General features: G+C 36.1%; 3 protein-coding genes and 3 long non-coding RNA genes across 6 annotated transcripts; 5 read left to right on the top strand and 1 right to left on the bottom strand.

Moving 5' to 3' along the window:
• Positions 1 to 40638: 40638 nt before the first annotated feature.
• LOC149945979 (uncharacterized) lies at positions 40639 to 41069 on the bottom strand. Its single transcript, XR_016480631.1, has 3 exons — positions 41013 to 41069; positions 40861 to 40943; positions 40639 to 40765 (listed from the first exon to the last, which is right to left on the bottom strand). It is a non-coding gene; the product is annotated as an uncharacterized LOC149945979 (long non-coding RNA).
• Positions 41070 to 49245: 8176 nt separating this feature from the next.
• On the top strand, positions 49246 to 50035 carry LOC149945978 (uncharacterized). The gene is made up of 2 exons (XR_016480558.1): positions 49246 to 49351; positions 49421 to 50035. It is a non-coding gene; the product is annotated as an uncharacterized LOC149945978 (long non-coding RNA).
• A 5897-nt stretch (positions 50036 to 55932) lies between these two features.
• On the top strand, positions 55933 to 80431 carry LOC149945977 (acetylcholinesterase-like). The gene is made up of 2 exons (XM_090170690.1): positions 55933 to 57404; positions 78666 to 80431. Exons 1-2 carry the CDS (start codon positions 55933 to 55935, stop codon positions 78883 to 78885), a joined length of 1692 nt encoding a protein of 563 aa, XP_090026816.1. The 3' UTR covers positions 78886 to 80431.
• Positions 80432 to 96640: 16209 nt separating this feature from the next.
• Positions 96641 to 100686, top strand: LOC149945976 (uncharacterized). Its single transcript, XR_016480710.1, has 5 exons — positions 96641 to 96953; positions 97018 to 97083; positions 97156 to 97320; positions 97406 to 97456; positions 100599 to 100686. It is a non-coding gene; the product is annotated as an uncharacterized LOC149945976 (long non-coding RNA).
• A 26548-nt stretch (positions 100687 to 127234) lies between these two features.
• On the top strand, positions 127235 to 129863 carry LOC149945975 (uncharacterized). Its single transcript, XM_090170689.1, has 4 exons — positions 127235 to 127483; positions 127860 to 129049; positions 129129 to 129492; positions 129639 to 129863. Exons 1-4 carry the CDS (start codon positions 127235 to 127237, stop codon positions 129861 to 129863), a joined length of 2028 nt encoding a protein of 675 aa, XP_090026815.1.
• A 136-nt stretch (positions 129864 to 129999) lies between these two features.
• LOC149945974 (uncharacterized) lies at positions 130000 to 130872 on the top strand. Its single transcript, XM_090170687.1, has one exon. The coding sequence runs from the start codon at positions 130000 to 130002 to the stop codon at positions 130870 to 130872; it is 873 nt and encodes a 290-aa protein (XP_090026813.1).
• Positions 130873 to 144179: the final 13307 nt, after the last annotated feature.

The following is a 144179-nucleotide window of genomic DNA, read 5'->3' as shown; positions in this document are numbered from 1 at the left end:
TTTAGAATGTAAATCTGCCGTATATTTAACACTTAAAATTCGGAGTACAATGAAGCAGTTGGGTAAAGAAACATGTTTTCAAAATTCAATTTTGCAGTCTGTTCAGTGGGGTTAGAACAGAATTTGAGGCACTGCCCCAACTTATAATGCCATATGATAATAGAGACTGTACTAATGCATAATAAACAGTCTTAATAATTTTTTTGTCTAAAATACGTCTAAGCATTAATAGCCCCAGCCAGCTGTATCTCAGAGATTGAATAAGATGATTAACATGGTCATTCCATTTGAGATCATTATCTACATAAACTCCCAGATACTTCCCTACGGATACTTTTTCAATTTTTTTTTACAGTTACAACTTCCGGTTTCATTATTACAACAAACCATACGAAAATGTAAAAATACTTCCGGAATAAATTGTTTAATATTTTCACTTAACGCAATATATTTAGTTTTACCTATATTTAGGCTCAATAGATTTAATTTAGGCCATTCATTAACCCTATAAACACCAAAATTTGTTTCTTTAACAACATTATCCCAAGAGTTATCTAGAAAAACAATTACTGTGTCGTCTGCAAAGGCAAACAAAGCATCTGCCATTTCTATTTTACACAAGGCATTTATATAGATCAAGAAAAGAATCGGTCCAAGTACTGTGCCTTGGGGAACACCACAATTTATGGACTCTTTAGAGCTAGTATAATTTCCAATTTTAACAGTCGAGTATCGGTTTCCCATATAAGAGGTAAACCAATCTAAAACAATTCCACGAATGCCGATACATTCTAGTTTCTCAAATAATTTATTATGACTAATGGTATCTAATGCCTTGGTCAAATCTAGAAACACTGCCAGTACCTTTTCATTATTATCAAGTTTTTCATAATTTATTATGACTAATGGTATCTAATGCCTTGGTCAAATCTAGAAACACTGCCAGTACCTTTTCATTATTATCAAGTTTTTCAGTTACAAATTTCGTAAAATCGTAAATTGCATCATTTGTATTTTTTCCCTTTTGAAAGCCATATTGATTAGGTGATATCATATTATATTTGGAAATAAATTTGCACAGACGTTCTTTCATACATTTTTCAAACATCTTTGAGAAATTACTCAACAGAGATATCGGTCTATAATTGCTTATTAAATTTGTCTTTCCAGCTATAAAAGTCGGAATTATTTTACTGGTTTTTAGGATATTGGGAAATTGGCCACACTCGAAACTTAGATTAACTATATGTGCTAGGGGAACAGTTATACATGTATTAATAGTTTTCAGACATTTGGTACTAAATTCATCAGATACAGAAGAGTCTTTTAACTCTGAGATATAATTATAAATTTCAATTTCAGTTACTGGATATAAAAACATGGACTTCAATACCCTATTTGTATCATTTTGGTACTCTGAATTATTTATTTGCGGTATATTTTAAGCCATTTTAACTCCAATTGTTGAAAAATATTCATTAAATTTAGTGGCTACTAATTCCGGCTTGGTAGCTGAGTCTATAATATTATTTTCAATTTTAATCTTTATACTATCATCGTAATTGTTTTTTTGCTCTGCATTTATAATTTCATTAACGACTATCCAGACTTTGCTTGCATTATATTTATTACGTTCAATTTTTTCATGATAATACTTATTTTTAGCTTGAGTTAAAATTGACGTCAATTTATTTCGGTAATTACGATATTAATTTTTTAGTTCAAAATTAAATGGATCTCGTTTTAAGCGTCTATGCAAACTATCACGTTTCTTTAAACAATGTACTAAGCCTTTAGAAATCCATGGTTTGATAGGTCGATATTTTTTGGACATTTATTAGTCTTTAGTCTTTAGTATTAAAAAATTCCTCCATAGATTTATCTACAATAGCGCAATTTAAAACACTAGTCCATTTCTTCAAATTTTCTTGTAATTTTTTATAATCTATATCAATATTTTAATCCATAGTATTTTTTATTCGCAAGGACTTATCATTACCCTGATTAAAATTGACTAAGACATTATAGTGGTCTGTAATCGATGTCTCCAAGATACCTGCACAAATATTATCATTTGGAAAATAATTATTCTTTTTAAAAAATCTATTCACGATTTAGATTTATCGTTCACTCTTGTATACTGATTTATTAGTGGATTAAAACCAAAGTTCGCTAGTACATCCAGAAATTCCGAATTTTTAGGTGTGTTGATTTTATTGGCGATATCTATATTTATATCACCCAGTAAAACACTATTTTTGTTCGGATCATTATACGAACCCAATTCAGCCTCCAAATCAAGGATAAAAGTATTAAAGTCAGAATTCAGTGATCGGTAGATTGCTAACAAGTTACAAATAGACAAATTCTCTGCATTATTTATTTCCATTTTTAAACAGTTGCTTTGACCTAATTTAATTTCCGTATATCGGCTAAAATGTTCTTTTTTAATATATACCACTAAACCATCCGATTTATTATTAAATACTTCAGTAGAAAAAATATTATACCCATTTATATTATACAATTTTACATCCACACCTAATAACCAACATTCTGAAAAAACAACGTCAAAGGCTTTTTTAGGTCATTAAAAAGCAAGGGCGTATTTAAGGGGGGGGGGGTTTGGGGGTTCAACCCCCCCCGAAATGCTGATGACCGGGGGGTGCCTAATAAAAACCAGTGAAACTTCCATCAGCACCCCCCCTTTGAAATTTTCCCTCAAAACCCAACTGAAATAAAATCCTGGATACGCCCTTGTTAAAAAGGACAAGAAATTCATCATAATGTTTCGCTATGCTTTTTATATTCATATGTATAACTTTAAATCCATCAACATTAAAAAGACCGTAACATTCCTCAATATTATTAGTCGAAAACTCGTTACTATTTAACATATTATTTTGAAAATTAGATAGTAAATTAATATTAGCCATACTATCTATTTATATTTTTCTTTGGTGATTGGATTAAGCGTCCTCGTTTTAAATAATAAATGGTTTATTTTATAAAGAAAAACGGTATAAATACGGAGTATAAAAGTTGGTGGCGTTCGTCTCTTTCAAGGTCTCACCATCCGTTTGCGTGCAAAGAACAAAAGAAAAAACAAAAATAACGATCTTTTTGGAATTGAACATGCGTGTGACAACAAAATTGAATTCTAAATAACGCTTCACGACAGAGGTTGGCAAACGTTCCCCGATCATTAAAAACACAGAACGACATGGGCGTTGACCTAAACAAATATAATTTCGGGTTTCAAGACTCTTTTCTCCATTCAATTACTAGAGAATGTTAAAAGAATAAGTCGATAAAAGACGCAAACTAAAGTAACACGAATAACACTTTACTTTGCACACACTTTTGACGCAGTTATACATTCGCTGAAGTCATTCGTTATTTAATGCTTTCTTTTCTTCAGCAGCATTCTTATCTTCAGAAATATGTCTAAGAAAAGTGACCGTTTATTCATTGTTTCCAAAAGATACCAAAATATTCAAAAATGGTTTACTATTCAACTTCGCGTTATTGGTATTAATTTTAACGTTTGCCAAAACTGGTACTCCCCTTTATTTTGGTTACCCAATTTGATTTGGATATCACTTTACTCGACTGAAATAGTCTTCGAATATCTGGAGTACACGGAGAGTATTAATTCGACTAATTTGTCAAACATTGAAACGCCAGAAGTTTCAATGCCTGAATCGGAACCTGGTTTGATGACTTTCGTTGCGTTTTGCATTTTCCGTTTTTTGAATTTTTTTTATCAGATATATTTGTTGTTTGCGTTATTTAAATCGAGAAGGTTCATTTGCAACTTGACCAAAAGAGTCGAGCACCTTTTGTTCATGGTTTCGCCGTACCCTCCTTCCAAGAAGGACCACACTTTTGTTCGTTACGCCGTTATATTTCAAATGGTGACACTTGTTTGGTTCGTTCTCGACGTGATAATGACCCTTTACTTTAATTTTTACTTAACAACGACTCAAGAATATGGTTTATATTTCGGCTATTGTTTGGCAATGACTTATTGTAATTTGCACAAAACTATTTCGTGTACTGCCGCTGAGGGACTGTTTGTGTGTTATTCGTTGTATTTCGAGAATTGCTTAAAACAACTTAATGAGAGTCTATCGAATGTCTTAAATGGAAAACAACTACAATCGGTAAACGGTCTTAATAGATTGAGTGACAAAATTCTTGCGAAACGATTATTATTTATTGAAGTTAACAAACTTTTCATTGAAGTTAGAGGGTTTTTATCGCCAATTTTGTCCCTGAAGATCGTTATAAACATAGTTTCGATTATGACTGCGGTTGTTGTTATAAGTGGCGTACAGGACTATGTTTTAAGCGTCTCAACGGAAATGCTTGAGCGGATACTCGGCCATTTTTTGAGAATTACAGTTATTTGTCTCTTCTCGGATATCGCGCAAGAAAAGGTAAGTTAAGATATTAAGAAAGTAATTTAAAGCAGTACATTTAACGTAAATAGAATAAGCCTTTGAAAAAATTTAACCTCCAGCTAAGTTAAAAATGATTATTAAACTAAAGGACTTTTCACACGAGCCAACTTTTTGATCCAACTAGATGAGTCAACTTGAGTTGAGTAAACTAGTTGGTTCGTGTGAATAAAAGTTCGATGAGTTGATCCACCAAAAAAGTACGCCAGAAAAAAATGGATCACTGATCCATTTTTGCTGACTCAGCATTTTGATTTGAAAAGTTGGCTCGTGTGAAAAGACCTTTATATGGACTAGAAGTGAAGAGAAGCACATTGTTTTAAGTCTCTTTTCATTTAATATGGACTAGAATTAAATGAATAGTAAAAAATGCGGAAAGGTAGAAAATTCCATGTAAATGTACCAAAAGCCAAACCGGTCTCCTGTTGATGATTCTTGCTCATACCTTTAATTTTTAGCCAATTCGGTAAACATTTCGCGTCTCTATTTTATTCTCGTATACTAGCCGGTTCAAGAAACTCACAACGTTTTGTAAAATCACTAATTTCTTCTAGGGTTTACATTTTTTGACCCCTATATCTTTTTTGCATTTTTTACTATGTTTAAAAAGACGACTACACAACGTTACTGTTATATAATCTACTTCAAACGGTATTTTTTTAAGAAAATAGTATTATTCGAATGAATCGATCATTACGTTGCGAATACAGTACACACAGTCTTAGATTTAAAACTAAAAACTTGCATTTAAAGTAATAACAGAAACCTTTCTTTCTATTATTTCGATTAAATCTTGATTATACAGTGTTAAACAGGGTGTTTTTTGCTCCGAAAGTAATTTTTTTCTTCAAAACTATAATAGCTAGAATATTGAAATCTTTATGGTTCGTTATTCTGAAAATATTTCCACAATTCTCTAAATATTATTGTTTTACCAGTAGATGCTAGATCACATTTGTCAACAAAAAATTTAGAGCGTCAGGAAAAACGTACGAATATAGTAAATTCGATGAAATAAGATAAAATCTTCACTGAAAAACAGATCTTGAAAAATTGACTAGATGGGCAAACCAAAATAAACTTTCAATTCTATGCGGTTTCATACTTTTACTAAGAATTTAGAAAAGTAAGGTGGCGTAACCCACAATTTAAACGTTGCTCTTGTTTATGGAGATGGCGGTAGAAATCTAACCAGGGTGTGCTAGATTTTTGCAGAACGAAATCGAAAAAGGAGACCTTTGGTTAGCGCATAAGGCAAATGGTCAATGACTTTGAGCGTCATTGTAATGTTTAACCAAGGTTTTATGGTTTACGACAACGTTATTTCGACTTTGAGAACACTGTATTACATTTTATGCTGCATACCCTCGCAGTAGATTTTCCACATCAAGTGATGATTTGGGTTGTAATTAATCTCGTATTTGAAAATTATTACCCAAAGAACACTACCACCCCTACAGAGCTACGCTGCGCCAAGGCTTAGGAGATGGAAATCTCGAAAGAAGATTCGACTTCTGCAACTGGGTACTCAATGCTGTTGACCATGATACCCAATTTATCCGCAAAGGTGTGTCCACAGATAACTATACATTTTCAAGAGATGGACCTTTCAATCATCAAAATAATTAACTATGGCTGGATGAAAACCCTCACTAGGGATTTCCACACCATCACCAAGGGGTGTTCGGACGCTTTAATGTTTGGGTTGCACTCGTGGGTAATAGCTTCATTGGTTCAATGTTTTTACCTCGAAGAAATTGACGACCTTCCTTTAGCTCAACGGCGAAGACTCTGGTTTCAGAAGTTGGTGACCCGCCTCATTATCGCAGAGACGTTAACAACTTCCTGGACTTTAAGTTCTCTCAACGTTGGATCGGCAAAAACGGGTACGTTCATTGACCACCAAGGTCCCCAGATTTTACGCAGCTGGATTTTAATTTTGGGATTGATCAAAGAAAATGTTTACGCAACTCCGGTTCAAAGTCAAGAGGAACTTAGTCAACGAATTATACATGCTTGCCGTAAAGTAACGGCAAAAATGATCAAACGTGCGTTTTATCACATGATCGTTCGAGCGCAAGCCCGAGTGGCAGCCGATGGGGGATAATTGAACAGTTGTTTTAAAATGCTGTAAAAATTGTAAATACACGATTATTTAATATAAGGTGAAATTAAAAATCATTGCCGTTTTCTCTCAATATTTGAACTTATTTTTCAACATCGTTTTATAAGGTAGCGTTGTTGTAAGAAAAATAAAACCACCAAACCAATACAAATATTTTTTGTAGAAGTCATTCTTAATAAAAGTGTTTAAGCGAAAGGTATTAAAAGTGTATTTTATTTGCCTAGCTTGACAATTTTCAAGTCTTGTTTTTCAATGAAATATTGGTCTTTTTTCCTCTATCTAACAATATTCATACGTTTTAGATTAAGCTCTACAACTTTTTCCTTTGCAATTTTGATAAAGGAAAATAAGATTTTTAAATTTGAGACAATAAATTCAGAAATCGAAAGGTTTTCAGAAAACAGTGTCCCCTGGCATGAATAACGAAACTATGACAGTTTTCTTTTCGAAGAGAAAAACACCCTGTATAAAACTCGATCAAAAGAAGCGTATTAAATCAATACTGTAATGATTCAATTCTACTTAACACGTAAAACGAACACCGGCGATTAAACTTGACAGCAACGTAAAAATATAAGTAAACTCGAATAGAGAGAAGGTGAATAACGAACAATTTCGGTTATACTTTTTACCTTAAAGGCCGGTTTTTGGGCAAAGATTTCGTTACAGACCGAAAATTATTTTTGCGAAGGACCTCATCAGTCTACGTACAAAAATATGCGACCTTTATTGCCTGACGCTCTTTCTCTTTGAAACATATTAGCGAAATAGCCTAGATAAAGAAAAAATAAATAAAAAGGGGTAGGAATTAGATTTAAAAAAATAATTTATAAATATATTTTGTTAATTATTAAAATGACTATTCAAGAATAAAAATATTTAAATATCAATTTAATAACGAACAATTTAATCGAAATCACTATCTTCCGTATCTCCTTCTGAATCTTCAACCGTCGAATAATCTTCACAAGGCGAAGAACACGCGAGGGTCAACCCAATTTTGGAAATGGGTATTCAATATAAAACTGACATTTTTTTTCACTTTTCTATGTCTCAAAGAGAACGTGCGTTAGGCAATAAAGATCGCATATTTTTGGGACGTAGACTGATACGGTTCCATCAAAAACTAGCCACTTCTCATTGTTTAGGCCTCTTAAATACCCCTTTTTTGTCCTTTCTCTCTTTGGGTCTCGTCTTGCGATCCTCACTGAGTTTTTGGGGTTTGAAATGTAGGGGAAGAAAAATTAAATTCATTTGGTATCCTTAGTAAAAAATCATTTTCGGTCTGAAACGAAATCCTTTCCCAAAAATCGGCATTTAAGTGTCTTCTACCACGTGGTCTAGACAACTCCGTTCAAGTCTGAAAAATTTACACAAGAACTGGCATTTTCGAATCAGATGTAGCAATGGGTTTATTGGGATTTGTGTCCTGCTCTTTAGTTTTATTTCCTCTTCTTATCCCATCGAAATTTGCTATACATCGAAGTCTACTTAACCGACTAGTTTCATTTAGTTTATATCAAGTAGATTAAAAGCATCTGATAAATTGGCTTTAATAGTAATAATAAAGCATAATAACACCCAATTAGTATTAACACAAAGCTTAACTTTAAAAAAAGGCGGCATTTAAAATTAAAATTCTATACAGGGTGTTTTTTTATGATAGACAAAGTGTTGTTTTTCGAAATTGTTTACTAGAACACTTTTTGGCGATATTTTATAGTTTTCGGAAAATGTTTTCACGTTTCTTGAAAACCTATTCAAAAAATTTGTCAAAAAAGGTTCTTGAAGAGGGTCATTGAAAACATTATAACAATGCTGGTTTCAAAACCATTTACGAAGGTTTCACTGGAAAAAACTCTCCTTGGAAATGTGACAATTGGGCAAGCTAAAATATTTCGTCCTATAATTTCCAAAATTTTAATTTCTGTTAAGTGCAAAAGGTCGGGTTTGTTTTAAAAAGTATCTTGATTTAAAATACGTATGTTGGAAATTTATATGAATTAAAAAAATTATCTTACTCTATACGAACAAAATTTATAAGATTGGTTCGAACACTCCACCGTCAGTTGCGATGCAAGCTTGGGCGCGAACAATCATGTTGTCAACGAACGTTGAACTTTTTCTGACGTTACTTCCCGGCAAGCATTTATAATTCTTTATATTTAACGTATGCCCAATGAAAGAAATTAAACGGCATAAGATCTATCAACCTTGCCGATCAATGTATCGAACAATTTATACCTATCCATCGATGTGGAAATCGTTGCTTACGAACTCTGTCATATCTCTGTGGTTATGAGGCGGGACACTGTCTTTTTGAAACCACAGCCTTGCTCGTTGGGATAATGGAAGTTCGTCAATCTCATCTTTTAGTTCGTTTTGTAAGAAATTAAAATAACTTTATTCATTGAGGTTTAGAGCAAAAAATACCGGACCTGTGACATAAAAATCGCACATTTCTGTCGTATAAAACTCGAAAGCATTTTTTGATTAGTAATTATAATAATAAAAGAGAGGATCGCATGGAAATGGGGGGTAGTGATCTTAGAAGAGTGAGTGACATTTTCAAGCAATGACACCCGAAAAGAAGACCGTCCATAACTGAAATGAGACCAGCTGCCGATGATTTTCAACACTATGGTAATATAGCACCCAGATTTCGTAAATTTGGTCAGCTCAGTTTGACTTTGAAACACTGGGGTTTTCCACATCGTCACCAATTTCCATTTGGACGGTTAAACGTTAGGATCGGTCTTCTAGGAAACCGACCTTTAGACAAAAGGTCTATTTAGCTATTATTTTCTTAATGCAGTTTTGTTATTCTAGGTATATTTGCATCTTGTACATGCAGTATTCGAAACTTATTGCAAAGTGTTGTGTTTGACCAAACAAGTAATTCAAAAGTTGTCAATAGTTATCGAGTTCAACCCAACCGAAAATGTAATTACTTGTACTCCTAAATGGTACAATGTTCGTTTGACAACATTAAAGTTCGCACCAAAGCAAGCATTACAACTGACGGTCGAGTGTTTGATTTAATCTTTTAAAGTTTGTTAGAATTTGCTTAAATAAAATGTTTATTGTTTAAAATTTTAATACTTTATCAACATACGTAATTTGGGCCTTATCCTTATTAGCATAGCTAGCAAGGAAGAAGGGGGCGGGGCAAAGGTTTGCCCAAATTATTAAAATGGATTTGTTGGATTTATTATGAAACTCATTATTGAAGAACTTCAAAAATATCGGGGGGAAAGGGGGGTTAAAAATAGAGTGTTTTGCCCTGAGCGCCAACTTTTCACTTTGCCCAGTCGAGTTTCTTCAGTGAACAATTGGTAAATGGTTAACGAACTAACAATATTCTTACGTTTTCAATGACGCTCTATAAGTTTATCATTGAAAATATCATTCTGGCATCAAGGGATGGAAAATTGAGTTTAAGAGAATCGTGAAAACAATTTCCACCAACGAGCAAAAAAACACACAATATTTATCTATCCATTAAAATTTAATTGATTTGCACTGCCTTTATTTGAAATGGGTCTAAGAAATTTATTTCCAAAATCAGCAGTTACAAATTTCGCCTTTCATCGAAAATACCATTCAAAATGTGTTGATTACATTACTTGATACACTGATATTGTATGAAATTAAAATGTATTCAGATTGACTCATTTTTGACGATCCAATAACTGAATTGAAACTGTAGGTGTTTTGATTTTTGTTGAATCCAAATTTGGATATTGGCTCGTCATTTTTAAATGGTACCTAACGCTCTAAATGTAGCTTTAAGGTAAATTTAATAGTTAATCAATTAACCTTTAGAATGATATCAAAGCCAATTTAATCTTGACACTCTACAAAGTATTTTTATTATTTAAATTTAATTGGATTTCACTTTAAAAATCATTGAGAGAAAATCTTATTTGCTTGTGGGTTGAAAGTGAACTATGTTAGATATATATTTCTAATCTATAGGATGGCAAATGAAAATCTTTTTCATACGAAATTTCTTACTTTTAAATGATTTTAGGCGTCTGAGACTTTTCGAATACTTTCGGAGTTTAAAAGAAGCTCCCCTGAAAATCAAAAGACGTTCAATGAGGTAGGAACATTTAACCATCCTATCTCTTACCTACAACTAAGGCGTAAATACACGTTTTCTATCACGCTGCGCGATTCACGTACAGAAAAGTAAATTTGGATCAGTAACTGAGACGTAAATGTGGCGGTCATTTTGTAATTTTATTTACCGGCTCCGTAGTTTAATTTTTTTGCTGCGCCTTATTTTAAGTTTCAGCTGTTTTTTATATTGTGCTATTTTAGTTCGGAGCACATGTGATTATATATTTAACTTTACAGAAAATTCCCATAAGCCTTCCTTTTTTTCGGAAATCCAAATTTTGCGAAACCTCTTTTGCCCAAAAACAAGTTTGTATTTTCAGAACAGTGTTCTCTTTACTCTTTATAACTGATACCACATTTGTCTGATATGGTTTAAAACATAAATCCCTCTCTACTTTTGAGTTAAATAGTGGTTTCGTTTTCTTCATTTGAGTATAACATGGATGACTCGATCCGTCAGGGGTGGTTTAAAACTGTGTAAGTTAACAAAATTATAGTAATATTTTGTTTTTAGGTGATAATGTTCTTGTCGCTAAAAGATGTCCATACGTTCAGATTCACGGCATCCGGATTTTGCGAAATTAGGAAGCCTCTTCTGCCTTCGGTAAGAAACGAGCCAAACACAATTTGTCAGTCGCAATCTGCTTCCGTCTAACTAACTCTATCAAATTTCAGCTTATTGGAGTACTTGTGACTTACACGGTCATTCTTCTGCAAAATTAAAATGACTAAAAATGCGGAGAAAATAAAGGTTTTTTCGAGTTATTTCCGAAGCCTATGAGTGTTTCTTGTTGATGATTCAAACTAAAATATACCCTACGAATCATTCCTACGAAATCCAATAAAGATTTTTGAATGTGATAGCTTCATATAAAAATTAAGAATGATCTGAATTCGGATAGTTTTAACAGTAAACAACTTACTACAATTAAATGTAAAAAATTTCCTTGACCAATTTAAAAATACATGAACTGAAATTATCGGTGACTTTTTCTTTAGATGTTTAATAAAATGAAAATAATTATGTATCTTCATTAACTTAATAATTATATATTGTTAAATAAAATATGTTTACAGTTCTTTGCGCATATTTATTAAAATATTAGCGACGATATTTACCTAATGTAACAACACACTGAGAAAAATATTGGGCAGAAATTACATGGAACTCGTGGACGCACAGTAGCCAGGAATGTTCTGTATTTTTAACAGAAAGTTTCGTAAATATCTTTTACTTGAGATTCCTGTAATTTATTCAAATAGCTCATAGTAAAATTTTCAACCAGAATCATTGTGTTGTATACAACTGAAATAATAATTAAAATTTCTAACACGCCTGTAAATTTTACGGAATTTACATTTAAAAACTGCGTGAACATAGCCAGGAAATATTATATATTTGATTTGTTCTCACTACCCTTTTTTAAAATAATTTTATGTACACTAAACCTTTCCGTAATTAATTTTTAACCAATAAGGTACTTTAATTGTAAAAAATATTCAACGCATTTGCTAAATATATATCAATAAGCTTCAGCAGAATTATAGAGTCCAAAGCAAGAGACATAAACACGTGCACAACATAGTAATGCAACTCCTTGGCTCGGAATCCAGACACGTATTAAACTTAGTTCAAACCATAAACACTAACGCGATGAATTTGCATTTAAATGTATAAACATTAATTTGTTTTAATTTGATAGGTAATTAAAAATATGACTCCTTTGGTGCTTTTACGAGATGTCACTATAAATATTTTCTTCATATTAGTTGATTTACAACAAATAATGAATTTTTATGGATTATTACTGTTTGGTAGCAATTCAACTTCGACCACAATAACTACAGGTACTACCTGTATTTTAATTTCCTTAAAACGTCTTCATTTTTTACTGTAAATACATAGTATATAACATTTCTACCATAGAAACTACATCGCTGTCCTTTATTACAAATATCTGAAACAAACCTCTAATTTTTACTATAAACAAATAGTAATATGTACTGAAAATGTATGTATATAGTACAATTCAACGATAAATACTTCATGAAGCCCCTGTATTTTAAATACCTAAAAACATCCTGTAATATATACTGAAATGTATGTATATATTACTATTCAACGATAAATACTACATGAGGCACTTTATTTTAAATTCCTAAAAACATCCTGTAATTTATACTGTAAAACAAATTGTAATATACAGGGTCTTTTTTTTTGCTCGGAAAAGTGTTTTTTTTCAAAAACTATTTATAGTACCGATTTCAAATTTGGAAGGTCAATTCTCTATACCGGGGGACATCAGTTTGAGAAATTTGAGCGTTTTCGGTAATGTTTTTCACCAATTTTGAAAAATTATTTTTCGGCCACTAGGTGCGAGATAAAAAATTTCTATTATAAAGTTGTAGGCCGTCATCGAAAACCCTTAAAAATTGTTCACTCGACGAAAAACAACTTATTTATCAGTGAAAATTCGAGCTTGAAAAATTTACAAGTTGGTGAAGCCAAATTACGATTGTTTGAAACGATAATTGAAAAGGGAACAAGTCTAATACAAACGTAGTAGAGTTTTCACACTTGAAAAAATGTACACGTTTGGTTTTTAAATGCAGATATTTTATTCACATAAATTTTTACAAAACATTTTCAATAATATCACCATTGGCTGCAACACAGGTTTGTGCGCGGACAATTAAGTTCTCAAACGCTTTCTCTACCATTTCTGGTGTGACGTCTCGGCAAGCACTGATTATTCGTCTAATGAGTTCCTCCCTAGTTTCAATGGGCGTGGCGTATACCTTTGCTTTAACGAATCCCCAGAGAAAATAATCCAGCGGTGATAGGTCAGGTGACCTTGCTGGCCAATGCACTGGACCATTTCTCCCTATCCACCATTCAGGAAACTCGTTGTTGAGGTGCTCAGTTACTTGCCGGGAAAAATGCGGAGGGGCGCCATCTTGCTGAAACCACAACTGACGTCTTTCAGCCAATGGAAGGTCGTCGATTGCGTCACTCAGTTCGTTCTGTAGAAAATGTAAATACCTTTGGCCGTTGAGGTTCGTCGGCAGGAAAAAGGGACCAATCAAACGGTTTCCAACAAGTCCAACCCAAACATTGACCCGTTCAAATTGAACCTGGTGATGATATTCAAAACCCCAATGTGGGTTGATGTCAGACCAAAGATGGCTGTTTTGATGATTAAAGGGCCCATCTCTAGAAAATGACGCTTCGTCGGAGAACAAAACATGGCGCAAAAATTGTCTATCTTCTTGGACAGCATTTAGTAGCCAGTTGCTAAATTCATAACGTCTTTGATGGTCTCCGTCAATTAGTCCTTGGTGGAGCGTAACTCTGTATGGGTGATAGCGATTCTTACGAAGAATTTTCCACACACGATTTGCAGAACAACCCAAATCAGCAGCGGCGTTAGCGCAACTGTGACGAGGATATGCCACAAAGTACGCGAGTACATTGTTCTCGAAGTCTAAATCCGGTTGACCCAATCCGCGAAACCTAGGTTGCAAGTTACCAAATTGATTGAAATCGTGAATTGCTCGTCTTACTGTATTTACAGATGGTGCTCCATTTGGATGTCTTTCTGCGAAGATTTCAGTCACTCTTCTAAGGTTTTGCGCTGCTTCTCCATAGTAAATGGCAACTATCTCGGTACGCTCAGCTACTGAATAACGAGGCATTGTTCGAAATATTATCAAACGCTGATAATAATCTCCCAAAGTTTTCCTTTAAATACCCAATGCATGTTTAGGATTGACCTATAGCCTCGTGTTTTTTAAATCCGGTCGTTTTTTTAACCAAAGTTTCAACTGGATTAGGTAATTCGGTTTCAATTATCGTTTCAAACAATCGTAATTTGGCTTCACCAACTTGTAAATTTTTCAAGCTCGAATTTTCACTGATAAATAAATTGTTTTTCGTCGAGTGAACAATTTTTAAGGGTTTTCGATGACGGCCTACAACTTTATAATAGAAATTTTTTATCTCGCACCTAGTGGTCGAAAAATAATTTTTCAAAATTGGTGAAAAACATTACCGAAAACGCTCAAATTTCTCAAACTGATGTCCCCCGGTATAGAGAATTGACCTTCCAAATTTGAAATCGGTACTATAAATAGTTTTTGAAAAAAAAACACTTTTCCGAGCAAAAAAAAAGACCCTGTATACTGAAATGTATGTATATATTACTATTCAACGATAAATACTACATGAGGCACTTTATTTTAAATTCCTAAAAACATCCTGTAATTTATACTGTAAAACAAATTGTAATATATACTGAAATGTATGTATATATTACTATTCAACGATAGATACTACATGAGGCCCTTTATTTTAAATTCCTAAAAACATCCTGTAATTTATACTGTAAAACAAATTGTAATATATACTGAAAATGTATGTATAATTACTATTCAACGATAAATACTACATGAAGCCCCTGCATTTTAAATACCTAAACACATCCTGTAATTTATATTGTAAAACAAATTGTAATATATACCAGGGTGACCAGGGAAAGTCTTGGGAAATTTTATAGGAATTTTAGAGGCGAATTATAGGAAAATATAGGAATATAAATAAGCGAATTATAGGAAAATATAGGTAACTAAATTGGAAAATAAACAGGTAATTACTGAATTTCGGTATACTTTGACTCGAATCACCTAGAATATTGATAATTTTTGGTACACTGCTTTCTTGCACTATTTTATCACTTAGCGGATTTCAAGATTTTGGAAGTTTTTTCACTACATGCTCTATGACACGTACTTAAAAAAAATTCTCATTTTCAAAAGATCGTGAAATTATAGGAAAATAAAGGAAAATAGGTGAAAATAAAGAAATTTATAGGAAGGCATTAAAATATAGGAAAATATAGGAGGTCTGGTCATCCTGTATATACTGAAAATGTATGTATATATTACTATTCAACGATAAATACTACATGAAGTCTCTGCATTTTAAATACCTAAAAACCTCCTGTAATTTATACTGTAAATAGTTCTTGAATATAGTAATTTAAACAGTACAGTACTGCATTAAAAAAATTCAGAACGGGTGCTGTAAAATTTTTCTGTAAATTCTACAGTTTTTTCTCTCAGTGCAATGGATAATTATCTTTCGTTAACTTTAACTTTGAGATTACAATTTATCTAATAAACCTTGTTTAGTCTCGCTGTCATCGACTTCCTCTTAAATCTACTTTGAGTGTTTGAAAACTCCGTGAACAAGTGAACCCATAATGCACTTAAATATTTTCTCCGTGGCTAGATAAAGAATGTTTTAAAGCATTATTTCTAACACGTTTCTACGATTAAGAGAATAGCTAAGAAAGACGAAACGCTTTACTTAATTATCTGCGTAGCACAAAGGAAAATGAGACACTCGCGTGTGACTGTGACTCTTAACTGCTGAACGCACTTAATAGCGAACCGAAGCAATGTTGCCTCTTATTACTTTGCTCATGAAATATTTCGTGCCAGAAACAGAAATTCAATAATGACAATTCAGAATACCTTTTTCAGGCATAGATAGATAGTTACGTCAAACTCGGTTTATTGAGACCAAAAATGGTTTAAAAACCTAATTGTATAACTGGGTAGCTTACGACAGATGTTATTAATAAAAAATAAAAATTATTTAATAAAATAAAAAGTTTTCCTACAAAAAATAATGGTCTAACCACTTATAAAACTGGAAGAGGGTCTAGGTTGATACGCGCTTATGACGTTAAAAGCTGTGCAAAAGAGAACATAGATCATAGGATGGTTTTAGGATGAACCAGATCTTTAAGTAAAAAAATGTGTGAAGTAGAGGGCAAGGGCTAAACGCACTCTTGACTCCAAAGCTGGGCAAAGAAGAAATTATAGTGGGGCTTGAATGACCCAACTCTTGACGTCAAAAGCTGTGCAAAGGCAACGGGAGAGTATGGGCTATGATCAAAACGCGCTCTCGACGTCAAAAGTTGTGCGAAGGAGAGAGGAGAATAGGGACTAGGATGAAACTAGCTCTTGATGTCAAAATATGTGCGTAGCAGAGGTGAGCGTAAGGGCTAGGATAAAACCAGCTCGTATTCTTACAATCTGGTTCAGGAAAAAATATCGTTCGACAGTTTTAAGGCTGTGTAGCGGTATTTTGGGGTCTAGTTTTTAGGAGCCCATATTTCTGAAACGGAGCACTTTAGGATAAATGCTCTTTGAAACACGTCCCTTAACTTTTTACAAACAATGTATTTTAATTTTCATAAATAAACTGTAATGAAATGTTATTGTTACGTATATCAACGTGTTAGTAACTCGGCTCTGTAGCAAGTAGCTTACTAATTATAAGAAGAGTGCCTTTTTTATCGAATTTTGGCCAAATGGAACCCACACCCGTTGGAGATCTTCTTAGGTTGTTCTAAATAAAACAAAAAGGTTTCCTGCTACGGATAAAGGGTATCCATCGAAAGTGAATTTGAAATTCACCAGTTCGTAAAAAAAATTCGATTTCTTTATCCAATGCAGCACTGATGGTAATTTGAGGCCCATTTCGAATTTCATTTTATAACTTTTATTACTTAAACAATTTAGGTTGTTAACGAGCAACATCATTTGCCTCGAATTTATTTTTCCTAAGGGGACAGTATCTTTAAAGCTTATTGCGTAATATCCAATGTTAGATGCTAAAAGGTATTCCTTTTCTTTTCAAAAATGGAAATTTAAGATATAAGCGATAAGTTAAGTTAGAAGAGACTACCTATGGACTGTGAGAAGGATGATAAAATAAGCGAAAAAGTAGATTAGTCCATAATTAAAAGGGATAATATATCCAAATCCTAAACAAATTTGAAGAAATTAAAAAACTTACTAATATCTCGTACCGATAGGTCTTCGAGCGAATCTCGGATCAAATAGATCTTCGAGTAATAAACTACATAAAAACTAAATAAAATAGGCAGAAATTCCAACGGTAGACCGGTTTCGTTCTATTTGGAACTCATCAGTACCGTGCGGGAAATCTGGCTGGCGACTGTTATATCGAAAAGAGAAACTAAGCCTAAACATTAAAAATTTCAAAACGCGTTGCATAGCAACGGAAAGCCGAAAAGGGGGGAGTGTGGAGGAGAATAGTATATACTATAAGTTAAGTTAGAAGAGACCACCTATGGACTGTGAGAAGGATGATAAAATACGCGAAAAAGTAGATTAGTCCATAATTAAAAGGGATAATATATCTAAATCCTAAACAAATTTGAAAAAATTAAAAAACTTACTAATAACTCAGACCGATAGGTCTTCGAGCGAATCTCGGATCAAATAGATCTTCGAGTAATAAACTACATAAAAACTAAATAAAATAGCCACAAATTTCAACAGTAGACCGGTTTCGTTCTATTTGGAACTCATCAGTACCGTGCGGGAAATTTGGCTGGCGACTGTTTTATCGAAAAGAGAAACTAAGCCTAAACATTAAAAATTTCAAAACGCGTTGCATAGCAACGGAAAGCCGAATTGGGGGGAGTGTGGTACGAGTTATTAGTAAGTTTTTTTAATATCTTCTAATTTGTTTAGGATTTAGATATATTATCCCTTTTAATTATGGACTAATCTACTTTTTCGCGTATTTTAAGATATAAGCGAACAGACTTTAAAGTTTCAAGGGTTCATTAAACCTGTATGGATAAATCTCAATATCTGGATGATCTAGATACCGTTCGGTAGATACACGAATGTAAAATATTAACACTCTCAGCTGTGTCCTTGATAGCTTGAACCGATGTGGCTACTATTTGAACGGTAATTGTTGATATCTATACTCGAGATAGGTGCTGAAGTGCCAATAAACACTTATCATAGTCAAGTTCCTAATTCATTTCTGGTTTTTACTGGTTTGAGGGTTTTTATTATGACGATTTGGTTTTAACCTGTAGACTTTCGATATTTCTTATCTCTAACAAAGGTGTTTATTTAGTGTTCCAATGGTCTACAAAAGGTGGAAGTCCTATTTTTAAACTTTAACGTTTTCTATTTTCACCCATATATATTATTCAATAAAAGTGTTTTTATTTTAAAATTTGCACAGTATTTAAGGTGTTGAAATTATGTATAATGAAAAAACATCTTAGCACTCTATATACAGGTTTATAAATGTGGTTCCAATAGTGTAAACACTTTGGTCACATCTTTAACGTTATCTACTTACACGAAAGAAATTCTTAAGACGAAGTGTTGTTTTCTACGAAATGGACAAAATTTAAGTTTGGTAAATGTTTTAAATGAAATAACACTATAAAGATATCTCTTTGACACTTGGTTTGAGGAATTGGACGTGTGCCGTTAGAACCTGCGTTAAGTCAGGAGCGCCGTCTAGTAGCAGCTTCAAACCCTACTGTAAAGGGTTTTTGTTTACAAACCAAACAGTTGTTTCTAAATTTGTTTCTTGTATGGTAATTATGTTAAAAAAAATTACACTCAGAGATAGAATTAGAGAGCACAGAAAAACTACCGTACAAAAACCCAGTAAAAGATTAACAATTTCCCACATAAATGTTAGTACTTACTATCTATCATATTGATATTTTGGGAGTCTCAGAGACATAGTTAAAAGTAGTGATGCCAACCACCATTGTGACAATAGCAGGTGATATATTTTTAAGGAAATATCAGGCAGATTAACAAAGAAGAGGTATGGTGAATTGGTGATATACTCCTATAACCATAAACTTTTTCATAACCTTGTTATCGAAACGATAGGGTTCAGTCTAGAATCTGGTTATTTGTTTCAAATACATTACTCTAGTAAATTTCAGTCGAGATATAACGGATGAATTGAGACATAGAATGCCTCTATAATTGTTAAATCAAATATGGATATCATACTAATGGGGGACACTAAAGCTGCGTTCACACTACGCACTTTGGAAATGTTTCCAAAGTGCGTAATGTGAACGCGGCTTCTCTGTGATACAATTACAACATCCCAAGAGTCTAAAACTAATCTATTATTTAAATTTTTAGTGGTGGCCTGAGTGCCATCCTCTTCGCTTCGCGACTTCAATATTTACTTGAGTCAATTTTCACGTCTTTGGTGATTCCTTAAATTACTAAAATTGTTTTCATTTAATGAGTTTGAAGTGCTGGGTAATTTTCTAGGTAAACGAACATAACGTTTAAGCCATTATTTTCCTTATGAAACCATCAAAAGGTTTAGATTGGGAAACATACTCCACGAGATTAACATCTATCTTAAATATTTGATTCACGGCAACACGCCAAAAACTGTCACTACGCGTGCTCGAAAATCAACAAATCCAGGGTTCTTTCCCCATTCAATTTACCGTCTATATTGAAAATAGTTCTGTCTATTTTGCTCTTATAATTTTCCAGACTCCATGTACACCAAAGATTAGCTATACTACCTTAAGGTCCCCATAAGTATTGGTCTGCCATAGAGGTTCATGGTAACGGCTTTCTCCTGGAGAGAAGAAAATTAACGTACGACGATAGGGCAGTAGCGACATCTTCTTTTTCAAATCTAAAATATTATCTTACTTGGTAGAGCAGCCACTCTGGGGTTGATAAATGCCAGACAAAACGCGTCTAAATCTAAAATTTGAAAAATAAATACCTTCATAACCACAACTCTTATTTCTAATAGCCAGTTTAAGGTTCTGATGAATAATTTTGCAAAGATAACTGTTAATTTTTAGTTTTAAAGTGATGGACTTGTGGATAAGTCTTGGCTTCGTTGCTAAGCGCTCGAGGCGGAGATTTCTCTAGCGTGGTTCTGAGTTAAAAAAGTTCGCGCATTCATAATTTATTTCGCGAAATGTATATCAGAAATGCACAGTTGAAGACGTAACCACTAGGAGGTGCACATTTAGAATACCTACCTCTTAATAAAAAAATTGGCCTAAACCATTGCTTATGGGGACATAATGATCGGCCTGTGATACTACGTACATAATATTGGAAATCTCCCGAATTTAATATTCGCGACGGTAGAGACACTCGATTCCCTACCTACGGGGGCAATGGAAAAGGTGGGGGGTGTTAAATAGTCTGAAAAATTGAGTTAAGTATCTTTAAATAAAAATAAAAATCCGATTATACGAACTGGAAGATTTGATGGCAATTTTCTTTCCAAGGGTATTTCTTTTAAGAAAAATGCTACGTTACATTTACATGGAATAATATTATTATATTTTACCAAGGCTTAAAGTAAATTTGGGCAAATTCCAGAATTCTAAGAACTATACCACTAACCATAAGACCACGGAAGTATTTTTATTCCATTTCCAAACAAAATTAAATGCGGAGAAAAGCTTGATAGATGGCGGAAAATTCTATACAAGGAAAGTCTTACTTCAAAACATTTTGTGGGAGGTATTGGCCCTTTAATTCATCATCAAGATCCTCCTCTTAATGACTGTGGGATGCGCGATGCTCTAATGGTTAGTTAATGAAACTTATTAAAACCTTTATCATAAATATGTAATATTGTTATTGATTAAAAATGCACTAACCAATCGGTGCAAGTATATTTTGAACGTAGTTCCTGGATTATAAAGTAATTTCAAAACAATAAAGGTCTGGAGACTAAACAATAATCTAATCAATAATCTGAAGTTTACGTGGCAACACTGTCTTAATGAAACTATGAGAATGGCTACCATGACCATTCAAAATTCACCGTGATATAGCCACGTCACCAATAGTTATAAGTGAATACCTAGAAATAATAAATATTACGGTTGCAGCAAGGAATAAAGTGACTTATTTATTAAACATTCAAGTAGATTTGTTACCTTCTAATCTCATTTTGGAGGACAATAGAAATTCTTTTTATATCAAGCCCAAAACTTTAACTAGCTGAATTGGTTCATCAAAGTAGAAAGCAAAACTGTGGATGGAAATCTAGAGGTAATTTCCTTTTCAAACCCAATGTAAGCGAGCTCTCTAAAAGTCAGTATCTCAGCCAATTGGGAATTTTGCATGTTTCTTGGACAGAAATTTTTTCCAGAGAGTCACGTTCTACACAAAGAATTCAAAAATCATTCCATAAAATCTCAGAGATCCATTTGACGATTTACATTTACGGTCGTGCTGTGAAGGAGTAAATGAAACCTCATTGTTGACTTTTAAATATAAATATCTTACGAATGCACAATTTTGTCCTATGACTCAAGCTTTTAATTCTAAAAAATGCTAACTTCTTTAGGAAGCGTAAGAGTAAATATCTGTAGAAACTGCAGGCAAACTAAAGTAACGCTTTAAAAGAGGCTAAAAAAGGACAAAAAGATGATACAACAAAGTCAACAATTAACACTCGATACTAAGATAAAAATTCAAAGACACTAAAAGTTGCAGCTGAAAATTTATGAAAACGTGCGCTAAAGCGAAGAAACAAGGACCTTGAAATAAAATTCAAAAGGTGATTAACGAATGGGGGTTGCTATGCCTGATGAAGATAGTCTCGAACGTGAAGAGATTTTATAGAAAAATCTATTTGAAAGTTCAAAAACTTTCCTGAAACTCCTATTACATGAACAAATTAAGGCAAACCAATCAAAGAAGTTAAGACTAAAAAGGTGGCACCCATATATTGCACAATAGTGTACCTACATTAGATCGGAATCACCAACCACTTACAACGCTGTAAGCTTAGTTCTCTTTTTACTATGTTAATGAACTTTGTTAAGTTATTCGAGAGACAACATCGAGAAACCTGGATTTAGTTATGGATTAATAACATGTAAAAACCTAAGTAGTAAAGAAATTGTGTTATTTCTAAATCTAACTGAATTTAGGAACAAAGTTGATCTAACACAACAGATAGAAAGGCATTACACCCGTATTAGTGAAATACCATTAGTGCCGCATGTTTTGCAACTGATGGTTCGAGGGATTACTTCAAAAATAAAGTTTTATTACTTTTTCCATGTACGAAACTTCTAGCCGTACGTAAACTTTGACTTGTAGGCCTAAAGTGCTTACTAAAGTTTCTGATAAAGCCTCTGTTAAACAAATATTTATCAAAATTGGGAAAACTAAGCAGCATAAAGACAAAGTATTTCGACACATCACGCTTCTTGTGAAAGTAAAAAAAAAAAAAAAACAATTATCTGGGACCATATTTGAAAAACTTATGAAATTGATTCTATTTCCAAATGGCGACTAGCCCCTTATGAGCTGACATACAGTTATATACATGTTCGTACTTTTGGTGCTTGCTGCGCGTGTGAAACTCACCGTTCAAGTTATAAGTTCTACAACTTAAAAATGCTGTTAAAGCTTTATTTGGTAAAGAAGCTTCAGAGACTGTTCGGCTACTCCGCTTGGGCGACATATATTTTTACATTTGTTATGTATCTCACGTTGAAGAAGAAAAACATTTTTACATTTGTAATGTATCTCACGTTCAAGAAGAAAAACATTTTTACATTTGTAATGTATCTCACGTTGAAGAAGAAAAACATTTTTACATTTGTAATGTATCTCACGTTGAAGAAGAAAAACATTTTTACATTTGTAATGTATCTCACGTTCAAGAAGAAAAACATGCTAGGAAGCCTCCTCTCGACCCTTTGAGTAGTAGCCCCGCCAGCGGTAAGCACAAGTAGGCTCTTTGAAAAATTTTAAGCCCACTTTGGGAGACTCCAATTTTTTTAAATGTGCCTATATGGGTTTCTAATATTTGAACCAACCACAGGCAAATCAATGTATTAGATGGTTTTCGTATTTACAAAGATTTTAAAAGTAGATGGAAAGTGGGCTTCCGGTTGTACACACTTCCACTTCATTGTTGGAAGTGGAAGTGTATGTTACAACCCCGTAGAAAAGAAGTGAGTGTTAAAATCCCATAAGAAGGAGTAGGAAGTGGGAAATGTATGTTAAAACCCCGTAGAATTTGAAAATAAACGTGTAAAAAACATATATTGGAGGTCCGACTTGTTTATTAGTGGTGGGGTGTTGTATGTTAAAACTTCGTTAAGTTTTTTAATTAATAGTAGGTGGAATAGGTTCTGAATGTATATGAATTTTGTTGTACGTTAAAACTATGTATCTAAAAGATAAGATAAGATCTAGGGGGATAATACGCTATTAAGTGTGTATCTCAATCCCCAGACCGCAATCAGTAGATTATCTCTCTGCTTTCCCCCAATCGCTATAAATCTTTTCGCTGCTTTCTCGGCCGCTTACCCAATCGCTAGAAATCGGTTTTCCCCCATTCAATATAAATCGCCGCAGTTTGCCAGAATTTGTTTTCCCTATCGCTAGCCAATCTCTATATTTCCCTAGTAAGGGTGCCCTCTCCGAAATACTTCACGTACCCCAAATTTTACCGCAATTTTTATTCTTTTAAGGGAAATCTTTATGCGAGTTTAACATTACAATAAAGCTAATAGGTCCAGTTTACGGTACTTTTGGTCCGAAATAGGTTACATAGGGCCGGTAATGGTGACTTTTGTCTCTTTTAGGGTAATTTTGGTCCATTTTTGGTTACATCAGAAAATCAGATGGAAAAATGAAGAACCGTAATTTTACCACTCCTCCCCCCAATATCTATAACTCCAAGCAATGCTTTTTCCCTGTTACTATGATCTTCCAATCCCCTCTATAATTTAGTGATTCCCCTACAAGTATTAAATTTGTGTGTTCTAACTTTCTACGTATACCTTCTAATACGCTAAAGTACATTTCACATTACCTAAAAGCCAGTATAGCGTAAATAACTAAGACTAAATTTCTAAGCCTAACACCTTAAAGTACATTTTCCATAAACCATATCCTAACAGGAGGGCATTTGTTAAAACTATTTTTTTTAATTCTAATACCATGAAATACATTTCCCAACACGTAAAATCTAGACAAGGACTAAATACCATCAACGTGTAAAAAGCTGAGACTAAATTTCTAAGACTAATAATGAGTATATCAATTAAACCATTATCTATTCCTAAGAGCTAGGGATTACATAGCATAAAACTGAAATGTAGGAAGATACAATTTTATATGAAATTAAAAAAAATGGATTGAAGGTGCGGAATAAGTAACCGTTATCTGAAACTCTTTACTTCGAAGAAAATAAAAATGGGGCTAATATTATTTCTACCCTACGAGAACACATTTTATACTTTATATACGGAGATCCCCCGAAAAATCGAGAACAGATTATGAATAGATTCGGTTCGTGTAATACGTAAGTGTTTGTCTCCTTTGAATATATTCAAAATGGGTCGAAACAAATATATTAAGTGTCCAAGTTGCGAAAAACGAATACGTAGCTATAGATTTAAAACCCATAAATGTAAACGTACAACGTGCAATAAATCGTTTAAATCACAACTGAGTCGACATATTAGACGTTGCAGTCTAAACCCTCACAAAGTAAACTTAGGCAAAGTAGAAGCGGAAATTGATAAACAACTAGTCCGCGCAGAAGCCGTTGCTCGATCTGGACTACCATCGCATCTCTTTGGAAATTTGACAGGTACTTGGGTGGAACAGATGAAAACCCCTAAAGGAATAAACCAAGATATATAACTTAGACCATGGCAGAAAAGTTTAGTGGAACATTTAATTCTCTTAGACCGAAAAATAATATTTGTAATAGGAAAAGATGGAAATGAAGGAAAATCGTGGATGTTAAATTACTTGAAATCCCGTAAGCCCAATTTTACACATTTTCAGGGAGTTAAATGATTTTTCATTTGAAAAAGGTTTGCTCTAGTGTTAACCTCTTTTTCTTTAACACGTTGATAAGTACAAAAATATGCGACGTACTTGGCAGTATTTGAAAGTTCAAAAGATTGTGAAATTGTTAGTACGAAATATAATTGTGTGAGTTTAAATATTAGCACCCCAAATGTATTTTGTGTATTTGGAAATTGTATGAATGTTCCGGTTTAAGTTCTGATAGAATTGTACGATTTTATATAAAAAATAGTTATTTTTGTAAATATTAATTATGAAATATATATAGTAGAAATGTTAATATTAAATTTGCATAATTTAGGACGCGCGAATAAGTAGTAAATTTAATGGTGTTTTTGTTTAATTCCCGACTTTCTTAGGTATATGTCCATATTATAGCCGACCTCAGGTTACCTTTATAAAAACAAATGGTTGTAAAAAAAGAAAGAATAATAAAATTGTTGATTTAAAACAGAAAAGGGATGCCAGTCGAATGTTTGGGTTTTCTTAAATTAATATCATATACATTTCTGCATTTTGTTTCATTGTATTACAGTCTCCAACTATTATGAATAGATAATGGTATAATTGATATACTCATATTAGTCTTAGCTATTTACACGTTGATAATTTTTAGTCCTTGTTTAAAATTTACGTGTTGGGAAATGTATTAGAAGTAAAAAAAATAGTTTTAACAAATGCCCTCCTGTTAGGATATGGTTTATGGAAAACGTACTTTAAGGTGTTAGGCTTAGAAATTTAGTCTTAGTTATTTACGCTTTACTGGCTTTTAGGCCTAGATTAAATGTTACGTATTGTGAAATGTACTTTAGCGTATTAGAAGGTATACCTAGAAAGTTAGAACACACAAATTTAATACTTGTAGGGGAATCACTTTATTATAAAGTGGATAGATCATAGTAACAGGAAAAAAACGTTGCTTGGAATTATAGATATTGGGGGAGGGAGTGGTAAAATTACGGATCTTCGTTTTTCCAACTGCTTTTCTGATGTAACCAAAAATTGACCAAAAGTACCCTAAAAGCGACCTAATTCACCGTTACCGGCCCTATGTAACCTATTTCGGACCAAAAGTATCCTAAACTGGACCTATTAGCTTTATTGTAATGTTAAACTCCCATAGAGATTCCCCTAAAAAGAAAAAAATTGCGGTTCAATTTTGGGAACCCTCACTAGGAAAATATAGAGATTGGCTAGCGATAGGGATAACAAATTCTGGGAAACTGCGGCGATTTATAGCGAATGGGGGAACACCGATTCCTAGCGATTGGGGGAAAGCCGAGAGATAATCTAATGATTGCGGTCTGGGGATCTTATCTTACCTTTTAGTTACATAGTTTTTCCATACAACAAAATGCATATACATTCACAACCTATTCCACCTACTATTACTTAAAAAACTTAACGAAGTTTTAACATACAACAACTCACCACTAATAAACAAGTCGGACCCGAATATGTTTTTACACGATAATTTTCCAATTCTACGGGGTTTTATTATAAACTTCCCACTTCCACCTCCATCCTATTTGATTTTAACATACACTTCTTTTCTACGAGGTTTTAACATACACTTCCCACTTCCACTTCCTGCCCATGGGATTTTAACATACACTTCGTTTCTACGAGGTTTTAACATACACTTCCCACTTCCACTTCCTGCCTATGGGATTTTAACATACACTTCGTTTCTACGAGGTTTTAACATACACTTCCCACTTCCACTTCCTGCCTATGGGATTTTAACACACACTTCTTTTCTACGAGGTTTTAACATACACTTACAACTTCCACTTCCTGCCAATGGGATTTTAACATACACTTCTTCCACTTCCACTTCTAAAAATGAAGTGGAAGTGTGTACAACCGGAAGCCCACTTTCCCTCTTCTGTTAAATCTTTTAATATTGTTTTTAGAAAATACCTTATTTATTTGCTCAGAATGATACGTAATGGGCCGACCCCTTGGAAGTTTTATTTCGTTAGGAGGAAAACCCGAATTTTAAAGTAGGAGCTAGCCACTTCCTCAAATTCTGCAAACCATTACAGTGAGTACAGCCTTTGATAGTGCTAAACCTGTAATAGATTACGTTATAATTCTAGTAAAATAAAATATACAAAATTAAGTTTGTACACTGATTACAGAATAGTGATCAGCACCTTGTTTTAAGGGCTATAAGTCACTGTTGACTTGGCCCTTGCAACTCTTAAATGTAAAATCAAATGATAAACAATAAACGAACTTGAACTTGAATTGGTAACTTCTTAGTAGGGGCAACATTTCTCCAACTTTCAAAGCAATTCATCTATTATATGTGATTATTTTATAGAATCCCAGAAAGATCGGGAATGGAGTGAGTAATAAGGTATTTATTTTTATAGAAATTAGTTTGATTCCATTGTTAGAGCGTTATATAACCCTAGGAAGCCGCTGAATGTCGCGGGTATGTTTCCTAATTAAAGAGCTTCAGCAACTTTACTTAAAATGTGGTTTAAGATAAATTATTTGGTGTAACAAATTATCTTAAGTTGTTTTAACGGAAACCGTTGCTATTGGTGAAGCTACAGTAGCTAGCTTACGTGTTAGAAGGTCTAAACGGTTAAACTTAATTGGGAATTAAGCTGAAAGTGGACATAATGCTACCATATTCCGATACCGGCTTCTTTGGGTCCCTCAACATCCCCTCCGCCTTGTGATACGTGGGTCCCTACTCTTGGTCGTCCCCCTAGGTTTCCGCCTGAGTACCGGCTCGTAGCCGCTAATCTTTAGGTTTAGGCAAACAGAAGTTAACAATTATCAGGACACTTAAAACATAGTGTCATTAATATCACTAATTGAACGTATGAGAACCATTTTATTCGAATAAATCGATAAATTTCTCAAAAATCGAAACTAGACTAATAGAAAACACTGGCCTTTACTCGGAAAATTTTCTTCACGAAAACGATGTCGTAGTGCATTGTTAATCATCTGACCAGTTCCATTCCCATCTCCATTGGTTAAAGGAACCGATAAAAATGAGTAACGACTGACTGCTGTAATTATTTAATGGCAATGCAAGATGGCTTTGAGGATCTTTTCAACAATGGGGTGGAGGCCTTCAAGCCTAGCCACTTTTTCGATAAAGCGTGTGCTATCAAACTTCCTAGTAGCTGACAAATTTGGGAAAAAAGGTAATCTATGGGTGGAAGTCAGCGATTAAAAGTTAAATCAGTAATATTTAATTGTAAATAACTTTTTTTAAATATTTATATAAAATAGTTTGACTAGTTACAAAATTAGAATTAAATTCATAATGGGGCCTCATAATCACGCCATGGCTACTCGCGAAAAATCCTGGCGGGGCTACTGCCTTTCAAGAGCATTAAAGTGTATAATAAAATTTTAATTCTGCTTATAGAATCGCTCTTATTTAGTGGATCGAAGATTATCTTGGATATTTTGAAAACTGGATGATGTAGAAGACGAAAAGGACTTCGATAAATCTTAAATGAAAATAAGCAGATAAACTTTAGAATGGATTCGAATAACTTGTAAGTACGTTAAATGATTACTACGTAGCCATTAGGTTCACTCTGTCTTTCTAAAAGACAGAGTAAACCGAACAGCTGCGTAGTCGGTGTTTAAAGGCCGAGACCAGAGCGAAAAATTCTCGTGCGCGAATTGAGTACCCCCTTTCTTAATTTTTGGCTTGATTGACAACTCCTGGAGAGCGAGCACGGTCGCTCTATTGTTAGACCCCAAGCTCCTCTCCCCGTTTCAACGGCGCTAACAATTTTCCTTGACTGTCTCTCGTTATTTCTATCCGATGACAGCGAATGCTTTCAGTAGGCGTAACATATACGTGTCGAGGAGACATCGGCTGACTCGAGAAAACAAATTCCCCACCTGATTCCAAGAATCCCGGAAATTGACCCGTTTCTTAGCTGATGATCAGCGTCTATACGCCAATCTCATTCAAATAGTTTTGAGATAAAAATGTTCACATCTTGTCTGCAAACAATAACAAATCTTACCATCCACCAATTTTAAAAGGAATTATTCCTTGATGAGTTTATAACGTGAGCAGACAATGGATAATATACTTAGTGGTGTAACTAATAATGCAAATATAATAAAAAGAGACTAAAGTCTGGAGAACTAAAAGAATATTCGAGAAACAGGTATTGTAGACAAACCCCACTATATTGGGTCGGTTTTTCCCGAACTCTTTTCTTTTCCTAGTCGTTTCCGTAAAATACATCTGTTTTGTTTATCAGCGGGTCAGTCGTCAGTGTCGAGGTCTAAAATCAGCTTCATATTCGATAAAATACGCGATTGTGAAGATCGGTCATTTTCTCCGGAATAACGCTACCAAAACGGAAAACGTTCTCAGTAATGGAACTAACACTGAAAATTGTGGTTCTACGTATAAGAAGAGACTAAAATACGGAGAATTAAAGGTATATTCAAGGAAAAATTATCTAAGACAAAATATTTCTGTCAATTTCGAAGATGAAGCGGCTAAAAAACATTTTGGTGAAAATCTCGAGAAAGCGAGAAAAATTCTCCATTCAGCGTATGTTTTACTAGCAGCATTGAAGTGCATTATTGAAGATTCAAAGGTAAGTTTTTCTTGCTAGTATTGCTAGTACTAAATTTTGCTAAAATACGCTTTCTTGAAAAACTGATCATAGTAGTTCACGGACATTCAAAATTTTAATTTAGATTCCCAATTTACTATACGCTCTATTTTCAAAGTGCGCTTTTACGAAGATCATCGGATTTTCATCGGGCGATCCAATTCTCATCGTGGTGTCAAAACTGGAAACACCTAAAACGCGTACAGTAACTTTTGTCACATTGATAATTTTTTTTCAATTACTGAACGTACACTCTGTTTGAAAAGTCTTCGACAGGTGAAATTTTTGCCCTCTTTTAAATTCTGCTAGAAAACTATAATAGATAGTTCGATGAAACCAATTGCAACTTTTATTTATTTTCCAATATGTTTCGTTATTTATCGGTTTCGTCCGCCAAAAATTAATAGTTTGGCGGGAACCGTCAAAACTCATTTTTGACAACTTTTTAAATATTGGTTCTACGCCACTGACTCGCGCGTTTTTGAATTCACAATGGTCGATTCATATTTAAAAAGTGGAAAAATTATCTCTCTACAACCAACGGTTGAGAAGTTATCGCGTTTCCAAATTGTCGTCGAAGTTGCGTTATTTATAATCGCTTGATGCATTTTAGGTGTTTCCTAGTTTCGAGGAAAGTTTGGAAACGCTATAACTTCTCAACCGTTGGTTGTAGAGGGATAATTTTTCCACTTTCTAAATATGAATCGACCATTGTGAATTCAAAAACGTGCGAGTCAGTGCCGTAGAACCAATATTTAAACAGTTGTCAAAAATGAGTTTTGACGGTTCCCGCCAAACTATTAATTTTTGGCGGACGAAACCGATAAATAACGAAAGATATTGGAAAATAAATAAAAGTTGCAATTGGTTTCATCGAACTATCTATTATAGTTTTCTAGCAGAATTTAAAAGAGGGCAAAAATTTCAGCTGTCGAAGACTTTTCAAACAGAGTGTACCTATAATATTTTCAAAGCAATGTAAAGAATTTATGTACATTGCCTAATTTGAATGGTTTTTTGGAAGAACAAGATTCGACAATGGAAAAAAGTTTTCAATCAGTGACTGAAATCAGTTTTCAATCAATGGCTGACACAAGTTTTCAATCAATGGCTGACACAAGTTTTCAATCAATGACTGACCCAGTTGTAAATGATTCAAATGTAAGTTTGCGTACTTACCTCCAGTATTTTTCATTTTACCTATGTCTTCCTATAATTTACCAATAATACACTTTTTTGTTTATTTCTCTATAATTTAACTTTTTCAACTTATGTTGTGCATAATTTTTTTTAATCTCAAAATTCTTATTTAAAAAACGTAACCTTGTACTTGTATCCTGTACACTTATATTAGCCAATAATACGACTAAATACCCTTTTCCTTATTTTTACTTCCTATATTTACTTTATTTGGTTTTTTGTTTTTCCTAAATTTTTCTATAATTAGCTTCGAAATTTTCTCTTAATTTTCCTGGTCACCATGCTCATTAGATTATTTTTTGATAAATATTATCATAGCCCTAAAACGGCCGATACTAATTTTCGCATGAAAACCCTTTTTACTAACTTTACGCAAGTTATGATATTTTCAGAAATAGCCAATAGTTGCAAATCAGATACTAATTTACGCCTGAGTTTATAATAAACGGATTTCAGATATTAATATTTTTAATTCTATTTACCTCAGATATCATAGTTTGCAAAAATATACTATTTTGCGCATGATTTTGGCAAACTATATATCTTATGTATAAGGAATTTTTAATTTCTGAAAATAACAAATTTTGTAAAGTTTGCAAAAAAAAGTTTGCATGTCCCCAAAAAACTCGTCTTCTTTATAAAATGATTTTGATTCATTCCTATAGGTATCCGAAGATAATGCATATGACGCGGACGATGAGAACAACTCTACAGCCTCTGTTCCCGAGTCTTTAATTTTTGATGTAGCAGCATTGCGTACATACACCAGAGAAATTGCGGATCATAGTCGAATATGTCAAAATTATCTGTCATTGAAAAAAATTAGACATTTGACGGGATTCGTCAAAGAGTTGAAATACGAATGCCAGAAAGGGTACAAGAAGGAAATTGTGTCGTCATCATTTTTAGGCGAATTTTATACCACGAATTGTATACTTTTTGTAGAATTTGCTTGTAGTGGCATGTTGAAAGTTCAATTCGAAAAATTTGTCAGATTTTCAAATCTCGGTATTTACCATATTGAAACCTTCAAAAAGGTAATTGTAGCTTTTGGGGCAATTGTTGGATTGCTAAAAATGGAATCCATTCACGAAGTAATTCATAATGAAACGACAGTAGAAGATGACACCAAGAAGATCTCTATAGAAACAGATGCTCGGCATGCCTGCCGAAAAAATTCGGTTCATAGCGATATCGTCGCACTCGGTAGCAAGACTCATAAGGTCGTCAGTATTGTTATTGTTACCAAAAAGAATGAACCAAGTAGCCAAAAACACGAACTTTATGGTACAAAAAAGATTTATGAAGATTTAAAAGATCACGCCCACGATACAAATACGAGTGTAAATAAATTTATAAGAGAGGAGAATGGCCCAACAAGTACTAACGACAGATGGCACGCGGTAAAGGCGATCGCAAAAGGAGTAAGCGAATTGGGAAGAGGATCGCCTAAGTGGAGTGGAGTGAAATGGCACCCGCAACTAGGTGATAAAGAATGTGTAATAAAAAACCACGCGTATTGGGCAGTTGCCAATTGTGAGCAAGATCCACAAAAGCTCAGAGAAAACATCAACAAATGTATTTCACACTTCCAAGGACACCACGAGATGTGTGTAGCAGATTCACCATGCAAGGAAGAAGACTACGTGATGCCAGTGGACATGATATCAGATCCTAAGGCAGCGGAAATGTTATCAGACTATTTACACAAGACAACCTTATACAGATTCCCTGCAGATTACGCCAAGTCCAAGGATAACTATTTTGTTGAAAGCTTCAATAATACTTGTTTGATGTATTTAGATAAAAGTTGTTACGCCAATACTTAGCAGTGTTAGATTGGAACGAACATTGTTGTAGGGGCTACACCAGTATTTGGAACCGAGAGAGAGTTCCCCATTCTAACAGAATTCGTAGGAAGAAAGCGTACAAAAAGAAAACTTATTAAACTAATTAATTATTTCTGAACAATAAATTAAATTACCTTATATATAAAATCAGGAATCCATAACGCTACTGGGAATGAGTATCTCCCCATATCCCCTGTGGTATTTTGTGGCGGAACATTGTGGGAGGGGCTAAAAACGCTTATACCGCCTTAAATGACGTCAAATTCAGTGACAAACAAAGGATAGTAAGCTCCGCCTACTATGTTCCGCCACAACGGCGGGGAATCGAAGCCGTTATTCATTCCAAGTAGCGTTTTGGATTCCTGATAAAATATTTAATTTTCCTTAATAATTTCTTTCAGTTTTGTTTCCAGAATTTGGGAATTTCTATCAACACGTGACAACACCAGTAACAACCTTGATGTAACTAACAGTCAAATGACTGAAATCATGAATTTATTCATTTTACCAATTCATGCTGAAATTGATACCGATATTGAAGATGAATAAGCCCTATTTAGTGGGCTTTATCATTCTAATTAATTGAGATTTTCAATATAATTTAGTGATATTTTCATTCTATTTTAGTGATATTTTCAGTGTAATTCATCTCCCTAATACGTTTGACCTAATTATAGTAAATGCATGACATTTATAATGTAGTACAATTGGAGGGTTTTATTGAATTGATATTGTAGTACAATTTGAAGAAATTGGAGTGTTTTATTGAATTGATATTGTAGTACAAATTGAAGAAATTGGGATATTTATTGAGTTGATACTCTTTATTAAATGTTATTGGCAAATGATTAAGAAACATTTCAAAGACATGTAGAAGTATTTGGTCAAATAAAGGTTTTCAACATACGAACTTTAGGCCCATTGATGTCCTTTGTACGGGATACCTGGTGGATTTGGGTATCGTCTCCGAACTTCATTCAGCACACATTCTGGCATAATTTCTCTCCTGTGAAAGACCATAAATTGTCTGTTTCCATTTTGGCTCATCTTAGCAATATATCTGTCTTTAGTCCATCCTTCTAGGTTTGAAATACAGCTCGAAAACTTTTTATATTTTTGTTTTCTGAGCGGTGGGTTATGCATTGAGGGCTCTTGGCGGGTTTGAAGCCAGACGTGATTTTGACTGGAAACGCACGGATCCAAAAAGCACTCAGGACATTCGTTTCCATCGTTATCTGGTTGTATGTATATATATATATATATATATATAATTATTATCTTAGGACTCCAGTCTAGTGTATAAATTCACGTATGTATTGGAATAAAAAACCACGTTTTTCTGTACACTATAAAAACTTTTTAATAATGATAAAAGGTTAAACGTTACATGTTTCGGTCTATGGCGAGTACGCCGCCGTTGTCAAACGTTAGAGCAAATCTGAAGCTCCAACTTCAGGGTGAATATAATGCGAAGGGATATACAATTGTATTATTAATACAGGGTATATGGAGATAGAGAACATACACAAATTATATTAATATTGTTTAATAGAGTATAGAACTCCAATGTTTTAAAATGTCCGGGCGGGGACCTTGGTCTCTGTTAAGTATTATATTCTTATTTAAGGTAATGTGGTATGAATCGACTAAGTTCAAAGTATCTTCAATTTTTGATTTGTAGATGAGTTTCACATCTTCGTCGAAGTTTATAACGTGAGCTGGATTTTCTCTCAAATGTGAGGCCAAAGCCGATTTGTAAGTTTTCTGGTGAATCACATCCTTGACATGTTCATCGATTCTCGTCGCTAGGCGTCGTTGGGTTTGACCTACGTAGCATTTTGAACAATCACACGTGATTTTATATTGTTAGTTTATATAAATATATATTTATACATATCAGCCGCTGTCTCCTCGACACGTATATGTTACGCCTACTGAAAGAATTCGCTGTCATCGGATAGAAATAACGAGAGATAGTCAAGGGAAATTGTTAGCGCCGTTGAAACGGTGGTCTAACAATAGAGCGACCGTGCTCGCTCTCCAGGAGCTGTTAATCAAGCTCTGGTCTCGGCCTTTAAGGGAAATGAATTATGAAAAATAATCCTAATATATTTTAAATTTTAGCCTTCTCTATCACGGGTCGGACTAAATTCTTACTTACTATTTAACTGCCAAATTTATTCAGGATCCTCTATAGAATCATTTTGGCAAATTAAGATCATCAATAGGTTGCGGAGATAATCCAACCATTGATCAGGTTTGTCAGGGAAATAAAAAAACTTAAGTTAGCCCAGTCTGTAATAGCTATACAACATTAAGGAAATTGTAGCCAAACCAATTGAATAGAGTTGCGAGGAGAAAGAAAGACAGAAGATTACTCAAATTAAAATATTTTAGCGGGCTGGGATGATTATGTGTAAATAGCGAACTAATTATTCACAGTGTTTTTGTTGTGGGTTTTAAAATAACTGAAAGGGTTATCTGTTTAATATTTTTCAATTTTATATCCAAGGAACTTTCATTTTAAACTATTAAAATTTATACTAAAAAATAGTCTTTTAAAGATATAATTGTTTCCTTCTTCATCACAATATTAAGACTACGAGATAAATACATTTAAGTATTAGTACTTTCGGTCATTTTTCATCACGAAACTAGGAGATAAATATTTTTTGTTAATCATCACTTTGGTATTTGCAGACTTTGCGTCACATTTGTCATCCCCCCTAACGATTTCAATTGCTTCCTTAGATTGTTTATGCTTAAACTTTCCCTTATATGTGCCTGAACTGATTTTTTTATGTTTACAGTAATAACTTTAAAATAACAGTTAATAAGAATTTGAAGTGATTTTGGTTGAGCTTTCTTAACAGATTTTTCTGAACTACCATATAAGCCATAAAAAATTTCATATCATTTATCCAAAGCCTAAAGTTTTATATAATCATTCTATATTTCTTTTCTTTTGATTTTTTGTGGCAAATAATTTCTTCAATCACCCTAATGAATTCGAAAAAAGGAGCAATAAAGTCGGAAGCTTTTTCAAATATGCTCCTCTGTCTTGTTTTAGCGTCCAGGTATGATAGTCCTTCCGATTCTTCCCCAATTCATTTCTTTTTAATAGGCAGTTGCTCCAAAAATTGTTGACAATCAGAAAAGTCAATTAGTTCTTTCATAACCTGCTACTTGATGAAGGACTCTTCATCTTTGCTTCTTACTTCGGCTGAACTTAAGAAGGTATTGGTAACTGTACCAGCCATCTTGAGTTTTTTTCTCTCCATGAAATGGAGAAAAAGGTAATCCAAAAAAGAAAGGTGGCATTAGGGTTCTCTTTCCAACCTCAAGTTCTGAAAAGTTTTCAGATGAGAGAAAGACGGAATCATTTCTTAAAAATATATATAAACACACTTAGATTATATCAAAGATAATTCTTATTTAGATTGGGATTTGTGTTGTACCTTTTGGAAATAAGTATGATTCATGTTTTCAGCAGACGAAACGATTTTGTATCCTAAGAAATCGTTGATATTCACGAACGACGAAATATTTAAATACAGGTGCTACGGCACTAAAACCTGCACAGTGGCCAATTCATATTTAGAAAGTGTCATTTTAATCTCTTTAGGACAAACGGTTTAAAAGATATGGAGTTTTGAAAATTTAACGTAAGTTTGACGAATACAAATCTGCACACTTTTATTATATTTTCAACATCTATTGAAGGCCACAGTAATTCGACAACGCGTGAAAAATATTACTTCAAAGGATAAAATAATGCTAAAAATAACCTGTATTCTAATAAATGTCTCACAACACTGCAATACAATTGATACAATGATGCCCTTAAAATAGTTTCTGGTTTGGTTTAATAGAATTGACCAAATACAAGTTTTTGGCTATGGGGACGCGGAAGGTTTATTAATGCTGTATTTCAGGAACAACTAAAAACTGTTTATTTGATAAGAACGAAGAAGATTTACATTTTTGGACCAGATTACGTAATAAAGTTTAAATAGTAGTTATTATGGTTTTTTACAACATACAATCCAAATTACACTTGATAAAATCCATACTAAAAAGAGACGAAGTTGGTTATTTTTTAAATACATTATAACTATTTTGAATGACTTCGTGAACATAAAATAAAATACATCAACAAGGTTATCCAGTGATAAGGAAAAAATAATTTGAAACCTAATTTTTAGGACTTCACAAAAAACAAAAATAAACAAAAGAGTAACAAAAAATTTTTAAAATAGTTTTTTTAATTTAATGAAATAAAGTCATAAAATAATTTTGAACAAGTTAGTTCCTTAAACCAACAGAGATAAGGGATGTCCTTCTGGTGATTGAGAATTTCATTCTCAATCACCAGAAGGACACAAAGCTGTTGGCCGTTCACCCGCGCCTCTCCCGTTCCTCCCCCACCCGCGCCTCTCCCCCATCTCAATCACCAGAATTTCTAATCACCAGAATTTCTAATCACCAGATTCTCGTTCACCCGCGCCTCTCCCCCATCTCAATCACCAGAATTTCTAATCACCAGATTCTCGTTCACCCGCGCCTCTCCCCCATCTCAATCACCAGAATTTCTAATCACCAGATTCTCCCGTTCACGGGTTGCTTTCCCCCATCTCAATCACCAGAATTTCTAATCACCAGATTCTCCCGTTCACGGGTTGCTTTCCCCCAACCCCCATTCACTGGATACTTTATCTATCGTTCACCAGCCCCTTTCCCCCATTACTTTCACCCCTTCTAATCACCAGTTGCTTTCCCCCATCCCCATTCTCCAAAATTAGTTTTCCTCGCGCAGATATCTGGAGATTAGATTTTTTACCCGTTTGCTTATCGCTTCAGAACCCCTTAATTTTCTAATCTCTAGGTAATAAAAACAAGTTATTTACATTTAATTTTTTATTTTAGAACTTTGTTTTACATGTTAGTAGGTACTATCAGATATTCCATTAGATGGTTATCTTGTGCATTACACAATGAAAACAAATTAAAGTAGTTAAGTTTACAGGCATTTAAATGCGGTGAAACGATCTCCTGCAACTTAATTTAATTAAAAGTTCTAACTCACGTATTTGTAGTGTTTAGCAACAGTATCGTCTGACATCCGAGGGACAGTCACAAACGTCTTCTTCTGGTACAGGTGAGAAGCTTTTGTCAGAGACCGTAGTTGCTTTTGGCGTCGGGGGAATGTCCCATTCTAGCGAAAGGTACTTTTTTTCCGATGGTGAATTATCCCTAGCCGGACAGTTTGGAAAGAATCTAGCATGTTCAAGTTCTGGTACGTCTCCTGATTCCCATCCTTCTAATACGCCATGGCACTTCATCGCCCCGCTGAATATAGTAGAATCCAGCCTTCGCTAGTTGTTCCTTAGTAACGTGCGGATTTCTCCAGTGACGAAAAGTTTCAAGTCGATACGCTTCGATGTCCATACTGTAAACTGATAGTTTCTATAAGCTATTTTCAACATTCTTAAGCCTAATTGGTTAAGCCTAAATTTCAATAAATGTTTTTCTATTTATTTTGGTTAGACTCTATGACTATTTGACTAGAATCTAAGTCTATTTACTTCAATTTAAACAAGGCCTAATTTCCCTCTACAGTAAAATAATAAAGTCACTTACTTTTACGGAAATCCTGAAGCCTTTGCCTGTAAATAGAGTCGAGAAGGCGGGGAACGGAGCGCGAAAATCTACGTGTCTCTTCTCGATGAGGTCCGGGAACTAAAAGAACGTTGAGTCGTATATCTAGAGATCAAATAACACTCGAAACTTCAAGTAAATCCTGATTTCTCATTGGCTGAAACCAATTGACGTCACGGGAGATTGTAAAATGTAACCAAAAATAGAGGTTACTGCTCATCGGTTAGCGATAAAAAATTCGTCACGTGTTAAATTAGGCAAATTAGAATAGCTGAAAATACATTGCGCTTACTTCGCACTAATTTACTTCTGATACAACTTTGATAAAAATTAATCCTGTTTCGGGGCTGTAGCTTGGCTCCCTCTGTTCCCCCGTTCATCCCCCACCCGCGCCTCTCCCCCATCTCAATCACCAGATTCTCTCTCTCTCAATCACCAGAATTTCTAATCACCAGAATTTCTAATCACCAGATTCTCCCGTTCACGGGTTGCTTTCCCCCAACCCCCATTCACTGGATACTTTATCTCTCGTTCACCAGCTCCTTTCCCCCATTGCTTTCACCCCTTCTAATCACCAGTTGCTTTCCCACAAACCCCATTCACTGGATACCTTATCTCTCGTTCACCAGCTCCTTTCCCCCATTGCTTTCATCCCTTCTAATCACCAGTTGCTTTCCCCATCCCCATTCTCCAGAATTTGTTTTGCTCGCGCAGATATCTGGAGAATAGATTTTTACCCGTTTGCTTATCGCTTCAGAACTCCTTAATTTCTAATCTCTAGGCAATAAAAACAAGAAATATACATTTCCAATTTTATTTTACTTTTAATTACATGATTGCGTAAAACATGTTCTAATATTAGACCGACATTATAAATAACGCGTTTAAATCGCATTTTATCAATATAAAAAAAATTAACTCGATCTTCGTAAGGAATATGTACAATTTCATTTAATGGGCTGAAACGAACTACCTTCTGCAAGTGCGGATTGTATAAATAATTTTATTAAAAGTTCTACCTCACCACGTCTGACCGGAATAGATATGAAATCGTCATCCTCCAGTGCCGCTGCCCTTGGTGGTGCCGGGATCTCCCATTCTTGCGAAAGGTACTTTTTTCCCGATGGTGAATTATCCCTCGACGGACAGTGTGGAAAGAATCTAGCATGTTCCCATTCTGGTACGTCTCCTGATTCCCATCCTTCTAATACGCCGTGGCACTTGTAACATCGTACTTCATCGCCCCGCTGAATATAGTAGAATCCAGCCTTCGCTAGTTGTTCCTTAGTAACGTGCGGATTTCTCCAGTGACGAAAAGTTTCAAGTCGATACGCTTCGATGTCCATACTGTAAACTGATAGTTTCTATAAGCTATTGTCAACATTCTTAAGCCTAATTGGTTAAGCCTAAATTTCAATAAATGTTTTTCTATTTATTTTGGTTAGACTCTATGACTATTTGACTAGAATCTAAGTCTATTTACTTCAATTTAAACAAGGCCTAATTTCCCTCTACAGTAAAATAATAAAGTCGCTTACTTTTACGGAAATCCTGAAGCCTTTGCCAGTAAATAGAGTCGAGAAGGCGGGGAACGGAGCGCGAAAATCTAGGTGTCTCTTCTCGATGAGGTCCAGGAACTAAAAGAACGTTGAGTCGTATATCTAGAGATCAAATAACACTCGAAACTTCAAGTAAATCCTGATTTCTCATTGGCTGAAACCAATTGACGTCACGGGAGAATGTAAAATGTAACCAAAAATAGAGGTTACTGCTCATCGGTTAGCGAAAAAAATTCCTCACGTGTTAAATTAGGCAAATTAGAATAGCTGAAAATACATTGCGCTTACTTCGCACTAATTTACTTCTGATACAACTTTGATAAAAATTAATCCTGTTTCGGGGGAACCCCAGGAGGAAATCTTAGAGACTATTAACTCGGTAGAATACACTATTTTAGCAATTGCAATTGCATATAATCCTTGTTATTGTAATGTTTGATATATACTGAAATGATTATTGTTGGATAGGAAAATAAAAGAATCGTGATAAATGTTAATTTTTTTATTATAAAATAATTGGGACGATGAGTAGTATCCTACTGGAATGTATTTCGCCCTCATCGTCCCAATATAATTGATGTTCCCAGACTTGAAGAAGCTTCCTGGGCTCTCCAACCTCAAAGCTAACAGAACAATACATAAAATTTTAACTTTAGTACAGTATAAATAATTCGTGAAATTTAATTTATTACCTTATTCTAATCTCAAATTTAATAGAATAATCTCTCGCACTTTGCATTAATATCCCCTTAATTTCTTCAATTCTACATGAAGAAAATTAAAATCTAAAATTTTTGTTCTAAAAGTTATTTAAATCTTAAAATAATATTTACCTCATTTTTGATTTCGATTTAGTTTTGCTCCAAGCAAAGAAAAAGGTTGGAATAATTTGTTCTAATTGATTTACTCCCTTTTTATACCATTTTCCATCCCCACCAATTCCTAGCCCCTATATCCTATCTCCTTCTTTTCCGTGATGAAATCTAAGTTAGTGATTGAGTGTGGAATCTATTCAGTGTGTAAATAAGTGGGTAAAGTCTGTAAATTTTTCCATTGGTTAAATAGTGTTCGTAGATAATTAATTTCGTGAGACTGGGAATTTCCACCATCTTCCTCTTAGCGTACGTCACGAGAAGATGGTTTAGGTTCGTGCAAAGTCTAACAAATTTACAGATAAGAGTCCGCATTGTAGTACGTTCTTGCATCGGACTGGTTGACTTAACGAAATTCTGGAAAAAAGGGTAAGCGATTTTCAATAAAGAGTCTTTTTTGTTACGTTTTTTAAAGTATTTATTAAGAGTGAAAAAAGTTACATAGGAAAAATTGTTTACAATTGTTTTTTTCGCGTACATGAGTTTATATTATTAAATAAAATGGTAGAGTCAAATTTCAATCTTTTTTATCATTACAAGACCCAAAGCTAACTAAATCCCTGTTAAATTATCTAAGGCAATGTTTTTTTTCACCAATCTTATTTTGCGTGTACTAAAGATATTTTGTTAATGACGGGTAGAAAACATATTTCAATGGTTCAAGACGGTAACAGATTTCAATGACTTTTAGAAAGTACTTTAAATAGAACGTACAGGAATAATGCAATAATATATTTCTACCAATGTTTTGTTTTGTTTTCATGCTAGATTGCGTAAACCACCCACGTTGTCCTAACTAGTTTACCAATACTTTCTGATTCTATTTTAATTTTTTTGTTTTTGGATGGTTTATTTTATTCGAAAGTAAATGGTTTGGCGCTCATAGAAGCGCGCGCATGTTTTCGAGAGAGGTCGGGTCATATCTCTAAAAGATACCAGATAGCGTGGGAATATATTGTTTTATCCTCTGGAACTGGATTTTTTCCAGTCAGTCACCATACCTCTCTCTCTAGCTAATGGATTCGCTAAATTCGATGTGATGATTTTTCTAGCATGATTTGCGAAAGATAAAAATATCTTGCTGTCGTTTTTTTCCCAATTTTTGGAAAACTTTTGGTAGTACGTTTTTGTACTCTGTCCTTTAGTTCTATGCAAAATATACATTACGCAATATTCGCCGCAAACGTTACTAGTTAGTCCTTGCAATCGTCTTTTGCTAAATGTCCACGTCTTACACATTGAATTTAAATATTTTCTGATTGTGGGTAAAAATGGGGGAAGCCCAATTGAATCAAAATAGAATCCCCGTTTTCGGCCATCGACGTAGACGCAAATCCAATGAGAACCTGTTTCTCCCCTTTTATCAAAATTAATGATAAGCGATTGCGGATATTTCACCATGGGTTTTAAATTATCTGAAGAAAACACGCCTAAAAAGTTCGGTGTTTTATACAGTGCCTGAGATAAGTCCACGTTTGTCGTAGTCATTTTAATAGTCTCGAATAATGTTCCTATTTTTATCTATCTGTAAACAAGATTGAAATTCAGCGTACACGATAACGACCGTAGAATCTTTTAAAGGGGTACCAAATCCTAAATCTAAACGTAGTTGCCCTCTCTTTACGGGGTTCCAAAACGTGACGTCACTGGCCGAATTGTCGGGGGTTAAATCAAAAGCATATAGGGCAAAGCCTAGAGGAAAGTGAGCCAACGCGATGTGATTTCCCTCGTCTTGGTAGAGTATCCCAGATCCCGAGAATAGCGAATGATAGGCTAGCGTAAATTGTTTACTATTAAAATTAGGGGTCAACGCTTTCGAAGGGATTTGTTCGTTATCAACGTATAGAGCCAGATAATTTAGGTCGAAATTTTCAAAATTATAAGGATTAGACTTAACGGAGCCCTTATACGCTTTGTTGGTGGCTAAACCAATAATGACTCTGTTGGGCATCGGACCTAAGAATATATTGTCAAAACTATCGTTCTGAATAGAACTAGCTAATGTTTTAACTTTAATTTCAGTACGAGTAAAGGGATATTTGGCATTGCTACGTAATAATCCTTGCTGATGGGCTAATAAAATTTTAGGCATAATTTTAACTTTACGTACAATTAGAGCAGCGTCTATAAATTCGACTTTATACGCGTCGACAGTGTCGCTAAAAAGGGTAAAATTATCGCTATTTCTAGTGAGTGAAACCTTAAGTTGTACGCCATTAATTAAATATTTGTTGAAATTAAAAATGTCACAAAAAATGTTCCCGTAAAGTTCAATTTCTTTTGATTCAGCAGCTAGAACCTGACGTTTTATGAATCCGGCGTTTGTTATCAGATCCATACTTCCAGCCGTGTCATCGTACCATCCAGATGTCGCAAGGTGAGTGTTTTTTGCATCGTACCCAAAGTTGAGCAAGGTTTCGATATAGGCCCTATAGGGGTAATTTGAGGCCGATGGTGAAACCGTCGTATCATTGAGTTTCACTTCGCATTGTTTGAATAGCGAATGCAGAGAATTGTTCACGAGCGAAACGTTAGACCCGGCATCCAAGTTGTCACCGTTGGTTTTGACGATTTTTACTTTACAATATATCATTGTCATTGCCAAATCTGTGTAAGAGTCTCCCGTACCCGGTACCACGAATTCGATGATAGAACTGCTGTCGATAGATGAAATTGGCTTACACCATACCGTTTGACCCTTTTCAACGCTGAGTTGAGTTGGTAGTTCGTTGAAAATATTTAATTCGCTTTTAAGTACCTCCATTTTTTTAGAGAGCAAAAATATCGCGAACCGTACGCGTGAACTTGCGGCGTTTAACTGAACTCTTTTTCTTCTTCTTCAATGCTTTCTTAGTAGTTTTTCTTCTCTTGCGACGACCCGAACCTTCTTGCGCTGCCATTTCGTCCACAGTTTCTGTCATTCGTTTATTGGCTGACGTTTTTAAGTCCTGACCTTGTAAGACGTCTCCGAGTACTTTCTTTCCTGTAGAAAGGGCCCTTTTTCCCACGTATTTGGCAGACTGTTTTAGGAATGGGAATACAAACCTAGCTAGCCCAGAAAAAAAGCTACCAATTCCGTGTCCTTTTTGTCCCGCAAACCCAGAGAAATAAGGTAAATCTACTCCGCCCCCCGCCTGATTTAAATAATATTGCATGTAGGGACAATTTCTATCGACGTACTGATAAGCCATTTTTTTTTACTGAGCTCGTCGTAAATGTACTTTACACGTGACTGAACCAAACTGAAATGGCACGAATTCACCTAAACTAGTTCTTATATTAATGTCGATACAGTCAAAATAATTTCTACTCAGTTTAAGGTAATGCGGAGAATCGAAAGTTTTTGAAACGGTTGATCCATTGGGGGCGTTTTGGTCTACAACAATTGTTCGCAAAAGGGGGGCTAATGTATCCCCAACCATTTCATTTCCTACCAAATCGGAATACACGAACATAAGATCGGGGATGAATAAGTTTAATTGCATAGGGGAATCTGATCTGAATGCTACCCTAGGTGAAATATCAGTAACATTATCTCTAAATCCTAAAATTTTCCTCAACTTTGGCGTTAACTCGAGTTGATAATAATGTTTACTATAGGAAGTGTATTATACGTGTCCACTTTCTAAACTATATTCAAATTTTCCTAATGAATCATTATCGAACTCTGAATTAGCGCTTTCCTTTAAATCAAGGTTCAAACTTTTAATACTTTCATTAAGTACGGCCAAAAGTTCATGAGGATTTTTGTAGTAGCCCTGAGGTATCTCGCGGAAGTCGTAGGTATATTTGTAATCTACTATGTGGGCTGGAGGTTTCGATAGTAATTCCTTAATTTCTATTCCACATCCCATTGGCTCGCTTACGTTATAAAAAGATAAAGGATAAATAATTTCTACCAGAGCAATTTCCCAATCTCCGCGTAAACTAATGGGTTTGGCCAACGTTGTAGAATACGAGGCTAGAGTATTTTCTGAATTATTCTTATTCTTATCTCTAGTATTACTAGGAAGAGTTATGTAAATCCCAGACGTCATCTTGATTAACCCAACTATTAAACGATGGAGGATATCCTAGCCAACTAACGTACAATTGTTTTACTCCGTTTTTAGTTCTCTGACGTAAAATCTTGTTTAACTTGAACGAACGAGGCGCACTGACCTTTTGAAGCTCTCGAAAATAGAACGTTCCTTTTATATCGGTTTCTGCTAAGTCTTTTATTTTATAAACGGGGGGATGTCTTTTAACTATAGCTACGACTTTAAATATTTCTTCGGTATAATAAGCTTCGAAACCCTTTTGAAATATCATTTTAGTTGTATTTATTCTAACCAAATCCCCTACTTGGAATTGCGGTTTCATTTTCAGTTTCTCGGCATAATATTTAGAGTAGATATTATTGTACACACGTAATACGTTATTTTCCGAAACGTCATTAGGGGCCATTTTAATTGAGCTATGATAAGAGGAATTGTACGCTTCGACCAAGTCCTGTAAGACTTCCAAATATCTATTTGTGGAGTGATGGGTAAAATATCTATACATTTTTGTTTTTAACGTTCTATTAAACCTTTCTACGATAGAGGCTTTTATTTCGTCATTTTCGGTACTAAAAAATTTAACTTTATTCTTTTTGAAATATCCTTGTACTTCTTTATTCCTAAATTCCGTGCCCTTGTCCGATTGAAATTTATCTGGAATTCCGTCTTTAAAAACAATTTTTATATTTTTCAAAACCTCTTTCCCCGATTTAGTTTTAAGAGGTAACCCCCACGCTTTTCTACTAAAACAGTCTATAATTGTTAAAATGTATTTGTATCCGTCATTATCTGCCTCTAACGAGCGCATATCGTTAATATCAGCCTGGTATTGTTCCCTTATATTACTAATTACTATTTTATTTCGTTGAAACTTTTTATATTTCGGCCTATGCATCGTAAAAGCGTCGATTCCTCTTAACCATTTTTCTACAGTTTCCCTACTTAAACCGTGAGACTTTACGGACTGGAATAACCTTTCAGCGCCTCCGAAAGAAGCCGGATGCTTCGGGTTAAAATATATTTTTTCTAAAATAGCTTCGCCCATACTTTAGACTTTTGCGCGCGACTCCTTGTTTGTTTATAAGAGTGAAGAGAAGAGTCAGACGTTGAGGAGTGATCTCGGTCAAGGCTACGAGTGGGGCGGGGCTTATCTGTCCTGCGCGCACGCCCACTTTGAGGAACCGGATACTCGCGCTTAACGGGAGAACGTCGTTGTCGGGTTCTCGGAGCTAGCGGGGAGGGAAAGCCTTGGATAGCCGGTGAAGAGTTAAATTGGGTTAAATTGGAAATAAACGCGAAATATCCGATAGGTTTTGGGTGGGTTTTAGGATTTAAATACGCTTTGGTAATTTCGCTAATATTGGAACCTTTAATAGGTCGACCGTTTATTACGAGCTCCCCGTTTTCATCCCACCGTATTCTTTCGGGTACAGTTTCCAACTGATCCACCATGCTTTGCGCTTTTTGGTAATATATCAAAGGCAAATCGTCTATCCAGTCCCTACTTAGCGAGTCGAATGCGGGGGCAATTTCGATTTCTTTAGGAGCCGAGGCTTGCTTACGTAGATTTCCGTGTCTCATTAAAGCTTGTTCGTATAAAATCCATTTCGAGGCGTCGTCTAAATCTTTCATATTTAATATTTGGTCCATCTTAACGTCTAATTCAGAGACTGTCAGAGCGAGGGGGTGCGGGAACGGGTCTGGCTTTAAAACGCCGCTAGGGACGAGAATCATTTTTTTGGCGTGTTTCATTGTTTACTACCGAATATAGAACCAAGAAGGGTTGAAACGACGGGTAGAAGAAACGAGAAAAATCCGCCCCCAGACTGAACTAACAATTTCTTTTTACTTTTCCAAGCTACCCGCTTACTAGCTAGTTTTCGAAGGGTATTTTTATGACGAGATAACCTGGTTTTTTGGGTATTTGATAGTTTTACGTTACCAATTAAAGTGTTATGAATACATTCACTGATAGCGTCTATGAGGGATTTGTCGGCTTTAGCTAAAATGGCTTTTCTTTGAACGGGTTTGCAACGACCGAGATATCGGAGAGCGTCTCTCTCGATACGTACTCTACGAGACATGATTCATAACTGATAGAAATTACGAAATGTTAGTTCTATTTATTTAGGGAGATAAGCGTAGCACGTTTCTCCCGGTAAAATATTAGTCAAGACTCTTTGATCTTCGGGACAAGTTTGAGTTAAATTGAATACTAGGTAACCGTGAGGTCTCGAAGTCGCGTCTTCGTAAGCGTCAACTACAAAACGCCACTTATCAGGGAACATTTGTCTAGCGAGATAAGCCACTTGCTGACGGTCTCGGGGGCTTTTCAATAAAATTATGTAATGCGAATTCAGGGAAATGGATCTGCTATCTTTTGATTGATGGAATAAGTTCTGTGTAATAAAAATAACGCTTAGAGAACGGTGATGGGTCCCTTTCACGAATAAATCACCAATTTGACCTTTACTCTCGCTCATCTGGTCGTCGATAACTAATAATATAGGATCTTTTCCGTCATAATCAGATAAAACAGGCAATCCTTCTTTAAAAACTACCCTGTGCTTCATTTTATCGTATAGAGCTTGCCATTCTCCGTAATACCAATGTATTTCTTTGAAACCCGGAACAAACATTTCTTCTTCGTGATTAATTATAGATTCAATTAAATAGCTTTTGCCACTCTGACTCGGGCCTGCCGTTACGCAATTAAACGGATGAATAAATTGCATGGTTATCTCCCTTCGAGTACTAGCGTACAATTGAAAATTGTACGTTCTCAGCTAAGCGCTGAATGCTGTCCGTACTGAGGGACGACATGATAAAATTATCTTCCAAAGATAAAGAGTGACATGTGTCATCTGATTCTAGAAAGGGTGAGGGAGCATCCATAGGCGTATACGAGGGCGAAAAACGTACTTCGTCAGGTGGAATAGAACTAGGTCTTAAAAGGGGTGAAGGTAAATTATCGATAGGGGGCGAACAGATTTGATGGGTTAGTTGATATTCTCTAAGATAATCTCGTACCATTGTCATTTCTTTTAAACGTTCCAATTGCGAATCAGTTACTGTAGTTAAGGAAAGGGTAGGGTCTTGGGTATCAGTTAAATCTATTATTTCCATTTCTGGAGAATCGGGTAAAGTTACTATGGGTACTTCCGGGAGCTCGTTATCAGTTATATCAATCAATTCAGGGGAGTCGATTATAATCATTTCCGGGGTATCAACTAAATTAATTTCTGGGTATTGTACACCTTTCATTTTAATGCCGATTTACTTAAACCTTATTCAAAAAATTACGATAAAAAAAATCAAAATAAACTTACGTAGAGAGAGAGAGCGCGCTTCAAAAATCCTGGTACTAGACGCACAAAGAACAACAATAGAGTGACGTTCCCCCGGTTCAGGCACCCCCCTTATATAGGGCCTAGGGGAAGATAGTAAGCTTATCTCTTATTCCCAAAGAACTTGTTCAGTTCTCGAGAATATATTAGGGTTATGCTAAAATTTATACTTATTTACGCAAAATATTCCATTTAACTTCATTTCCGATATGGACACTGAAGTACAAACATCTGCCATAATCACCGTCCTGAAACAACCTTCTAAAATTATAGCCGTAGTGATTATTTTAATTACAATTTTCTTATTTGAGTTCATTTTGTGGTATTTTGAAAACGTTTCTACCGTAAAATTGTAACTTTTTTCACAGTAGTTCACAAAATGGTATTAAAAGTATACTAATTTTATGTTAATTTCTATTAATTGTATTGTTTTCTAGGATATGATTGCATCACAAGCTCTCGAGAGGAAACTACAATGGGTTTTTTTCTTCTTCCAAGTGGATTAATATGTGACGTCAATGGGAATAATTAGAGGCAGTTTCGAGCACGGGACGGTTTAATTTCGAGTGTCTAGAACTGTTATCTCAGAGAGAGAGAGAGCCGATAGAATTTGAGGGTTATTTGAAGTTTAGATCACGTGATGAATTAATCTCAACAAGATAGGAACTGATTAATCTCACATGCGTCATTTCTCTCTGAGACGCTGAACTGAAAAGAAGTGCATCCGCTTTGCTCTCCTCATCTACCGTAAACATGGAAAAACGATCTATTGGTAAGCATTATTTTATTAATACTATTACTATTTCAATAGACAAAGGCTTAACATTTTCATTTTCTATAGCCGAGACGCATACCGTATCCAAACGCAGGGGCCAAGAAAGACGTATCAACATAAAAATCACGTTAGGAGGATCAGTCTACATTTCTTTTGGTTTCGACGGATCAAAATTACAAGTTCTCTTCTTCAAAAAATCGAACGAAAATATTCTGTTCCTGACCTCCGAAGCTTTCACCAATCTACTCTCTCTTTGGGGATAGCTTTTCGCCGCTACGCAAACCGGAGCATCGTCTCTAACCCACAACATCATCGACTATCACGACAACAACGTATCCGTCGTCGCCACTACCAACAACATCAAATTGAACTCTACCTACGGTCATGTTCTGGATCTGGGAGCTCGCGAAATCGGTGAGTTCCAAAAAAAAATTGATTTTATTCGGTTTCAAATAAATCTTTTAAACGAACATAAAAATGTTATCGAATGCATGTACTTAGCTATTGTTAAAAACCTTAAAAAAATTCACGAATTATTATATGGAAAACCTTTCGAGGGTTTATTTTTGTACCCAGATCAATTTAATTCGTACTATCAAGTAAAATTTTATTTTGGCTGTTTTAAATCACCCTCGGAAGTACTACAAGATTTTACTAATTTACTCGTAGATAATCAATTAACCTGTAAACTAAGCTACTTTAATTTGTTTTCATTGTGTAATGCACAAGATAACCATCTAATGGAATATCTGATAGTACCTACTAACATGTAAACAAAGTTCTAAAATAAAATAAAAAATTAATTAAATTGAAAATAACTTGTTATTATTGCCTAGAGATTAGAAATTAAGGGGTTCTGAAGCGATAAGCAAACGGGTAAAAATCTAATCTCCAGATATCTGCGCGAGCAAAACTAATTCTGGAGAATGGGGATGGGGGAAAGCAACTGGTGATTAGAAGGGGTGAAAGCAATGGGGGAAAGGAGCTGGTGAACGAGAGATAAAGTATCCAGTGAATGGGGGGGTTGGGGGAAAGCAACCCGTGAACGGGAGAATCTGGTGATTAGAAATTCTGGTGATTAGAAATTCTGGTGATTGAGAGAGAGAGAATCTGGTGATTGAGATGGGGGAGAGGCGCGGGTGGGGGATGAACGGGGGAACAGAGGGAGCCAAGCTACAGCCCCGAAACAGGATTAATTTTTATCAAAGTTGTATCAGAAGTAAATTAGTGCGAAGTAAGCGCAATGTATTTTCAGCTATTCTAATTTGCCTAATTTAACACGTGACGAATTTTTTATCGCTAACCGATGAGCAGTAACCTCTATTTTTGGTTACATTTTACAATCTCCCGTGACGTCAATTGGTTTCAGCCAATGAGAAATCAGGATTTACTTGAAGTTTCGAGTGTTATTTGATCTCTAGATATACGACTCAACGTTCTTTTAGTTCCCGGACCTCATCGAGAAGAGACACGTAGATTTTCGCGCTCCGTTCCCCGCCTTCTCGACTCTATTTACAGGCAAAGGCTTCAGGATTTCCGTAAAAGTAAGTGATTTATTATTTTACTGTAGAGGGAAATTAGGCCTTGTTTAAATTGAAGTAAATAGACTTAGATTCTAGTCAAATAGTCATAGAGTCTAACCAAAATAAATAGAAAAACATTTATTGAAATTTAGGCTTAACCAATTAGGCTTAAGAATGTTGACAATAGCTTATAGAAACTATCAGTTTACAGTATGGACATCGAAGCGTATCGACTTGAAACTTTTCGTCACTGGAGAAATCCGCACGTTACTAAGGAACAACTAGCGAAGGCTGGATTCTACTATATTCAGCGGGGCGATGAAGTACGATGTTACAAGTGCCATGGCGTATTAGAAGGATGGGAATCAGGAGACGTACCAGAACTTGAACATGCTAGATTCTTTCCAAACTGTCCGGCTAGGGATAATTCACCATCGGAAAAAAAGTACCTTTCGCTACTAACTATTACCATTATCCTCAACAAGCTTTTATGGAATGGGAAACCGAAGAACTCGGAGAAAAACCCCTTAGACCTGTGGGGAGAGAACTTGAAAACTCAACGCAGGAGTGGTTCCAAGTTTTCACCCAGTGCTACAAGGTGGGATTGAAAACGGCTCCTTTAGCTGTGAGGCGAAAATATTAACCACTCCGCCAGGGCCGACTCAAGGAATTATTTTCACCCGGGCAAGGGGGATTTTCGGCGCCTCTGTTATTTTGAAACTAAATTAATCTACCCCACGTAAAAAACATTACCATGTCCGAGTTATAAATTAACGGTTTTCATAACAATAAATAATCCCTTTAATCACTTTCTAAATACTTTGTGTAAACATATTTACTACCTTCTTTATGGTACATGGTCATTTTACATGGGGCTTGAAACACTAGGTAAGGTGGCAAGACTAGTATACCTTAAGTACATTAATTATAATGTCCATACTGAATAGAATCAGTGCAAAAAATACTTCCAATTCAGCGACCGTGTCGGCCTGACCATCTCAACTCTCCGCCCTGCGATTGTCGCGTTAACTGAGACAAAACTGGACTCCTCGATAAATTCCTCGGAAATATTTGGCTCGGACTTTGCCGTATACCGTCACGACCGAAATCGACACGGTGGTGGTGTCCTGATCGCGGTCGCCAATAGCATAAAATATTATCTAGTGCGCTCCGAGGATACCGTTGAGGCGGTTGTGGTGCGACTTACTATGGGCTCCAAATGTCTGAGGGTCGCATGCGTCTATCGTCCCCCCTCGTCCAATTAGTCGTATTCTGCCCAGGTCAACGCCTTACTTGAAAAGCTGTCCCAGGGTATCTCTGATATCCTAGTAGTGGGCGATTTCAACTATAAATCCATAGACTGGTATCTGTAACAAACCCCTTTAACTCTTGATTCGAAGTTCTTGTGTACTGTGCTACACGCAGCACGTTCTTAGTGCTACCAAAACTACGTCTTCCTGTGAAAGCATAATCGACTTAGCACTCTCGTCTCCCAGAGTAGTTGGAGCTCCATAATGCCATTACTCCAGCCCAGCGCTGCTTCCGCCGTGGTTACAGTACCGAAACCCAGATCCTCTCTAGCGTGGACGCTTGGTGGACCGGTCTAGAGACGACCCCCGAAGTGGATGTGGTCTTCCTTGACTTCAGAAAGGCATTTCACACGGTGCCTCATCAGCTTCTTCTTTCGAAACTACATAGCTACGACGTACGTTCCCCCACTCTACGGTGGCTATCCTCCTACATGGAGGAGCGTGAGTTCCGAGTAGTCCTTCATGGTGCCGAGTTAGATTGGTATCCCGCCACTTCAGGCGTACCACAGGGCTCAGTACTTGGCCCTCTTCTCTTCACAATTTATGTCAATGACGTAGGCTCGGGTGTATTCTCTCGTTTGTCCATTAACGCCAACGACGTCACCCTATCTCGATCAATTTGCTGCCCTGGCGATCACGACACCCTGCAGCTGGACCTCGACCAAATAATGCTCTGGAGCTGCCACTGGAAGTTGAAACTAAACTCCAAAAAATGCAAAGTGCTAAGCTTTCACCGCCCAAGGTTTAAACCCACCTCCTTCGGGTACCAATTTGAAGGCACGCCCATCGATCACGTTCAAGAGTTCAAGTATCTCGGTGTTACTTTAACTGCCACGCTCCCCTGGGATGTCCACGTTTCTATGACTGTCTCTAGGGGCCACCGAGCTCTCGGCTTCTTCCGCCGAACCCTCGACGGCTGTTCCTTTCCCACGAAAGTATCGGCCATAAAATCCTACGTCACTCCGATTTTGGAGTAGTCCTCAGCCGTGTGGTCCCCACACACCGCGGCGGAAACCCACAAACTCGAAATGGTTCAACGAAAGGCCGTCCGTTTTGCCACATCAGTCGGGTACTCGTGGGACATCAGTATCTCACAAGTACTTAAGAATGTTAACTGGCCCACTCTCGCGTCTTGTGACGATCAACTCCATCATCCATAAAGCGAATGGGGCGCTTTCACCAATCGCACTTACAATATCATCGTGGATGCGTGCCCCCACGGTTTGAAAACCGGCCAATCCTATGTTATCCCCTATCTGAAAACTAAGCTTCGGAAGCACGCATTTGTTCCCTCCTCCATCAAGGACTGGAACTCACTCCCGGACCAGCTGAAGTCCCTGCCAAACCGTGTAAACTTCACACGTAAAATATCTAGGTCAGCTCTAAACTGACCTTCTCTTTTACTCTGACGTGATGAGCATCGCCTTTTGTCGGAGTTAAAATACTTTAGAACTAAGTTTACGAAGAACCCGTGAGTTAAAAATAAAAATATACATTATTATTATCTTTAACTCACGGGTTGTTTTTAGTAAACTTAATCCTTTTATTCCTTACATTAATTGCTTTAACCACTTAATTAAAACTATTTTGCGGGATTTTTTAAGGCCTACACTTATGGACTTTTTTAAAGCTGTCGCTTGCTTTTCTGTTTCAACGGCTTCTCTTCATTTCCTTTTTTTATAAAAAGAACCAGAATGCTTCTTTTTCTCGGACATCTTAATTCAATTCAACGTGACTCTAATTAATATCTATCTAACTAAAACTATTGAACTATTACTAATAAATGGCTTTCTGCGCGTGCTCGTAAAATAGAAGAGACTAACCACGGACACACGACAGATGAAATCGTACCGATAGACTGCTTTGGGACTAGCTATCGAAAACGGTTTAAATGCATTTTAAAAGATTGAATGCCGGTTCATAAGAGCCTTAAAATCAAATATAATCTTGAAGATGGCCTGCTAGTTTATTTATCATAAAGCTGGATAAACGACAACGAAATAGCAAGCAAGTATACATTGGAGTACTGTATTCCTTTGGGCTTCCTTCTTTTCTTGAAGTATCGCCCAATCACTTTTTCTTCTTCATATTATATACCCTGGTTTATAAAGAAAATACCAGGAAAATGCTTTATCCGTCAGAACTATCCACTGTAATTTTATGGATAATTTAAAATTGTAAAGTAAATAGTAGAGAAAAAACGTTGGTCGACCATGTTGACATTTTCGTTGGGAAAGCGATATGTATTTCTAATTAGCTAAAGATTTTTCAAACTATGTGATGCTTTCATTAAAAAAGGTGCGGAACTCAATTTCGGCGCCCCTCTCAAACTGGCGCCCCGGGCAGTTGCCCGGGTTGCCCGGCCCTTCAGCCGCCCCTGCACTCCGCCACCCCACATTTATGGCGTTTATCGGTCTTTATAAACTAGAACATCGGATAGTAAGAACTCATACAAAAATTGTTCGAAGGAAAACGAGTGGTTTAGTAAAAACTTCCATACCTTTCCTTGTTGTTGTACATCAAACATCTGTATTTTTATATTTCAGGGCGTCTCTCCACCGAAATGCATTAACATTAATCTCGTTCATTTATGGACTATCGAAAACTTAATCTTTTCCCAAATATTCCCCTCCATTTAAAAACCATATCTTTTATCCATCAGTATACTTTCTATTATGAGTGTCTATCGTCTTGAATTTCATATTATCACAAACCACAATCTCAGTAGAAAATAAAATCTAAACACAAAGTAATCCGAAACTACACCACAATCGCGAGTCTCACAGTAAAAATTGTCATTTTCAAGTTCTTTAATTTTTTCTCTCGGGCATAACTTTGTCATTTTCCTCTTAATATCAAATATTAATTCAAAATAGTATGTTAAATTTGCATTGAAAAAAGCTTTGATTAAAATGGCTTAATAATTTAAGTTTTTAAAATGCTTGTAATGTAATTTTTGAATTTTAATTGATTTAGATCATTTTAGAACATATATAAAGAAAGGAAAATATAGTTTTTCTTAATAATTTTTAATCTAAAATGTATTTTACAATATTTCACATTAATTGAAAAATAATTTAAATCGATTTTCGTCAACTCTTCGCAATGTGATATATAACAGATGGCAGTTTGAAATCGTGGCAAATTTGCTAGGGTGCGTGTATCCTGAAACGTCAGTGGAATATTCCTATTTGGATGCAGTTGTACCGTTGGCAAACTTCACCTGTGAATAGCCTTAGGCAAAATGATTAGTTTTTATGAAAGCAGTTATGGAGCCACCTGGAACCAACATTGTGGAAAAATATGACATAAAAAGCAGCTAAAATACCAAATTTTAGAATGCCCTCGATGGTTTTTAAAGAATTTCAAACAAGCAAGTAAAATGTTTAGCAAATTCTAATAAAAAACAGATTAGTTAGATATTTATGTAATGTTTGGCAGCTATGAAAGAAATATAAGTGAAAATCGATGAATTTTGATAAAATAATTTATTTAGAGTTTACAAGTATGTTGATGAAACCATAATTTTATCAGACCTCTTAAGAAAATATCGCAAAAAAGCTCTAAACATTTGACAATAGCCGCATTGTTAAATAATCTTTATTTGCACATTTGTGATAAAAAAAATTACGTTATCTCTTTGCTCTCGTTTTCTGAGATAGAAAAATCTAAAGTATTTGACTTGTGAGAGAAGTGATAATTTTTGTCATATTTCTTTAAAAGCGTGACTGATAAACGTAACAAAATGGGTCTGGTATATTTAATAATTCTTCTTTTAATCACCACAGTTAACTTTGCCAAAAATTTACCACCTGCTGAAGAATTGGTATCCGTAACAACGACTTACGGCGAAGTAATTGGTCGCCGCATCAAAGCGCCAACTCCCCCTGGAAACTCCAAGGAAGGACAACATGTGCAGGAGTTTTTGGGTATACCTTACGGAAAACCTCCTGTTGGACAATTGCGTTTTAGAGCGCCACAGCCGCCAGATCCATGGGTTGCGCAACGAATGGCCCTAGAACGTCCAAAAGGATGTAGTCAATGGATTCCGGATTTCTTTAACGTTTCAATATCCTTAAATGACGATTACGCCGAAGATTGCCTTTATTTGGACGTTTTCGTTCCCGAACCAGTCCCTGAGAAAGCTGCGGTCATGGTCTGGATTTACGGTGGCGCTTACGCTATGGGATTTACAGCAGGATATGATTTCAAAACATTTACAACCTCTCAAAACGTAATCATAGTTGAAATGAATTACCGAGTTAGTGCCATGGGATTCCTTTATTTGGGTATTGATGACTGTCCGGGAAACATGGGACTCAGAGACCAAGAACTTGCATTAAAATGGGTCCGAGACAATATTGAACGTTTTGGTGGAGATCCGCAACGAGTAACAATTTTCGGACAGAGCGCCGGTGGATCGTCCGCTGGCTTCCATCTGTTCAACCCCCAAGTTCAACATCTATTTCAAGGAGCTATTCTTCAAAGTGGAAATGCTCGAAGTCCTTGGGCGACCGACACAAAAACGCAAGCCTTAGAAAAGAGTCTTAAATTAGCTGACAAAGTTGGTTGTGGAAACTTCACTAATAGACTTTCGAAAACCTTGGAATGCTTAAGGAAAGTTGACAGTAAGGCGTTGGTTCGAGAAGCATCTCGATTGGGAGATCCAATTACCAGATACAATTTACCTGTGAAGGACGATAAAATCGTTTTCGTAGATTCATCGAAGGCAGCAAGAAACGCCAAGAATAAAAAGGTGATAATTGGCTCCACGTCAACAGATGGCGCTTTCGCTATACAAGCAGTTCTTCAAAGAGACAAAATTCCACCTGAAGGTGCCTTTCGCAGGTTGGCCAACGTTATATTTACAGTCGATAACGACGACCTTTACAAATCGGTAAAATACTACTATAAGGACCATTGTAAGAAACTGATTACTTTCGTTGACGAAAGAATTAGTGAGCGATTCTCGACTGACTACATGTACACTTGTAACTCGTACCATACCGCTGATGATATGGTTAATGCAGGCGTCAGAACGTATTTTTATCAGTGGCAACACAAACCCCTCATGTGGAACACACCTGACTGGATTGGCGCTGACCATTCATCTGAAATGTACTTTATCCAAGGCGACTGGCAAAACCTGAAAGGAATGGACGAGGTAAATCTGTCCTACAGAGCAATGCGCTATTGGGGAAACTTTGCTAAATTCGGGTAAGTCTTTTTCTTTACAACTTATTTAACTAAAATATATTATAATAAATAAATAAATAAATCAGGCTTCATTTGGAACATTCTTTAAGCTTTCGCTTTTTTACAAAAGAGTCCAAGTTAGGTTACATTAAATTTATCAATTAAGTTAATTGAAACGCATGTTTTAAGCAATTCAGTAACTTATTTCAAGCACTGGCAAGCAGCAATTCCATTATCTTTCACACTTTTAAATCAATTTTGTTTATAAATATTACACACTGTAACGCTCATTTTTAATGGTGTTATTTGAAGATTAGTGTTATTTAAAAATTATTGCATTTAAAATATTTCCTATTTAGATTTTACCTTTTCTCGCATTCACTTCCTTAATTAAGTCCTACCATATGCGTTCCCATATGTAGGAGGAAATCATGTTTTCCCCGAGCCTTTTAGTTTTTAAGTCCCTTTTATATTTTTCAATTTCTTACGGGTGTCCAAGTCGTAAAAAGGTATCATTAGTATTTTCTCGTAAAATGCATTATTGTTGTCCGTGTAAAATATCGTATCCTCTCTACATGTGGCTCTCCCCTAACCAGCGTTCGGTGCTAGGAAAGCGCGCACATCTTGACTCATCCATTGTGCGCTATAACCCCTCTCTCTCTCTCTCTATTGTTGAATACTCGGCGTCGTATCGTAAATGACTTAAAGATGCGCGCTCTCTATTGTACGGCGTTCGGACGTCAATAGTAAACTATTGAAAGAAGCGTTATTTCAAACGGCCACCTTTAAAAATAAAAACTACAACCACGTGTACCCTTCTCGAAAGCCACGTGGCGACATGTGGTACCGTCGTGCGACCTTCTTCCTGGGAAAGACACCAGATGATTTCATCTTTCTCCTTTTATACACGAACCTTCTACAGCCAATAATCTTAAAGCCAAGTCGCCTACTCCAAGCTACCCTTAACCTTTTAACCTCTCCAATAAGATGCCACCAAATGTCAGTTTCCGTAATTAAACCACGCCTACTGAAATGGTGCTGAACAAAACCAGGGAGTTAGAGAGATTTTATGTCAGACAGAGACAGAGAGATGGAGTGAGTCCTCAGAGGCCTGAGTAAGTCCTCAGGGTCCTGAGTGACGGAAGAGCCAGAGATCGGACAGAGCCAGAGGCCGGACCGAGCCAGAGACCGGACAGAGCCAGAGACCGGACAGAGCCAGAGATCGGACAGAGCCAGAGGTCGGACAGAGCCAGAGTTCGGATCGAGCCAGAGGTCGGACAGAGCCCGAGATCGGACAGAGCCAGAGTTCGGACAGAGCCAGAGTTCGGATCGAGCCAGAGAGTGGGCCGAGTTAAAGAGCGGACAGAGCCAAAGGGTTAAGGAGACCCAAACGAGCGACGTTGAACGGCACCAGACCGTTTCATCAATCGGTGAGCGAAAGCCACAGGCTTCAAACTATTGTTATAAAGAGAGAGAGCCCGCGTATCCCCCCCCCCGCGTATTTCGTGTTTTTGCATGCTTATTGTTATTATTATTAAGTGTTTAAGTATTTTATTGTTATTTGTATTGTTATTATTATTTTGGTTTATAATATATAAAACCGTTTGGACACCCATACTCTCGTTGTATATTTACCTATATCATACCCCTAGACATTCTTGAACCCGGTTACTTAACGTTAAGGTTGTTTTTCACGAGATTCCTTCTACTTTGCTAACGCTAGGGAAACCAATAGACACGTTTAATCGTCCTCTAGAAATTAGCGTTACATTCTGGGGGTCCGTCCGGGATCGTTATAAAAGGGTTTCCCAATTCTAGAAGGTTTCCGTGAGGAGTTTCCATTGTTTGATTTTTTTTTGGTTTTGAAAATTTTAGTTTTGTTTTTTTTTCTCTTGGTTTTGAAAATTTGGGTTTATGAGCCGTCTGGATAGTGATCCTGTTTTTGAGGCCTTTTTCTGTGTAGACTGTATCCCTAGTTTGGGTAAATTCCATAGTTGTAGTTCCTGTATTAGAACATTTCAAACCCTAGAACGTTGGGTAAATTCCATAGTTGTAGTTCCTGTATTAGAACATTTCAAACCCTAGAACGCCAAGAGAGGTATAACAAATTTTCCCACTTAAGAGAGAATAGTTCTCTCGCTCCTACTCTCCCAATGGCAGGTAACCCCAAACCAAATACTGCCGAGGGTCACTTGTTAACTGCTTTGGTAAACAAATTACAGGCGCTCAAAGCTAACCTGCCAAATAAATAGCAGTAGACCCAGACAAAGTAAAATCTATTAAAGAGTACCCCCCCACCCAGAAATGTAAATCAAGTTCGGAGATTTTTGGGACTGGCTACGTATTATCGCAAATTCATCCCTAGTTTCGCGAAAATGGCGGAGCCAGTCACGCGGCTATTGCATAAGGATAGGATTCATAGGTGGGCGTGAGAAGTTGATCAGGAGCTGGGCTTCAATCTGCAGAAAACTGCTTTATCGACGACCCCTATCCTAATGACCCCGAGGTATGATCTTCCATTTTCGGTTAGGACGGACGCGTCCGACGTCGGAATAGGAGGTGTTTTAAGTCAAAATATCAACGGAAAAGAAGGGGTAATTCAATACTTAAGTCGCGCCCTTAGCACGGGTGAGCGGAAATATTCTACCACCGAAAGGGAATGCCTAGCGATAGTTAACACCTCACGAGGACGTTCGGTCTTGGGGAGGGAGGAGTGTAACGCTCATTTTTAATGGTGTTATTTGAAGATTAGTGTTATTTAAAAATTATTGCATTTAAAATATTTCCTATTTAGATTTTACCTTTTCTCACATTCACTTCCTTAATTAAGTCCTACCATATGCGTTCCCATATGTAGGAGGAAATCATGTTTTCCCCGAGCCTTTTAGTTTTTAAGTCCCTTTTATATTTTTCAATTTCTTACGGGTGTCCAAGTCGTAAAAAGGTATCATTAGTATTTTCTCGTAAAATGCATTATTGTTGTCCGTGTAAAATATCGTATCCTCTCTACATGTGGCTCTCCCCTAACCAGCGTTCGGTGCTAGGAAAGCGCGCACATCTTGACTCATCCATTGTGCGCTATAACCCCTCTCTCTCTCTCTATTGTTGAATACTCGGCGTCGTATCGTAAATGACTTAAAGATGCGCGCTCTCTATTGTACGGCGTTCGGACGTCAATAGTAAACTATTGAAAGAAGCGTTATTTCAAACGGCCACCTTTAAAAATAAAAACTACAACCACGTGTACCCTTCTCGAAAGCCACGTGGCGACATGTGGTACCGTCGTGCGACCTTCTTCCTGGGAAAGACACCAGATGATTTCATCTTTCTCCTTTTATACACGAACCTTCTACAGCCAATAATCTTAAAGCCAAGTCGCCTACTCCAAGCTACCCTTAACCTTTTAACCTCTCCAATAAGATGCCACCAAATGTCAGTTTCCGTAATTAAACCACGCCTACTGAAATGGTGCTGAACAAAACCAGGGAGTTAGAGAGATTTTATGTCAGACAGAGACAGAGAGATGGAGTGAGTCCTCAGAGGCCTGAGTAAGTCCTCAGGGTCCTGAGTGACGGAAGAGCCAGAGATCGGACAGAGCCAGAGGTCGGACAGAGCCAGAGTTCGGATCGAGCCAGAGATCGGACAGAGCCAGAGTTCGGACAGAGCCAGAATTCGGATCGAGCCAGAGTTCGGATCGAGCCAGAGAGTGGGCCGAGTTAAAGAGCGGACAGAGCCAAAGGGTTAAGGAGACCCAAACGAGCGACGTTGAACGGCACCAGACCGTTTCATCAATCAGTGAGCGAAAGCCACAGGCTTCAAACTATTGTTATAAAGAGAGAGGTTTCAGTGTTAAGATGATACTGAATTGGTCTTATAAGCCAGAGTCTAGTTTTAATTTTATTAATGGTGTATTGAACATGTTTATTCCATGTTAAATCCTCATCTAGCCAGAAACCAATATATTTTAAATTATTAGATCTCTCATTTGTTCCAGCACAAATTTTCTGTACATGCATTGCTTCCTTTTTCATATTTCTATTAGGGGAAAATAGCATGAACTTTGTATTATCTTTATTTAGACAAAGTCCATTTGATGTTAATTTCGCAGTTAAATTATTAATATCCTATTCTGCATTATTTACTAATTCAGTCAACTTTGGATGAGCAGTACAAATCGCAATAGCGTCAGTATATTCATCACCAGTAGAATTTTGTAATGAAGTGCGTATATCAGAGCTCTGTATAAATATTATATAGTATTGGGCCTAATACACTGCCCTGTGGTACCCCATAGTTGACCTTCCTCATAGTTGACTTTGTGCTATTAAATACCACTGTTTCTTGTCTATATTTCAAGTTAGACGTCATCCATTTGAGCACATTATCTTTTAATCCAAGTTCATTCAGTGAATGTAGTAACAGAATGCCTTTGAAAGGTCTATAAGCGTAATTATGACATAGTTACCCTTTCAAAGATTTGACAGTACGGATTCATACTAAGACCATTTACACCTGGACTGCAAGGAAGGTAGGCGTTGTTGTTAGGTTAGTATCGCCGCTACCCCAACGCCACCATCGTTATTTACAGGCAACTCTTGTCCACAAGGGAATTCGGGCTGAAAAAACGCGGTCACTTCGCGCTCCTTTCGATCATACCGTCGCCCTCCTCTCCCGACATTTTACTCGGTCGCCCCGCGAGTCGTTAACAATTTTCCTGAAGTGGAAACCACATGGCAAAGTTTATTGATATTCCACCTAAAACGTTTTGGGAACTTGTTGAAGGTATGATTAATTATGAATTTTCTAATATTTTAAGGAAATGTTTTTAATCATTTTTATCATGGTGTTAGATACTCGTCCACCCGCTAGAAATGAAGAGGAGCCCCGAGTACGAGAAAAACAGCGGAAGAGAGCGCGAACCGTTCGCCTCCTAAAGAAGGGAGATCAAAAAAGGGGGGTTGCTGCATGTTTGTGGATTGCTTTCGCGTAATTTCTCCACTTGGTGGTGTTTTATAGCGGACACTCTGAAATCGGAGTTATAACGTTGGCATTGTAGTCCAGGTGTAAATGGTCTTAGATTCATATAAATTAAATATACATGTTACAGTTGAATGTGTAGATCTGAAACCAGATGGTTTTTCATATAAAGCTTCTGTAACTTCTAAGTGGTTTCCTATATCCGAATTGACCACCGTTTCGTATGTTATAGATAAATTTTTCAGTTCGGTGAGTGGTCTATAACTATCTACCTTGTTTATTTACTGGTATTATTCTCCCGATTTTCCATTTGTCAGGAAAAATACATAGTCGGTAGCACTGCTTTATAATTTTTGATACATGAGCTGATATGACTGCAGCAAGATTATTTATTATTATAGCCGGTATTTCATTTAATTATTATTATTATTTAATTATTTTCAGAATATTGAAGATTTGTTCTTCCGTAGCTTGATGTAACTCAGTTAATTTGGTAGTAGTAACATCTTGCAGTTTATCATGTACTGTAGTTACTTTATTTGGAGTGATTACAAATTTCGAGAGTATTCTTTCTGCTGTACCGTGGAGGTTTTCATGAATTTTACCACCTTAATTAATTTTATTTATATCTTCCTTCTTTTTTAGGTTAAAATAAGGTTTTAGGGTCCTCCATATCTGAGTCGTACTTTTATAGCCATGATACAGGAAAATAAAATTGTTTAGCCAACGCTCACTGCAATGTGGCTTGAAGGGCTTGCCACCACATTCTTACGAAATATAACCCGATCAATGGTAATTGGCTTCACAAGTCATTAGTTGAACTAAGCCTGTGTAGCTCCTTGGGTATCAACTTAGCTGAAAAAGGAGAGATAATGTTGTTCAAAAATGTCTTATGTATTCTGTGGGCCTGTTCTTGTCTTGACGATAGCCATGTCGTTATGGCGAAATCGATAAATATCACCATAACGACATCAACCGGTGAAAACCTTATTATTGTCCCCAAAATTCACTTCGACATCGCCAGTGAATTATAACGACAGGGTTAGGGGTCGGAATCGCGTTTTGTTGTCGTTATGACGTCATTTTCAGCTGGGAATCGCGGTATTTTCAAAATGGCAGCTTTGCAGCTCGGGTGTTTTGCGTCTGGTGGAGATGGAGGAAAGGAAGAATTTAAGGAGAGAACGAGTTATTAGGGACCGTTCTAAAGCTTTTGAGCTTTCTGAACATCAGTTTAGGGGATTGTTTAGGCTAGATAAGTTTCTAATCATGGAGATTTGCGAAGAGCTGAGGAACTCATTGGAGTTTAATGCCTCTGGCCAAAGAGGAACGGATCTCCCTTTAGACTCAAAGTTAAGCTGAGTATTAAATAATATTAATAATAAAATAAGTTAACCATTTTGTACCTTATAGGTGTTAGTGGCGATACGGTTTTTAGCAGTAGGCTGCTATCAAAAGGCTATTGGGCAGGATTTGTTTTTAGATGTTAGTCAGCCATCGGTCAGTCGTTGCTTACATCAAGTAACAACAGCTTTAAACAAAGTGTTAATGCCCAAGTGGATTACGTTTCCACAGACCACTATTGATAGGGAAGCTATTAAGTTGAGGTAATTATTAAATTTTTAAATGGTAACGGTTGGCCTAACAATGAATAATTAAAACTAGGTTCATGGAGAAGACCAACTTCCCCGGTATTTTGGGTGTGGTGGATTGTACCCACATTGCCATCGTAGCTCCAACGTCTAAAGACCCCAACTTCAAGGAATATTTGTACGTAAATCGCAAAGGATACCATTCTTTGAACGTGCAGTTGGTAAGCTTATATATATACACAACTATATAAATCTATAAGGGTAAAAAATGTTATTCTTTAGATATGCGATTACGATTTGATAATATCAAATGTCAATTCACAGTTTTGTGGAGGTACTCATGATGCCCCTATTTCTAAGGCTTCTTTGGTGTCAAAGTACCTTGAAAGGAATTGCATGAACAACAACCTTCGAAATTCTTGGCTGCTTGGTAAGTTAGCTTCCTGAGTTTGGGTGTTTTTTTAATACAACAGAAAGTTTAAATGGATGCATGAAATACAATAAAAAACCACTAATTTATTTCTTTAAATATTTTAATAATGAAAATGTATTATATCTACAAACTAAAATATAAAAATTTAATACTTACCTTGTTTTAAACTTAAGCATATGAATCAAAATAGTTCTTAAAATCAAATATGGTTGGAGACAGAGGCTATCCCCAACTACCGTGGGTAATGACACCCATTTCAAGACCACCAAGTGGTTCAGCTGAAGAAAAATACACAAGCCGACAAAAGAAGGCTCGTAATGTAATAGAGAGGTGCAATGGGGTCTTGAAACAGACCTTTAGATGCCTGCTTAAAGACCGGACTCTGCATTATGAACCAAGTTTTCCTGGGTGTATTGTGAACTCTTGCTGTGTTCTTCACAACAAAAGGCCATTAAAAGGGTGCGCAGATGGAGATGAGGAGTTGGCCAACTGGCCATTGAATGAAGAGGACAGGGTACCTGAGCCTCCAGCTGAGTCACCAACAGGAGAAAATTGGAGTAGACGTGGCCAAGCTGCCCGAGATGACCTCATTAGACGTCGCTTCCGTTGAGTGTGTAGAGGAGAAAAGGCCCTTTTAAGTGCCACAGGGCATAGGTATCTGAATAATAAGATTAAATGGTTTCTTCTTAAGTAAAATATGGTAAGGGTGTATGACAGTGCCTTACGGCAATTGATATTTTTGCCCTTCCATTCTTTGATTTAGAAGTTTTACCATTCATTTAGTTATTCCTATATTTCTGCCTTGTGACGCTAGAAATTCGGTTTTTTTCGGGTTTCAATATGAAACGTGTTGCAACGCGACCATGTTCGGAGTACTGGCCTCCCCATTTGGCTCGCGTTGGTTCTCTAATGTGAAGTAAGAGTTCTAATTTAACCTCAAAATCAAACATTCAATTATATTTACTTTTTAGACCTATCTGCGGTTGTTATATAATTGAACCCATCTTGTGTTTTGGGTAAGTAAAAAGCAAGTTTAAAATGTGTATGGAGAACAAACAGTTTTTGTTTGTTCTCCATCCCCATTTAAAACTCTTACTTCTTACCTAATTTGATCACATTAGTGTTTATTCCACAGTAATTTTTAACACCATCCTATGTGTATATTTCCATCTTCTTAATATAACTAAGGAATTAACATGCTTTATTCACTTACTATCGAGAGTTAATTTCATTTTGATTATATTTATTTCTTAGATAACCGTGTACCTGTTAGCGTCAAGTCACGAACCTTTAAATTATTAAGGTCATTTTGATATCTAGTCCGAAATTTCAATAAATCTAGTACTGAGACTTAAGTTACCAACGCTAGCCAAACGGGGAGGCCGGTACTCTGAACATGTTCGCGTTGCAACACGATTCATATTGAAACCCGAAACAAACCGAACTTCTAGCGTCACAAGGCAGAAATATTCGCATCGAAAAGAAATAAAAGGTGGCGCGTCGATCGCTCCAAGATGGCGCGATCTAAAGGAAACAAATCAGACGACATAATAGTGTAGATTCAAGATTTCATACGTTTAAGTTTATTTCGTTCGTAACCATCTAATATTAAATCAAATTAAGGTCGTTTTAAGAGACCTTTTATCTTAAAAATTGTTACTTTGTATGGTTGTAAAAACAACGGTACAATAGAAGGAATGTGGTTTCATCGTTTTCATTCTAAGCTAGCACTTTCGCCTCGCAGCAAGAGGAGCCGGGTTCGATCCCAGCTTGTGGCACTGGGTGCAAACTCGGAACAACTCCTTCTGCGTTGAGTTTGCAAGTTCTCTCCCCACTGGTTTCAGTGGTTTTCCCCCGATTTCTTCGGTTTCCCCTTCCATAAAAACTTGTTGAGGTTAACGGTAATAGTTAGTGTAGGGAGCTGTTGGCTCGATCTCGTGGCATGCAGGGCTTGCCACCACCCTCCTACGCATTGTAACCCGGCCACCTGAATTAAGGGCTTCAAAAGTCGCATGATGACTTAGGCCTAAGGTGGTGCCTTGGGTATTAGCCTAGCTGATTATTATTATTATTATTATTATTATTAAAATTAGCTAAGGCTTGGGAAGTTTCATAGAAAATGGGAAAGACATATAGTAAAACCAAAGAGTATGGAGGAAATAGAGATAAAACTGACGCGAGAGCTCCGCAACGAAAACTTCACCACCGAGGGGGGATGGGGATCAGGCTATTTCGGTGTGGTAACTTTCGGTGCGGGATGTTTTGGTGCGGTCATTTCGGTGCGTAAAAATATAAATATCGAGATAGCGTAGGCTATTAAAATCAAATAAAAAAAATTAAAAATTAAGTGTGTTTACAGGGAAGTTAATCGAGGTGGCCTCCAAGTTCTATACGAGAATGATCCCGAATTTGCGGTGGAATGTCGAATGATTCCCCAGAGGACGTAACTAGCTGAACTCTTACCTCATAACTTACAAACATTATTAGATCGTCGTTTATCATGGCATATTTGTGCCACCCACCCAAATATATGGAAGTTTTTAAGTAAACTTAAAAAAAGAAGAAGCGCTTGCCTGTACCGATTTGGCCAAAATAAATCGTGGGGAACGCGTCACAATTAGAAAGGAATACAAGACGTCAAAAGATAGACTTCAAAATCTTGCCACCTGTCACGACGTACACGAAGCAATGTCCTATTAATAGGGGTTGCTCATAATTTGGATTTTTAAATGTATACAATAAATTTTTATTTTTTATTTATTATTATTATTATTCATTTATATATATTTGCACCGAAACGACCTATGCACCGAAACAGCTGCAGCGAAAGTGCCCACACCGAAATAGCCTAGACCCCCGAGGGGGATGACAATGGGGAAAAGATCTAAACCAAGCTTCAAAATAAGTACCGCAACGCCATTTCGGGAAGAAACGAAATTCTTCTAATAGAATTGGTATATATAGTCCATGGCCTGAGGTTTGGAAATCGGTTGATTATAATTGTTTAAACTATTTTCAAATTGTATGTAATGCGCTGACTTTAATGCCTAATTTACCATTATAATTTTTAAATATAATTTTCGTTTGGTTAACTTCGAAGCTGTTTTGTCAAAGTTGTAAAAAGTATTATCAATTTCTAATAGTAATTTACTATTAAGAGATTTTAGGCCTTGGACTCTACACTGAGAGAAAAAACCCTAGTTTTAACAGGATAATTTTACATGCACCGTCTGTATATCACTTGCACAGAATAATCCTGTGGTAATTACTGTTATCCTTTAATTTAACAGAAGATATTAACATGAAACGTGTGTGTACAACTTGTACAGAATAATTCTGTACAAATTACACGTATCCTTTATTTTATACAGGAACTTAAGTACATAAATGGCCTGTATTCTATAATAATGGGTTGGTCATGTAAAATGTACAGAAGGAAATTGTAAAAATTTTCAGGAATATTTGCAGCTGTTTTTATTACACTCATCGAGAGTGTGAAATGAACAGTTCATTATGTAAAATTTACGTGAATAACAGATATGTACTTAAACGGCTAGCTTCAGTAAGATAAACATTGAGGTTCTTTAAAAAAAAATTAGCAAATCTGACACTGTAGATATACTGGAATCCATTATAATTCATCGGAGAGCCAGAGTTTTTAAAAACTGGTTATTTCAGCACACAAATGTTTTGAACAGTTTTATTTATTGTTTCATTGCTGTGGGGGCGCGCCCCGTACGACCACCCTTCATCTACTTACAAGGTTGTTAGTGAATAGCATCTGAACCCCGTCAATGTAATTATGCATAATGCATGTTAATGTCTTCGATAATCCTTCACCCTGCAGACCAAGACGTAATATGGAAATGTCTTCGATTCCGACATTACCAACATTTTTGGGTGCACTGTCCGATTGACTAAACTTTAACTTTCAGTAGCTCTATTTTGAAATCTATTATTGATCGAGTCATGATATGTTTTGTGATTATAGCCATCCATTATCGGCCTCAAATGGTTTTAATTAAATATTAATTAAAACGTTATACAAATTGTACCAAATAAATAACAAAAATTTATAAATATTAAAACCGTGAGATATTTTATTCAACCTAAGCGAGTGTTTCTTTCGGAAAAGAGCGAGCGTTTTATATTTAGTCGTTTGTCGAATTGATTTACAGCAATAAACAATTCGGTAAAATACTACTTACGTGATTATTTACTTTGGTTTATAGAGAGGCAAAACGCTTGGCCGATTTCTCTTGAACCAGAGAGGCTCACAATTAGATTAGTAACTATTTTTGGCAAACCTGAAAACCCAGTTGCTGCGTAAAACATGAAATTTTTTGTTCAAATGTCTTCTGATTTTATTGTTATTTTTTAAACCAAATCATTTTTACTAGTGAAACAGCTGTGTATCAGTAATTACGTAAGCATGTAAATTATAATCATGCTATATTTTGAAATATAGTCTCTTTACGTAGGCTACCTTACCTATGTACTAGAAATCAACCTTACGCGTGAATCTTTAAAAAATACTAACTTAAAAGGACTGAAAATAAGCTTAATTTTAAAAAACCAAAGAACAAGTTGTGCATTATTGGGTCTCTCTGAGGGATTTGTCCCGTTTAGTCCTGGATTTTATCGAATTGTATGTTCGGATAACCTTATAATTACATTTTATTGAAAAATGGGAGATAGGCGCTGCAGATTAGCTGTTTTTTTCCTAGCTACCACGTCAAAAATTCTGTTTCATATTCGTAAATTTGACTAAACGTGTTAGTGTATTTTCTACAATATTGTTTGTTGAATTAATTATTTGCTACTTATCGAATTTACTGAGATGTAAAAAGTATTTTCTACCGGCGGATGTGTAAAACCAACTTTAATATGCCACTAAAATTACGAAAAAGGTTACTTACAGCTATTTCATCATGTTAAATTAACATAAAATTACTTGTAATATTATAATACGGAATAAGCTGTTATTCTTACAGAAACCTCTTGGCATCCCCTGCTTCCAACACTTTAATGTAATTTGAACAGGGCTTTATTCTCTCAGTGTAATGAAATTTTTTTATGCCATATTGCCTTTATAAATCGTGCAAGAACTACTTTAAATCAAAAAACAATCGTGATTCCGGTATTTATTTTATACCTGTGCCTAAGCCAACCAGAAATATTTAGCCAAATGCATCACCTGGCTTCAAGCTATCGGTAGAAATGATATAACGCCTCAAAGTGTAACTCGCAACCACTTTGTTTGTTCGAACCATTTTGTAGAGAGTACAGCCCCTACCAAAGAATTTCCTAATCATGTTCCTGACAAGCAAGCAGAAAAGGTACTACCTAATCTGAAGCCTAATCACGTAGACCATTCATATGCCTATATAGCTCAAGGTTTGTAAAGCAATTGAAAAATATATGTTAAGAACTTTCACTATATTTTTTTGTTTATAGTTCGAGGAAGTTTTAATGATACAACGCAGCTTACCAATTTTGAAGAAGGCTGGAACGTTGAACATGCTGAAACTACGAGCAATGTAATTTGATAGGTTTCATAGTTACTATTTACAAAAATATATATAAAGACATAAAGTAAAGCACTGAAGCCCTTCGTCTTTATATATATTTATAAATATATTTTAAATGGTATATTAAATTTATGGATCATTTACAGACGCTTGCAGTTAAGCATGGTAGTGGAGTTGGAGATATAAATCAAGAGAAATGTCTAGATAATATGGGCGACAATTTTTCTCCTGATGCAAATAACAGTGTTATTACAGAAGATAAACAATCTCTTTCTGAAATTGAAAATTTAGCCAAAAGATATTTATTATATCAAACGGATAATTTAACATTCCATTCCTGGAATGAAATAATTGACAATTTCAACTCTGCAATAAGTGGGCTGACATTTGTGAAATCAAATAATGATAGGATTAGAATCAGAATTAAGCTATCTAACTTGCTAGAATTAAATTTGAGTGTTAACAACCAATAACTAAGTAATGAACATGCTGTTTTTCAGTCTGGAAATTTAAGTTTTGGGAAACATGTAACGAAAATAAGTGAATTATTAAATATTATGAAAGAGTTAGAAAAATGGTCCATTTGTGAAGGAGTAACGGGTGATTTGTTAAACCACTTTAAAACAAAACGACATAATGCATATTTTTATTGTGAATTAAGCCAGGCTTTAATGTCCAAGAAATGTGAACTTATGTTTAATGGGCAATAGTCAAAACTGTGTCAAGAGTGCAGACGGGTGAAGAAATCAATGAAAAAGCGGCTTAAAAATGAAAAGCTGAAGTGTCAGACAAATAAAGGGCCAATGAAGAAACGCATAGCTGCTTTAAGGTTGAAGAACTTAGCATTAAAACAAAGGGTTAGAACTCTAGAAGAAAAAGTCAGAAAACGTATAAACAAAGATGGAGTATTACTCAGTGAAGAAGAGGGAACAGATTTAGAGGAACTCCTAACCAAAAATCCATTTGATTGCCATAATACTTTTCAAAAGGTTTTCCTCCGTGAACAAATAAGAATACTACAGACAAATATTGCAAGACCAAGAAAATGGCACCCCGCCATCATACAATGGTTCTTGTATATGTGAGCTAAATCACCTACTTCATATGAAGCATTAAAACAAACTTTAGTTCTCCCTTCACAAATGACACTTCACAACTACTCAAAACTCTTATTTGGGAAAAGTGGTTTTCATGAAGAGACGTTAATTGAAATGAGAGACAAAATTAATATCGAAGATTTAGAGGAACACCAACAGTACTTTTCATTAATTTTAGATGAAATACATACAAAAGAAGACCTTGTTTTTAATAGTGGAACAGGACAACTTATAGGTTTTACAAATTTGAATGATTTTGGAAATACTATTCATGATGCAGAAAGGAAATTTAACGGTTCTTTTACCGACAAGCCAGCCTTAGCTAACAGTGTTTTACAATTAATGGTTAGAGGAATTACAACAAATTTTAAATTTCCTTTCGCATATTTTCCAGTAGCTAATTTATCTGCAGATGATCTTCACTCGATAGTGAGTGAAGCTATTGAACATCTCACTTGTGCCGGTTTCAAAATTCTTACCGTGGTCTGTAATACGGGGGGCATCAATCAAAAGATGTTTAAACTGTTTACAGAAAGTGAGAGAGTGAAATACTGAGACAAAATCGGCTACAAAAGTGTTAATTTTTTTAACAATTCGGAGCCTATTTTTTGTTTCTGATGTTTGCCACACAATAAAAACAAGTTGAAATATTTTATCTAACAGTGGTAAACTGAAAATTTTAAAAAACAAAAAGAAGTGGTACCTTAGACTACTTAAAAAAATAACAAGTTAATGCTGTGGAAGTAGGTATACGACACTTTCAATATTGACAGACGTTCACTGATCAGAAAAGCACCTCGTGTAAATATTGAACATGAGAGTAAAACTAGCAACGCAGATATTATCTTCCATCTTTGCTAATGCTATGGAACAACTTCTCGGAGATCAAGCCTCAGAAAATATTAAATTTTTAAGGTTATTTGATACATTTTTTGATATCTTCAATGTATCAAATCTGGATGAGGGACAACATTCCAGGAAACCAGCTCCTAATCCATTTAGGAGCTTGGATGATTGGAGGTTCAAGGTACGTTTTTCATTTTGAGTGGCCCAAAACAGTTACAGTAACAGAAATCAAAACTATTTTAGTGGTTAATTGAAACATTTCTGAATTACTTATCTGATTGGGAAAAAGAAGTTTCGGAGATTAAGTACACGAAATACCAGATGGATTGGATGGAGACAAATCAAGAATGCTATTGAGTAAAGAAACTCTTTTTGGATTACGAATGACAGGTATTAGGTTTCTGTTGCAATTAGTAGTAAACAAATTAAAAGATTCACAGTAAAGTCGCTCACTGAAGCTATTCAGTTTCTCATTCGAAAGGGCGCACAATTCATACTAACCTCCCATTTCAATCAAGACCCTTTGGGAAGCAACGCTCAGTAAAAGGACATGGTTCAAACCCAACGATTGCACAATATGGCCAAAGCGAAAAACGATTGAAATTATTTGGTTCCCTAGCTCTACGCCCAAGAAATGGGAACTGTCAACTGAAAAGAAAGAGATTTTTGCGAAAAAAGGAAGCCAGAAAACGTTTAAGATTATAAATGTATTTGAAATTCATGTCAATAAATTTTGTTTTTCATCACAGGCTACTTTTTGAACTTACAATTGACTCCTCAAAGAATTGGTGTTTAAAACTATTTTGTTTGCTATTTGCACTTCGTTTTTGGATTTTGAAACTGTGGCCTTCAAATAAGTGTTCAGTAAAGTTTGGTACGCCAATTTCTGAGCTATATTTGCAATTTCTAAATTATTCCCCAAAGCTCGTACCAAACTTTATTCAACTCTTTTGAATTCCCCAGGGTCTCAAAGATCAGAGATTTCCTATTTTCATTATCACGTAAAATTCTATAGCTATTTATTTCGAGACGGGAGTCAATAATTTTGCCGACAGTTTTAAAAAATCCAAATGCTTTTTTCATTAATGTATAGCAGACCACCCCGATCTTGTTTTGCAGTCCATGAATACTGTAATGTAGGAACTATAGGCTTTTGAGATAGGGTATTTTTTGGAACTCATCACAATTATACATTGAAATTATTTTGTTCACTATATTGCCACAAACTTGATGGAACTGACTAACCTCAGATTCTCTGATTTTAGCATCTGAATTATGAGCAGGCTCTTGATTTCCATCAGAGTGAATTTAAAAAGGAACTAAATATGTAAATATCACATTTTTATATCCTCAGAGCTTAGTTCCTTAAATTTTTTAATGTGGCCAAATGAATGAGACACTTCATCAAAAAAATCAATATCGTTTATTAGTAGTTCTTTTTTAAGAACAAAATTTTGAACATCGAAATACCCAAAGGCATCACTAAATATTCCCTAATATTCTTCTGCTTGTGGCGTTAAATTATTTATTTTCTTAAAACGAATTTCTGCGAAACAATCATTCCAGTGGTCTGATTTCTCCACTGAATTTTTTTTAACTTTGATGCTTCATCCAAAAAATGTTTGCTTTTAGTCTCGAAGATTTCTTTGTTAAAAATACCAGGAAGAAATCCTAAAAAAACAAGAGAAATGGGTTGAAATTATAATTTTCATTATTTATTTACAAATATTTATTACTGAAAAGATGAAATGTACAAATTGTCGAGCGCTCGAATGACACGCGAAACCAGTCGTCGTTGATACATATGTATAAAGTTGACAATTTGTACATTTCATTTCTTTTTATACGTAAGTAGCCTACAATTTTTTACAAATTTCGTTATGGAACTTTTGGTAGATTTAACTTTGGAATATGTATGATCTAAATCCATTTTCAACTTAAAAAGGTACTCTAAGAAAAGACGACCACGCGCAATTGTTGCAATCTAAATTTGTGCCTTTTTTATTACGAAAATCCCGAAATGGCGCTGCGGTACTTATTTTGAAGCTCGGTTTATAGATGTTTTTCCCCATTGTCAACCCCTCGGTGGTGAACGTTTCGTTGCGGACCTCTCCCGGTTGTTTTTTCTCTATTTCCTCCATACTCTTTGGTAAAACGATAGTTGTTTGATTTTCGCATTTTAGAAAGGAAAATTACAAAGCTATCCCTGAAGACTATAAAGGTGAGACAATGTTACGCTGGAGTATTTAATAAAAATGTATTAGGTTTTTAATCTGGAAATTATCAACAGATCAGTTCAAGCAGTCTCCACATTGTTTAAGACCTTTGGAAATTCCTTCCAAGAACCTGCCTATTCGTATGCGTGACAGAAAATCAACCAAAGCATCATAAAACATAACTAGTAGATAAAATGAATGGTTAAATAGACGAACCTCTCTGAATAATGCCAGGGGGGAAATGAGTATTTATGATGAGGAGAAGGTTTAGAGGCACATTTGCTTAAGGATCATCTCGTAGAACCTCAACCTGGTAGAAAAAATCAAGCTGAATGCATTGAAAATTCTAATGTCATTCGTACTTTGGAAAAACGAATTACATTAAATACGCATGAAGAACATAAGTGTAAAGTAACTGCTAGCTGCGGCATATTGAAACCACAAACTGTTGCGTATTTGACTGGAATCCAGCCAATGGAGCTTTTAAATGAAATAGTTAAAATAGTTAGAGAAGAACTTCCAACTGAAGATTTGTCTACCGAGAGTGTTAAAATTAATTAGTCCACTTTTCATTAAGAAAGGCTTAAGGGCAAAAAACTAAGACGAGGGCACAATTTTCCCGAGAAAACGCTTTGCTTACATAAAAAGTTGCTTGTGCTAGAGTTCATGTTGAGCGTATAATTCAAAGATTGAAAACGTTCAACATTTTTCATAAAAGCATACCCTGGGATTTATTACCATGTGCTGTTACGAGTGCTGTAGTAAATTTGTCAACATCTATTTTGGCAGATAATAAATCTTAATTAATTTAATGTAGTTTAAAAAAAAATAAAATAAACATATTACAATTTAAGCAAAAGCTTATGAACAAACTCGTTGTCAATGTTCAATTCAATTATGAAACAGTCATTGCTTTTCTTTGAATAAATGACTAAATTCCCTACGGAGAGGCCTAAAATTCCAAGGTTTAGTTCCAAAGTTATGGGATGTTGGATCTTCAGAAAATGAAGTATTAAAGCCTCTATTTTGTAACCTTTCAGTTTGTCAAATACCATAGCCAACTAAATATTAATTGGCTATGCAAATACTCAGTGAAATTACATGATCACTTTTAAGTTTTTCCTCTCCTTATTGAATACAATTCACTTGGTTTCGCTATTATTTTCAATAATGGTAATCTGATTTCAACTATATTTTTATTAAACAAAAACACTCATCCAAAACATGTGGGCAATGGGTCAAGGCTTACTTCATAAATTCCTCTTTAAAAAATATTCACCTTCAGTATTGAGTCGTACCACTTTCTTCCATCTTGGACGAAGAAACACGGGGACGTCTCGCGCGTAGCATCTACAGAGCTTTTAGCGGCGGAACTTAGTTACGGCTGCCGTGAAAAAGGGGGAGAAGTGATACAGATAGCAATTAGGCGCCATCAGTGGGAGAGAGATAAAATACGCTCTTTTTTTAAGCGCGTGACCAAACAACATCTTCTAGTTTAAGCTAAAGGATCAAAGTTTTGGAAGTTATTCAGCTGCAGTGACTAAGCTTTTTTTTAAATTAAAGTTCGTTAATATATCTACTATTCCATTATGAGAACTAAAAAATGCGTTGTCAAAAAATGTAAAAGTGATTCGCGGCATTATTAAAAAAGTTACGTGAAAGAAATGAATTTGATGCCTTGGCCAAAGCCTAAGAGATCTCTGAAATAATGTTGAACTTGGATAAAATGGCTGAACCAAGCTGACTTTAATATTGGACGCGTATCCAAAAACACACGCAGGCTTGCATATCTGATAATAATTACATATTTTAAGCCATAAAGCAAATAAAAACTTACCAGAACTTTCATTATTGGAGCCATGCGTTTTTCTTGTGTTAATTAAACCTTCACAAACCTAGAGCAGACAGGCTCGGATTGGTCTAATCATGTGACCGTAAATAGCCAATAATTACTGACTCACTTTGGTCGCTAGTGACACCGCGCGAGATAATTAGGAAATAGGCAACCCGCAACAAAGCTTCGCCGCGAAATATTCGCCGTGAGACGTCCCTGTGTTTCTTCGTCCAAGCTTCCATGCTGATGATTTTTACTAGAAAAAGTATTTATTAATATAATCATAAGTTAATGATACCTCTAAGTACACAAATGGCTATGCTGCCTATGGCGGAAATGCTTGTCCAAATCGACCTATGTATCTCCGTACTGCGTATCAAAGTAGCCTTAACATACACTTGGAACTGCCGAAGCTTACGTTTCTTTAATCCTGTTTGGTGCAAGGCTAGCTTGAACTTCCCCAAAAGAGGTAAATTTCGATATTCCCTTAGAAAATTCGTTCCCCCCGCAGAGGCAGAAAAACGTTTTTTTTGCTATTGGTTTATTTCTCTCATGTGACTGAAATTATAACGAATGAACTCTCTCCCTCTCCCTCTCCCCCTCCACCCCGCTAAGGCACCCCCACTAAGGTACGACTAGTAAAAGTAGCCCCTCCCAATATAGTTTCATTCTCTACCGCACAGCGGCGCTGGGTCAGAGATATTTTTCAAATCTTTCATTTTTGCGGGAATCTGAGGGACAAGATTTGACATCACATTTTCTGGACAAAGATTCCTCCTTGAAAGGGCTTATTTGTGTACTTAGAGGTATCATTAACTTATGATATAATTAATTGATTGAACAATGATATTAATGAAGAAAACTCCACGTTTATATTTAACTGTCCTTATCTGACCATTTTGTTTCCTTGAGATCGTAGTTGGGTTTCATCGCCGTTAGGTGGCGCTAGTGAAACTTTTCGTTGCGAATAGGAATAACAAAATGAATGGTAAAAGTTTCGTAAGGCACTGTCATATACCCTTACCATACTTTACTTTAGAAGAAACCATTTCATCTTACTATTCAGATACCTCTGCCCTGTGGCCCTTAAAAGGACCTTTCTCTCCACTACTCCTGAACCAGCAAGTAGAATCTGACCACTCCTCCTCCTCCTCTTCTTCTTGATCATCATTGGACGGTCTATATAATCTTTTGAAGGTGGTAGCTATTGTTCTCAAGGCCATTGCCTGCATCATAGCAGCTTTAGCTTTATCAGCCTCAGCTTTGGCAATTTTCTTTTGAGAATTAGCGATGTGGTACCAAATTTAACTTTGGTTCTCCATAATTTCCATCTGCTTCTCTCAAACATCTCTTGAGCCCTAGCATAAGGTCCAGTCGCACGAACCATTTGCTGCTGCTGTTGATTACGCCCTTTAAACAACATAAGTATTACAATTTATTTAAGTATGATTAAATAAGAGTATTTTTACTTACTTTGTGCAGCTGCTGTAAAATTTGCATTCCTTACTGAAGTAGCTGGGGATTCCCTATCTCCCTGAGAATGATTTGGTTGGAGAGACTGATTCAGTCGGGGAGATCGACGGGGTTGCAACAGAGAAGTATTGGCAGAAGGGACTGAATACGCAGGGGCCAAAATAGAAGAAACTGTGGGACTGTAGCTAAGTGAATCTTAAGTTGCATCCATTACTGCAACTATGTCACCAAAACCCGCTTCTGGGACTTCTCTGTGGCCAAATGTCCCACCTAAACCCAAAACATTAACTAAGCGCGGCTCAATCGGCGAAAGCTGTCCAGGATTTGCAACACCTTCCTCAATTGCCTTCTGGATTTTGAGAGCCTTGGCTCTTGTTACAGTCTGTCAAACTCTGAAAATATTATATATGTATTGAAAATGACTATTTTTAAAATTAAAACTTACTTTCTTCTACTGTTTGGCTGCTCCCCCACCACAAGAGTTGTGCTTTTCCACAAGGCTTACCCACAAAGCATCGTAAGAGTCATTTGTAAATGACGCGTAAAATTTTCTGGTTACAAACCGTTCGTTTGTTTCCATAAATTCTACGATGATTAACTTTTGATCAACTGTTACTTTAGCTGTACGACTCATTGTTATTTTGAAAAAAAACTTACAATGAAGTTGAACGTAAAAAAAAACAAATGAAGCTGTCAAATTCAAAACAACAGCAGACGAACTCGACGCAAAAATGTAATGACGCAATCTCTAAAATTCGGCTTCTCATTGGCTAACTAAACAGGAAGGACGTTCGAAAACTCGCTTGGCATAACGAAATCTCGGATAACGACAGGTGGACAAGAATAGGGTTTTTGGCCAATTTCGTTTTCCGTCATGTCGTTATTTCGAAGCGATAAGGCGGAGGCGATAAATCTGAACCGAGACAAGAATAGGCCCCCTGGTTTAGTCAAAATAATAAAGCTAAGTAACTTAAAGGATTTCTGTTTTGCTTCACCTAGGTTCTTCCTACTTTGCGCTCAAAATTTTAGAAGGCTTCATTAACCTACTTTTAGTTTTAAGTTATAGATCTTATGGTGATGCTATATTGCAACGACAATTGATCATGTATTTTAAATAATGAAATAGATAACTTTGTTTAAATTACATAATGCGGATGATACAATGTAGCATGACCGAGCAAGAGATTGCCTATTGTTTAAAATCCCATAAATCATTGGCCCAACCGGGTTTAATATTTTACGTCCGTTCCAGCAATAATCAGGATATTCTAAAATTTTCATTTAAGGAACCCTAACGGAATTGAAAAAAGGACACCAACATCTAATATCACTTCCGTAGAACGAATCTTTACGGATAAGTGGCCAGAATACACGATTGAAAATAAAGAACGCCTGAACATCGGCCTTCATGCTTCGGTTCCTGGTTTTGGACAACTGCGTGAAGATCAGTGCAGATATTTCAAAAATGACTTCCCACACATCATAAGAAATTATGTTCACAAATAATGACCAAATCTAATTCATACTAAAAACTTAATTATCAACGGAAACATGTATTTTCAGAGACTCGACGCAGATTTCAGTGATATATATTTTTGGCCAAATCGCGGATTATAACACAGCATCACTACCCTATATTTACCACAACTGCTTATGTCAAATATAAAATTTTACTTAATATTGTTATACATTCGTCTGTGATATATATATTCACTATGAAATAGTTTTAAATAATCTATGTATGATATAATTCGCTACACTTTGTTTTCCAAAACGTACGGGAGATTCTGATGGAACATGTATCGATCGAATTGCAGTAAAACTGGCAAGCTATTCTGTAAAAATAAAAAAAATTATGATCCGTCTAAAATGACAATGCGCGTGTGCAGAATAGGCTGCTATAGAAATATAACATTATATAGTATTGGTCAAATTAAAAATCGTGGCGGTTGTAATGCTGACGTAAGTGATTTTAAGGAAATATTTTGACTTACGGTCGATGGTGCCAATTTAAGTTTTGGGCACCAAAAATAAACAGGTATTTTACGTCCGCTTAAAGGAAACGTTCAGATTGTAATAATTTGTTGTTTATAACATTCCTTATAGGCTTATAAACTACTGAAAATTAATGATATCTAAAATTAATTTATTCAAATTAAAGTTATACATTTTTTAATTATTGCTAATGATAAGAGCCATGTTTCTTATATTTCAAACTTCTAATTCTCAGACTCCTGATTCGTTCTAAAACTAACCAATAGAGCGCGGTATACCGATCACGTGCATACATTTCGCGTTCCCCAGTTGTTGCGAACTAAAACATTTTTAGTCAAAATGCCGATGTGTATTATTGATAGTTGCAAAAATAAAAGTCGTTTTATAAAAAAATAAGCTATTTTTCTATTCCTAATTTCGTGAAAGACCCAGATCTAACTCAAATATGGACACTTCAAGCTAAGGAAGTGGTAAAAGATAAAAGTGATGTTGCCATAGCTGCATATAAAATAGACCCTTCGCAAAGGCCTAATTCTACCAACAATCTTTACTGTGTTTGTGAAAAACATTTTAACCTAGACTGTTTTCAGAGTGATGTTAGCCTTACGTAAAAAGTCTGTTTAAATATCTAATTAGGGGTTCAATTTTAGTAAAATATCTGAATCAAAAGATAATATTGCAAGATCCATTTCACCCTCACAGAATATAAGTGATGTTTTATATATTTTTGAAACTATTCAAATTAATAGCGATACCTCTAGGACAGAGGCAAATACCAGCGAGTTTGGCGACATTTTATACTGAAACCGGTCAGGTCATTATAAATAATTCATCTTTTAATAAAAATAAATATGGAAATATAACGCAGTTTTATTTATCATCAAATATTGGACTTAACCACTTCACCGTAAGACTTATGATTTTCTGAAGTTGGTTGCTTGCATAACACAGCCGCCATGCTTTCTGCCTACTCCCAGTCAAAAACCGAATAAACCGAACATTAATAATTTTATACTATATACCACTTCTGGTATTATTTCTATATGATAATTTTTTTAGCAGCTCAATTTATAGATTGCTAAATAAGGATTTGTTTTGGTTAAATTTAGAATTTACTAAATATAATTTTAAAATCAACAGTATTTATTTTAAAAACGAAATTTTTGTTTAATATTGTGCAGAATGAATACCATTGATATGAAAATTAAATTTAATTTCTCTATGCACAAATAGCCGTAAATAATTTAGTTATAATTTACTACATATGGGCTTGACTAAATTATAACTGATAGACATCAGTCAATAGGATTCACTATTTAGTTTGAGTATTATTCTAGTTTAATATTTACTGTATTCACAAAAATACATTATTGATTTGAAAATAATAAAACTAAAATTTAACCGAGTTGGATGATATATTTCTATTTTTAAAATTTAAGAGGCTGCCTTTTGAGTGGTTTTTATCACAGCAATAACTTATGAATTAGAATGAACACTTATATTAAAAAATATTTAGCTTTCGTTGAGAGTTCTACTTTTTAATCCCACGCAGCTGGAACGGGCTTGTAGCCCATGTAGTTAATTGCACTCTCTTCGGCATATTTCTTCCGAATTAATAGTAAGGCGCATAAAGGATTGACTCGTTTGTTTTTACTTCCTAAGTTGTGGTTTATCATTTGGCTGAATGTACGATATACAGCATACCTATACGTTCTAAAAAATTGTTAAGTTAAAAATTCTTATTAACCATAAAAACCCAGGGGCTGCCTGGCCATTAGGCCAAATTGGCCCCAGTAAGTAATAACTAATATCTGTAAATATTGTGCTATTTTCAAACACAAGTTGTAGAATTAACCAAGTGTTTTTGAAAACTTTTTATTACTTACTGGTTTGATAAAATTCTTGGAGGTGGTGGCCTTCTTCTACCGTGCAAATAACTTCGATAGCTAGTTTCAAGTGAAAGGGGGTCTAAAACCAAATTCCGGAAGCCATGGAATAGAGAAATACATGCTGGAGGGTCCTCTGGTACTTCATCTTGTAGAAACATTTGTATTATGTTTATATTTTTACAACAGATGACACCTTCTCTTAGGTCTTGTGAAGTTAGGTAGAGCTTGATATTTCCCATAATAATTTCATTGGAGCCAAGGCCTAATCAAACCGGCACACAGTTTTCACATACACAGTTCCTTTTTACCTCATTTATGTTCAAAATATTTTCAACGTCTAAATTATTTTGTACATTATTCACCTGCTTACGTTCGTGTTCTAACCTTTCTAATTCAGAATCTGTATAACAAGGGTCCAAATCATACGAATTTAATGCCCTGGCCATGACTAGAAACCAAAACGAAGCCGAAAACTCAAAACGAATAAAATTATTACTATTTCTATCATGTGATGATTGCCTAACTTTCCATTGATTATAGAAAAAAAAAACAAATGGGAGATCCTACTTAAAAGTAGATTTCATACCGCTAGAAGCCAGAGCCAATCAGAAAGCTGAGCCTAGAATAGTCTCATGGATGCATCCATAAAATTTTTAAAACAGCTGATAATTTTAATTACGTAATTAATTATATATTTTTAATTACTGATTTCCTTATTAAATAGCTTCTTGAGTGTTATAAAGAACAGTTAAAATACTATCTGAACCTTTCCTTTAAACATAGTTAGCTTATGATTTAACTAAAATACCGGTTATAGCGTAAAAAACATGCTACTATTTAAATCTTACGCAATCGATAATTTGATATTTCGATATCCACTCCTTCACCACATGAGCATTGAAATTTTTGAACGATCGATATTTTGGTCATTTCTGATTAAGTGATTATTACAGAATAGCCCTAAAATTTAATATTCTTTTAGTAAAACTAATTTTTATATAAATATTTTAAACACTTTTTGCCAATACGCAGTTATATTTTTAATAAATAGGAAATAATTAATTAAATAAACTACTCTTCTACTTCGGAAATGATCAGATAAAGAAAATGATGATGTAAATTTGCAAATGGTAGATGAATAAAAATCAAACTTAATGTGGTTAACCAATTCTTTATTTTCATAATTTACAGCTTGAAATTTGATCAATTTTACACCTCAAATAAAGTGGTTAGATTTCAGTATAGAATTGGAACACTAGGATCACGATTTGTCCGAGGGAAGAAATAATTAAAAATGTGTATTACCTACTTAATTGCAGTGTATGGAGAACGTGCCGTTTTTGAACAAACAAGGAGGTTAAAACATTTGGTATGGCTGTTTTGTGGAAAAGAAAAATTAATGTTTCTAACTTTAACCGAGGAGCAAGTAAGACCCATTTAGGTATTAAATCCCGACTTAATTGGGTTATCAATGAACATTTGGGCATCATTTAATAAGCCTAGTGATTCCTGAAAGAAAAACCGTGCTGCTACGCCTTTCTTGTTCCAATGTTGGGTTCTTTATCCAGGTAAAGCTGGCGCCTACTGGCTGTCCGTTTCGTATCCGTCTTGCCTTCCACAAGGCATTGTCTCCATAATGAAGTAAAGGCTTGTGAAAGGTAGGACGGAGACGTTACGAAGAGCTGTGAGGGCCCTCTCTTAAGTGGGAAGATATTCATGTACGATCGCAGGGTCTCTCTCATTGTAGGCGGGGAATTTATTCAAGACAAGAGGGGTTTAAGCTACGGCCACGTGTTTTCAGTGAAATAATTTTCATGAACTCAGATGATTTGTGGCCTATTTGAGGGTTGGAAAGTAGCTAGGGGAATTCGCGCGAAAAGGGATCTTTAGTGAGACGCATGGTTACGTAAAACGTCCAAATTGTTCTTGATTGTTATGCACCTCAGAATTTAACACGATAATTTCTGACAGGTGATTGCTAGAGATTTCGAAGGGCTTATTGATGTCGAACCAAAATAGGTTTTAGAAAATAAATCTAAAGTAAATTATATACGAAAGGTAAATAATAATAATGTTCATTGTTATTGTATATTAAAGTATTTTTTCGTTTATTTTATTTCTAGAAGAAACGTTCTTATGAGAACAGCGAAGATCCGGAGGAAAAACGACAGAGATTTTTGGAAAATCAAGAAGAAAATGCGGCAATGCCTAAAGTATCTTCTACAGTAAACAGTGAATCAAATGTAGCCACGAAAACTGGTTCAGAAAATAAGAATGATTCGCAAATGATATCCTGGTCTTTCCATTTTTAAAATATTGAAAAGTATTCATTTTTCTGGTATGAACTAAGTTATTTGACACATTTATCTTCTTTTTATTGAAGGGTTGCTGAAAATCTACCAGTGACGGTTAAAATATTTACAAGAACAGAGTTTTTGCTTCGATACATACTACCCCATCTTCCCGAGATTTTTAAAAAACAATAATCATTACAATGTTCCGAGAATGCTCTTGATGCCGATGGTAATGACAAACTAAATTAAGAATTGCTTAATATTTTATCTAGCGATTGTAAGTATATTTTTGACAAATTTTGGGGCTTTAAACTAATAATTTATGATACTCGTAGGTGTACCCAGAATAAGATTGTCACCGAAATGCAATCTGCTTTTAGAAACACTGATCTTGGTATTTTTAATATAAATAAATAAACTGTGTTCTTCTGAACATAACAAGACGTACGACGGTCAAAATACACACAATCCTTCTAATCTGTTAAGTTTTTTTGAGCTATTCACAGCAACCTACAACGCCGGTATCACAACCAATATATATCCACGGCCACACATAATTGTATTTACAGTTATTTGTTACTTCTAGTCATACTTTGAAAGCATCGAAGATTCTTTCGATCAGTGTCACTCTTATTTGTTACTTCTGGTCAGACGTTGAGTGTCACACTTATTTTTCTGGTTATATGACAAAGACTAGGTCGATCAGTGTCATACTTAATTGTTACTTTTGGTCGTACGTTGAAAGCGCGGCGCACTCTGAACGGCCTTGAAAAACCCTAGAGGGAAAAGGGCGCATAGACCTCTATAAACACTGTGATTAACCACGTTGGAAACTGCGGCGGTACGTATACGCTGCCCTAAGAATTAAAATTAAGCAACGTAATTGCAATTCTATTTATATGGAAACCACAGCTATTCAAAAATATAACTTTCATGAAAATCGGACTTAAATTAAGGAACGTTATGTCGATTTTCAGGCGGAAATATAAAACCGCGAACATTAGGTGCCTTAAATTACCCAGAAAACCAGACTTAACATTAATATTTACTGATATAACCGAAGGGATAGTTCCGCTGAATTCTAACTTATCGAATAATATTTTTTTTACGTTACCGAACCTAATTTGGACAAATGTCCACAGGCCGTCTTAAGGCATGGGCTAAGTGGGCTACAGCCCAGGGTCACAGCCAGTTTTGGGGTCAATATTTTAGAAGTAAGCTATGGTAAGATTCCAATTTAGAAGTCTGAGAGAATCCGCTTATTTGTTTCAAGTACCGTAAAGGTATCTTTTTGTTAATAATCTCATACAAAAGCATCGTAAGCCGGAGTATCAGGTTTGAGCCATTTCTTTTTTCTTGACTCTTCAGTTGAGAGAGGACCATATTTGTTGATTTGTATTCCACCTCATTATTGCTAAGTATTTCAAAATGGATACATTTGTCAGTATCTTGGTCAAGGAACGTACGAACAGCACAGTATTTTGCCGAATGGCCTACAGAATCAAAACGACCATCGACAGAAACTTCTACTTTAGGATAATTGCGTAATTTTTCTATAGTATTAGTTTGCTCTTTTTTCCATGCAACCCGGATTTCTGGTATTATGTTATTTCTTTGCAAAAAGTAGAAAGTAGGCTTTTTGATACACTCTAATCCCATATATTAAAAAATAGAGAAAATTCTTAGAAATGTAGCACCAGAAAGCAAAGTACTCGAAGCTAATAACGGCATTCTTCCCAGTAAGGGTTGAGAAGACCAAACAAATTCATGCCCACTTATACATGCCATTTTTACCGTCAATTAACTGCCACTAGTTTGCAACTAAAAATTTTCTGTTATATCAAAAGCACTTTCGCAGTTACTTTCCCCACATCGTAGCCTACATAGCAACTGCTTCAGTTGACTTTCAAAAACAATATATTTTCTTTCCTCAACTATGTACTCGGGAATTGATTTTGTAAGTGTAGGTGAATAGTTTCTTTAGAATATCCTTGTGGTGAAGCGTAGGTTCTTGTTGGGGTACTATTATTTGATGGTGAAGGATATTTAAAATCAAAATCTGGTAAATCGTCGTCTATATTCTTAGAGCTTGTAGAGTAAGAATGATCTTTTGACACTGTTACAACATTTTTCCCTTGTAGAGCTAAAATTTCCATTTCTATTTCCAATTGCGTACAAGTTTCAGTGAAGTTGTCAATCTTAAAACAGTCAGTCTGAATAGCAACTTATCTACTATTTTGGTGGATGTAGTGGGTTTTATTACTTATTTCTGGATCAGTTTGTATTCCTATTTCTATGGCTTTGGGAAATTTAATATCACTTGCCTCATTGGCTGATTTTTCTTGAATTTCTTTCACAGATGAAATATTTGTCACATCTTCTACTACATTTGGTCAGTTTATTGTTGGCACAGAATCCGACTTCAGCGTTAAATTTTGCTTTGAAAATTCTTTGCCAAATTCAACACTATTGAAACAATCTCGAGTTAAATGTAATTGACATACTCGAGAAGAATCACAAAATCGGTTTACAATTAATTGTCTATCCGCCCTGTTAATATTTGACAGAGGCTTAGCCTCTAATGTTGCTAAAACATCTTCGAACTTTTGTTTCACCGATTCTTTGGCATATTTAATCCACTTTTTATGTGATTCTAAATGTTCTTCCACATCGGGAATTTTAAAGCGGCTAACACCAGATTGTTTTGAAGTTGTTTTACAACCTTCAATCATACAATTAGGCATTTTGGTAAAATCTAGCAACGTTGGATTTTTCTACTCTTTAATTTTAATATTTTCCGTCAGATGGCAAGGCGTTCGCTATGGCCAATGACTGAGGAGTCAGACTCATGTGACCACAAAGAGATAATCACGCTGAAAATGCAGCATGTACAACGGCAAGCCTGCTTTTATTTGTATTCGGATAGAGAAAGAGATTCAGGCTCTATAATTTCGTGCGTGTTGCCTTTGATGATTGATCGCTAGATAGTTTTGAAATCGGTCATGGCGGCACCTAAATTTCAGCGTTAATGAATTTAATTTAATTCATAACTAAGTATTAAGGTTCGATAAAAAAATTACATTTGTAAGTGTTCTTTCTTATATCTAAATGAATACATTGCTAATAAAAGTTAAGTCGATATCTTTAAAAAAAAATCTATACTAGATAATTAAGCCTTTCATGGCCACATACTTTACGAAGGTATTTTACGTAAAATAGGGTACACGACGCGGTGATTTTCTGTTTGGACGAATCTATCGATATCAATTTTACGGTTATATCATTTTAATGCTACTCGCATCTGCATTATCAAAATAACTTGTTTAAAAAGACGGAATTCTGACCCAAATAAAGGCAGTGAGATAATAAATTTTCCCCTGATTGCTATTTTTCCTCAAATTTATTTATGTGGGGCTTTGCCCTCGTTTGTTTTTCCCTGTGGGTGCTCGAGCCCCAGAGCTTCTACGGGATCGCCGTCACTGAACTACTTAATCTTGTGTGGTAATTTACAGATTATGAAAATTCAAATTCAAATTTTCTATCACTTTTCAGAAATGCAAAGAAATCTTTTACAAAGAGATGTTTTCGGCGGTAATGGAAGAGCGAAGATTGGCGGTAGAAGCTGGCGGTATTAACACCGATGGTGTGGTGTTCATAACTATGATTGTCGGCGGGGCTCGTGCCATAGAAGCCACGGCCAAATTTATTCGGCCACTCCGGCGTTGCCATTATCATCGGAAAAAGAACGAAAAAGATTCTGTACATCGGTGTGCGAAACAAATACGGTTTGACTTGCGAATTTCATGCTCAACGAGATAAAAATTTGCGAATTCCCCTCAGCCAGTATCGAGGCGGATATTCTTGTTGAAGGTAATAAACAAAACGAAGCAATGCATGGACTACAATATGAAGAGTATATTAGTGGCGGGGACTCTTTGGTCTACAATGTTAAGTACGTTACAAGTGTATCCAAAATTGAAAAATCTAACAAAAAACCTTTACAAACTCTTAATATAAAAGAGTTCTGAACCCCGAAAAAATTATAAAAATTACCCACGTGGAAAACGATGCAGTATACAACATCGCTTAAGACAAAGATTTGAGAACACACCTACCAAAACACACCCATTGTAGGGCGTATTTCAATAAATACAAAGATAAAACAGACAAAAATATCATGTACACTATTCTAAGGGATTATTTCATTGAAATGATGCAACCAAAGCTGACCAACTCATTAGCAACGATACCACTAATGCCGCATAAACTATATGTCTCTGGTAGCTAACAATTGTAAATTCACTGGGCCATCGAACAATTTACCCTGCTGGAAACTACGGAGCAAATCGACAGTTTATTTTGCACGAATGAAAACGGAAACCTAAAACAATGTAGAACTCGCGATTTCTTCTTCGAAATTTATAGTCCCTGATGTTATGTCTGTCGTGTAGACGATCGTGGAAGAATATAGTGGGAGGTGTCAATTCACCTGAATCTGAATTTCGATGGTGGAAGTTCGTGAGACGTGTCAGAGAAGGGAAAGCCCACCTAAATCGTTCATTATGGTTAAATTTTTAAATTAATTCATTTAAAGTAAAAAAAATCTTTTATGCGGTGATATTTGACAAAAGGCCACAAGTAAGATTCGATGAAAATCTGGACGCCCTAAGTTGATTATTTCTTCCGTGGGGGCTGCTAAAGCTTATCCCGACCACCCTGAGCGGAAATCTTCAATATTTTAAAAACAAATACGGCATGACTTATGAAACAAAAGCCAATAACCTCTAAAAGTATGATAAATTCCTCATTTTACAAAAATACGATAATATAGTTTTGACTAAATAAAATATTTCGTGTAAATTCACTAGATTCTTTGAAGAAAATATAAATTAATTTTGAAACAAAACGTCCTCTTTGATTTCAAAAATATAAGGAAGAGCAAGAACGGGTCATATTTTAGCCGAGTAATTATTGGAAAAAGGTCAGCTTCAACCACTACCAAAGTTCTATCTCCACGTTTTCAGTGTCGGGTGACATTGTTCTTGAAAAGAGAATTGGTAAGCGCAATTTCTTAGTTTTATTTTTGAAGGAATATCCACAGTTCGTTATAATTTTGTATGAACATAGTCGCTAAATGTGTTTGTTGCGGTGTTTATAAAATTTTTTCTTCTGTGTTAAAAAATGAAAACTCCGTATGAGGGCACGGCGGACCCATCTCCCGGCCTTTTGGAGCTCCACCGGGATCTCCGGTGCCAGCTGTGCCGGGTTATGCGGGCTGCCGTGTGCCCGCCGTTCCACTTTAGGCGCTCTTTCCAATGGGCTTGGCTCTCTACCTTCGTAGGTGGGGTGTCGGCCGGATTTGCTAGAGCATCCGTTCTCTATCCCACTGCTGTGTGCGAATTGGCGGGCTGGTCGTCCCATTGCTGCACCTTATGCTGGGTTGAGCGGCTTGCGTCGAGGGTGCGACCATCAGTAGTAGGGCTCTACTACCCATGTTGGTTTTGTCACCTGTCCGGGCTTGTGGACGCTGGCGTAGGGCATTCTGATGATAGGCCTCCAGTGGTGTGGTTCTTTTTCTTACCGGTGCACCGGGCTTTAAATTCTGACAACATGTTAGCAAAGAGTTGTAAAACACTTTGAGAAAACGGTCAAAGATAAATCTTGTTTCAAAAGTGTCGTTCCAGATCATTTGACCTCAGTCGTCTGTGTTTCATCAACTTTTACTTGAAGCCCATTTTTTCCTGTGGCCAAAAGGAAACGAAAATGTATACCCTGCATGCAATATCTTATGATCGAAGTAGCGCGTCTCTAAAACAAGCAGTTGATTTGTGCAGAAACAATTTGGTGGTTGCAACTTAGCGAATAATTAGTGACACAGAAGCACACGCGGTAAACTCACCAATACGGGCGTGCACGCTTTTTGTATTTCACTGAAGAATGGTGAAACTATGTATCAACATATTGCAGTAAGGACTTGGGAAAACGAATGAGGCAAGAGAAGAAAAAAATACATAAATACTGAAGCCAAAGCCTGAGACTAACTCGCAACAAAGAAGCGCCGCTTTTTTTCGATTTTCAAGATTTTTGAAGAGATTTGCAGAAATGTAGCGAGGGGAGGGCAAAGGCAGCGTCATGCCCCGGGCGCCACTCATTCGGGCGCGCCAAAATATGTTTGACGATCTTTTTGAGACTAACTAATCATAAGGGGGCGCATTTTTATATGATATGTTTTTAAAAAAAGGCTCCATCCAACATCGTTTGGAACAAGTTTGTCCACTTTTGGTTGTATATTCAATCTTTATTGGTAAAATACGGTATGATAAATTTTCGAAATTGGTAATATAAATTTCTAAAATAGGTAATATAAATTTCTAAAATTGGTCAGTTATGTTTGCAAATGTTAAAATAGTACGTAACCAATGACTAACGATTGGACAGATAAATTTTCAATTTTCTATGTAAATTATAACAAGGTAATATGTTTTTACGAGCTTGAGTGCAAAATCCATAACGACGTAGCCTAAAAGCAAATTGCAAGTAACATTTTCGGTATCTTCCCATTGCGCCGAATTCCCATTAGACCGAATTCCACCAATGTTTTTGATGAAATTAGCTCAAAGGCGGGTTTTTTATTTTTCTAATCGACCGACGCAATATTCACAATTGAGCGAGGTTATTAATATTGTTATTTAAATAAGCGTAGCTTGCACTTTGCTTATAAATTCATTTTGAAGCTTGCTGCTACCGATAAAATGGATTTTCACGAACAAAATTTCCAGTTAACTCTGAATAAGGCTTCTTGATGTTATTTTATCACTTATTTTAATTAGCGTAGCTTGCACTTTGCTTAAAAATTGATTTTGAAGCTTGCTGCTACCGATAAAATGGATTTACACGAGCAAAATGTATGGATATTTTTCAATTAACTCTGAATGGGTATTATTAGCGTAGCTGATTATTATTTATTTTCCTTGATGTTATTTATCACTTATTTAAATAAGCGTAATTAAATTTGATTTTGGGGCTTGTTGCTAGAGCCTAGAGCTTTTTGTAATATGCCGAATTCTTAATTTGAGGTTAATTTTCCAATCATTTTAATTGATATATTGCACTAAAATCCCACCGTAGCTTTATCACATTAGAATATCCCTCGTAACTTGAATTTTGCATTTTATTTGGTTTGTATATAGACTCAATTATTCCTTGTGACAGTTCTTGGGAACAATTCAATGTTATCCGTTACTAAGGAAAACTCGAATGACACCTTGTATATTAATGATTCTGAAGAGAGGAATGAGATATCTTATTACTACAATAATGAAGAGAATGATTTAGATGGTGCCAACACTAATGTAGAGAATCCGAATGCTGTCATTGATGCGCAAGATAACTTTCAAATTGATGAAATCCCTCTTTTAGTTGATGACGAATCTGGTAAAAACTGCCTTCGCGGTAAACTTGCTAAATGGGTGTCAAAATTTGGTATCAATAAACGAGCAGTCAATAGTTTACTTGCCATTTTAAAAACACATGATTGCCATAAGAATCTTCCATTTGACTCACGGACTTTACTAAATACTCCAAGTTTTGTAGCTGTTGAAAAATTAGGCGGAGGCGAATACTATCATTTTGGTTTAGAGTCTGCCATTAGATTGGCAACTACGCAAACAGCTTGTAGTGTAGAACCGTTGGATGTTATTGTTAATGTCGATGGTCTTCCAATATCTGATAGGTCTAAAAGCCAATTTTGGCCTATTCTTGGGGTAATTAGAAATTTAAAAAACTCTAAACCCTTTGCCATAGGTGTTTTTCATGGGTTAGCAAAACCTAAAGACTCAGACCAACAGTTGACGCCCTTTGTCTCTGAAGCTGTTGAAATAATTCAAAACGGTATACTGATCAACGGAAATTAATTATGTTTAAAGTCATTGGTATTTGTTGTGATACACCGGCTCACGCATATATACGTAAAATGAAAGGACATTCAGGGTTCTAGGGAGAATATATTCGAAATCATGTTTGCTTTCCGTCAACGGATTTTGAACTAAGAACTGACGAGAACTTTAGAAATAATACAAACGTGGAACACCACAACGGAACTTCAGTTTTGGAAACACTAGCAGATATTAATATGGTAGATAGTTTCCCATTAGACTAAATGCATTTAGTTTGCCTGGGCGTCATGAAAAAACTAATTCAGTCATGGATGACAGGAAAATAGGCGAAATTTAAGCTTCATGAAAAGCAAGTTTTAGAGTTATCTACTTTACTGATATCTCTATCACCCGCCACTTGTTCAGAATTTGTGAGGAAATCTAGGTCGGTAATCGACGTACCCCAATTGAAAGCAACGGAGTTTCGGCAATTTTTGTTATACTCTCGAATACATGAACTTAAAATGTATTTGCCGAAGTGTTATTATGAACACTTTCTTTATTTGTGAGTTTCTTGTAGGATTTTAGTTTATCCTGTTAATTAGCTAGATTTAATTGAATTTTCTGGTACCCTCTTAAAATACTTTGTGTAAATGTACGCCGAACATTTAATTTCGTACAACGTCCATGGCCTTCTACAACAACAAAGACTAAACTATGGACCGTTAGGTACATTAAGTGCTTTCCAATTGGAAAATTATCTTCAGAAACAATTCACTTTCAATTCACTTTTATTAAAAAATGAGAGATTAAAATTGAGAAATACAATGGTTTTGAGGGGCCAAGTCATCTTGCGACTTATAGGCCCCAAATTTTGGTAGTAACTTAAAATTAACTAGTCAATTCTGGGCGGCCACTAAAACAGATAATTCATCGAATTACTGAAGAACGTTATCTAAATGTATATAACAAGAAAGGCTCGGTTATTATATACCATATAAAACATAAAAATGGGCCTCTTATTAATCAGTGTGGTAACCCTCAGTATATACGTGTTAAATTAGATAATTTTGAATTAAGTTCCAAAGAAGGCGATAACTGTTGTCTAACGGAATATAATTCCATTGTAGGTATAGACAATATTGCAACCTCGATTGTAGACAAAGATATAACATATATTATTGGACGAAAGTTTTTGTCGGTTGAATTTTTTTTTTTTTTACTTCTCCATGCGAATCTAGTAGAGTTGGTATATTTTGTGCAAACACTCTCTCAACTCTGATGAGATGGCCTCTTTCCAAAATAACTGGGAAAGCACTAAAATATCCTATTGAAGACTTTAAGGGCCCGTTCCAGAGACGAAAATCTCTCGTAAAGTTACGAAAAAGGGGGCGTGTCTAGTAGAAATACGAGACTTTTTCAAAAACGCGTTCCAGAGACGTTTTAACGAGACAAAAAGTCTGGTATTTTTACGAGAGCTACTGAGCTCTCGTAAATGCGTTTAGAGGCGATAATAATCATTTTTTAGAAAATGGCGATGGAGTTTCTTCGAGCTAACGTGATAAATCAAGGTGTAAACAACATCGAAACAGACATCCCGCTGAAAATAATGTATCGTGAGTGTCCCAATACCACGAATTGATTTAAAATAAAAGGGTTTTTGGCACTACCAATGAAACAATTACCTGGTTTATTGAGCTACAAATGGGAATGGCCGAGGCCCGAATTGAAGGGCGCCCCATAGATTCTGCTACGCAGATAAGAATTCCTTTACCACTATTTTTATTTAATAATAAAACGAAACGAAGAAAGAACTATCTTTTCGTTTTGATATATTTAAAATGTCACTTTTGGAGCATTTTTTTAGTTAAAATATCTTATTGCAGATCCTCATAATCATGTGCTGTATTTGTTTTGGAAACACTGCGAATTATTATCAAGTTGAGTGTTTGTCGAATCGTTCACAGTGTGAACTTCAACAGCCAAATACTTTTTTGTATTACACCTTGATGTATTTACATATGCTCCACTATAATAAAAATTATTTTAATTCCTCGAATAGAAGTATTTATTTATTATTGTAGCTATCATATCCCTTTTGACTGATACCCAATGATAAAAAAATTCCCAAATATACTTAATACAATGTTTATTGAACCCCAAACTGCTTTTATGGATAGAAAATTATAGGCAGGTGATAACCACCTTTGTAAAATATCCAAATGAAATTCAAATCTACCGCCAAACTGATATTAGGAGAAAAACCAGATGGAGACAGCTCCGTGAGCTCAATTAAAAAATCACCAAAACTTTGGTCAGCTGACAATAATAAGGAAATAAGTTTCATTGTTGTGGGAAGTTTTACATCTGAAAGCTAGAGAAAAGGTAATCAGTAATATTCATTAAGTGTATTTTAAAGGAGTAGACATACTGATGGTAAATGTAATTATGTTTCAGGGTTATTAATTATTCGTTTATAAAGGCGAAATCACTGAAATTAAATTTTCAATTTCCTTTTCAGTCCGAACAAGAGAGTTGTGTATGGCCACCAGAATTTTATTGGTATTGTCCAAATGACTCAAAAAAGAGAGAGAAAATTGAACATGTTGAGCTACCATTTCGTTTAGAATCATTTTCTAAACCCACTTCTATCGTTCTTGATTATTTACTACCGACAGGGCAACGTTGTCTAATGTTTCAGCAATGCTAGTAGCAATAGGTTCGGAGGACACAGGTAATGTATGATGTTTCTTATGACTTCTTTTATCACCTTTAACACGTATACCAAATTATTACTTATATGTAAATTTATGTCAATCTGTTTTTCAGGGAATGTAGCAAAAGAGCAACGTTAACAATACCACTTTTGAAATTTCTCCTATCGTTGGCCTAGGCGGATCTAGAAGTGGTTTTTCAGCCCTTGCGTCTATTTAAAAATGTAACTGAGCATATCTGCTAAATATACCCATTTCAAAGACAATAATTTGCTTTGTCAATCTTTGTTTTTTTCCATTGTGTTGTCATCAATTAAATATTGCTAACCTCTACTTTCTAGAAATATTTTGCAACGTCCCTTTGAAGACTATCCACGCTCAGTGGAGTACTTATAGGAGTAATGTGAAAACACCCCGCTCTTGGCATATATACCATTAAAAGCACCACTTGTTCTGGCTAGTGGTGGACCACCCCCAGTCGCTTTTCTGATCCTTATGATATCTTGGCCTTTCACTATTCTCATAACTCTGTTGACCAAACACATTCTAGCCCAGCCACAATTGCTTCCCTTTCGTTCAACCTTGGTTAAACTTCTTTGCTCTTTGCACTCCTTTACTTTCCCCATTTTTAAAACAATTTCGCGTTTATGAATAATAAATGTAAATGATATATAAAAACAAATGTAAATAACAAGAAAATTTGAAAATATATAAGTAAAGTTTAATAAATAAAGTAAAATAACTGATGACAAGCCGAGATTACGAAGTCGAAAGTGGAAAATTTCCGCTGTTTACCAGAAATAAATAACAAGTCAAAGCTAATGCTTAACTGAGCGATTGAATTAACCTGCTTCCCGCCGATATTTTCCGGCGTTTCTATTGGCTATGGCGGGGGGCGGAGCTTATTTAAAAAAAAGGCGAAAGATACGAGAGCGGGAGTTTACGAATTCTTGATAAGTTGTATCTGGAACGCGTTTAAGATACGAGAGTTGGGGTCTCGTAGATTTGCTATCGTAACTTTTTAACTTACGAAAGTTTTGAAAATGTCTCTGGAAGGGACCCTTATATGTTTTTAATATCGCAACTTCTTCATAATGAAAAGATCGAATGAAAACGTATAATTTAGGCATTTAATTTATTATTTTACTATATTAAGATTTTAATCTAATTAAGGCTTTGTTGGTTTTCTAACAGTAACTAAATATTTATCAGAAATGGTTTTCTTACAGCGTGCTATAACAATGCAAAGTGATAGCTTTTTCGTTGTTGAATTTGACCAAGGTGGGGTAGCAGTTATAACCGGATCTTTGGGCCAATGTGGAATCAAAACCAGGTACGTGTTACTGGCCAGGTGATAAATCTGTATAGCCTCGCCAAAAAAGAGTCAATTCTTGTGAATTGTGTGAATCATTTCTTTTGACTATAATATCTCGTTCTGGTATATAAATAAAAACAAATCTTCATTATTCTACAGTCACTTTTGATGAGGCTATGAGACGAATGAAATGAAGTCTACAAGAAGTTGCACTCTTTTCAAGCAACGAAAATAAAAGCACTCGTTCGAAACGCATTATGAAAAGTAATAATAAAGCTAAACCCTACAAATTTGAAAAAAATTAAAAACTTACTAATAGCTCGTACCGATAGGTCTTCGAGCGAACAAAAAGACGCGAAACTCGGACCAAATAGATCTTCGAGTGAAAATCTAAATTAAATTAAATTAAATAGCCAGAAATTCCAACGGTAGACCGGTTTCGTCCAAATTGGGACTCGTCAGTACCGTGCGGGAAATCTGGCTCACGACTATAACACCGAATAGAGAAACTAAGCCTAAATATTAAAAATTTCAAAATGAGTTGCATAGCAACGGAAAGCCGAATAGGGGGAGAGTGGTGGAGATTAGTATATACGCAATATTAAGTTAAAAAGAACCACCTATATGGACTGCATTGTAAAGGATTATATAATTAGCGAATAAGTAGATAAGTCCATTATGAAAAGGGATAATAGAGCTAAACCCTAAAAATTTTAAGAAATTTAAAAACTTACTAATAGCTCGTACCGATAGGTCTTCGAGCGAACAAAAAGACGCGAAACTCGGACCAAATAGATCTTCGAGTGAAAAATTAAATTAAATAAAATAGCCAGAAAATCCAACGGTAGACCGGTTTCGTCCTATTAGGGACTCGTCAGTACCGTCACTACCGTGCGGGAAATCTGGCTTGTGACTATAACACCAAATAGAGAAACTAAGCCCTAATATTAAAAATTTCAAAACAAGTTCAATGTTTTAACTTAACAACAACGTAAAAGTTCTATACTGCATGAAATTTTGTTTTAATCTTTGAATTATAGGATTGGCTAAGAAAAATGGGACTGATGGACAAGAGTTAAACATGGTCAATGATCCTCTGCCAGTTTTGAATGCTGTCCTCAGTGGCTGATTTTCTAAAAACATTTTAGGTATATTTATGCAAATATTAAAACCAATTTTTTACATCGCGTAAACTAACTTATGTATCCTAAATGCAAAATGGTTCTTCTGGTCTGTAATTCGTTCCCAAACCTTCACCTCTGGATAAGAGTCTACACAAGCGCCAACTCATTACTTCGAGTAGCTTAGCTCAGGATCAATGTCAACTCCAAACATCAAACAACTCACCTCCTGTTCAACATAATTCTGAAGAACGTTCAAATCACAAAAGCCCAATAAGAAGCCAATCCACCAAAGAGAAATTCCCGGAAATGCTAGAAAAACTCTTCGAGCATCAGCTTTAAGTTCCTCACAAATGGCACTGGAAGTGACTGGTAAAATAGTTTCATCATTAAAGTTACTTAATTGCGTCTTTATCTAAATTTTTTTCTGGTTCAGAGGGATTCATTTCTGATGATTCTAATCTAGCGGATTCTGATTTAGAAAATAGTGAAAGCAGTCAAGGTATAATTAAGTGGTTTTGTAAAGCATATTTGAATATCAATTTAGATCTATATATTTGTTTTATTTTCACAGATTATTTTAATCATTGTAACGGACCAAGTAAAACAGGGATCTCGACTAATATAAGTCCATATGAAAAATGTAATGAAAATTACGAGACATCTAGTGTGGATAGATGAAGCATTTTAATTTCCAAACATTCAGCCAATACGAGTTTAAAGTCTTCATCAACAAAAGGTGTGTATGAATATATTCGGGTGGATGGCGTTTTAATTATTTACGGAGTGCACTAATTAACTAGTACAATTTCATTCATTTCCAGGTCGAACGGGTTGCTACAGTCCAAAACCAACATTGCCTTCAACCTAACCTGGTATGTATCTGAAACACTTGAATACTGTATTATAGTACAGGAGCCAAGAGGGTTTTAGTTACCTCATCGAGTGCAAAAGCATTGAACATTGACTTGAGATGAAAAAAATGCGCTGAATCAAAAAAAAATGTTTTAAGTGATTCTGAGGTGGCTAGTGGCCGCTAGAGGGCCGTTAAAACAAAATGGCGGCCGATGTTGACTTTTTCGAAATAAAATTTTGAAAACATTAAAAAGCTGTTTTTAAAGTAAAATAAGGGCGGTGATTTCCAAAAAAAGGGTTTGAAGTTGATTAGATAACGTATTTTTTTGGTTCGAAATTTTTAAGAACTATATTAAATAACCATGTACAAGTAGTTCGTAAGTAAATTGTAGGTGGATTGTTCAAACATCTTGGTCTCGAGTCGATTAGAATATTAATTTTTCGCCAGAGGGTTAGAGTCAAAAATAATTATTTTAATCATAAACGCAAATTTTCACCATGGTTAATTTAAACTAGTAAATAGTAAGTAATATACTATAGAGACAGAAACTTCATGGTTTAAAATAAACTTTTATTAAAAAAGAATATTGGGGAAGCTTTTCGAGCTCACTCGCTCCTTTCCAACCCTTAGATAGAAATGGCGAAAAATCCAAATACAACAAACAGATAGCAAAATCAGTGTACAGTTATTTTTGTTGAACGCGCTCTTCCCTTTTTATGGCCTAAAAACCTTTTAAAACTGCCTCAATTACTCACTTTCACCTTTCCCCCGTTTAGGTTCATACCCCCTCTGTCAGCAATAAAAATGCTTTCTTTGAAGGTCCGTCTGAACCAATTTTTTTATTTTTCCAACACTCACGCTTCTTCCCACTTGATGGCGTGTCCGTCGCCAGAACTCCACATGTGTTCGGCTATCCCGTTCTCCTTATTGCCCTCTTTTACACAATTATTACGCTCTTTAATCCTTACTTTTAAATACCGCTTCGATTCACCTATATATTTGTTTCCGCATTTGCAACCGATCTCATATACAATTCCAGTCATTTCATCAAATTTTTTATCCGGTTTATTTTCAATTAGGAGCGAAACCAATGAACCTTGGTTAGAGCCAAGAATGTATTTATTTATACTCAGGGAGAATAAATAAGTTGAGACTATCGTCGACGGACACGTTGAGGCCCTAACCCCGTCACGCTAGGGGGGGGGGACTCAAAAAGGAGAGGGTCTTATTTTTTGCGTCCTCGCAGCAGCGTTAATCGTGTCGAAAAACGTAATTTTTAAGAACCAATGAGATTGCAGTATTATTTGATTTTATAAAAGCGGAGGAGCATACCGGGGGCCCCAACGGGTGGAATTGGAGAAACGCTAAAAATAATCTCGACATATTCATTCTCCCTGAGTATAAATAAATACATTCTTGTTAGAGCTAACAAGTTTTGTTCCTAAAGGTGGTTGGTTTTTTCGGTTATTGATTTTACATAAGGTACCACTAATATTTTATCATTTCTCGTTACCGTGTAGTTTTTATAGTTTTTTACAAGATTTGTCGCAAAAATGTCTTCTACCAGTTTATAAGGATAATTACAATTCAATAATTGTTTTTATATAGCGCTTTATGTTCTATGGGCCAATCCGAAAGGGTTTCAATCCGATGTTTTGACGATTTAACTATTCCTACCTTTACACTCCTGGGATGTGACGATTTAAAATTTATAAAAGATTGTGCATGAATTTGTTTTTGGTACATTCTACTTTTAAGTTTGTCACCTTCCCTAATTATCAAAATATCTAAGAACGGTAACTTCTTATCCTTTTCTGTCCCATAGGTAAATTTAATGTCATGGTCCAAATTATTCATTAGTCCCAAAAGCGTGTCATTATTATAATTTTGGTCCTTCACAATTAATATATCGTCCATAAATCTTTTGGCTATTACCGGCGATAAGGGACTGCCCATTGCTAACCCATTCAATTGTTTAAAATACTTATTTTCAAACCTGAAGAAATAATTTTCTAAACATAAGCGACATAGTTCTATGATTGTATCCACACTTTAATTCGTTTGTGCTTTAATTTTTTTTCGGGTTTTAATTTACATTCTAAATATTAGAATGTAAATTAAAACACTAAGATATTCTAAAAACCGTGGAAGAATTTGTGTGCAAATTGTTCGGAAAGCCGAAATTCCATTCTGTTGGCGAAGCAAGATACGCTTTATTTTGCGAAAATTATGAAACATCCGATAATTCTTTTAAAAAAACACAAAGTGTGGATCCAGGGATGTTTCCACCAACATTGCCAGCCCTGAAAGAGCATTTAAATAGGTCAAACAGCTCACGAACCATTCCCAGAATTTTGGGATCCAACTGCGCATGGCTGGAATTTAATTGAAAACAGATTCTGTGAAATCGGAAGATGACGATTCTAACGACGACGAGGTGCAATGTTCTTCAGAGGATTCTGATTATGAAATTAAGGATTGATTTTCTGTAAAAGATTAGCAATAAGTCTTTATTAAGTGTGTTTAAAAGTAGTTAAACGTAATATAGTTAATATCAAAAATTGTTTTTTATATTTGATAATTAAAGTTTTATAATGTTGGTATCAAAACCAAAAATTGTGTTTTTCTTTGAAACTTTAATTTTTATTTAAGACTCTTAAACCCTCGAGCCAAATATGAATATTCTAATTGACTCGAGATATTTGAACTATCTTCCTTCAATTTACTTACGAACTACTTCTACATGGTTATTTAAAGTAGTTCTTCAAAATTTCGAACGCAGCCGCCATATCGCATTAAGCGCCCCCTAACCAAAAAATACGTCATCTTATCAACTGCCAACCCATTTTTTTTAAATCACCGCCCTTGTTTTACTATAAAAACAACTTTGTAATATTTCCAAACATTATTTTGAAAATGTCAACAACGGCTGTCATTTAGTTTTAAAGGCCCTCTAGCGGCCACTAGGCACCTCAGAATCACTTAAGACAATTTTTTGGATTCAGCGCATTTTTTTTATCTAGAATCAATCTTGAAACCTTTTGCACTCGATGAGGTAATTAAAACCCTCTAGTCCCTCTTGCATCCTGGACTATTATTTACACACTTTCGCTAATATTTTCAGTGAAGAAATATTTTCTAATTCCAATATATCTTTGTAGACTGGTGTAAAGATATTATTATAAATCAAGAAATAATAAAAAAAAATTGGTAGAAATGATGAAAATAATATTGCAGTGGGATTAGAGGTAGACGCAATTGATTCTGATGGCTATGGTTTCCCCCTAACAAATATTGAGAGATAAAAAATTATAGTCATTAATAAACCAAAAAAACCTAATAAATTTTTATCATTCAAAAATAAAAATATATTTATATGGATATTTTAGAAAAATATAAAAATCCCCACGACCTCTAACGTACATTATATGGACATTATAAATATCTATAAGATATCTATATAATATATATTTGATATCCCTAGGATATATTATATCCTGGTCATATCCTAAATAGGTAATTTTCTCTCCCTGAAATTTCCATACAACATCCCCTGGATATTGAATATCCAGAATTTTGATATTCCCTGGATCTAGAAAACGATGACATCTGGATATCTATGGAATATCCATGTGACGTAAAACCTGGATATACGGATATCTCACAGACATCATAATATCCAAATAAACGTGCCATGGATATCCAATGGAGCTATAGGTGTTTGCTCGGTGGTAATTAGTTGGTTTGATGTTTTCCATAGTTATCGGAAACCTGATTCTAAAATTTTAAAGAGTGGGTTTGGTATTCAATACAATGGCTCTCTACCCTATCTAAATACAATGGCTCTCTACCCTATCTCCGACGATGAACTGTTAAATATAGTCAATAATATTCCTAACAATTCTGCAGCGGGAATAGACGATCTCCACTCCAGGCCTATGAAATTCATATTCCCATATCTACTTCTCCCGATTGCATTTCTAGTAAATCTTTCGTTTAATACTGGTAAATACCCCGACCAGCTAAAAAAAATCATTATCGTTCCTATTCTAAAAAAGGTGACCCAGACGATTGTAAAAATTATCGCCCAATATCCATTCTCCCATTCATGGCAAACATTTTCGACAAAGCATTTAATGAAAGATTAAAATCGTTCTGTAAAAAATATAAACTCATATCACATTCACAATTCGGTTTCAGTGAAGGTTTGGGAACGATTAACGCGATCTGTGCTGCATACGATCGTATTATTAACTTTCTCGATAAAAGAGAAATTTGTATCGGAGTTTTCTTGGATTTACGAAAAGCGTTCGACTCCATACCTCACAAAAATTTAATCAGGAAATTACGCACTATGGGTATCAGGGGAGTAGCGGGCGACTGGTTAGAGAGCTATATGACAAATCGTATTTGCGTCACAAGAGTAAACGGTGTTCAATCTGAAGAAAAATACCTACTCAATGGTGTAGCGCAAGGCTCCATTATATCACCACTATTATTTAACCTATATATCAATGATATTACAAATATTATAAAAACAGGCCTTTTTTATACGCAGATGATACGCTTTTAATATATGGAGGCAAAAGTATTGAATATGTTATGCAAAAAACTAATCAGATATTGGAAAAAATTAATCAATGGTTAAAAAATAATAACTTAAACTTAAACCTTAGTAAAACGGAATACGTAATTTTTAGTAACTTAGGCAAGGAAACCAACACCACTGTAAAGTTACATATCAAAAATTATAATTTGAAAAGGGCTCTTAGCTATAAATATCTGGGAATATCTGGGAATATTCTTTGACCAGCATATAAACTGGAACGTACAAGTTGACTACTTGTGTAACGCCTTAAGAAAAACCTGTGGCATGGTGTATAAATGTAAAAACATCTTATCCCACAAAACGCTAATAGAGGTATATTACGCCCTTTTTTACTCGAAGATCAGTTACGGATTCTGTATTTGGGGCAATACATCAGAAAATAATTTATGCAGGTTAAATATTCTTCAAAAACGGATCATTCGCTCTATAAACAATGTCTCATTCTTAACTCATACAAGGGATTTATTCATTAATAATAAGATTTTAAACGTTTTTCAATTATACAACTTTTTAACTGTTATATTCTTATATAAAGATTTTCACGGTAGCAGCCAAATTTTAGTAAGAACGGAAAAATCTGTAAACACTAGATCAAAACAAATGTTTAAGCTACCCAAATGTAACACCAGTAAAAAAATTACCTCCATAATGTATAATGGTATTAAATTGTTTAACTCCATAATTTTAAAAATCGATATTCACGAAAAAATTCATACTTTTAAAAAGATACTTAAGTTACTTATGACGGAACAAACACGTACTGGATAGGAAATCTAACTTTAATTGTTAACTCTCTATTATAGTCTATATTAGTTAGTCTGTAATAACTCAGCTGAATTGGTTATTTTTATTTTTTTTTCTTTGTTTGTGTTCATACTGTACATTTATTTATTTTTTGTTTATATAGAGCAGCTATTGTCTTTTTTTTTCCTTGGAATTTTTGTAATTTAAAATTGTCATAATTTAACAGGGCTTACAAGTCATTTATGACTTAGCCCACATACTTGTAAAATCCTCAATAAGAAAACGCAACAATAAAATTTGATTTGATTTGATTCAATATGATGACCAAACGGAAATTTTAACCGAAATGGAGACAACTTTCAAAGCAATGAGATGTGTTGGTAAATCGGAATATTCTGTACAGCAATTTCAAAAGGGGGTTATAATTTCCACAAAATCTTTAGTAGATTTATATTGGGACCTTAATTGAAAATACAACATAATATATATTTTAACACACCGTCTTAATCGAGATTGTTTAGAAAAATTCTTCTCGCAGCTGAGACCAAGAGGGGGTCTCGATGATCACCCAACACCTCTCAATGCTTTGTACCGCATTCGTATGATAATGTTACGTAAAAATCCGGGTTTGGTTCAAACTAACACAAATGCTGTTTTGAGTGCAACTGACGAGTATTTTATATCAAATGCCTTTCAAAAATTATTTGATGATGAAGAATTAAGTGACTTGTGTGATGACAATAGTGCTATATTTAACGAAGAACTACCTGTATCTAGCAATACTAACACTCCTGGTACCAATGTTGTAAAGCCAACTATGAGGTTGATAAATATAAATACCATGCACGTACAGCAAAATATCACGCAATCACCCCCTAAATAAACTGCTAAGGTTAATGGTAAAGAAAATAAAGGCCCAACATATTTCGAAGAGAGTGGAATAGAGTATATTTATGGGTGGCTTGCCCATAAATTTCATGAAAAGTTCCAAAATGTTAATTTCAAAAGAGTGGGACCCAATAAATTTAATTATAATTTGCCATCGTGGGTAAACCAACTTAGTTTTGGGGTATTAGTAACTCCTTCGGTTAATTTTGTAAATGATGTTAAAAGTTTTAATGAAATATTTGTCGAAGCGCATGCCACTAACATGTTACAAAAACCAATAAACAATGAGAAGGGTATTGTTAAAAAAGTGGTAGATATTTTATTTGGCGAATTTCCAAACTACCCAAGAGAAATTATCCAATTGTTTGTTTAAACACGAACAGTTATTCGAATAACTATCTCAACCAAATGCACGATAACGCCAAAACTGATAATAATAAGCGCAAAGAGAAAAAAATAAGGAAATTAAACTGTGATAATTTTGAATGTTGTAATTGAAAGTATCAAGTATAGTCAACTACACGTGATCTAAATTTAGGTACCTGAGAATATTGTTAAATATTTCCTATGGGATATTTTGGATGCTTTTTATCAAATAATATTAGTTCGTATAAAATATTTTTTCAAACTATTAAAATACCTATTAGTTTGTATAAAATATTTTTTCAAAAAATTAAAAACCTATTAGTTTGAATAAAATATTTTTTTGAATAATGAAACTACCTATTTCATTAGTTTATTTTAAAACTATTGGTAAGCTAATTAAATAAAAACGTCTGGTCGGTATTCTCTATAACGAAAGACAGACAACTTTTACACGCGCATCGGGCTCCTTTAACTGTGAGTGCTTGCGCCCACATGTGACGTACCTACTGAAGAGAAAATATCTCTGGCGGATCCAGAGAAGTCGCGTTTCGTTTTCTTGAAAGCGCCCCCCTTGGGCGTGCGCCGCTTTATCGTTTCAAGGTAACGGATCTGTAGAGATTTTTTTAAAGGCGATTATTAAAACTTCAGTGTTTTTTTAAATGATGTAAATTGGGCCCAAATTTTAAATTCTAATAATATTGATGACTTATGGACAAACTTTATGGCTGTTTTGGATAAAGGAATCTTGTTATTTGTTCCGTTTCATGGACCACATTTACCTCATGTCTCCCGCGTTGATGTGCGACTCTCTAAATCCAGTGCCTATAAATTTAAATGTTGGACTACCTTTGCCCGTCTTAAAAGACGTCATGGAAATACTGCGACTGCTATCTCTGCCTATGAAAAATAAAAGCAAGCTAGAAACGGACTAACTAATGCTTTACGAAAACAAAAACGAAAAACAGAGTATGCTCTCTCCAAACACATTTCTTTGAACCCTAAGGCTTTTTATGCTCATGTCAATAACTTACGAAAGAGTAAATTTAAAATTAATGAAATGACGACGGTTGATGGTACGTTAACCACTGATCTCAATGAAATTGTACAAACTCTTGGTTGCCATTTTGCCAAGGTATCATCCCACCGTCCAACTACAACTGTCTCTCCCCCCTTGAGCGATGATCTTCCTACTCTCCCTGTCTTGCAATGTGATCGAACTACAGTATTTATGCTTCTTCGTCAGTTGAATATTACCCAAGCAGCGGGTCCCGACGGTCTATACCCCTTCCTACTGAAATCTCTAGCGGCTTCGCTCACTGAACCATTGTACCATATCTTCTCGCATAGTTTTAATACTGGAACTATACCAGTTTCGTGGAAAGTTGCAAACCTTACTCCAATACATAAATCTGGTAGCCGTACAGTACCGGGAAATTTTAGAGGTATCGCTCAAACTAGCCAAATCTCACGTACTGCACAACGTATTGCAAAACCGCAATTGGAGAATTTCCTGAATGACACTGGGTTTTTTTCTAATTTCCAACATGGCTTCCTTCCTGGTAAATCGTGTTCCAGTAATCTTCTCGCTGCCACCAATGATTGGACCAAATGGCTGGAATCTGGTAAAGCTGTTGATGTGGTATTCCTTGATCTGAGCAAAGCTTTCGATACGATTCCTCATGATGGTTTACTCGCGGCTTTGCGATCCGCCGGAATAACTGAGTTGGCTCTCAAATGGATTGAGGAATTGATGACTAATCGTTCACAAAGGGTGGTTCTGAAGGGATTTTCTTCAGATTCGCATTGTCCATTGAGCGGTGTACCACAGGGAACGGTGCTGGGTCCGCTCTTGTTTTCTGTCATCATAAATGACCTTCCCTCTGCTGTTACTCACGCGACACCTTACTTGTTCGCTGATGATACGAAATTGGGATATCCGTTGGTCGATAACTCGGATTATCAACATTTACAGAGTGATCTGAATAACCTTCACATGTGGGCGTCAAATCGTGGCATGAGCTTTAATCCACATAAAAGTTTAGTTATCCACCTTGCGAGTCATAATCCTTGTCACACATACACACTTAATGGTTCTATCATCAGGAGCTCTACGAGATCCGTGACCTTGGTGTAATCACTGATAACAGATTGCTTTACTCTTCGCATACTCGAACTATCAGTCATCGTATCAACTCGATCTCTGGATTAACACGTCGAAATTTTTACTTTCGTTCGAAGAAATTTATGCGCACTATTTACTGTTCATTAATTCTACCAAACATCGATTTTGCTTCAGTTGTGTGGACTCCTGCTTTGGCAGGTGATAAATCTTATCTTTCTAAATCGCATAACCGCTTCACTAAGCTCACTCGCGGCCTGGATAAACTACCACCGACCCTTCGGAATCGTTCCCTTAGAATTGTGGATCCTATATTACGCCATCGTATAAATGACTTGGTTTATGTTTTTGACCTTTTTCAACGTTCCCTAAAGGCACCGAGTCATGATATGTTTAATGACCTATTTGTTTTGTCGACCAATAAACACACAAACGCCAAACTAGTCAAACCTCTAGTTAAGCGCTCAGTGCGTTTTCATCATTTATCAAGTCGAGTCATAAATGACTGGAATACGTTACCATCTGAATTTCTACAATCATAATCCAAGATTTCCTTTCGAAAGGCTGTTACTCTGTGGCTCTCTACCTCTACCTCTGAATCTTTATCTACTCTCTAAAGACTTTTCGTGACAACTCCCCTAAAATTTTTCGGTTTAATTACTATTTAACATTTCTTATTTAATATTTAAAAAAATATATATACCACGTTTTTTTGTATACTCATGTACTTCTTTTCTGTCGGTCTATATAAGCCTACTGTGGATTCGTAGTCTCTGTTTATATAAATAAATAAATAAATAAATATAGACCGAGTAGCCAAGGAAAACTGCCATGCATTTTTTAAAGTTCATATTACACGATTTTTGGGCCATTTTCCCTTTTTTGGCGTTCAAGTTTCCTCATCAGGTCGGGTCCTGGTCCACCTAGCCCTACCCGTGTGCACGCCTATGGGCTAAAAATCGCTGTGAATACGGTATCGCTTAAGTTCTAAACACAAAATGTTTATATTCGTCGTTTCATGTATCCAGTATATATATCCGCAAATGTTTCATCATAACAATTTAAACTTAAACTATAGAAGGCTTGGTCGAATTTCAATTTAAAATAACTATTTACGCTTTTTAATATTTATTCTACTAGAAAAATAACAACTTTCTATAACACCCTCTCGATTTTTTGTCCTGGTTAATTAAAATTCTCTACTTATTTTTTGAAATACTATGAAGATTTACTCCGATTACACGACGTGTTAGGTAACATCGCCAAATATAGGGCGTCGTCTTGAAGTTCTAAATGTACCTGCGAAGTTAAAACGTGGAATAAAACCGTCGAAAATTATCACGGGGTTCTTGACGTTGTCGTTGAAACTTCTAGAGCGATCTGCTTAATTTATCTATTGGTATGTTTAATGCATTCGGATAATTAATTTATTTATGTTTTTCAATCCACCTTTGGCCCACGGTTGCTAGAGTATCCTAGAAACGCTAATATGCCTTTCACCTTGTTAGGCATTGCACTCTTTTTTGCTAGTGCACTATAACCAGAAATGTTTTGGTTGACAAAGCAAGGGGCACCGCATTTTTTAAATCTCTTAGAAGGATTTTGGAGCATATATTATTACCCTAAAGATGGTAAGATATGGTGTTCCACCTTAGAAATTTCGATTTATATGCTCTCTAAATGTTTCCGTAAAATTTTAAGAAATTATTATTTTTATATTTTTAAGAACTTCACGAAGAACTTATTAATCAATTGTCGTCACACTATCTAGCAATAAATATGTACTTCGCCAGTTCGGCTGTACCGCATATTTATGTAACCTCTATGCATTTGGAGAAGCGACAAGAAAAAACCCAAAATTTGTAAGTGTTTAAAAAATATTTTTCTAGGATGTATTTCACTTAATAAATAAAGTAGTGTATGAATTATTGTATAATTAAAGCATTCTCAGTAATTTTACTTTAAATTCTGTTTCTAAGTGTTTTTTTGTGGTGAAAGTTCACTCGGTATAAATTTATGTGTTCTACTTAAATCGTCATCGGCCAGCTCTATTGGATCGTATCAGCTATTTTAGCAACATCATTGCCGTCCGTCCAAAAAAGGTTTTGAAGATTGGTGAGGCGCCGCAATCGACTGTTCATAAGTTAAATTTTTTTTCGATTTCGTTTTGATCACGTGACATAAGGTCGCTTGAAAATCGGTCCAGAATCATACAAGAAGCTCCGGCTCCACCAAAATTAGATAGCTGAAGTTGGCCTCCGGAGCCGGATCTATAGAGCACTAACCACTGATTTAAAGTTAACTGCCAAATATTATAGTCTTCCTCAATTTTTGGTGCCCTTTGCTAGAATTTAATTATAATAATATTTATTTTAAGCAAATAGTGCTTTGCTGGCAACCACAGAGGCAAAGCATATTCAAGGTGGTTACCGAGACGACCCAAACATAAAAGGAGTGCTTAATTACATTATAACCAAAATAGCACGAAACAAACATAAAATAATAAATTAAAAAGTAGACAATATGTAGTTAAATAAAACACTAAAGGGAACTTAAGAATTTTGAATATTCCAGTCTGAGAACAGAATTTACGAAAATATTAAAAGCAACTGACAAACTGAATATTCGGTGACCTTCTCCAGGATGTCAGAGGGCAACTTGTACCAAGTGCGAGCGCTGCGGTAGTAAAAAAAAAAGAGTTCTTCACCTGCAAATTTTTCGTAGTATGTCGGGCAAGACTAACGCAGGTTCATGTATTCACTAAGATTGAAAATGTTAGCCTCGAAGAGTCTTAGAAGTGTAAGTAAGTTAGAAACGTCGCGTTGAACGGATAACGGTTAAAGACGGAGAGTCTCAAGACGCTTGCTATAGGGTATGTGAACTGGCAAATGTGGGCGCTGAGACTTCATATAGAAACGAGTTAAGTTGCGTTGTTCCCGCTCCAACGATGTAATGTCTTTCTTCAGAGAAGGATTTCACACTGGAGACGCGTAGTCAAGAATTGCTAAACACATCGAGCGAAAGAGTGGTAAAAGCACGAGTGAAACCGGTTGTACTACCAATCAGACCACATATGCGTCGGGCACGATTGCCAGCATAAATTACATGGGATGTCCACTTGAGATCACACGACCCCACAACAACGAGGATCTTCAAGTTGTAAACTCGGGTCAGCTGAACTTCATTTATCGCAAAAGTAACGTCTTCGTTGGATCGCCTCCGAGTTAGTACCATGAAATTCCACTTCTTGATGTTCAAGGAAATGTTATAATCAAGGCCCCGTTGAAATTCGCAATTAACATTAACTTGTAAAATCTTCTGGTCAGCAGCAGACCGAATTGCTAACGATATGTATGAATTTTGGGGTCCCTTTGAAATTTGAATGTTGACTAGTGGTTACACCCTGGCGTCGCCACGGCACTTGGTATATTTACGGTCAACGATTATCTTAAGTTATGTTTTTTTAATCCACCCCTTTTAAACACATGCCCCGTAAACGAAGCACTACTACTAATGTTGCTTCTGGTACAGATACACTTATCAAAAGGGTATTTCAAAGCAAGCTACTCAGAATGCAAAGATATCGTTTGAAAGTTTGTAATGATGTACTGGCATTAAGACTAAATTGCTGTTGTTGTGATCTAACAGTTGTCGCGTGAGGGTTTCTTTGACTCCACTGATGGTTATTGTGGAGTTTGGCTTCATCGGCCGTTATGATTATAGTCGGAAACAGTGGATCTTCAGTGACTCACTCCATAACTCAACTCGCCTAGGATACTCTGCTTTGTTCAGAGACTGGACATTTGCAGATGACAAGGGTGTTACTGGTGACCAGGAAGTATTTGCCATAATATGACGTGATTTACCTCCAGTTGCCTTCCCATTTGCCGGGTACTTCTTTAGGATCATTGTAGAAAATAGTTAGCACCTAAATATTCGTATTTTTAATTATTGACCCTTTTTAAATTTATCAATAAATAGAATAAAATACTATTTTCAATTTAATATAATTTATGTTAAATTCTTTATTTTTAATAGAAAAAATTGTTAATTATAGTCAGGTTGAGGTAGTTCATATAAATTTTACTTCTTAAAAAGCACGCGAGACTCTTCGGTGACGTGATCAATGTGAGCTCTGTTATTGAGATTGTTATTCCTATAAAGCAATTCTTTGACACTTATTCACTTTTTCTTAGCGTAGGGATTTTTTTTATTCGGAAGTCCGTTGTGAATCTTTATCTTATTATTTGAGATCCAGCTCTCGAGATAAAAAAGATTCAATTATAATAATAAAGCCAGGATAAAATGTTTCGTAGCATTCGGATTTGTCACTTGTGTTAACTATGTTGACAAGGAATTAGATAATGTATAATTGGAAACTATAGAAAATATTTTGTCTAGAACTGGATATCGAAGCGTATCGACTTGAAACGTTTCGTCACTGGAAAAACCCACATGCCACCAAAGAAAAACTAGCGGCGCGGCGGCTGGATTCTACTACATTCAACGTGGCGATGATGTTAAATGTTACAAGTGCCACGGAATCTTAGAACACTGGGAATCAGGAGACGTACCAGAAATTGAACATGCCAGATTCTTCCCACGCTGTCGGTCGAGGGAAAATTCACACTCAGAAAAGTACCTCTCGCAAAAATGGGACATTCCACCAACCCGAAGGGCAACTACTGTCGTCGGCAAATGCCTCTCACCTGTACCTAAAGACGACAACTGTCCCTCATCTGACAGATGGTACTGCTACAAATACGTATGGTAGAACTTTTTTTAATTATCAATACAATTCGCGCTTGCTTAAGGTAGTTTCATCCCTTTCAATGAATTTGTTTATATCCCTTACGAAGCTCGAATTAATAACTATTATATAGATAAATTACGATTTAAACGGGGTAAATGTCGGACTAGTCGTAGAACCAATTTTACGTACAAATTAAATGTAAATAACTTGTTATTATGGATCATATTCTAGAGAATATAAATTTAAAGGGCTCGGAAGCGATAAATAAATTATAGTGATAAATTATGGTATAGAGGGGATTGGAAGATCATGGTAACAGGGAAAAAGCATTGCTTGGAATTATAGATATTGGGGTGGGGGGAGGAGTGGTAAAATTCGTTTTTCCAACTGCTTTTCTGATGTACCCAAAAATGGACCAAAATGGATCAAAAGTACCATAAAGGGACCAAAGTCACCATTACCGGCCCTATGTAACCTACTAGCTTTATTGTAATGTTAAACTCCCGTAGAGATTCCTGTAAAAAGATAAAAAACTTGCGGTCCAATTTTGGGTACATGAAGAATTTCGGAGTGCGAACCCTCACTAGGAAAATAAAGAGATTGGCTATAGGGAAAACAAGTTCTGGCGATTGGGGAAAGCAAAGGGGTAAAATTCATCCTCCAAAAATCTTCGTGAGGAAAACTAATTCTGGTGATTGGGGATTTGGAGGGGGAGAAGCAAAAAAATCTTGGCGATTGGGGATGAGGGAAAACAAATGCTAACGATTGGGGAAAGCAAAGGGGTAAAATTCATCCTTCAAAATTCTGCGCGAGGAAAACTAATTCTGGTGATTGGAAGCGATAACGAATTCTGGCGATTGGGGAGGGGGAGAAGCAGAAAAATCTTGGCGATTGGGTATGAGGGAAAACTAATTCTGGCAATTAAGGAGGGGGTATGGGGGAGCGCAGAGAGATAATCTTTGTGATTATGATCCCGCGATTGAGATAAGATAGCAGCGCTGGCGAATTCTAATTCTAGAGAATAAAAATTATTGCGATTGGAATCGATAAGAAATTCTGGCGATTTTCTGGGGGAGGGGGCGAATGGGAAGCAGAGAGAATCTTGCTGTTACCGTCTGGCGATTGAGATAAGATATCACACTGATTTTCTCAATCGCCCTGTATCTAGGAATCCGGGCATTCTATTTCGAAGGAAGGAAGACAAAACAATAAAGTCATTAATATTAAATGAAAATCACTACAATTAAATCTAGCTACTATTAACTCTTAAAACAAAAACCGCAAACTTCAAATGGCAAAAGCGAGGGCAAAAACGAACGAAAATGGTTATCTTAACGTTATAAACATACGAAGCGGAATGAGCTCTCAATCTCAAAGGTACCTGTTTTTAGCCTCTCTTCCGATAATACCGGGGGCTTAAGCCTTTTTTTATTAGAATAGACCTATCAATAAAGCACCATGACCATATTGTTTGAATTTAGCTACTACGTCACATGAGCCACGTGTCTCCGTAAAGTTATAGAGAACTTGCAGGCGTTTTCGTTAATGGCTGTTTTCCGCTCACGAATCTAGCGTATTGGGAAATATTATCGTCTATTTCTCTTAGGAAGAAATTTATTATGTTTAGTTTGTTTTACCAGTTTCCTATCACTGAAACCAATTTCAGTACAGTTATTTAAAATTTGGTAAGTGAATTCGTTTTATAAAACCCATAAACGCTACTTCTATGTGTTAACAAATTACTTAAAAGAAAACCGTGAAAATGTGTTGTAAACCTGAAAGGTTTCCGTTTTGTATGATGATCTTAATCTAAAGGTTTATAAACATGGCTAGTCGGCATGGCTGTGTGCCAGGATGCAAGACTATTAGTTTAAGAAACCCAGGAGCCACATTCAGTCCATTTCCAAAAGAGGAAAATTAACGCAACGAATGGATACAACTGAAATTTCTCTTCATTCGTCATGGTCTTCACCAACACCAAGAAAACCTTAAAAATCAAACTGCTTGTGGCTTCCACTTTAGGCAAGATGGCTAAAACAACATATTTTGACAAGATTCCGGTATTCTTTGGAGAGCTGATGGAGGGCGCAACTCTGCACGAAGCTCATAAAGTAAAGTAGAGATTTCTTCCAACTCTCCCTATGAAAAACTATTTCCTCTACTAGAAGAAGAAACAGAAGTTGCAGTTGAAGGCAAAAATGGTGAGTTAGGAATTAGTACAAGTTTCAAGTATAAATTTCTGGTGTTTATTTGAAAAACTTTCTCTAATAATGAACACAATTATTCTCTTGCAACTGAAGATAGCAAAACGTTGGTGAATGTTTTTAGAACCCAAGGGAATGAAAATTTATTATTCGTGAACAACAGGAGGTCATTTGGAAAACACAAAACTTGAATCGTGAGTTACGAAAAGAAAACCAAAAACTGAAAGAGGACGTGTTAAAATCGCTATGCTCCATTACGGGATTAAATAACTTTATATTTAAAATTGCAACATTAACTAAAGAAAGATAATAGGTTTTCTTTAAAAAAAACCACTGAAATCAAATACTATGATGAAGTTTGACACAGGATGTGAGAACATTGACAACTTAAATGATTTATATTAATATATTGAACCTGATTTAAAGTTATAAAATGGAGCGAAAGGCAACAAAAGAAAATGTAGCAGAACTTCTAGTTTTAGTTTCGGACGCTCTATGCGGCTATCATTTCAATTATATATTCTATTAAGGTTCAACAAACTAATTACATTTTCTATCGAGGTTTAAGAAACTAATTAACTTCTAAGGAACAAGAAACTTATCATTTTTACAGTTAAGGAACAAAAACTATTAACCTTTTGTCGGGGATTTTCATAAAAAAACCAGATCGCTATTCCTAGCCTAAATGAGTCCTTGCGACCTGTCCTACATTAACTTCACCTACGTGGTCCTCCCTCTCGTTTAACTTGCACTATTGGGGTTAGCGAGATCCTTTAGGGTGTCTAGGGGATAAATTGCTTAAGTTAGGGAATTGAAGATTACATTGTAAAAGGAACAAAATCAAAGTTAATAACTATACACATAACAGGTTTATAAAGAATTACAGCTTATATTATATAATACACGGCCGCACTGGGCCATTGCTAGTGAAATTTAGGGGAAAAACTGCATAGATTTTACACGGGTTAAATGCTTGTGGCTGGATAGCCAAATTGAGAAGGAATTACTCTTCGCAAATCCACAAGTTCCGGAGTTCAGCTGTTCCCTAGAAGGCGGCTTCCTAACGGATACCACACACACGCACACACGAACATCATAGACAGAACACCCCGACGTTACAGTTGTGTTTGGCCCCCGAGCTCTTAGGTTTCCCGTTCCATAAAAACTTGTTGAGGTTAACGGTAATAGTTCGTGTAGGGAGCTGTTGGCTCGATCGTGTGGCATGAAGGGCTTGCCACCACCCTCCTACGCATTGTAACCCGGCCACCTGGATTAAAGGCTTTAAAAATCGCTTGATGACTTAGGCCTAAGGTGGTGCCTTGGGCATTAGCCTAGCTGATTATTATTATTATTCCGCACGTTACGCGGTTTTTGATAGGTTCGAACGGCCGATTTCTTGATCGTGGGCTACGGTATGGTTGGTTCCGACTTAACTAGCCCTGTCTTAGCGGTGTTCTCCGTTTACGCGTTGCGGTACGACCAGTCGGTTCAGTCCCTCCTCGACCTCTGTCCATGTTTTTCCACGAGTCTCTTGTTTTGTTTCCAAGCCATCTCACGTGGTCCTTTTTGCAGGCAAGTCATTTCCAATCAGGGCACTTGGGCCTAGATACGTTTGATTGGGGCCCAGTTCATGAAAACCACAGCGTAATGACGCTCACTCTTGCGATAGGGGTCCCACGAGCCGGTCACCTCAAATCGGAATAATATGTAACTCTTCAGGTTCACCTTCTCCTCAGGCATAATTATTTTTTATTTACTTTTGTTAATAGTGTTATTTTATACGCTCTTGAATTACACTACACGTGTCTAATATATATATAAATCCCCGCTTTCTAGAAAAGTGCTGGTTTTGACCATCTTGTTACAATATTTATGTTAAAATCCCCCTTTACATAGTAATGATTAATTAATCCATACGATCGATACATCAAAAGAACGGAAATTTAATTTACCATAAATATTAACCTTAAAATTAAATAACTTCGGAACGATTTGTTGGAATTAAGTGAAATATATAGGGATCATAGCAAATGATCTACCCTCGCCCTTAAACATAAAATTAAGTTGATCATTTAAATAGAATGGGTCAAATAAAATATATATATATAAATCCCCGCCTTCCACAAGGCTAATATTTAATCCGTCGCCAAGGTGGTGCTAATTAAAGGCTTTCCTCTTCGTGGCTCAGTATTTCCCAACATACGTAGAATTGCTGGCGCGGACGCGTTAAAGACCTTCAACAATCACGAGGTGCGCCCGGGCAAGGTCTACTTTAACTACTTACTACCCTCAGCGGACCGCGACTCCATGAAGATATTTTCAAGTGGCTATTCTCCGTTCGGCTTCCAGGTAACCCTAAAGAGACCAGAGAAGCGAGTTGGGCCTACTCCAAGATCGAAACCGATACCCCCGCTTATATCCGTTGTCAAGGGACGAATTTCAACCCCAGATGTTTTCTTCAAAAACAAAAGTATTGGAAAGACCTCTGAAACTCCCGCAACCACTTGAAGCCAACCACGAGTGACCTTTATAAAGAAGGGAAAGGCATACATATCACTAAGCCAATGACCACTGGAAAAAGTGAAGTCACCAATTATTTTTATTTGAACTCCGCCCCATATCCGTTAAACAAAACCGGGGAACAAGACCGAGAAAAGGAGAGTGCGAACCTGAAAAGAAAAAGGAACAAGACGAATAAGCTACCCGGAAGTCCAGCGGGACCCATGATGTACCTCCGCTAGAAATCCGGAAAGAAAGGGACCCAGATCACCCTCGCATCACCGGACCAGGCCCTCGCAATTCCATGACGATAAACCAAATTGCCCATGAGAAACCAACCAGCTAATTCCATCCAATGCCTAGCCGGAAACTACAGAATCAAAAATCCCTGACGTATCGACATCCTCGCCAATGCACCCGTCTTGAAGTTCGACGTAGAAATCCGGACGTCCTTGCCGTAATCCGGTCCATGTTTTGCCGTAATCCGTGTACCGTGCCGTAATCGAATCGAACTGTCAAATCCCACGCCCGCGAAAAGAAAACCACGTGTGTGAGCATCTTACGCAATCCGGACCCCAATCGTACCGTAACGAAGTGCTACAACGTCCCAGAGAAAAGCAAACTGACGAGCCGAAAATAACCAGTGATGAGAACAATTTTCCGTTCCTTCCCTTCCCCCGTAGATACCTAGGGTCAGAATCTATAGTAGCCAGTAAAAAGCCTGGAAGAATTCCCAAAATACAAAGAAGCCAAAAGGGTTTTCCCTCGCCATGGTCCGAAGACGATAAAATTAGGCCCCGAGTTTGAGAGCTCATTTTATCCGCCGGTTATCCCGTAGCAGGTCCCAATATTTTCGAAGTCGTTCCCGAGTTATTTCTCTCCCATATATATTTAAATCTTTTTTTTCGTAGTTGTAGTGTATTCCCTTTTTTGTTGTATAAGTCTTAATTGTAGTGAAGTTAATTGTAGCATCTTTAATTGTGTATTTAGTGTTTTCATTTCCCTCGCTTTAACAAACCGATGGCTTTCGCCCGAGAAATGGGGACTGATCCCATAAATGATAATAAGTAATCGAAATGTTAATGATAAAAATTGTGGTCAGAGCATTTGAATGTCCCGCGCTAATGACAGGAAATCAGAATCAGATTTCCATTTCCATTTCGTTTATTATTTTGTGTTCCGTAGAGTGTATAATATTAACCCACGCCCTAATTTACTGTATTGCATTTTAATTCCCGCGCTATAATATCCTTACCGTCTGATATTGGTTCATTGTATGTATATATATTTTAGTACGTGAATAAAGATTTTGGGAATTTAATCGCAGGAAAAGTGTTACGAGACTGAAATCCGAACGTTCCCCCTTTTTTTCCTTCCCTTATTTTTATAATCATTCTCTCGCTCCGATATCTTTCACCCCACCAAGGGCCACGACTAGCAATTACCATCATCTTCCCTTAAGTTGCCTTGGAGAAAGTTTCGTTGAGATCGTTGTTTGATTAACAATAACGCAAACGAGACGAAGAGGTTATAAATTGGCGCAGTCGGCAGGATTTCAGACTAAATGAACATTTGCTTGTTGTTTGTTCCTCGGTCTTTTTACTTCTGCGCGCAATTCAAGAACATATAGATACTACGAGATAACAGGTGAATGCCGCTAGAAGTCAGGCGGATGCATTGAGATCTTTAACGGAAAGAATGGGAAATGTAGATGATGTTATATCAGGGACCATAGTTAGAACCTTGGCGCAGCAACAAACCTCGACCCCCGCCAGCGGAATTCAAAGGCCTCCCGAAAATCGAAACCCGATAAATGAAAACGAACCCTCGCTCTCACGACTTTATGAGGGTCCCTCTATACCCTTCCCGCAACCCAATGCACCCCTCTCCACTCCCCATAATCCTGATTTTATTAGATCCCAAAATGCGACCTTAAATACCCCCAATTAAAGCCCGATTCAAGGGAGACGATAAGTCTAACCCATTGAATTTCATATTTCAATTGAAAGAATATGCCCGCGCTGCCGATTTAGATTTAGATGAGATGCTCCCTTTAATACCCTTGACTCTCGAAGAGCAAGCGAGCGATTGGTTTAGAGATAACTTCGCGCATATAAAGATCCACATGGAAGGCTAGCTAGATGGTCCCTCGCTTTACAGGGTTTCGACTTTCAAATTATTTACCGCCCCGGTAGAGTTAATAAACTGGCAGATCCTCTCTCTCGTATTTCGCATTCCGAAATTCCCGTGCCGCTTCCCGACGCTCTCTCTCTTCCTGCGCTCGAAGATGAATGCATCTCGGGAGACGTAGAGGATATTGAAAACGCGGATTTTCCATTGTTAACTATTCAGGTTGACCCCCTCCCCCTTGAAGAAATGGTCAAAGTTTTCGATCATACCGATTGGGAAAAAGCGCAACTGGAAGACGCGGGTTTGGGAAATTTACATACTGATCCGGATCTAATTACCCATCATCCCCGTTTCGTTAAATTAATTGGCTCGATATATTTAAAACCCACAAATGATGATTTTCTCCCACGCCTAGTTGTACCGATTTCCGCCCAAGATAATGTCCTTAGGGTATACCATGACGCGCGTTTCAGCGGTCATATGGGGATGGAAAAAACGAATCAAGAATTAAAGCTAAATTCTTTTGGGAGGGAATGAAACCCCATATAGAGGCTTATGTAAGGACATGCGTAGTCTGTCAGCGTACGAAAACAAATCGGCGTAAAAAAGCCGGTCTAATGATGAGTACAATCAATCAGGGCCCCTGGCATCTAGTTGGCCAGATTTAATGGGCCCCTTTCCAAAGTCCCCTCGCAGTAATACCACCCTCTTGGTCATGGTGCATTCCTATACCAAAACAGTTGAACTAGAAGCCCTCGAACAAGCAACGGCCATTAACATCGCCCGAACATTTATAGACAATATTGTATGTCGTTATGGTTGCCCCGTCCGAATCTTATCAGATAATGGGCCCCAATTCATTTCGGACATTTTTTCGGAGGTCAATAATCTTCTGGGAATTCAGCATAGTTTCACTAGCATATATCACCCTCAGAGTAATCTAACCGAACGCTATAACCAAGTGGTCGGTTGATTATTAGCAACATACATCGGACTTGACCACAAAACATGGGATCAGAATCTACCCTAGTCCGATTAGCAATTAACAGCGCCCCGAATGATGGAACCGGTTATTCACCCTGTTACCTCAATTTCGGTCGAGAAATCCGACTCCCGGGTGACCCAATGCCCACGCTAATCGATGATTTACCACCGGGTCAAACCAAATTTTTAGACGAGCTCAAGAACGCTTATGAGAAAGTTAAAATAATTTAACCAAATCCCAAGCCCATAATAAAAAATATTATGATGCAAAACGCCGTGAGCTCGATTTCTCGATCGGTTCCCTTGTCTGGGTTCGTACTCATGTACAATCCCGCGCTATCTCTCAAACTTAACGTAAATTGTTCGCCAAATACGAAGGACCATTCCGCGTTAAAACGAAACTTAATAACCTGGCTTATGAGATAGAAGACCCTGGGACTGGGGAGGTGATTGGTACGTATCACGTGGAACTTTTAAAAGTATTTCATGATCGCAATTGGCTCCCCCAAAGAGTCGAACAATTAGATAATGATTTATCAGAGCCAGAAACCCCCTCCCCAATCGCCTCGAACAATGAAGCCGATTCGGACTCATCCCAAAACAAACCAAATTCTCACAGCGCCGCCGACAAAAAAGGCGTACTATTCCGAAAGTGCAGAATGACGCGTGTCAAGCATTGAATTGGGAATAATACTGCTAGAATTACGATTTCGGTTGCCATGGTTACGCGGGACCTGTTCTGATAAGACTGTACGCCATCTAAATTTTGTTAAGTTATATGCCTAAAAATAAATAATTATTAGCTAACTCACCGTAACTTGAGTTAAAAAGGATCGTGTTGACAAAATAAAATTATTTTTAAACAACTTTAACGGTTTGTTTGTTACGATAAATCATACTTTTCAATTTCGCATCAGATTCGCGAAAAAATTCAATTGCAATATAGTTGCCACCCCTAGAGACAGATGCCGCCACGGTAGAACGAAAAAGTTGATATAGTCTCCTTATGGAACGAAATTGGTCCCGCGCCAGCTAAATTTAGTTGTACCTATATTTATTCCCAACTCAATGGTGTCAAGCCCCCGAGTGTAGAATTGATCAATGCACAACCAAAACCATTAATTGTGTGCAATGCGATAAATGCGAGGACTGGTTCCATCTATTTTGCCTCCGTGTAACCTACAAGGACATTAAAGAACTGGCCACTTATTATTGCACTAAATGTGAACCGAATTTATCAATCTTTCTTATCATAGATGAGCATAACTCCGAGGATCTCTCGCTACCAAATGAGAAACCTCTAGGATCTGTCCGCCCCCGCCATGGCCCAGAAGTCGCCAGACGAAGACCTTTGGCCGTCATCAGGCCAACACCAACCGGACGCTTTGCAGCGGACTGGGGGGAACAATGCTTGGTCGAAAACACTCGTACCCAAGGATACGATGAACCATAAAATATCTGGGCCTCGGTGCTCACTCCGTCCGAAGTGGAGTCAATGGAAGCAGACATCGCCGCCCACCCAGAGTGGACCAACTCATTCCGCGGTCTCTCTTTGCAAGGAAGGGAAGAGAGATACTGCGAATGGAGGGGCATCCCTCAATATGAGTATGAAGCTTTCACCCTCGCACCAGTCCAACGGGCAGAAGCTGCAGCCAGAGCCGAAGAGAATTCCCGCGCCGCTCTCCGCCCGGCTATTGAACGCACCCTACCCGAGGAAATCCGGGCTGGGCCGTCACGTCTTCCCGAACCATATTTTTCTCGTTAAGAAACCTCCGGCGACCGGATGAACCGAATACGTAGGGATAATCCCTACATGATGGCTGCCATCGATAGAGCGGTGGATAACCTTAATAGAAGGGCCTCCATGCGACGGGTTTTCTCCCCCGAACGACGATTTCAACAAACTCCGACTGCTCCCACGGAAGCATCCGGAAGTTCCCCGCACAACCTGTCAACCCAAGGATCGTTGGCTACGGCAGTTACGGTCGAATGCCGAGTAGCTGTCGGTACCAATCACCAAATAAGAGGAATTAAAGCCGCGGATATAAGATACGGCTTTTTGAAAATGCGAACAACGAAGTTAAATGAAGAAGTACATGTAGGATTGACCTTTTCTCTCTAGCAGCGAAACTTGCCATTATTTTGTACGGGATTTCGGGATTTCGTAGAGATTTCGACGATTTTATCATAACTTTTTGAAGTGATTTTGGGATTTCAATGTTAATTTACCATAGAGGGAGTTAAACGATTTTGCGATTTTAGACAAAGTGTACGGGATTTTGGTATATGTCCGACCCCTCGAGCGAAACAGTTTCTATTGTTTCTAATGTTTATGTCAAACGAGAGATAGAAGAACAATTACTGTATTTTCTCGTAAAACGGGAAGATTAAATGCTATGCTCTCTAAATTCAGGTCAACACGATCATTATATCCACTTTAAATACTAGTTAAGAACATTTTAAATTGTTCTTCGAATTAATGAATGTTACTACAAAGAGGTATGCGCAATGGGTGCTAAAGTATTACTTACATGCTAGTAAAAGGCCAAATACAGTTTGAAGCTAGCAATAAGCCTACGATCTTAATGAACTTATAAAAGACTTTTAAAATACATTTACATTATATGACAATTTCACGCACGTATTAAACCAAAAGAAAGGGCGACACTTAAGAAAATGGCGAAGAAAAGTGGCTCGTTATACAGGGTGTCTCAATTTGCTCGATCAGGCCATTTTTCTCAAAATGTATTTATGCTAGGGTTTTGAAAATTTCAGGGTTTATTTGTTAGCTATGGAACGATTTTGTGCCGTTTTGGAAAATTTATTTTTACACCGGTAGGTGTCACGCAAAATGTTTCAATAGAAAAGTTGTAGGGCATAGTCGAAAGTGTAAAAATAATTTTGGTTCGGTTGAAAAAGACCTATTTTTCACTGAGTTTGGAGGTCGGGGGAAAAACAAGTTGTACTAGCAGGCAATAGCCTTTAACGTAAACAATCGTACATAATCACAACACACATGTACATTTATTTTAGGGAACTTATGCTTTCAGCTATGTAGTTAATAATCAGATCTACAAAAAGTTATTGTTAAAGAAAATTATTACGTTCAACACCTAATTACACAAAGTAGACCAAGACCGCGTCTTCCATTTCGACGTGGTTACGAGTAAGATCATCAAACAAAGATTTGTAGACCAAAAATTACGCTTATTTTTCTTTTGTTGTTTTTTAACGTGAAATATCAATTGTCCGAGTAGTATTTAAAGCGTTTACATTTCAAAGTTAAAACATTATCTCAGCTTGGCCGATTGTTGTCCAGTATGCCGTTTTACACTCGAGATCAGCGCGCTGATATGCTAGAATTATTTTACGGAGAAGGTCGTCGTAATGCTACTCTAGTAAGTCAGTTATTTAGACGAAGATTTCCCAATTGCAGACCAAGTCATACGACGGTTCTTAGAGTGGTCCGCGACTTCGACGACTGGGGTAATATCAATCCGAGGTTTCGTGGTCCTGGTCTCCAGGACATCGACATGGAAAACACCATACTTGCCTACTTCGTCGCGTAGGACTGCCAGCTTTGACTTAGGGTTGGATCGAAACTACGTTTGGAGAACACTCAAAAGACACCATTTTCATCCTTATCGAGCGACACTTCACCAAGGACTGCATGACGGTGATAGACAGCGCCGACTCGACTTCTGCAATTGTTTTTGCCTCATGGCTGACGCACACCAGGATTTTCACGATCAACTACTGATGTCCGACGAATGTTCATTCGGAAGAGATGGGCCTTTCAACTGTCAAAACCAACATATGTGGGACTACGAGAATCCACACTGGGGATTTCCTCACCGCCACCAACTGCAGTTTCGCTTAAATGAGTGGGCTGGTCTGTTAGGTGACAGAATTATTGGCCCGCTCTTCCTGCCAAATCGTCTGAACGGTCAAAACTACTTGGATTGCTTATAAAAAGTTTAAAACGCTGGCATCTATGGATTCGGATTACCTATAATTGATATACACGATATTATTGATAAACTAACCCAAAATTATAAAGAATCGCAAACATGTTCGACTGCTGCTTTTTGAAAAAGTTATAGTAAATGTTAAGCAATGTACACGTTTAACACGAATAACCGTTTAAAAGTTCATATATGTGTGACTTGTTTAGGTAATCCGAATCCATAGATGCCAGCGTTTTAAACTTTTTATAATCAATCTTTATGGACATATCTTTTAGCGACGAAAATTCAGACGTTGTTAATTATACCCAAGGTACCGCAGTATTAATTCAAACTGATCTATTAAAATGATGAACGGTTATTGAAATATCCATTACAAAGTCAAGTAATTTACCCTACAAAGTTTACTATTATTATTATTTCATGAGCGCGAACCAACCACGTTTCTTTTCCGATATTTTGGGTTAAAATATCATAATCAATTTCGATTACTTCTTTTGAATTATTAAGTTTATTTGTTTCGCGTATGTTAGGGATACTAATATAAATTGGGTAGTGGTCTGTAATATTAACTATATGAGTAGTGGATAATACTTCATTTTTTACGTTTTGCTTAAAGAAAAAGTGGTCAATACACGTTTTAGTAGTGGAAGTTACTCGAGTAGGGTTATTTATACATGGAAAAAAGCCGTTTTCGTGTAGTACGTTTAGGTACTCAGTAACTATTTTCTCGCTACGGGTATACGTAAACTAATATTTTTGAAGAAAATGTACACGATGTGGGTAAAGACATTGTATACAGTGAAACATTTATAAGGCCAGAGCTGCAAATTGTAAACCAAGCTGATTCTTAATATAGGGACAACTTGTTACAAACTGCGAGGTTAACGAATTTAACATTGAAACAATCTAAAGGTATTTGCTAAGTTTGTTGTTCCTCTAACAGCGCCCGGGGTAACCTAGCAACGGCGCATTCTTCGAATTTCCCCGCTCAACACCTGCTCTAAATCAGTCAAAACCTGTCTCGCTGTGGAGAGAGATAGTTCGCGGTAATCAGATTCCTTTGTGTCCGACCTGTAAGAGAAAAACCAACCATATCGCGTTTTATACAAACTAGTTTCGCTTTGTTTTTGTTGTGGAATAATGACTTATAAAGAAAACAAGGACTATGAACTGATTAAACATATAAATAAAGAATTGAAAAAAATGAATCGTCAACTTGAAATGGATTTGATTGCACAAAGAATGAGATATTTTCAAAAAGAGCATAATTCTCACGAAATGCTTTTGGAACGATACCCAAAAACTGGATTCTTAAAGGTGATAGACGAGTTAGTGGTTTTTATTGATAGCGTGTTGTAAAATATTAATAAAGTTTTAAATTTTAAATCAGAGTTTTTTATTTTAAACATAGAAGGATGTAAGATAATTTAAAAAACAAATTATAACAATTTGACAAACATACTTAATTTCAGGTTCAGAGTTGAAAATTATTTTATAACATTGTATTATTCATTTTTGAGTTTTATATTAAAAATAAAGTTTTGTAAAAAAAGTTTTATTATCAATTCAAATAAGCAACAAATTGACGGAATAAGTTGGTTATTTTAGATGTAAACTAGATTATTGTTAAAGAACTAAAACCCAAACATATTAACATCACAGAATGTAAAACGTAGCAGACAGTTAAAAATGTATTATAAATCAAACAAATGTTTCGTATACTGAAATTGATTTCTTACTATTTTGTATGATCGCTTAAATGTATCGGCTGCGTTTTTTAATTTTAATTAATTTACTTTTGTATTTAAAAATGTTAAGTTATATTTTAATAGTTATATTTATAATATGGATGAATACAGGTCGACTATAAATCGCGGTTTCAAAAACATTTTCAGTTTATAATTTTTTTATTAGTAAATGTTTTGTTTGTTATTATACCAATGTAATTCTTGCTTCGTAGGATTCACCTTAAACTCTAAAGTAAGTTATTTCCGCCCGTTATTTCATATGACGCTATAAAATACCATTATTATTAAGTTAATACGCGGGAGATTATAACAGCAAATGTTTTCAACAGTAGTTTTGACGACAAAGTATTTCTTAAATTTGTTAGGCTTAGCTTTTTACTGCATTATTAATGTTTATTTAAATTTCATGAGCGCGAACCGGCCTTGTTACACACGCCGAAACGCGAGTTCTTGTAATGTCTTGATATGTAATTCCCCTTTTTAAAACATGTTTACGCGAGATGACCCCAACGGATGACAGGTAATACAATCTTTTCTCCGTTATTAACGTATTGACTATGTTTAAAAAAACTTGAAATATCCATTCCCTAATTACTTCATAAACTTTCCCGCGCGTCGTTTTTAAAGGTTAACTGACGGTAATATATGATGCATATGTCATAATAATAACCAAGTCTAAGTCATCTAGGTACGTAACGATATAAAAAATCCGTTAGGAACAACTTGTTTAAAAGCGTTAAAACAATTGACGTAAATATGGTAAATTTCCAAAACATAACAAAGATGGCTACCCTACAGAACTCGTTTGAATATGAAACATTAAAGATGGCGGCCAAATCACGTGAATTTTTGACGTAATAATTCGAGAAATATAACATAATTAGTCGGTGTTTGAGATTCTCTCGGTATTGTCACTAAAGGTATGTGCGCCGCTAAATTATTTCTACACCTGCTCGTAATCAATCTATACCTGTCACCGCCTTAACAATGCCCGAGTATAGCGAGCCTGGGAATTCCTTTAAAGAAGCACTGACCCCTTTTCGCGCCAAAACACCAACCAATCAGCACCATTTTGAATAATTTCGAGTCAGCCAATTAGCGCGTAGTACACGCGCCGCGTGGTAACCGCGCCAGCCAATCAGCGCGAAATATACGCGCGCGCCACCTGGCGGGGGTAACCTGACACCCGTGGCCACGCCCACAATGTCGATCCCCCGCGCCACCTGCCGGAAGTGACCTAGTTTACACACAGGGGGAAGGAAGCGGGGACTTCCGGTGCCCACCCCCTTTCTACCTGTACATGGAAAACCCTTGATGATGGTAGACACTCCTACTCACACTACAAGATGAGCTTCTCAGGGACAGGATAGTCGTTGGTGTCCTGGACAATGCATTTTCCGAAAAGATGCAGCTTGACGGCACACTCACGCTGGAGAAAACAATTTCCACGGCTCGGCAATCTGAAGAAATCCGTCGTCAGCAGAAGTCTCTGAATGGAGGGCGTCAGAATGGTAGTACAGCAGTCGTGGACACTCTCAACTCACGAAATCAGTTGCGGACGCGACCGCATAAACGTCCATCTCAAGCAAATAACGGAACGGCAAGTAAATCTAATAATGTAACGGTTACAAACTCCTCTGCAGATTCTTGCCGGAATTGTGGCAAATATGAGCAACACAGCCGAGAAAAGTGTCCTGCTCGCAAAGCAACTTGCAGAAAATGCAAGAAGACTGGTCACTACGAACGGGTCTGTCGAAGCAAGGCAACGAACGAGGTCACATCCGAAGATATTAGCAGTCTGACGTCAGATGTCTTTCTGGGCGAAATTACCAAGACCACCATTCAAGAAAGGTGGATGGTGAACGTTGAGGTTAATGGCAGAAAAGTGCGATTCAAAATCGATACCGGAGCCGTCGTTAGCGTAATTCCAGCCAAACTCGCCCGATCGCCGACTATTCGGACCCGGAAGGACGATACTCCGCTGCAAAGGGGTGATAGAGGCTGAACTGTCCAAACATGACGCCGTGGTTCACGGCAAAATCTATGTACTTGACGAACTACAAGATCCACTTCTCAGCCGGGATGCGAGTGAAACCCTGCGAATAGTACAACGCATCGGTGAAGTACAACTTACCGAGTTGTCGAAACTGAAGCCCACAGAAGAGTATCCGGTCTTTTCAAAGGTCTGGGCCGCGTCAAGCGAGAGTACAGATTCGAACTGAAACCAGGAGCCATACCTTATGCAATCACCACGCCGTGACGTGTTGCCTTACCGTGCAGAATATTGTTTACGCGACATCTTCTGTATATCCATTTTTATGTTGTAACCAAAATTTGACATATTTTCCAATAATTGTAGTACCTAAATTAATTGTACGTAACTCACATATGTAATCTAATTGTTAATGACATTTCTAGCCCATTTTTCCACTTTAAAATTAGAACGTGAGAGGATAACGCGCAAGCAAGCGCGGGTTTTTTTTGGTTGTTGTCATTTGAAATTTGTCGCGAGTGGAAGCCCGAATATTTTTCATCTCAAAAGAAATAAAGCCGATAGTTTTTAAATAGTGAACGTTAACGTCTTTTTAATGAAAATGTTTACGGTTAGCTTAGCTACCACTCCGTCTATATCCTAGTTTATTCAGTCGGCTAGAACTAGTTAAAGGTAAAGCTCTCCCAATTCTAAAAGTTCTTCTGGAAAAAATTATATGGTGCCGAAACCCGGGAAAATACGGTAAAATAAAAATCGGAAATCGAAACGCAAGAGATCCAAAACCTAAAGACGATGCCAACAGTACCTGCAGAGGATAGTGCGGCTTCCGACAACGACACAGCGGAACTGAAAAGGCTACGAACAGTGCGAGGCATTGTTCGTCAGAACACTACCACCCTTGAAACCAAGATTAAAGGCATGTTAACCGATAACCACTCGACAGTAAATGATGTAGAAGATCAGCTGGCCCTAATAGGGTTAAAGGAAGAAAGCCTTCAGAAAACGGACGAAAAAATAATAAACTTAATGGATGGAGCTTCCGTACACATGATTGCGAAAGAGATGGATAAATAGCAGGAATATAGTGAGAAAATCACACTTTTGAGACAACAGGTCAACAGGTGGATTCAAGGAAAGAAAACCTCAAGGTCAAATTCGTCACCAAGCCAAGGACAATCAGGGATATCAGTGGTGCAGATCAATCAAGAAGAATCAAGATTGCCAATGCTCACGATTAAGACGTTTTCAGGGGACATATTACAGTGGCCTGGATTTTATAGCCAGTTTTAATCCGCGGTAGGAGAAAAGAAAATAAAAAAGATAGAAAAGTTCAATTACTTGTTAAGTTATTTGGAAGGCGCTCCAAGAGATTTACTAATGCAAATTATGACGAAGCCCTAAAGATTTTAATCGAAAGGTACAGAAAAACCCATCTCAGAAAATCCATGAACTGAAACCCATATATGAAACTTATGATTTGTTAACTTTACGTAAATTTTACGATACTTGTTCAGTAAGTGCAAGAAGTTTAAGAGCTATAGGAGTCGATATTGTCGCGAACAGTGACTCCCTCTGTTTGCCTGATGATATGCGATTGAAATATAATTTGGGATGTGATACCAATTCCAGTTTCGATGTAGACGCCCTTATCGAATTTATTCGAAAGGAAGTAGAGGGTAGAGAAACAAGTGCCATTTTAAAAGGTAACACCAAACGCGATATCAAATCGACCCATTCTAAATATCAAACTATCGAATCAACCAAGAAGGTTCCGCCAAGCAGTTTCTTGGCCCTTACGACCGGCGTCACCGAAAGAAAAATATATTGTATATTTTGTAAGGGATCGTCGCATGCTACAATAGACTGTTCCAATTACACCCTTGAAGAAAAGAAACGGCTCGTACGTGATTCGAGACGGTTTTACATTTGTACCCGTATTAACCATCGCGTTAAACATTGCAATTCAAGGTTTCCGTGCCGTTTTTGCCCAAAGAAACACAGTAGCGCCCTCTGCGAAAATAACACCGCGCCCACAAGACCCAAAGATACTACCCCATCGAAAAAACCCAACGAAACCACACCAACGGTCGTCACCCAAACCCTAATAAATAAGGAGAAAACCGTACTCCTTCAAACCGCACGCGTAATAGCAAAAAATCCATTCTCTCCTCCAAACAACCAGCGAGTGAGGTTGCTGCTTGATGCTGGAAGCCAGGCAACATTCATTAAGGAAGACATCTCGAAACGACTCCATTTACCCGTCATCGGCGAAAAGCATATGCCGATCCAAAACTTCGGAAACCAGAATCCAGGAGAGGCCAGACGTAGAATAGTAAAGGTGACGTTAGAGAACGTCCGCCATCCGAATCAGGTCATAGAAGTGTCCGCAATTGAAGTTCCGTACTTATGCAACGCTGTCACCTCAGTAAACTGCAAGGAAATTGAAACCTACGCAAATTTCAGAGGCCTTGAGTTAGCCGAAGAAATAACCAAAGAAACATCCAGTATCACAAGTATTGGTATACTTATTGGAGCCGATGTTTATTACGACGTAGTTACCGGAAAAATAGAAAGATTTGGGGACACTTTAGTCGCCTTGGAAACGAAGTTCGGTTGGGCGATGCAGACGGCTGGCGGACCGAGCCAAAAAGAAAAATGCAATAACATAACGGTGATGTCAACCTAGCAGAAACACAACTGGAGTCGACCTTAGGTCCTTTTGGGACCTGAAGTCTTTAGGGGTCAACACTCAAGTGGAAGCCGATCCAACGGCCGAAGACGCCATAAACCAGTTCCGAAACCGATGCACATACGAAAATAATCGATATTCCGTTTGTCTGCCATGGAAAACAATCAAAACAGAATTACCAAATAACTTGACTGTAGCGACAAACCGTACCAAAAGGATAGCCCGAAGATTTAATGAAGACCCGGCGTTATACAACGATTACAAGAAATTAATAGAAGAACAACTCCAGAACAAAATCGTAGATCCAGTTAATACTCAGAAACCCTTTCCGGAAAGCACATATTATTTACCACATCAACCAGTAACACGTGAAGCGAGTTCAACAACCAAATTGCGTGTCGTCTATGATGCGTCATCGCATTCTAAAGATTCTCCTTCGTTGAACGAATGTTTAGACAGTGGCCCAAATTTAAACCCCGATATGCTTAGGCTGCTTCTCCGTTTTAGAACTCACCAAATAGCAGTAACCGCCGACATAGAGAAGGCTTTTCTCTCCAAGTAGGATTGCAAGCCGAAGAAAGGGATTCCGTAAGGTTTTTGTGGATGAAAGAGAAAGGAGGCAGAGTCCTGGAAGATGAATTTGACACACTTACGACTAGCCAGAGTCCCGTTCAGAGTTACATCTTCTCCTTTTCTTCTGGCAGCTACCATCAAGGTCCATTTGCGGAGTGACCCAACATTTCATAAAGAGACCGTTCGGTCCTTAGATGAAGATTTATTCGTAGATGACTACGTGACGGGCTCAGACAACGTGGATAAGGCTTAAAAACTCTCAAAGGAGGCTCAAAGTATACTCAATAGAGCCAGTATGAACCTCCGAAAATGGAAAACGAACTCTGAGGAACTACGCCAAAGGTGGGGAGACGATGCTGCGTCCCCAGGAAAGGGTATTAAATTTGATGTGGAATCAAATTCTGGAAATCAGAAAATCTTGGGCCTCAAATGGGACCCGGAGACGGACTTGTTCTCATTCGATTTATCCGACCTAATTGAAGTCCTTCAAGAAGCCAAGATGACCAAGAGATCAGTCTTGAGTGCCGTAGCGCGCATTTTTGATCTAATAGGCATGCTCGCACCCTTCACCGTCAGGGCAAAGTTTATGTTTCAGAAACTTTGGGAATCACCCCGAATCCAAAGGGACGCCAAATTACCAGCTGATATCGGCATCCAGTACCAACAATGGCTAGAGGAGATGCCGCTGATCCACCACGTGCATATAAGAAGATGCTATTTTACAGAGTCAGAAGAAATCGTACATCGAGAAATTCACTGTTTCTGCGATGCGAGTACTCGAGCCTACGCAGCTCTCGTCTACATTCGTTATATCACATCCTCAAACAAGGTTGGAGTTTCTTTCATAACATGCAAAACTAGAGTAGCACCTCTAAAAGAAATTTCTATTCCACGCTTGGAACTCATGGGAAGCCTAATTGGCTCACGGTTAATAGCGAGTGTAAAAACTATTATTAAATCGGAAGGTATTCCATTGCTTCTGTGGACTGACTCGACGATATGCGTGACTTGGATCAAGAAAGAAAATATCGACATCAAAAAATATAAACCGTTTGTCCGAAATCGAGTTCTTGAGATCCAGAAAAATTCTAATAGCGATAACTGGAACCTATTAATACCAATTATTCCTCCACCAGACGTCATCCGTCAAAGAGAGTACTCGCAGTAACAAGATCAGAAGCGTCAGTTCGACCACCATTATGGAGTCAGGAAACTGACGGAATTACAAGAAGGGGACAGAGTATGGATAACGGATCTACGTAGAGAATGAGTAGTTGTGGAGAAAGCCGCCGAGCCACGTTCATACGTAGTCGAGTCGAATACATCTTATTCCCTTGCCGGAGTTGACGAAACCGGAAAATCAATTGATCCGATATCTATCATCGGGCCTCCCGTTAGACGAGCCATCAACTCTGTTCCAGTGGTCCAACCGCCGAGTCCACCAACTATCCCTCGTCGCCCTGGAGAGGTTCCAGAACGTGTCCATGGCGACGTAAATAAATCCAGAGTCTCGCGACCACCTGCCTCTGGATCAAATCGACAACAGAATTTAGGGTCCACCAGAACAGACAAATCAGCGACTGTAACAAGATCGGGAAGGATCTTAAAACCGATGGTCAAACTAAACTTGTGAATTGAGGGACTTAGAAAACTTAAAAGGGGGATGTAATATTAGGGCTATAATTATCTAATGTACCCTAATAGGTTAACTAAACAATGTATATTTTTAACATTCTTTTTTATTGACATAAAAGTATAGTAGAATAAAAGGCCGGAGAATTATTCTCAGGGCATCAGTCTCCTTATGTAAAGCCACGTACAACTATTGTAAATAAATCTTGTTTTATTGTAATCTTCTTTGTATCATTCATACAAAACAGATAGCTGTCTCTTGAAAATTTTATTTCGACATTGGAGAAATTAGGCATGTCTTGTATTTCATCTTGAGTTTTACAAAATGATCCAAAAGGGTTTCCAAAGATAAATTATCTTTTCTGACAAAGACTCTACGATTAACGTTAAAAAAGTGCAAAGAGTTACCGAATTCTTCTTCGATGTGCCTTAGCAGATGATTTTTAGTTGACTCGGTCATTTCTTGGTTTGGAACTCCATTTCTTTCCATAAATAATATCATGTTGGCGGTAATGTCTTTCAACGAACACAATGGTTCATTTAAATATAAATCATTCCGAAGACTTTGATAAAATTTCTTAAGAGACGCTTCTTCAGCTTGTTGGTAGTCATCAAGACTTTATAATTTCTGAGACTTTTCCAAAACTGTAACGGTAGTTTTCTTCGTATAGAGTCTATAACACGTTTTATGATAATGCGCTTCCGCGGCGATAATGTCTCTGGATGTAATAGCTAAAATTATTTTATAACACCTTTCGGTGGCGATTTCTCTTACAGTTTTATCCGACCTAAGCTCCACGGATTGTAGTAATGGTTCTCTCGTGTTCTTTCCTTTTAAGTTCTTGGTTTTTTGACAAAATATGCAAATTTTTTCAAGAATTGTGGAACCTGAGGCAACTTGCTCCGAGCTTCGCGATGAGCGTCTTGGATTAATTTCCAGTAATGAACCGTTACCTTGACCAGACGATCCTTGCTCTCTTTTATTACTGCAAGGTTAGTCTTCGACGTGAAACTAGCTCTTCATTTCCGATGGTAGTATACGTTCGTAAATAAAGTAGAGGGGTCTTTTGATAAAGTAATTATAGGCTCAAAATCTCTAACTTTAGCAGCGTCACAAAGGGTTTGCCACGATCTCTCATCTTGCGATCTACTTAGACTCTCACTTTCAGCTGACCAGTTGGTACATATTACACAAATCTTCGACATGTTTAAAACATGGACGGAAAAATCCAACCTTCACGCAATTGCTCATAGAAATAAACACTGTGGTTGAAAAGTGAGGGAATCCCTTAAAAACACTTTTTAAACCGTCGAAGCAAAAATAAATCGCTATATACACAAAAACACGAAACAATTGCCAAAGCAAGAGAGTTGTACAAAATTGACTTGAAAAAAGGTCAGGTTAAAAGCGTCCAGTATATATGGGGCATCGTAGGCTGGACTTTGACATTGTGACCTTTAATTTGGAACCCGGAAAACAACAAAAAGAAGGAGAGAGTGAGTAGAAATATAACAATGACAGGCGCTAATACGTAAAGAACGGAACAAGTGGTGGCTGGTAGAGATTATGTGCGATACAATGCTAGTAACCTCTAAATGAGAAAATCGCCCGCTGTACGATTATTTAGATATTGCCGTTACTATTTAGGATAGGTGACTAGTACTTATATTTAAAGATTGAAAAAATCTTTAGCTACTAATATATAATTGTTAAAAAAATTAAATATAAATATTTTTCATTTTTTAAGTAAAAAAAACTGTTTTCAAAAAACGAAAATATCTTTAATTAAATGAAGCCGCCAAATGGCGCCATCTATGAAAAAACGTCATAATTCATAACATGTACGTCAACCACTTTTCGTTTATTTGGTGTATTGCACATGACAATCCGTTAAATAGCGGTCGAGATATAAGCAATTTAATGATCTCTATCGCCGCCATTTTTAAATGGCCGCCATCTTGGATAGCTGGGTGATAGAACCCCACACCACCGATTTTTGCATATCTAAAGCACCCCTGTTTATGAAAATAACATTGAAATTAACCACTTTTGTGGTTATCGAAATATCATCTGGCTCATGGACTAAATAGTTTACTTAGTCATTGTCCTTTCTGAGATCATCTAAACATATTACATAATCGATATCCTCGATTTCTTCTTCTTCTGACGGATTTCCAGAAAATACCAATGAATCTGATTGGTTCGGTAGTAATGGTTCAAGAAGTAGACTAATATCATCTTTAGGAAAATTTAAAGAGGGACGTTTCTGTAGTCTCTTTTTTATGGAATAATATGAAACAATTGGATCCGACGAATCAAGAGCTCGACCGAATACATCGCTTAAATTATCTTTTCTACTTGTTTTTCGAGCGTGGCGTTCTTTATCATTTCGATATACTTTGTTCCTAGATTCGCCAGCCTGCTCACTCAACATTCCTACTGGTAAAGCGGATGTCTTCTTGTGCAGAGTGACTGGCATGTAAAACCACGGATATTCCTAAACATATTGGCCGCAGTATATTCCAAATTTCGAAGGGTTAATTGGGAAAAATGATGATATGACGCAAAGAATGACGTGTAGCATTTCAACTAGCCATTTTTCGATGTTCAGTATGTCGGAAAACATTTCTTGGTTCCCTGGCGAAAAGGCTCTTCTTGCCTTATTTCCTTGCTTGTTCCAGCACCGCCTGGATTTGGATAGTCTACTCGAAGGGACAGCTTTTCCCACATTAAAGATTGGATCGTACGTTTCCTCTGAATAAAAATTGGATTGTTTGCGCCACCTTTTATTCGCCACATTTTTAAACCTTCAATGTTACGGTATCCCAAATGAAGGCAAAACTCAAAAAAACGAATCCATGCATAAAGCGGACTAATTACAAAATTGAACTGTTGTCCATCTGTTTGATATTTCGACGGAGGATTTAATAAATTAAATTTTGTTGGAGTTGCACCGCATATCGAACAGGATTGCTGGGATTTCGCTCCGGAAATTACACTTAGACCTTTCCATCAATTATTGTCAAGTACAGGATATACGAGACGGTCACGCTAAGACTTTTCGTTATTGATGATTTCATTTGTTGAAGGTCTTCAATTTGCCGTTCCACCCAAGCTTTTTCAGACAAAATTGAATCTTTAGACTCTTTTAAAAATTGTATTCTTAGTGGACGGCAAAATCTAATCGACTGTGGAGATGGATTATTCCAAATAATATGTCCTGAACTTGTGCTAATTCGTAAGGGAATCATAGTAGTTATAAATAGGGCTTCATCTGATACACCTGAACTGTCGAACTTTTGCTTGTATTGTGATTGTCCCGTGCTTCCGTCAAATCCCCACGATGCAATAAAAATAAGATCAATATTTTCCACTTTTGTAGCTTGAGCATAACATGTTAAAACTTCGGCTTGTAGTTTTAAAATTCGAAGAATTGTGTGATCTAATAGAGCTTGTAAGGATACAAATGCTGCGATGTCAGTAACTTCTATCGTCTTAGGCCTACACTCCGACTTCACTTCAAGGACCTTGGAATATGGAGGAAATAAATTAGACCCGCGAGCAATGGCAGTTTGACGTAACATTTAATAAGTAGCTACAGATATATTTCCATCCAAAACTAAAGCTAAAGCTTCCTCTGGAGAACAAGAAGTTGGTTTTGTATATTTAGAGCGTTCAATTACTTTTTGGGCTCGACTCGGACTTTTTGACAAATCTTGCAAAATCTTTGATTTTGAAAGCCTTTTCAGCTGACTTCAAGATTTCGTCCTTTGATTTTCTTGCCATCATAGTTACTGTACCACTTAAAATTCGCCTTTTAGTCCTAGCAGTAGCTAAGGAGTAGTATATTGGTGGTCTTCCGGTGGCAGCGGTTGAACTTGAGGTAGCAGAGGTTGAACTTGAGGTAGCTACTAATGGTAATTTTAGTAGCTGTCCATGTTTGAACTGATTAATTATGTCCTTTGGCAATTTGAATTCTGAATCCAGCCATTTAGCGTGGTTCTTCTTAAATGTTGAAATATTTCTACCGGCACCTTTCCACCATTTGTCGAAGCGAGATCTTTCTTTTAGTAAAACCACTTTCAAGCGGCTTATTTGGTCACCAGAAACGTTATCTATTAAAGAGTTTCGATCTCTTAACAAAGAAAGCACTGCTTCGATGCACTCAGATTGATTTGGTTTTGATTGAAATATATTAAATAAATCGGACTTTTTAATTGGTTGACTGGATTTTGACTCCTGATTATCCATATTTTTCTTTTCACTTAGTCTTTTACCAATTATGTTTTTTTTTTGCCTAGAACACTAACTTATTATACTGACACGTACACGTGCGTTCAGTTGATGTATACAAATAGTTAAAAATCTAACCCATTTAAAATACAGTTGATATGATCAGGTAGAACATGTTAAAAATTAAAAAGTGAAATTGTGCTTAGTTTTCTAATTAAAATGTATTTATATCAAATTTTAATTAATTTGTGGGATTCATTATTATATTTTAAAATTTAATTTTGTAAAGGTTTTTATGGTTATAAGATAAATGTTATAAACATTCCGAAAGCAACTTACTTTTGAGTTTAGTTCAACATCTAAGTAGTTTCTTCGCGAGTTCACATATATCTCTTTAACAACGATGTAAGTGAAAATTGTTGGTCTTTTATCCGTATTTAGGGCAATACGGTTCTTAATTTTTATGCTTCAACTTTTCGCCCACTATTTTAGTTTCTAGCCCAAAAATAGCCCAATTTCTGGCTATATTTGTGCTATTTACCTGAAATTGTTTTACTGAAATTTAAAACCAATTTGCTGCTACTGCGTGAAAGATCGCAAAGTTATATTACTATATTATTTTGAAATGACTTGTTTTCTATCAATAGACGGTAAAATAAATGGGGGTGGAATTTTAAACCGTCATTGCCACTTAAAAACTGGACACTAGCCAGGGAGGGAACACCGGATTGGTTGGTATTGGAGCATGCGCAGAGACCAATTTTTAACTGTAGCCGAGTAACAAATATCTAAATCATGATTCTTCGTAGAGCACGTGGCGCCATCTAAGTAAACTGACCATTATATTTAGGGAATAAAAGCTAGACAAAATGGTTGTTTAACTGTAAATTTACCTATAACTTGAATTCTTTAAATTAAAATACAAATTATTAATTGAGATCAATCGTAATAGACGTGAAAAACGATTGAATTGACTTCAGTGACAATTAAAGTCGCGAAGTGGGGAGGCTGGCAGCCATGCTGTCACGAAACGTTTCCCCTTTTTTCCTACCCCCAAATTCAAAAACCCTTCAGAGGCTGGGAAGCCGTTGGAATTTATTTTACCGTCTATTAACAAAAACGAAATCGAAATTAGCCTGCGGGTTCTCAAGTTAAACCCAAACGAAAATGGCGGATTTGGTGCATTTTTCAGTGGTTTTTGTTCGATAACTTCAAAACTAAATGACATAATGCAATGAATTTTTTTATATAAGATATGGAATAATGGAACTAATTCATAACTGATTTCGATGCTTGATTTACTCAAAAACGTAACACTAGGCTAACTTGTCCGCTAGGTGGCGTATAAAAATAATTTTAGATTTAAATTTTTTTTAATTTTATAAAGGAACTAATTTTATAAAAATAATTTTTCTATGTGCGATCTAGAGTTTTGGCCACAAAAACGGGTTAATAAAACATAGTGCGCAAGCGTCCTATACTCAGTGAAAAACTACTCACGTGGCAATTTTCATCTGTATGTGAAAAGGTTCCTCAAACCGCTTTCACTATTGGGGTGCGTTTCCACTTAATATTCAAATAAATTTTTAATCAATTTAAATAAATTAAATTTGGAATTTTAACTAGAAAAGGGGCTAACTTAGGATATTTTTATTTGTTTCTGTCTTTCAGTAACATGCACGAAAATGACAATTTTACGTCGTTTTTGATGGTGGTTGTCACTTATTTTACCAATGCCATTTGACCTTTTGAAAATAAGGCAATCTTAAAGCGCTTGACAATAGATATTACACGTAGTATAAGAATGACACCATATATAACAATTTTGGTTTAGTAATTTTAGAGATTTAAACCTATTACCAATTGTGGCTGATTTGTAAGATGGCGGCTAACTCACAGGTCCTAGGCTTGAGGACTTATAGTATATTTTAAAAGCGCTATTAACCACCTATGTACCATATTTCAGCTCCATAAGGAAATTTCCCTCTACCGCCCATTTTTAATCTAATTTGCCTGGGCTAAATGTCTTTGTACAAAAGGTCTTGGTAGAAATTTTAAAGAATCTTACGCCCTACATACTAGAAACCTGTAAATCAAAGATTGACAATTTGAGAATTTTCTAACTAATCGAATTAACACTATTTAAGTTTTAAATCTTATTTATATAAATTGGTAAACATGAAAACCTTTCGTTATATTTTATTATATTAAAATATAATTAGAGAGACATGAGAAACCAAATTTATTATACAATATCATCATTGTTCATTGAAAACTTTTAATAGATTGGTAAGATCGATCTCAAATTTGAGCACCGAGGCTGGTGAGAAAAAACTATCTTACAGTGGGCTTATTTGTGATTCTGAGATATAATTACAACAAATACATGTTTAAAAGAGATCATGTTTTAGATGCACGCTTTGTTATTTTAGAAGGTTGTGGCACGCGCGATTTCACGCGCATTGAAAATAAAACAAGAAGCGCGTGTTCAAATACTTAAACCATTCGACAAATCATGTGACCACCGATCTATTTCGGAATCACCTATTGATGTTTACACATTTATAGTTTTAGCTTAATTTTTGTACACCCTTTTAAAACAGGATTTTTTTTTTGCATTTTGTTGTTGTCATGTATAAATGATGCAACGGAACCAAAATATTTTTAAGATTTTACAATCGCCACTTTATGCCACTGAGAATAGCATTCGCAGAAGCTCTTCCTCTGGTAGGAATCATTCTCGAAGATCTTTTATTTGCAACTGATATGAATCTTCGCTTCCACAACGAGTCAATGCACAATGCAATCAAACTAAGAGCCGTTCCACATATATATAGGAACAAAACACTTTGAACTCCTTGGAATGTGAGAGTGGCTTGATCGTTGAGCGGTTCAGTCCACCATAGCGCCAAAAGTATTTGATCAAGTGATATATCCAGCATATGAAGAAGTTGAACTTCGTTATTTAATAATATCCTAAAAGTGGATTTGTATAATTAAATCGCCTGTACAGGAGAATATATAACATTTTTAATAACAAAAGGCTTCCAGAGGTAAGAGAGAGAGTCTATAAGTAAGGTACTTTTCGATAATCAGACGATTCGAATGGGTCGCAATCGACGAAATTAAGTCCAAATGATTAACATACCAAAAACAAAGAAAATAAATTAAACCCTTAATAAGAGCCGGCGTTGTTTTATAAGTATTTGATATATATCATATTACAAATATAAGTTGTTAATACAAGATGGCTTTAGTGATCCAGCTTTGGAGAAACAAACCAAGTTTTCACTGATGCCAGATGAGATGACAGTTTTACGTAACAGAAGTTATGCAGCTGTTTTATAAAGCGGAAATGGTTAATTTATCAAAATATTTTGTAGTTATTAAAATCACCTAGACTATCCTAAAGGTCTTACTTTAGAAATCATAGAGTATCTAAAAGTACTTAAAATGTTAGTTTCTAGCAAACGGATTTTTCCGAACAACCCTTTGAGCGAAATAAGATGATTAATAAAAACAAACATAATCGGCAGTGTTTGACACACGAGTCTACAGCTACTGTTGTTGGAACAGTCATCCATTTTTGTGGCGTCAAAAGCGATAAATTTCCCAACTTTATCGTTCTCAGACATGCAGATTCCTGAAGAGATCCATCGATTATACCAGAAGTAATAGAAAAACTAATCTCCACGACTACAATGGAAAATAAATTAACATCGCGGGGTTATTTTACACTTTCTAAAATATCATCCTATATAACCGGTAATCTTTTAAGAAATGTCCTCATCGAATTCCACAGCCTAGACGGGTAACGAAACCGCCATCGGAAGCAAGAAAACGCTACTGCTAACCCAACCATCCAAAAAGGTTGAATTCCTAACGTAGAACTTACATGCTGTTCATAAATTTATGTATATTGCTCCCTGAAATATTCTTCGAGACCATGAAGACCAAATAATTGCTGTCGATTGGTGGTGAGTAACGCATTTTTCCAGCGAATTTTGATAAATCTTCAGCTTTTAACCTTTCGGAAAATATCGCTTTAAAAGCAAAGTTTGTGCTAATAAGATTGTGTCCAGCAGTTAATAAAGTCTCAAAGAGTTCTGATTCCAATAGCAGTGAGGGTGCTGGTATTAAAGACTCGTTATTCAGTCTAGACAGTAAAGTTTTAAAACTATTATGTGTTTTAGCCTACAAAGACAAAAAAAAACGGAATTAGAAATAATCTTTTGTATTATTTCTTAAATTTATTGTGCATACAAAAGTTATAAATAAACTGTATATTTTTTCATAATTTTATTTAAAATTGTGTAATAAGCTTTTTTTTTGCACTGGCATTTGACACTAGAATGTGTAAGAACACCCATAGCTTAACACCATAGCCTAATTAAAAAGATTTGTCCCTATAGAAAATAGTCTAATAAACATATTGATTTATGATTTTATATTAGATTAAGACATTTCGTCATTTCACATTTCATTTAATCACAGATTTAATTTAGAGAAAAATGAAAATAATTAAAAAACATTGCGCATTTAGGCCTAGTTTTTAACTGGGACGGTTTGGATGACTACGCTTATTATGGAATGCGCTATGAAGAATTTGCCGTTTAATAAAATTATGTTTTAGTAAATTTTGGGAAATCCCCATTTCTTGAACTTATTGTTCTATGAACTGACCCTTACCGAAAAATGACTTCATTGGCTTCAATAGTACAGGGAATAGAATTATCCCCTTTCATGCGCCTGCCGACTTTAAGAACTGCTTATTCAAGAACCTCACATTGAGGGAGCTGCTGTTTAATAAAGCCTGCGCTTTAAAGGAGCTGCATTTCTTTACGAAAGACTTTACTTTAAGAGAACCTGATCGTTATGGGAAATTCCCTTTTCCGCAACTGCACTTTTGAAAAACTTCATTTAACTGAAGCTGCACAGAGAGGGATTGGCTTTTAAGTCATGCTGCGCTTCCAAAAGAAAAAAAAACTTCTTTAAGGGATCTACGCTTTAAGTGAACTGCCTATTTTGGGACACGCTATTTAATTTTATAGCGATAATATGGGCTGCTCTTTAGAGAGCTGACAATATTGGAATCGTCTCTCCTAGAGAAGTTCCAAATTTTAAAAGCTGCGTTTTGAGGCAGTTGCTTTTTAATGGTTGAACACTTCGTAGGACTTTCTATAGAAATAAAGTTCACTTTTAGGTAACTGCTTATTTGGCGAAATGCAGTTTTAAGGTACTGCCTTTTGTTAAAAAATAATAAGATTTTACAAACTGCATTTTTTAGGAAATACAGGTTTTATTAACTTGACTAATTATTCCGTCTCTTAAATGAAGTACCATTAACTGAAACGGCTCTTAGAAAACCTTTTTGAGTTGGTTTTTAAATTACAGACGTTTGTATAATTTTTGTTACGTCAATTTTTTCCATTCTGCTTGGTGCAGTGGGTTTCAATGTAATTGGTCAGAACATTTTTTTTTTCTTTTGGAAACAATACAAATGACATCTTATCATATGGTAGTTTTATTTCTTTATTGACTTCTTATTAACTTATGCTTACTGTTATCAAGGTAAGAAATACCAGTGTCGATCTAAAGAAGTACAATAGTCCTTTCCATAAATTCGCTACGACTGCCCAACTTGATCTTGAGATAGTGCAGTGAAGCCTATGGATGAATTCACTAGCTCACTCTATTGGGGGAGCTGGGGAAGCATTTCAGAAAAGGGGGAAAAACAGTAAACATGAAGGCCACGTTATTTTAGGGAAACTTCATTATAATCAGAAAAAGCTAAGCTACGCGTCAAAAATGATATTTTTTAAATAAAACCATATTCTGGGCTGTTACCAATACTATTATTGTGTGAAATGGGACTATTTCTACCTTAGTGGTTTATCATTCTCATGAGGCTCAAAATACCATAAACGTTGTTAGGTTAACTAAATTTAAAATATCAAGGAACCATTACTGTCCCGTACAAAATAATTTCAACGTATTATCAAGAAACCTTCAGTGTTCTGCTTAAAATATCGTACAAGATTTAAAGTGTCCTATTTAATTATTAACAGGACATTATTTTATAATAAAAGTAAGTTTTATAAATAATAATTGCTATACATTTTAACAAATAGAACTGAATAAACTTATATTTCAAAAATATTTTAAAATATGTGTGTAAATCTTGTTTTTCTGAAAATACCACAATGATTTTCAATTAAGTTAAACTATTTATAAAGTAATGGCGTTAAAAATAGAAGATTGATAAGTCACAAAACCCTAAATTGCCCTTGCCCCCGTCTAAGAGCTTCCGATCACGAATATGTAAGGGCAGCGAGTGTTTTACTTTTTCTAAAGATTAATGTATCATTCAATCTTCCTACCCAATCGGTTAGATAATTTTGTAGAACACGCCGGTGGGTGCTTTGTACCAGCTGATATTAACAAAATAATGCTTACCAATTGTTTATTATAAAAAACTCTTTTTGCGATCGTACGCAATGTGTGTTCTTTTTTTCGGCGTAATGACATGAGAAATTGGTAGCTATTTCTTATTTAATCTCTGCCTAGTCAAACGTTTTTCTGTAATCGTTAAGTGTTTCGGCTCGAGGAAAAAAACAGTTTTTTTACTAAAATATGTGAGTTATTGTTAAGAAACAGTAATAATATATTCTAAACCTATTTTATTCAGGTCGTACGGTGATTTATGAAATTCCCGAGCAAACATGTAACTCACACCCCATCTTTACGAGCTTTTATAAACAATTTACATCCGACGTATTTTGAGTAGAATTTTCTGGTTTTCGTATGTTTATTTTCAAAGATCAGTCTCTATTAGCGACAATTACTTTTGATCGCTTTATTTTCGCGACATAAACTTGAGGGGCAGATCCTTTTATTATTTTGAGTATGTCCAAATAAACGTAAAACGGATTTAAAAAATAAACCAACTACATGTAAATAGCAATTGGATGACTAAATCGCTAAAAAGGTTTAAGTCGAGCTTTGAATTGTAATATATTGATTGTTGTTATTAAATTCAGTAAAAACTCAACAGAAACCCCGAATTGGCTTGAGTTTCGACTAACTTAAATGGTTAAATCGTCATTAATGTTTTCACTACATCATGAATATTAAAATGATGATAAAATTAGCGAATAAGTAGATTCCTTAGGTGGTTCCTTTCAACGGGAATATTATAACACATACTGACCTGCCACTTTACTTCTCATAAAGAAAGCAAAAACTCAAATTTTTTATTTTCATAGAATTATTCTTAAAGGGAATATAACCTGCAAAGCAATCTTTATGTAAGACCCCTTCAACTTTTCTAATTTCCCTGTACAGTGGTGCCAAACATTTTTTAGGCCAAAGGCAAGAGCGGCCAGAGCAGCAAACGTTGGTGTTCCACACCAAATACCTGAGGTTATATTCCCTTTAAATAACACTGAACATTTTTGGTCAATTTACCTTTTGGCGAATTAAATGTTCTTCGAAACCACCTTTTATAACCATAATCTTGCTAGACGAATGCTCAATAAGATCGTCCACGGTATCAATGAAATCGAAATTAGTTTCACAGAATTGGGATCTCAACTTGCTGGATATTTCGAAGTTAATTACGGTTATGAATAGCAGCCAAACAGTGTACACAACCCTCCAAGTAAGCGAATTTCTTTTACTCCTACTAGCTGAAAATTTAAAGTCAATTTAGGAAACGGAAATTAAAGATTTTTTTGGTAATCGTAAATATTTATCTCAGATTTTTTAATTTTTTAGTTACCACCTATTTATAATCACCACAAGAGTATTGAAAGATGAGATAATTTGCAGCTTCAAAATGGATGGCTGGTTTAAAAAATTAAACCTATGTGTTTGTTTAATTCTCCGATTTTAACTTGTGTTACAATTTATTACTTAATTATTATTAATCGTAAATATTTGTACATTTAGTTGCCGAAACCCGGTGAAACTAAAAATTAAATGTTTTATTTGCCAAAACATTTGTTTATAAAGGATAATAAAAATTATACTAAAGCTTTCGTTTCTGGACTTATGTATTATCCTTAATTAAAACTTATGTCTACAATTAAACTTTGAAAGCGATACTGCTGTTCTAGAGTTTTTAATTGGCACAAGCCGAATGTTGGGTTGAGTGCTACTATAATTAAGTCCATGAATATAAATCTGATTATACCCTTCAAGGCATCAGCCTGTCGCATAGGCAGCACGTCTTGCTCTCCCGCACTGCATCGTCACTAACGCGTAGTGAATATTCGATTGGTCCAAGAATAGCGAATAACAACTCAGTCTCGCCCGGCACTCTCGAGAAGAAAGCACCGAAAATTCCGCAGCTAGAGCGAGTTCTCATAATGAAATTCGGCAGCTAGAGCGAGTTCTCATAATGAAATTCGGCAGCAAGAGCGAGTTCTCATAATGAAATTGGGTAGCTAGAGCGAGTTCTCATAATGAAATTCGGCAGCTAGAGCGAGTTCTCATAATGAAATTCGGCAGCTAGAGCGAGTTCTCATAATGAAATTCGGCAGCTAGAGCGAGTTCTCATAATGAAATTCGGCAGCTAGAGCGAGTTCTCATAATGAAATTCGGCAGCT

Source organism: Leiobunum rupestre, chromosome 4 (genome assembly GCF_980474605.1).
Source record: "Leiobunum rupestre chromosome 4, qqLeiRupe1.1.hap1, whole genome shotgun sequence".
Classification (NCBI taxonomy): Eukaryota; Metazoa; Arthropoda; class Arachnida; order Opiliones; family Sclerosomatidae; genus Leiobunum; species Leiobunum rupestre.
This window is presented reverse-complemented; position numbering and strand designations above follow the sequence as displayed.

Bases quoted from the DNA above. Each gene is read 5' to 3' on its own strand.
- LOC149945975 (XM_090170689.1), top strand. From the start codon at position 127,235: ATGCCAACAGTACCTGCAGAGGATAGTGCGGCTTCCGACAACGACACA. The intron at 127,484-127,859 runs GTACACATGATT...TTTAATCGAAAG, and splicing joins ACTTAATGGATGGAGCTTCC to GTACAGAAAAACCCATCTCA. The intron at 129,050-129,128 runs GTTCGGTTGGGC...ATGTCAACCTAG, and splicing joins TTAGTCGCCTTGGAAACGAA to CAGAAACACAACTGGAGTCG.
- LOC149945974 (XM_090170687.1), top strand. From the start codon at position 130,000: ATGAACCTCCGAAAATGGAAAACGAACTCTGAGGAACTACGCCAAAGG.
- LOC149945977 (XM_090170690.1), top strand. From the start codon at position 55,933: ATGGGTCTGGTATATTTAATAATTCTTCTTTTAATCACCACAGTTAAC. The intron at 57,405-78,665 runs GTAAGTCTTTTT...TTTTCATTTAAG, and splicing joins GGAAACTTTGCTAAATTCGG to GAACCCTAACGGAATTGAAA.